At 48.3% G+C, this 144179-nt stretch overlaps 1 protein-coding gene across 1 annotated transcript; it reads left to right on the forward strand.

The window, feature by feature from the left end:
• Positions 1-7902: 7902 nt before the first annotated feature.
• Positions 7903-82731, forward strand: LOC137308308 (probable G-protein coupled receptor 139). Its single transcript, XM_067977109.1, has 4 exons — positions 7903-7940; positions 10421-10483; positions 75086-75291; positions 81836-82731. The coding sequence occupies exons 1-4, from the start codon at positions 7903-7905 to the stop codon at positions 82729-82731; spliced, it is 1203 nt and encodes a 400-aa protein (XP_067833210.1).
• Positions 82732-144179: the final 61448 nt, after the last annotated feature.

The raw sequence follows: 144179 nt of genomic DNA on the forward strand, positions 1-144179 counted from the left end.
TTTGGGGAGTGAGAGCTGTCAATCAAAGGAGGGGAGTGAGAGCTGTCAATCAAAGGAGGGGAGTGAGAGCTGTCAATCAGAGGAGGGGAGTGAGAGCTGTCAATCAAATGAGGGGAGTGAGAGCTGTCAATCAAAGGAGGGGAGTGAGAGCTGTCAATCAAAGGAAGGGAGTGAGAGCTGTCAATCAAAGGAGGGGAGTGAGAGCTGTAAATCAGAGTTGGGGATTGAGAGCTGTCAATCAAAGGAGGGGAGTGAGAGCTGTCAATCAAAGGAGGGGAGTGAGTGCTGTCAATCAAAGGAGGGGAGTGATATCTGTCAATCAGAGGAGGGGAGTGAGTGCTGTCAATCAATGGAGGGGCGTGAGAGCTGTCAATCAAAGGAGGGGAGTGAGAGCTGTCAATCAAAGGAGGGGAGTGAGAGCTGTCAATCAGAGGAGGCGAGTGAGAGCTGTCAATCAAAGGAGGGGAGTGAGAGCTGTCAATCAAAGGAGGGGAGTGAGAGCTGTCAATCAGAGGAGTGGAGTGAGTGCTGTCAATCAATGGAGGGGCGTGAGAGCTGTCAATCAAAGGAGGGGAGTGAGAGCTGTCAATCAGAGGAGGGGAGTGAGAGCTGTCAATCAAAGGAGGGGAGTGAGAGCTGTCAATCAAAGGAGGGGAGTGAGAGCTGTCAATCAAAGGAGGGGAGTGAGAGCTGTCAATCAAAGGAGGGGAGTGAGAGCTGTCAATCAGAGGAGGGGAGTGAGAGCTGTCAATCAAAGGAGGGGAGTCAGAACTGTCAATCAAAGGAGGGGAGAAAGAGCTGTCAATCAGAGGAGGGGAGTGAGAGCTGTCAATCAGAGGAGGGGAGTGAGAGCTGTCAATCAAAGGAGGGGAGTGAGAGCTGTCAATCAAAGGAGGGGAGTGAGAGCTGTCAATCAGAGGAGGGGACTGAGAGCTGTCAATCAAAGGAGGGGAGTGAGAGCTGTCAATCAAAGGAGGGGAGTGAGAGCTGTCAAACAAAGGAGGGGAGTGAGAGCTGACAATCAGAGTTGGGGAGTGAGAGCTGTCAATCAGAGGAGTGGAGTGAGAGCTGTCAATCAAAGGAGGGGAGTGAGAGCTGTCAATCAGAGGAGGGGAGTGAGAGCTGTCAATCATAGGAGGGGAGTGAGATCTGTCAATCAGAGGAGGGGAGTGAGAGCTGTCAATCAGAGGAGGGGAGTGAGAGCTGTCAATCAGAGGAGGGGAGTGAGAGCTGTCAATCAAAGGAGGGGAGTGAGAGCTGTCAATCAGAGGAGGGGAGTGAGAGCTGTCAATCAGAGGAGGGGAGTGAGAGCTGTCAATCAGAGGAGGGGAGTGAGAGCTGTAAATCAGAGAAGGGGAGTGAGAGCTGTCAATCAAAGGAGGGGAGTGAGAGCTGTCAATCAAAGGAGGGGAGTGAGAGCTGTCAATCAAAGGAGGGGAGTGTGAGCTGTCAATCAGAGGAGGGGAGTGAGAGCTGTCAATCAGTGGAGGGGAGTGAGAGCTGTCAATCAGAGGAGGGGAGTGAGAGCTGTCAATCAGAGGAGGGGAGTGAGAGCTGTCAATCAGAGGAGGGGAGTGAGAGCTGTCAATCAAAGGAGGGGAGTGAGAGCTGTCAATCAAAGGAGGGGAGTGAGAGCTGACAATCAAAGGAGGGGAGTGAGAGCTGTCAATCAGAGGAGGGTAGTGAGAGCTGTCAATCAGAGGAGGGGAGTGAGAGCTGTCAATCAGAGGAGGGGAGTGAGAGCTGTCAATCAGAGGAGGGGAGTGAGAGCTGTCAATCAAAGGAGGGGAGTGAGAGCTGTCAATCAGAGGAGGGGTGTGAGAGCTGTCAATCAAAGGAGGGGAGTGAGAGCTGTCAATCAAAGGAGGGGAGTGAGAGCTGTCAATCAAAGGAGGGGAGTGAGAGCTGTCAATCAATGGAGGGGAGTGAGAGCTGTCAATCAGAGGAGGGGAGTGAGAGCTGTCAATCAGAGGAGGGGTGTGACAGCTGTCAATCAAAGGAGGGGAGTGAGAGCTGTCAATCAAAGGAGGGGAGTCAGAGCTGTCAATCAGAGGAGGGGAGTGAGAGCTGTCAATCAGAGGAGTGGAGTGAGAGCTGTCAATCAGAGGAGGGGAGTGACAGCTGTCAATCAAAGGAGGGGAGTGAGAGCTGTCAATCAGAGGAGGGGAGTGAGAGCTGTCAATCAGAGGAGGGGAGTGAGAGCAGTCAATCAGAGGAGGGGGGGTGACAGCTGTCAATCAAAGGAGGGGAGTGAGAGCTGTCAATCAAAGGAGGGGAGTGAGAGCTGTCAATCAAAGGAGGGGAGTGAGAGCTGTCAATCAGAGTTGGGGAGTGAGAGCTGTCAATCAAAGGAGGGGAGTGAGAGCTGTCAATCAAAGGAGGGGAGTGAGAGCTGTCAATCAAAGGAGGGGAGTGAGAGCTGTCAATCAAAGGAGGGGAGTGAGAGCTGTCAATCAAAGGAGGGGAGTGTGAGCTGTCAATCAGAGAAGGGGAATGAGAGCTGTCAATCAAAGGAGGGGAGTGAGAGCTGTCAATCAGAGGAGGGGAGTGAGAGCTGTCAATCAGAGGAGGGGAGTGAGAGCTGACAATCAGAGGAGGGGAGTGAGAGCTGTCAATCAGAGGAGGGGAGTGAGAGCTGTCAATCAGAGGAGGGGAGTGAGAGCTGTCAATTAGAGGAGGGGAGTGAGTGCTGTCAATCAAAGGAAGGGAGTGAGAGCTGTCAATCAGAGGAGGGAAGTGAGAGCTGTCAATCAGAGGAGGGGAGTGAGAGCTGTCAATCAAAGGAGGGGAGTGAGAGCTGTCAATCAGAGGAGGGGAGTGAGAGCTGTCAATCAAAGGAGGGGAGTGAGAGCTGTCAATCAGAGGAGGGGAGTGAGAGCTGTCAATCAGAGGAGGGGAGTGAGAGCTGTCAATCAAAGGAGGGGAGTGAGAGCTGTCAATCAAAGGAGGGGAGTGAGAGCTGTCAATCAAAGGAGGGGAGTGAGAGCTGTCAATCAAAGGAGGGGAGTGAGAGCTGTTAATCAAAGGAGGGGAGTGAGATCTGTCAATCAGAGGAGGGGAGTGAGAGCTGTCAATCAGAGGAGGGGAGTGAGAGCTGTCAATCAAAGGAAGGGAGTGAGAGCTGTCAATCAGAGGAGGGGAGTGAGAGCTGTCAATCAGAGGAGGGGAGTTAGAGCTGTCAATCAAAGGAGGGGAGTGACAGTTGTCAATCAGTGGAGGGGAGTTAGAGCTGTCAATCAGAGGAGGGGAGTGAGAGCTGTCAATCAGAGGAGGGGTGTGAGAGCTGTCAATCAGAGGATGGGAGTGAGAGCTGTCAATCAGAGGAGGGGAGTGAGAGCTTTCAATCAGAGGAGGGGAGTGAGAGCTGTCAATCAAAGGAGGGGAGTGAGAGCTGTCAATCAAATGAGGGGAGTGAGAGCTGTCAATTCAAGGAGGGCAGTGAGAGCTGTCAATCAAAGGTGGGGAGTGAGAGCTGTCAATCAATGTTGGGGAGTGAGAGCTGTCAATCAATGGAGGGGAGTGAGAGCTTTCAATCAAAGGAGGGGAGTGAGAGCTCTCAATCAACGGAGGTGAGTGAGAGCTGTCAATCAAAGGAGGGGAGTGAGAGCTGTCAATCAAAGGTGGGGAGTGAGAGCTGTCAATCAATGTTGGGGAGTGAGAGCTGTCAATCAAAGGAGGGGAGTGAGAGCTGTCAATCAGAGGAGGGGAGTGAGAGCTGTCAATCAATGGAGGGGAGTGAGAGCTGTCAATCAGAGGAGGGGAGTGAGAGCTGTCAATCAAAGGAGGGGAGTGAGAGCTGTCAATCAGAGGAGGGGAGTGAGAGCTGTCAATCAAAGGAGGGGAGTGAGAGCTGTCAATCAGAGGAGAGGAGTGAGAGCTGTCAATCAGAGGAGGGGAGTGAGAGCTGTCAATCAGAGGAGGGGCGTGAGAGTTGTCAATCAAATGAGGGGAGTGAGAGCTGTCAATTAACGGACCTGGGTTCAGCATTCACTGCGTTCATCGTGTTTTGAATTTGTTTTGAAATGTACAATTTGCAAGTATGAAATCAATCTCGAAATGTACAAAACAAAAAGGGGAAAACAGCAAATCCAATAATCTGTATTAAAAACCGAAATGTTCAAACACACATCTGATGATCTGGGCCCTCCTCCCCGTCAGTCTTCTCTACCGGGGGCATAGGTTGAATAGAATGCTTCTCAAACTGGCCGTCATTTGGAGCCCAAAAGTTACATCGAATCTTCGAGCACAGGATGAGGCCATTCAGCCCATTGTGCTTGTACCGGCTCTTTGAAAGAACTGTCCAACTCCCCTGTTCTTTCCCCGTGGCCCTGTTACTGTTTTTAACGCATTCGAAAGGTTCCAAATAAAAGGTTGTTACTGAAGATAAGGACTCATGGGATTGGGGGTAATATATCAGCTTGGATTGAGGATTGGTTAAAGGACAGAAAACAGAGAGTAGCGATAAACGGGTCATTTTCAGGTTGGCAGGCTGTAACTAGTGGGGTGCCGCAAGGATCAGTGCTTGGGCCTCAGCTATTTACAATCTATATTAATGACTTAGATGAAGGGACCGAGTGTAAAATATCCAAGTTTGCTGATGATACAAAGCTCGGTGGGAAAGTAAGCTGTGAGGAGAACACAGAGTCTGCAAAGGGATATGGACAGATTAAGTGAATGGGCAAGAAGGTGGCAGATGGAGTAAAATGTGGGGAAATGTGAGGTTATTCACCTTGGTAGGAAGAATAGGAAAACAGGATATTTTTTAAATGGTGAGAAACTATTGAATGTTGGTGTCCAGAGAGATTTGGGTGTCCTGGTACAAGAAACATAGAAAGTTAACATGCAGGTACAGCAGGAAATTGAGAAAGCAAATGGTATGTTGGCCTTTATTGCAAGGGGGTTGGAGTATAAGAGTATGGAAGACTTACTACAATTGTACAGGGCTTTGGTGAGACCTCACCTGGAGTACTGCGTACAGTTTTGATCTCCTTATCTAAGGAAGGATATACTTGCCTTAGAGGGGGTGTAACAAAGGTTCACTAGATTGATTCCGGGAATGAGAGGGTTGTCCTATGAGGAGAGATTGAGTAAAATGGGCCTATATTCTCTGGAGTTTAGAAGATGAAGAGGTGATCTCATTGAAACATATGAGATTCTGAAAGGGCTTGACAGGGTAGATGCTGAGAGGCTGTTTCTCCTGGTATGAGAGTCTAGAACTAGGGGATGTAGTCTCAGGATAAGGGGGCGGCCATTTCGGACTGAGATGAGGAGGAATTTCTTCACTCAGAGGGTTGTGAATCTTTGGAATTCTCTACCTCAGAGGGCTGTGGATGCTCAGTCATTGAGTATATTCAAGGCTGAGATCGATAGATTTTTGGACTCGAGGGGGAATCAAGGGTTATGGGGATCGGGCAGGAAAGTGGAGTTGAGGTTGAAGATCAGCCATGATCTGATTGAATGGCGGAGCAGGCTCGAGGGGCTGAATGGCCTACTCCTGCTCCTATTTCTTATGGTCTTTTGTTCTTAAATTCAAACAGTGTGAGATTAGGACTGAACCAGGAACATTCACTACTGGTTTGGGGAGAGAAAGCAGCAATGATTTTAAATAGTAAGTTCTTCCCATTCTGTCTCCCTTAACCTGGACACACCCTGTACACACACAGCCCGAAGAAACAGTTTCTCTGGATCTACCCTAGTGAATCCTCCAACCTTTTTTTTGTCAGTCTCTCAAATTAAAGTTTATTTACACCACATCTGGAGACTGCGTTCAGTTCTGGGCACCATACGTCAGGAAGGATATACTGGCCTTGGAGGGGGTGCAGTGCAGATTCACCAGAATGATACCGGGGCTTAAAGGGTTAAATTATGAGGACAGGTTCCATGGACTCGGCTCGTATTCCCTTGAGTATAGAAGATTAAGGGGTGATCTAATCGAGGGGTTTGAGTTGATTAAAGGATTTGATAGGGTCGATGGAGAGAAACTATTTCCTCAGGTGGGAGAGTCCAGAACAAGGGGGTGAAAACTTAAAATTAGAGCTCGGCTGTTCAGGGTTGATGTCGGGAATCACTTCTTCACACAAAGGGGAGTGGAAATCTGGAGCTCTCTCCCCCAGAAAGATGTTGAGGCTGGTGGGGGGTGGGGGGAGGTGGTGGGCAGTCAACTGAAAATTTCTCGATTGAGATTGGTAGATTTTTGCTGGGTAAGGGGATTAAGAGTTACGTAGACAAGGAGGGTAGATGGGGTTAAGATACAGATCAGCCGTGATCTAATAGAATGGCGGAACAGGCTGAATGGCCCACTGCTGTTCGCATGTTCCTTTATTTAACTACAGAACCAAAACGGAATATAATACAAGAATATAAATGGAATTCCTTAGTGTCTCTACCAACAACAACAACAACAACAACAACAACAACAACAACAACTTGCAATATATATAGCGCCTTTAATGTAGTAAAATGTCCCAGGGTGCTTCACAGGGGTGCTATCAAACAAAATTTGACACCGAGCCACCTAATGAAGTATTAGGACAGGTGATCAAAAGCTCGGTCAAAGAGGGAGGTTTTAAGAAGCATCTTAAAGGCAGAGAGAGAAGTAGAGAGGTGGAGAGGTTTCGGGAGGGAATTCCAGAGATTAGGGATGAGATAATTGAAGGCAAAGTGGAACGATAAAAATCGGGAATGCGCAAGGGGCAAGAATTGAAAGAGTGCAGAGATCTCGGAGGGTCGTAGGGCTGGAGGGGGTTACAGAGATAGGGAGGGGCGAGGCCATGGGGGGATTTGTACAGGAGGATGAGAATTGTAGGGCTGGAGGGGGTTACAGAGATAGGGAGGGGTGAGGCCATGGAGGGGTTTGTACAGGAGGATGAGAATTGTAGGGCTGGAGGGGGTTACAGAGATAGGGAGGGGCGAGGCCATGGGGGGATTTGTACAGGAGGATGAGAATTGTAGGGCTGGAGGGGGTTACAGAGATAGGGAGGGGTGAGGCCATGGGGGGATTTGAACACGAGGATGAGAATTTTAATGGAGTATAATACAAGAATATAAATGAATTCCCTTGTTGTTTCTCTAATGGTGACACAGTGCCTGCTATTGCCCTGTGATACTGGGCTCTCTCAGTCCTGATTCTCTCACACACACACAGCTGCTCTGTTTGGTTTATTATTGTGCCCAGTACAATCACCTCTTCTTTTCCAGTGACACCTGGTGCATTTACAAGTGGAGAGTATTCTATCACACTCCTGACTTGTGCCTTGTAGATGGTGGAAAGGCTTTGGGGAGTCAGGAGGTGAGTCACTCGCCGCAGAATACCCAGCCTCTGACCTGCTCTCGTAGCCACAGTATTTATATGGCTGGTCCAGTTAAATTTCTGGTCAATGGTGACCCCCAGGATGTTGATGGTGGGGGATTCGGCGATGGTAATGCCGTTGAATGTCAAGGGGAGGTGGTTAGACTCTCTCTTGTTGGAGATGGTCATTGCCTGGCACTTATCTGACACAAATGTTACTTGCCACTTGTAAGCCCAAGTCGACCTCAAGTCCACTTTCCCACCGGATCCCCATAATCCCTTGATTCTCTTAGAGTCCAAAAATCTATAGATCTCAGCCTCGAATATAATCAATGACTGAGCATCCACTGTCCTCTGGGGTAGAGAATTCCAAAGATTCACCACCCTCTGAGTGAAGAAATTCCTCCTCATCTCAGTCCTCAATGGCCGACCCCTTATCCTGAGATGATTCTCCTGGTTCTAGACTCTCCATCCAGGGGAGAGAGCCTCTCAGCATCGACCCTGTCAAACACTCCCAGAATCTTATATGTTTCAAAGATTTACCCTTACCTGAACCCCTCCCCACCTTTGAATTTAAAGACCTATCTCATGCCCTAGTGATTCGATTCACCAGGATGCTGGTCCCAGGTAAGAATGATAAGAATGGAACCAGGTGAGTGCAGTCCCACCCAGCTGGACGATGGAGGAGAGGTGTTGGAGGGGGATGGTGAGGTCAAACATGTCAAAGGCTGCAGACAGGATGAGGAGGATGAGGAGGGATAGTTTACCATGGTCACAGTCACAGAGAAAGAGAGAAATGGACTGCTCCAAACTCAGATCGGGAGATTACTCGGGTCTGTCATGCAGATTGGAGGATGTGGGATATAGTTTTGAGAAACCTTTATTCAATAGATAAAATGAAAGAACAGTTTTTAAACGTAACGATGAGATTTTCACCTGTGTTTATTTGTGCAATTTCTGATGTCCGTTCAGACCTGGACCTGTGGTTCACTTTGTATTTTGTGGATCAGTGCTGGGTTAACACTAAATGGTGGCCCTGATTAACCACAAGATTGAGGCCTGCACTTGAATCCAAATCATTGCCTTTTCATTTAAACAAAATGTCTCTCTCACTCTGTGTGTACCTCAGTGTCAGCATCTATATATGTACAGAGTAAAAGGGAACGATTCACTCACGTCTGGTACTGTATAGTCTGTGTGTGTCTCAGTGTCAGCTCCTGTACATTGTACAGTACACAGTGGGTAAAAGGGAACGATTCACTCCCGTCTGGTACTGTACAGCCCGTGTGTGTCTCAGTGTCAGCTCCTGTACATGTACAGTACACAGTGTGTAAAAGGGAATGATTCACTCCTGTCTGGGACTGTACGGCCAATGTGTGTGTCTCAGTGTCAGCTCCTGTCCATGTACAGTACACAGTGGGTAAAAGGGAACGATTCACTCCTGTCTGGGACTGTACGGCCAATGTGTGTGTCTCAGTGTCAGCTCCTGTCCATGTACAGTACACAGTGGGTAAAAGGGAACGATTCACTCCTGTCTGGGACTGTACGGCCCGTGTGTGTCTCAGTGTCAGCTCCTGTACATTGTACAGTACACAGTGTGTAAAAGGGAACGATTCACTCCTGTCTGGGACTGTACGGCCAATGTGTGTGTCTCAGTGTCAGCTCCTGTCCATGTACAGTACACAGTGGGTAAAAGGGAACGATTCACTCCTGTCTGGGACTGTACGGCCCGTGTGTGTCTCAGTGTCAGCTCCTGTACATTGTACAGTACACAGTGGGTAAAAGGGAACGATTCACTCCTATCTGGGACTGTACGGCCCCGTGTGTGTCTCAGTGTCAGCTCCTGTGTGCAGCACACAGGTTGAATGAGATTAAGAGAGACAGAGAGAGAATGAGAGACAGAGAAAGAGACAGCGAGATATTGAGACAGAAAAAAGGAGAGAATGAGACAGAGAGAGGGACGGACTAAGTCTGGGAGAGGGAGAGAGACAGAGGGAAAGAGAAACAGTGAAAGAGATAGACACTGAGACATGGGCCCCGATATCACCAGGGAGGTGGGATGGCAGCGGGAGAGCGACTGTGCGCGTGGGTAACCCGTCCAGTAAAATCAGTCCGTTCCCCACCCGATTGCGGGTAAATTGGAGCCACTTACCGTGGCTTCCGGGTTTCCCTTCGTCAACCTGCGCAGCGGGCGGCCTGCGCACCCGCATCACAGGCTGTGAGCTGGAGGAGCCCTATTTAAAGGGGCAGTCCTCCAATGGCTGCTCCTGCAGCAAAAACTCAAATTACACAATGGAGCAGCCCAGTGGGAAAGGCTGCTCCCAGATTTACTGATGCCTCACTCCAGGTCTTACTGGATGGGGTGAGGAGGAGGGAGATCTTCTACCCAGTGGATGGGAGGAAGTGGCCTGTCTCTGTCAACAAGAAGGCCTGGCTCGAGGTGGCAGAGAAGGTCACCAGCAACAGCAACATCTCCCGCACCTGGATCCAGTGCAGGAAGCGTTTCAATGACCTAACCAGGTCAGTCAAAGTGAGTACACTTACTGATTCTCCTACACTCCGTCTTCCACATCACCGCCCTCACCCCACAACTCATTCTGCACTGCCAACACTACTCTATCACATCACTCCTCACACCCACTCAAAGCTCATCCTCAACTTACCTGCACTTCCTCACCCCCCCAGTACTCATCCCACCACTACCACTCAACCCAATCCTCATACAATCTCATGGCTCTGTCTCATACTCACCCTCTGATGCATCTCTTTCATGGTCAGCCTCACCCATAACAATGCATTCAGCGGTTGGCCATGTCACCATCCCTCACTCACGCCTCTCTACTTTCTCCCCTTATAGGAGAAGAGATCCCAGAATGCACGGGAGAGGGCGAAGACCGGAGGGGGCCGCAACATCTGGTCATCCTCACGGACGCGGAGCAGGAGGCTCTGGAGCTGAGCCGAACCCTCGAGTGTCTGTCCGTCAGGGACGCCGAGACTGCCACCCGACGAACGTCTGGTGACAGAACTTTAACATTCAGCACTCACAATAGCAAATGATGTTAACATGCCTCGCCATCTTCAGCACCTCAACATCTGTCATCATGCTTAATATTGCCTTCTGTTCTCTTACAGGGCCTTCAGTGACCGCTGTGATGGCGGAGGGCGATTCCTCAGTGGACCTGCCATCACATCTGAGTGAGCCATTCACCAGCGCAGATACTCACACCTCGGTGGGTCCCCGTCCTCACTTAGTTGGGGTCGCAATGGTGAGTTACCACACACATGTAAACACGAGCAGACACTGGTGGCAGGGGCAGCTGTGGAGAGTCCGTGTCGGTGGGAGCACTCTTCTCCAGGCTCTGCTCAACTGGACACAGATGCTGAACCCTGGAGGCCATCCATGAAAAGGAGAATGATCGAGGGGCAGCAGCACATTTGTGAGGTACTGGAACAGGTGCCACGCGCACTCTCCACAATCGCACAGAGGATGGAGGGAATGAGTGGAATGATGACACACGTACAGGAAGGAATCTCTGAGATAGTGTCACAGGGACGTGAGGGGATCTCTGAGATAGTGTCACAGGGACGTGAGGGAATCTCTGAGAAAGTGTCACAGGGACGTGAGGGAATCTCTGGGAAAGTGTCACAGGGACGTGAGGGAATCTCTGAGAAAGTGTCACAGGGACGTGAGGGAATCTCTGAGATAGTGTCACAGGGACATGAGGGAATCTCTGAGATAGTGTCACAGGGACATGAGGGAATCTCTGAGAAAGTGTCACAGGGACATGAGGGAATCTCTGAGATAGTGTCACAGCGACATGAGGGAATCTCTGAGAAAGTGTCACAGGGACGTGAGGGAATCTCTGGGATAGTGTCACAGGGACGTGAGGGAATCTCTGAGATAGTGTCACAGGGACGTGAGGGAATCTCTGAGAAAGTGTCACAGGGACATGAGGGAATCTCTGAGATAGTGTCACAGGGACGTGAGGGAATCTCTGAGATAGTGTCACAGGGACGTGAGGGAATCTCTGAGAAAGTGTCACAGGGACGTAAGGGAATCTCTGAGATAGTGTCACAGGGACGTGAGGGAATCTCTGAGATAGTGTCACAGGGACGTGAGGGAATCTCTGAGATAGTATCGTGGGTAAGTGTGGGAATGTCTGCGATGGAGGGAACATAAGAACATAAGAACATAAGAAATTGGAGCAGGAGTAGGCCAATCGGCCCCTCGAGCCTGCTCCGCCATTCAATAAGATCATGGCTGATCTGATCCCAACCACAAATCTAAAGAACACAAGAAGTCGGAGCAGGACCCGGCCACATAGCCCCTGGGCCCTCTCCGCCACCCACAGGGCATTGACCGATCCGAACTCAGCTTCATGTCCAATTTCCTGCCCGCTCCCCATAACCCCTAATTCCCTTTACTTCTAGGAAACTGTCTATTTCTGTTTTAAATTTATCTAATGATGTAGCTTCCACAGCTTCCTGGGGCAGCAAATTCCACAGACCTACCACCCTCTGAGTGAAGAAGTTTCTCCTCATCTCAGTTTTGAAAGAGCAGCCCCTTATTCTAAGATTATGCCCCCTAGTTCTAGTTTCACCCATCTTTGGGAACATCCTTACTGCATCCACCCGATCAAGACCCTTCACAATCTTATATGTTTCAATAAGATCGCCTCTCATTCTTCTGCACTCCAATGAGTAGAGTCCCAATCTACTCAACCTCTCCTCATATGTCCGCCCCCTCATCCCCGGGATTAACCGAGTGAACCTTCTTTGTACTGCCTCGAGAGCAAGTATGTCTTTTCTTAAGTATGGAGACCAAAACTGTATGCAGTATTCCAGGTGCGGTCTCACCAATACCTTATATAACTGCAGCAATACCTCCTTGTTTTTATATTCTATCCCCCTAGCAATAAAAGCCAACATTCCGTTGGTTTTCTTGATCACCTGCTGCACCTGCATACCAACTTTTTGATTTTCTTGCACTAGGACCCCCAGATCCCTTTGTACTGCAGTACTTTCCAGTCTCTCGCCATTAAGAAAATAACTTGCTCTCTGATTTTTCCTGCCAAAGTGCATAACCTCACATTTTCCAATATTATATTGCATCTGCCAAATCTCCGCCCACTCACCCAGCCTGTCTATATCCCCTTGCAGGTTTTTTATGTCCTCCTCACTCTCTACTTTCCCTCCCATCTTTGTATCATCTGCAAATTTTGATATGTTGCACTCGGTCCCCTCCTCCAAATCGTTAATATAGATTGTAAAGAGTTGGGGACCCAGCACCGACCCCTGTGGAACACCACTGGTTACTGGTTGCCAGTCCGAAAATGAACCATTTATCCCAACTCTCTGCTTCCTGTTCGATAACCAATCCTCCACCCATGCCAGAATATTACCCCCAATCCCGTGATTTTTTATCTTAAGTAATAATCTTTTATATGGCACCTTGTCGAATGCCTTCTGGAAGTCTAAATACACTACGTCCACTGGTTCCCCTTTATCCACCCTATACGTTATATCCTCGAAGAACTCAAGCAAATTTGTCAGACATGACTTCCCCTTCATAAAGCCATGCTGACTTTGTCCTATTAAATTATGCTTATCTAAATGTTCCGTTACTGTCTCCTTAATAATAGACTCCAAAATTTTACCCACCACAGATGTTAAGCTAACTGGCCTATAATTTCCAGCCTTCTGCCTACTACCCTTTTTAAATAACGGTGTTACATTAGCAGTTTTCCAATCTGCCGGGACCTCTCCTGAGTCCAGGGAATTTTGGAAAACTATCACCAAAGCATCCACAATCCCTACTGCCACTTCCCTCAAGACCCTAGGATGGAAGCCATCAGGTCCAGGGGATTTATCCGCCTTGAGTCCCATTATTTTACTGAGTACCATCTCTTGAGTGATTTTAATCGTATTTAGCTCCTCCCCCCCGAGAGTCCCCTGTTTGTCCAGTGTTGGGATATTCTTAGTGTCCTCTACTGTAAAGACTGAAACAAAATATTTGTTCAGCATTTTTGCCATCTCCATGTTTCCCACCATTAATTTCCCGGTCTCATCCTCTAAGGGACCTATGTTTGCCTTAGCCACCCTTTTTCTTTTTATATAACTATAGAAACTCTTGCTATCTGTTTTTATATTTTTTGCTAATTTCTTTTCATAATCGAACTTCCCTTTCTTAATCAATCCTTTAGTTGAAGCCTCCATGGAGCTTCAAGCATGGCTCACAAATGAGTCCATTCAGGCCCTGACAACGACCCTTCGGACTCGGGGTGAGCAACTTTCTGCCGTCATAACAGTTCCTGCAGATTGGAGGGTGGCAAATGTAACCCCACTATTTGAAAAAGGAGGGAGAAAAAACAGGTAACTAAAGATCGGTTAGCCTAACATCAGTAGTGGGGAAAATGCTGGTGTCTATTATAAAGGATGTGATTACAGGACACTCAGAAAATATCAATTCAATTGGACAAAGTCAACATTGATTTTATGAAAGGGAAATCGTGTTTGACAAACCGACTGGAGTTTTTTGAGGTGTAAATGGGAGAATAGACAAGGGAGAACCATTGGATGTGGTTTATTTGGATTTTGAGAAGGATTTTGATAAAGTCCCACATAAGAAGTTAGTGTGCAAAATTAAAGCACATGGGATTGGGGGGAATATACTGGCATGGGTTGAAAATTGGTTAACAGACAGGAAACAGAGAGTAATTACAGTCGTTATATCGAGGCTGTTGCTTGGTGGTGGGGTTTCTCATGAGCCACGTGTGCAGGGGGAATCCCTTGTCCCTGAGTAGCCAGCCCTTGGGGGTGTTCCGCTCACACACTGTAACATTATTTACTGGGGGATCAGGGGACTGAGTAAATACAGGCACCCCGCTCACACACTGTAACATTATATACTGGGGGATCAGGGGAATGAGTAAATACAGGCACCCCGCTCACACACTGTAACATTATTTACTGGGGGATCAGGGGACTGAGTAAATACAGGCACCGTGCTCACACACTGTAACATTATTTACTGGGGGATCCAGAGACTGAGTAAATACAGGCACCCCGCTCACACACTGTAACATTATTTACTGGGGGATCAGGGGACTGAGTAAATACAGGCACCCCGCTCACACACTGTAACATTATTTACTGGGGGATCCAGAGACTGAGTAAATACAGGCACCCCGCTCACACACTGTAACATTATTTACTGGGGGATCCAGAGACTGAGTACATACAGGCACCCCGCTCACACACTGTAACATTATTTACTGAGGGATCAGGGGACTGCGTAAATACAGGCACCCCGCTCACACACTGTAACATTATTTACTGAGGGATCAGGGGACTGCGTAAATACAGGCACCCCGCTCACACACTGTAACATTATTTACTGGGCGATCAGGGGACTGAGTAAATACAGGCACCCCGCTCACACACTGTAACATTATTTACTGGGGGATCAGGGGACTGAGTAAATACAGGCACCCCGCTCACATACTGTAATATTATTTACTGGGGGATCCAGAGACTGAGTAAATACAGGCACCCCGCTCACACACTGTAACATTATTTACTGGGGGATCAGGGGACTGAGTAAATACAGGCACCCCGCTCACACACTGTAACATTATTTACTGGGGGATCCAGAGACTGAGTAAATACAGGCACCCCGCTCACACACTGTAACATTATTTACTGGGGGATCCAGAGACTGAGGAAATACAGGCACCCCGCTCACACACTGTAACATTATTTACTGGGGGATCAGGGGACTGAGTAAATACAGGCACCTCGTTCACACACTGTAACATTATTTACTGGGGGATCAGGGGACTGAGTAAATACAGGCACCCCGCTCACACACTGTAACATTATTTACTGGGGGATCAGGGGACTGAGAAAATACAGGCACCCCGCTCACACACTGTAACATTATTTCCTGGGGGATCAGGAGACTGTGTAAATACAGGCACCCCGCTCACACACTGTATCATTATTTACTGGGGGATCAGGGGACAGAGTAAATACAGGCACCTCGCTCACACACTGTAACATTATTTACTGGGGGATCAGGGGACTGAGTAAATACAGGCACCCCGCTCACACACTGTAACATTATTTACTGGGGGATCAGGGGACTGAGTAAATACAGGCACCCCGCTCACACACTGTAACATTATTTACTGGGGGATCAGGAGACTGAGTAAATACAGGCACCCCGCTCACACACTGTAACATTATTTACTGGGGGATCAGGGGACAGAGTAAATACAGGCACCCCGCTCACACACTGTAACATTATTTACTGGGGGATCCAGAGACTGAGTAAATACAGGCACCGCGCTCACACACTGTAACATTATTTACTGGGGGATCAGGGGACTGAGTAAATACAGGCACCCCGCTCACACACTGTAACATTATTTACTGGGGGATCAGGGGACTGAGTAAATACAGGTACCTCGCTCACACACTGTAACATTATTTACTGGAGGATCCAGAGACTGAGTAAATACAGGCACCTCGCTCACACACTGTAACATTATTTACTGGGGAATCCAGAGACTGAGTAAATACAGGCACCTCGCTCACACACTGTAACATTATTTAGTGGGGGATCAGGGGACTGAGTAAATACAGGCACCCCGCTCACAAACTGTAACATTATTTACTGGGGGATCCAGAGACTGAGTAAATACAGGCACCCCGCTCACACACTGTAACATTATTTACTGGGGGATCCAGAGACTGAGTAAATACAGGCACCCCGCTCACACACTGTAACATTATTTACTGGGGGATCCAGAGACTGAGTAAATACAGGCACCCCGCTCACACACTGTAACATTATTTACTGAGGGATCAGGGGACTGCGTAAATACAGGCACCCCGCTCACACACTGTAACATTATTTACTGGGGGATACAGAGACTGAGTAAATACAGGCACCCCGCTCACACACTGTAACATTATTTACTGGGGGATCAGGGGACTGAGTAAATACAGGCACCCCGCTCACACACTGTAACATTATTTACTGGGGGATCCAGAGACTGAGTACATACAGGCACCCCACTCACACACTGTAACATTATTTACTGAGGGATCAGGGGACTGCGTAAATACAGGCACCCCGCTCACACACTGTAACATTATTTACTGGGCGATCAGGGGACTGAGTAAATACAGGCACCCCGCTCACACACTGTAACATTATTTACTGGGCGATCAGGGGACTGAGGAAATACAGGCACCCCGCTCACACACTGTAACATGATTTACTGGGGGATCAGGGGACTGAGTAAATACAGGCACCCAACTCACACACTGTAACATTATTTACTGGGGGATCCAGAGACTGAGTAAATACAGGCACCCTCTTCACACACTGTAACATTATTTACTGGGGGATCAGGGGACTGAGTAAATACAGGCACCCCGCTCACACACTGTAACATTATTTACTGGGGGATCCAGAGACTGAGTAAATACAGGCACCCCGCTCACACACTGTAACATTATTTACTGGGGGATCAGGGGACTGGGTAAATACAGGCACCCCGCTCACACACTGTAACATTATTTACTGGGGGATCAGGGGACTGAGTAAATACAGGCACCCCGCTCACACACTGTAACATTATTTACTGGGGGATCCAGAGACTGAGTAAATACAGGCACCCCGCTCACACACTGTAACATTATTTACTGGGGGATCAGGGGACTGGGTAAATACAGGCACCCCGCTCACACACTGTAACATTATTTACTGGGGGATCAGGGGACTGAGTAAATACAGGCACCCCGCTCACACACTGTAACATTATTTACTGGGGGATCCAGAGACTGAGTAAATACAGGCACCCCGCTCACACACTGTAACATTATTTACTGGGGGATCAGGGGAGTGAGCAAATACAGGCACCCCGCTCACACACTGTAACATTATTTACTGGGGGATCCAGAGACTGAGTAAATACAGGCACCTCGTTCACACACTGTAACATTATTTACTGGGGGATCAGGGGACTGAGTAAATACAGGCACCCCGCTCACACACTGTAACATTATTTACTCGGGGATCAGAGGACTGAGTAAATACAGGCACCCCGCTCACACACTGTAACATTATTTACTGGGGGATCCAGAGACTGAGTAAATACAGGCACCCCGCTCACACACTGTAACATTATTTACTGGGGGATCAGGGGACTGAGTAAATACAGGCACCCCGCTCACACACTGTAACATTATTTACTGGGGGATCAGGAGACTGAGTAAATACAGGCACCCCGCTCACACACTGTAACATTATTTACTGGGGGATCAGGGGACTGAGTAAATACAGGCACCCCGCTCACACACTGTAACATTATTTACTGGGGGATCAGGAGACTGAGTAAATACAGGCACCCCGCTCACACACTGTAACATTATTCACTGGGGGATCAGGGGACAGAGTAAATACAGGCACCCCGCTCACACACTGTAACATTATTTACTGGGGGATCAGGGGACTGAGTAAATACAGGCACCCCGCTCACACACTGTAACATTATTTACTGGGGGATCAGGGGACAGAGTAAATACAGGCACCCCGCTCACACACCGTAACATTATTTACTGGGGATCCAGAGACTGAGTAAATACAGGCACCCCGCTCACACACTGTAACATTATTTACTGGGGGATCCAGAGACTGAGTGAATACAGGCACCCCGCTCACACACTGTAACATTAATTCCTGGGGGATCAGGGGACTGAGTAAATACAGGCACCCCGCTCACACACTGTAACATTATTTACTGGGGGATCCAGAGACTGAGTGAATACAGGCACCCCGCTCACACACTGTAACATTAATTCCTGGGGGATCAGGGGACTGAGTAAATACAGGCACCCCGCTCACACACTGTAACATTAATTCCTGGGGGATCAGGGGACTGAGTAAATACAGGCACCCCGCTCACACACTGTAACATTATTTACTGGGGGATCACGGGACTGAGTAAATACAGGCACCCCGCTCACACACTGTAACATTATTTACTGGGGATCCAGAGATTGAGTAAATACAGGCACCCCGCTCACACACTGTAACATTATTTACTGGGGGATCAGGGGACTGAGTAAATACAGGCACCCCGCTCACACACTGTAACATTATTTACTGGGGGATCCAGAGACTGAGTAAATACAGGCACCCCGCTCACACACTGTAACATTATTTACTGGGGGATCAGGGGACTGAGTAAATACAGGCACCCCGCTCACACACTGTAACATTATTTACTGGGGGATCCAGAGACTGAGTAAATACAGGCACCCCGCTCACACACTGTAACATTATTTACTGGGGGATCAGGGGACTGAGTAAATACAGGCACCCCGCTCACACACTGTAACATAATTTACTGGGGGATCAGGGGACTGAGTAAATACAGGCACCTCGCTCACACACTGTAACATTATTTACTGGGTCATCAGGGGACTGAGTAAATACAGGCACCCCGCTCACACACTGTAACATAATTTACTGGGGGATCAGGGGACTGAGTAAATACAGGCACCCCGCTCACACACTGTAACATTATTTACTGGGGGATCAGGGGACTGAGTAAATACAGGCACCCAACTCACACACTGTAACATTATTTACTGGGGGATCCAGAGACTGAGTAAATACAGGCACCTCGCTCACACACTGTAACATTATTTAATGGGGGATCCAGAGAATGAGTAAATACAGGCACCTCGCTCACACACTGTAACATTATTTAATGGGGGATCCAGAGACTGAGTAAATACAGGCACCCCGCTCACACACTGTAACATTATTTACTGGGGGATCAGGGGACTGAGTAAATACAGGCACCCAACTCACACACTGTAACATTATTTAGTGGGGGATCCAGAGACTGAGTAAATACAGGCACCCCGCTCACACACTGTAACATTATTTACTGGGGGATCAGGGGACTGAGTAAATACAGGCACCCCGCTCACACACTGTAACATTATTTCCTGGGGGATCAGGGGACTGAGTAAATACAGGCACCCCGCTCACACACTGTAACATTATTTACTGGGGGATCAGGGGACTGAGTAAATACAGGCACCCCACTCACACACTGTAACATTATTTAATGGGGGATCACGGGACTGAGTAAATACAGGCACCCCGCTCACACACTGTAACATTATTTATTGGGGTATCAGGGGACTGAGTAAATACAGGCACCCCGCTCACACACTGTAACATTATTTACTGGGGGATCAGGGGACTGAGTAAATACAGGCACCCCACTCACACACTGTAACATTATTTACTGGGGGATCAGGGGACAGAGTAAATACAGGCACCCAACTCACACACTGTAACATTATTTACTGGGGGATCCAGAGACGGAGTAAATACAGGCACCTCGCTCACACACTGTAACATTATTTACTGAGGGATCAGGGGACTGAGTAAATACAGGCACCCCGCTCACACACTGTAACATTATTTACTGGGGGATCAGGGGACTGAGTAAATACAGGCACCCCGCTCACACACTGTAACATTATTTACTGGGGGATCCAGAGACTGAGTAAATACAGGCACCCCGCTCACACACTGTAACATTATTTACTGGGGGATCCAGAGACTGAGTAAATACAGGCACCCCGCTCACACACTGTAACATTATTTACTGGGGGATCCAGAGACTGAGTAAATACAGGCACCCCGCTCACACACTGTAACATTATTTACTGGGGGATCAGGGGACTGAGTAAATACATGCACCCCGCTCACACACTGTAACATTATTTACTGGGGGATCAGGGGACTGAGTAAATACAGGCACCTCGCTCACACACTGTAACATTATTTACTGGGGGATCAGGGGACTGAGTAAATACAGGCACCCCGCTCACACACTGTAACAATATTTACTGGGGGATCAGGGGACTGAGCAAATACAGGCACCCCGCTCACACACTGTAACATTATTTACTGGGGGATCAGGGGACTGAGTAAATACAGGCACCTCGCTCACACACTGTGACATTATTTACTGGGGGATCAGGGGACTGAGTAAATACAGGCACCTCGCTCACACACTGTAACATTATATACTGGGGGATCCAGAGACTGAGTAAATACAGGCACCTCGCTCACACACTGCAACATTATTTACTGGGGGATCCAGAGACTGAGTAAATACAGGTACCTCGCTCACACACTGTAACATTATTTACTGGGGGATCAGGGGACTGAGTAAATACAGGCACCCCGCTCACACACTGTAACATTATTTATTGGGGGATCCAGAGACTGAGTAAATACAGGCACCCCGCTCACACACTGTAACATTATTTACTGGGGGATCCAGAGACTGAGTAAATACAGGCACCCCACTCACACACTGTAACATTATTTACTGGGGGATCAGGGGAATGAGTAAATACAGGCACCTCGCTCACACACTGTAACATTATTTACTGGGGGATCAGGGGACTGAGTAAATACAGGCACCCCGCTCACACACTGTAACATTATTTACTGGGGGATCCAGAGACTGAGTAAATACAGGCACCCCGCTCACACACTGTAACATTATTTACTGGGGGATCAGGGGACTGAGTAAATACAGGCACCTCGCTCACACACTGTAACATGATATACTGGGGGATCCAGAGACTGAGTAAATACAGGCACCTCGCTCACACACTGTAACATTATTTACTGGGGGATCCAGAGACTGAGTAAATACAGGCACTCCGCTCACACACTGTAACATTATTTACTGGGGGATCCAGAGACTGAGTAAATACAGGCACCCCGCTCACACACTGTAACATTATTTACTGGGGGATCAGGGGACTGAGTAAATACAGGCACCCCACTCACACACTGTAACATTATTTACTGGGGGATCAGGGGACAGAGTAAATACAGGCACCCAACTCACACACTGTAACATTATTTACTGGGGGATCCAGAGACGGAGTAAACACAGGCACCTCGCTCACACACTGTAACATTATTTACTGAGGGATCAGGGGACTGAGTAAATACAGGCACCCCGCTCACACACTGTAACATTATTTACTGGGGGATCAGGGGACTGAGTAAATACAGGCACCCCGCTCACACACTGTAACATTATTTACTGGGGGATCCAGAGACTGAGTAAATACAGGCACCCCGCTCACACACTGTAACATTATTTACTGGGGGATCCAGAGACTGAGTAAATACAGGCACCCCGCTCACACACTGTAACATTATTTACTGGGGGATCCAGAGACTGAGTAAATACAGGCACCCCGCTCACACACTGTAACATTATTTACTGGGGGATCAGGGGACTGAGTAAATACATGCACCCCGCTCACACACTGTAACATTATTTACTGGGGGATCAGGGGACTGAGTAAATACAGGCACCTCGCTCACACACTGTAACATTATTTACTGGGGGATCAGGGGACTGAGTAAATACAGGCACCCCGCTCACACACTGTAACAATATTTACTGGGGGATCAGGGGACTGAGCAAATACAGGCACCCCGCTCACACACTGTAACATTATTTACTGGGGGATCAGGGGACTGAGTAAATACAGGCACCTCGCTCACACACTGTGACATTATTTACTGGGGGATCAGGGGACTGAGTAAATACAGGCACCTCGCTCACACACTGTAACATTATATACTGGGGGATCCAGAGACTGAGTAAATACAGGCACCTCGCTCACACACTGCAACATTATTTACTGGGGGATCCAGAGACTGAGTAAATACAGGTACCTCGCTCACACACTGTATCATTATTACCTGGGGGATCAGGGGACTGAGTAAATACAGGCACCCCGCTCACACACTGTAACATTATTTATTGGGGGATCCAGAGACTGAGTAAATACAGGCACCCCGCTCACACACTGTAACATTATTTACTGGGGGATCCAGAGACTGAGTAAATACAGGCACCCCGCTCACACACTGTAACATTATTTACTGGGGGATCAGGGGAATGAGTAAATACAGGCACCTCGCTCACACACTGTAACATTATTTACTGGGGGATCAGGGGACTGAGTAAATACAGGCACCCCGCTCACACACTGTAACATTATTTACTGGGGGATCCAGAGACTGAGTAAATACAGGCACCCCGCTCACACACTGTAACATTATTTACTGGGGGATCAGGGGACTGAGTAAATACAGGCACCTCGCTCACACACTGTAACATGATATACTGGGGGATCCAGAGACTGAGTAAATACAGGCACCTCGCTCACACACTGTAACATTATTTACTGGGGGATCCAGAGACTGAGTAAATACAGGCACTCCGCTCACACACTGTAACATTATTTACTGGGGGATCCAGAGACTGAGTAAATACAGGCACCCCGCTCACACACTGTAACATTATTTACTGGGGGATCGAGAGACTGAGTAAATACAGGCACCCCGCTCACACACTGTAACATTATTTACTGGGGGATCGAGAGACTGAGTAAATACAGGCACCCCGCTCACACACTGTAACATTATTTACTGGGGGATCCAGAGACTGAGTAAATACAGGCACCCCGCTCACACACTGCAACATTATTTACTGGGGGATCAGGGGACTGAGTAAATACAGGCACCCCGCTCACACACTGTAACATTATTTACTGGGGGATCCAGAGACTAAGTAAATACAGGCACCCCGCTCACACACTGTAACATTATTTACTGGGGGATCAGGGGACTGAGTAAATACAGGCACCCCGCTCACACACTGTAACATTATTTCCTGGGGGATCAGGAGACTGAGTAAATACCGGCACCTCGCTCACACACTGTAACATTATTTACTGGGGGATCAGGGGACTGAGTAAATACAGGTAACCCGCTCACACACTGTAACATTATTTCCTGGGGTATCAGGGGACTGAGTAAATACAGGCACCCCGCTCACACACTGTAACATTATTTACTGGGGGATCCAGAGACTGAGTAAATACAGGCACCCCGCTCACACACTGTAACATTATATACTGGGGGATCCAGAGACTGAGTAAATACAGGAACCCCGCTCACACACTGTAACATTATTTACTGGGGGATCCAGAGACTGAGTAAATACAGGCACCTCGCTCACACACTGTCACATTATTTACTGAGGGATCAGGGGACTGAGTAAATACAGGCACCCCGCTCACACACTGTAACATTATTTACTGGGAGATCTGGAGACTGAGTAAATACAGGCACCTCGCTCACACACTGTAACATTATTTACTGGGGGATCCAGAGACTGAGTAAATATAGGCACCCCGCTCACAAACTGTAACATTATTTACTGGGGGATCTGGAGACTGAGGAAATACAGGCACCTCGCTCACACACTGTAACGTTATTTGCTGGGAGATCCAGAGACTGAGGAAATACAGGCACCCCGCTCACACACTGTAGCATTATTTACTGGGGGATCGAGAGACTGAGTAAATAAAGGTACCTCGCTCACACACTGTAACATTATTTACTGGGGGATCGAGAGACTGAGGAAATACAGGCACCCCGCTCACAGACTGTAACATTATTTACTGGGGGATCCAGAGACTGAGTAAATACAGGCACCTCGCTCACACACTGTAACATTATTTACTGGGGGATGCAGAGACTGAGTAAATACAGGCACCCCGCTCACACACTGTAACATTACTTACTGGGGGATCAGGGGACTGAGGAAATACAGGCACCCAACTCACGCACTGTAACATTATTTACTGGTGGATCAGGGGACTGAGTAAATACAGGCACCCCGCTCACACACTGTAACATTATTTACTGGGGGATCAGGGGACTGAGTAAATACAGGCACCCAACTCACACACTGTAACATTATTTACTGGGGGATCAGGGGACTGAGTAAATACAGGCACCCAACTCACACACTGTAACATTATTTACTGGGGGATCCAGAGACTGAGTAAATACAGGCACCTCGCTCACACACTGTAACATTATTTACTGGGGGACCAGGGGACTGAGTAAATACAGGCACCCCGCTCACACACTGTAACATTATTTACTGGGGGATCCAGAGACTGAGTAAATACAGGCACCCCGCTCACACACTGTAACATTATTTACTGGGGGATCCAGAGACTGAGTAAATACAGGCACCCCGCTCACACACTGTAACATTATTTACTGGGGGATCAGGGGACTGAGTAAATACAGGCACCCCGCTCACACCCTGTAACATTATTTACTGGGTCATCAGGGGACTGAGTAAATACAGGCACCCCGCTCACATACTGTAACATTATTTACTGGGGGATCAGGGGACTGAGTAAATACAGGCACCCCGCTCACACACTGTAACATTATTTACTGGGGGATCAGGGGACTGAGTAAATACAGGCACCCAACTCACACACTGTAACATTATTTACTGGGGGATCCAGAGACTGAGTAAATACAGGCACCTCGCTCACACACTGTAACATTATTTAATGGGGGATCCAGAGACTGAGTAAATACAGGCACCTCGCTCACACACTGTAACATTATTTAATGGGGGATCCAGAGACTGACTAAATACAGGCACCCCGCTCACACACTGTAACATTATTTACTGGGGGATCAGGGGACTGAGTAAATACAGGCACCCAACTCACACACTGTAACATTATTTAATGGGGGATCCAGAGACTGAGTAAATACAGGCACCTCGCTCACACACTGTAACATTATTTAATGGGGGATCCAGAGACTGAGTAAATACAGGCACCCCACTCACACACTGTAACATTATTTACTGGGGGATCAGGGGACTGAGTAAATACAGGCACCCAACTCACACACTGTAACATTATTTACTTGGAGATCCAGAGACTGAGTAAATACAGGCACCTCGCTCACACACTGTAACATTATTTACTGGGGGATCAGGAGACTGAGTAAATACAGGCACCCAACTCACACACTGTAACATTATTTACTTGGAGATCCAGAGACTGAGTAAATACAGGCACCCCGCTCACACACTGCAACATTATTTACTGGGGGATCAGGGGACTGAGTAAATACAGGCACCCCGCTCACACACTGTCACATTATTTACTGGGGGATCAGGAGACTGCGTGAATACAGGCACCCCGCTCACACACTGTAACATTATTTACTGGGGGATCAGGGGACTGAGTAAATACAGGCACCCCGCTCACACACTGTAACATTATTTACTGGGGGATCAGGGGACTGAGTAAATACAAGCACCCCGCTCACACACCGTAACATTATTTACTGGGGATCCAGAGACTGAGTAAATACAGGCACCCCGCTCACACACTGTAACATTATTTGCTGGGGGATCCAGAGACTGAGTAAATACAGGCACCCCGCTCACACACTGTAACATTAATTCCTGGGGGATCAGGGGACTGAGTAAATACAGGCACCCCGCTCACACACTGTAACATTATTTACTGGGGGATCAGGGGACTGAGTAAATACAGGCACCCCACTCACACACTGTAACATTATTTAATGGGGGATCACGGGACTGAGTAAATACAGGCACCCCGCTCACACACTGTAACATTATTTACTGGGGATCCAGAGACTGAGTAAATACAGGCACCCCGCTCACACACTGTAACATTATTTACTGGGGGATCCAGAGACTGAGTAAATACAGGCACCCCGCTCACACACTGTAACATAATTTACTGGGGGATCAGGGGACTGAGTAAATACAGGCACCCTGCTCACACACTGTAACATTATTTACTGGGTCATCAGGGGACTGAGTAAATACAGGCACCCCGCTCACACACTGTAACATTATTTACTGGGGGATCAGGGGACTGAGTAAATACAGGCACCCCGCTCACACACTGTAACATTATTTACTGGGGGATCAGGGGACTGAGTAAATACAGGCACCCCGCTCACACACTGTAACATTATTTACTGGGGGATCAGGGGACTGAGTAAATACAGGCACCCAACTCACACACTGTAACATTATTTACTGGGGGATCCAGAGACTGAGTAAATACAGGCACCTCGCTCACACACTGTAACATTATTTAATGGGGGATCCAGAGACTGAGTAAATACAGGCACCTCGCTCACACACTGTAACATTATTTAATGGGGGATCCAGAGACTGAGTAAATACAGGCACCCCGCTCACACACTGTAACATTATTTACTGGGGGATCAGGGGACTGAGTAAATACAGGCACCCATCTCACACACTGTAACATTATTTACTTGGAGATCCAGAGACTGAGTAAATACAGGCACCTCGCTCACACACTGTAACATTATTTACTGGGGGATCCAGAGACTGAGTAAATACAGGCACCCCGCTCACACACTGTAACATTATTTACTGGGGGATCCAGAGACTGAGTAAATACAGGCACCCCGCTCACACACTGTAACATTATTTACTGGGGGATCAGGGGACTGAGTAAATACAGGCACCCCACTCAAACACTGTAACATTATTTCCTGGGGGATCGGGGGACTGAGTAAATACAGGCACCCCGCTCACACACTGTAACATTATTTACTGGGGGATCAGGGGACTGAGTAAATACAGGCACCCCACTCACACACTGTAACATTATTTAATGGGGGATCACGGGACTGAGTAAATACAGGCACCCCGCTCACACACTGTAACATTATTTATTGGGGGATCAGGGGAATGAGTAAATACAGGCACCCCGCTCACACACTGTAACATTATTTACTGGGGGATCAGGGGACTGAGTAAATACAGGCACCCCACTCACACACTGTAACATTATTTACTGGGGGATCAGGGGACAGAGTAAATACAGGCACCCAACTCACACACTGCAACATTATTTACTGGGGGATCCAGAGACGGAGTAAATACAGGCACCTCGCTCACACACTGTAACATTATTTACTGGGGGATCTGGGGACTGAGTAAATACAGGCACCCCGCTCACACACTGTAACATTATTTACTGGGGGATCAGGGGCCTGAGTAAATACAGGCACCCCGCTCACACACTGTAACATTATTTACTGGGGGATCCAGAGACTGAGTAAATACAGGCACCCCGCTCACACACTGTAACATTATTTACTGGGGGATCCAGAGACTGAGTAAATACAGGCACCCCGCTCACACACTGTAACATTATTTACTGGGGGATCCAGAGACTGAGTAAATACAGGCACCCCGCTCACACACTGTAACATTATTTACTGGGGGATCAGGGGACTGAGTAAATACATGCACCCCGCTCACACACTGTAACATTATTTACTGGGGGATCAGGGGACTGAGTAAATACAGGCACCTCGCTCACACACTGTAACATTATTTACTGGGGGATCAGGGGACTGACTAAATACAGGCACCCCGCTCACACACTGTAACAATATTTACTGGGGGATCAGGGGACTGAGTAAATACAGGCACCCCGCTCACACACTGTAACATTATTTACTGGGGGATCAGGGGACTGAGTAAATACAGGCACCTCGCTCACACACTGTAACATTATTTACTGGGGGATCAGGGGACTGAGTAAATACAGGCACCCCGCTCACACACTGTAACATTATTTCCTGGGGGATCGGGGGACTGAGTAAATACAGGCACCGCGCTCACACACTGTAACATTATTTACTGGGGGATCACGGGACTGAGTAAATACAGGCACCCCGCTCACACACTGTAACATTATTTAATGGGGGATCACGGGACTGAGTAAATACAGGCACCCCACTCACACACTGTAACATTATTTACTGGGGGATCAGGGGACTGAGTAAATACAGGCACCCAACTCACACACTGTAACATTATTTACTGGGGGATCCAGAGACGGAGTAAATACAGGCACCTCGCTCACACACTGTAACATTATTTACTGAGGGATCAGGGGACTGAGTAAATACAGGCACCCCGCTCACACACTGTAACATTATTTACTGGGGGATCAGGGGACTGAGTAAATACAGGCACCCCGCTCACACACTGTAACATTATTTACTGGGGGATCCAGAGACTGAGTAAATACAGGCACCCCGCTCACACACTGTAACATTATTTACTGGGGGATCCAGAGACTGAGTAAATACAGGCACCCCGCTCACACACTGTAACATTATTTACTGGGGGATTCAGAGACTGAGTAAATACAGGCACCCCGCTCACACACTGTAACATTATTTACTGGGGGATCAGGGGACTGAGTAAATACATGCACCCCGCTCACACACTGTAACATTATTTACTGGGGGATCAGGGGACTGAGTAAATACAGGCACCTCGCTCACACACTGTAACATTATTTACTGGGGGATCAGGGGACTGAGTAAATACAGGCACCCCGCTCACACACTGTAACAATATTTACTGGGGGATCAGGGGACTGAGTAAATACAGGCACCCCGCTCACACACTGTAACATTATTTACTGGGGGATCAGGGGACTGAGTAAATACAGGCACCTCGCTCACACACTGTAACATTATTTACTGGGGGATCAGGGGACTGAGTAAATACAGGCACCTCGCTCACACACTGTAGCATTATATACTGGGGGATCCAGAGACTGAGTAAATACAGGTACCTCGCTCACACACTGTAACATTATTTACTGGGGGATCAGGGGACTGAGTAAATACAGGCACCCCGCTCACACACTGTAACATTATTTACTGGGGGATCCAGAGACTGAGAAAATACAGGCACCTCGCTCACACACTGTCACATTATTTACTGGGGGATCCAGAGACTGAGTAAATACAGGCACCTCGCTCACACACTGTAACATTATTTACTGGGGGATCCAGAGACTGAGTAAATACAGGTACCTCGCTCACACACTGTAACATTATTTACTGGGGGATCAGGGGACTGAGTAAATACAGGCACCCCGCTCACACACTGTAACATTATTTACTGGGGGATCCAGAGACTGAGTAAATACAGGCACCCCGCTCACACACTGTAACATTATTTACTGGGGGATCCAGAGACTGAGTAAATACAGGCACCCCGCTCACACACTGTAACATTATTTACTGGGGGATCAGGGGAATGAGTAAATACAGGCACCTCGCTCACACACTGTAACATTATTTACTGGGGGATCAGGGGACTGAGTAAATACAGGCACCCCGCTCACACACTGTAACATTATTTACTGGGGGATCGAGAGACTGAGTAAATACAGGCACCCCGCTCACACACTGTAACATTATTTACTGGGGGATCAGGGGACTGAGTAAATACAGGCACCTCGCTCACACACTGTAACATGATATACTGGGGGATCCAGAGACTGAGTAAATACAGGCACCTCGCTCACACACTGTAACATTATTTACTGGGGGATCCAGAGACTGAGTAAATACAGGCACTCCGCTCACACACTGTAACATTATTTACTGGGGGATCCAGAGACTGAGTAAATACAGGCACCCCGCTCACACACTGTAACATTATTTACTGGGGGATCGAGAGACTGAGTAAATACAGGCACCCCGCTCACACACTGTAACATTATTTACTGGGGGATCGAGAGACTGAGTAAATACAGGCACCCCGCTCACACACTGTAACATTATTTACTGGGGGATCCAGAGACTGAGTAAATACAGGCACCCCGCTCACACACTGTAACATTATTTACTGGGGGATCAGGGGACTGAGTAAATACAGGCACCCCGCTCACACACTGTAACATTATTTCCTGGGGGATCAGGAGACTGAGTAAATACAGGCACCTCGCTCACACACTGTAACATTATTTACTGGGGGATCAGGGGACTGAGTAAATACAGGTAACCCGCTCACACACTGTAACATTATTTCCTGGGGGATCAGGGGACTGAGTAAATACAGGCACCCCGCTCACACACTGTAACATTATTTACTGGGGGATCCAGAGACTGAGTAAATACAGGCACCCCGCTCACACACTGTAACATTATATACTGGGGGATCCAGAGACTGAGTAAATACAGGAACCCCGCTCACACACTGTAACATTATTTACTGGGGGATCCAGAGACTGAGTAAATACAGGCACCTCGCTCACACACTGTCACATTATTTACTGAGGGATCAGGGGACTGAGTAAATACAGGCACCCCGCTCACACACTGTAACATTATTTACTGGGAGATCTGGAGACTGAGTAAATACAGGCACCTCGCTCACACACTGTAACATTATTTACTGGGGGATCCAGAGACTGAGTAAATACAGGCACCCCGCTCACACACTGTAACATTATTTACTGGGGGATCTGGAGACTGAGTAAATACAGGCACCTCGCTCACACACTGTAACGTTATTTACTGGGAGATCCAGAGACTGAGGAAATACAGGCACCCCGCTCACACACTGTAACATTATTTACTGGGGGATCCAGAGACTGAGTAAATAAAGGTACCTCGCTCACACACTGTAACATTATTTACTGGGGGATCGAGAGACTGAGGAAATACAGGCATCCCGCTCACAGACTGTAACATTATTTACTGGGGGATCCAGAGACTGAGTAAATACAGGCACCTCGCTCACACACTGTAACATTATTTACTGGGGAATCCAGAGACTGAGTAAATACAGGCACCCCGCTCACACACTGTAACATTATTTACTGGGGGATCAGGGGACTGAGGAAATACAGGCACCCAACTCACGCACTGTAACATTATTTACTGGGGGATCAGGGGACTGAGTAAATACAGGCACCCCGCTCACACACTGTAACATTATTTACTGGGGGATCAGGGGACTGAGTAAATACAGGCACCCAACTCACACACTGTAACATTATTTACTGGGGGATCAGGGGACTGAGTAAATACAGGCACCCAACTCACACACTGTAACATTATTTACTGGGGGATCCAGAGACAGAGTAAATACAGGCACCTCGCTCACACACTGTAACATTATTTACTGGGGGACCAGGGGACTGAGTAAATACAGGCACCCCGCTCACACACTGTAACATTATTTACTGGGGATCCAGAGACTGAGTAAATACAGGCACCCCGCTCACACACTGTAACATTATTTACTGGGGGATCCAGAGACTGAGTAAATACAGGCACCCCGCTCACACACTGTAACATTATTTACTGGGGGATCAGGGGACTGAGTAAATACAGGCACCCCGCTCACACACTGTAACATTATTTATTGGGTCATCAGGGGACTGAGTAAATACAGGCACCCCGCTCACACACTGTAACATTATTTGCTGGGGGATCAGGGGACTGAGTAAATACAGGCACCCCGCTCACACACTGTAACATTATTTACTGGGGGATCAGGGGACTGAGTAAATACAGGCACCCAACTCACACACTGTAACATTATTTACTGGGGGATCCAGAGACTGAGTAAATGCAGGCACCTCGCTCACACACTGTAACATTATTTAATGGGGGATCCAGAGACTGAGTAAATACAGGCACCTCGCTCACACACTGTAACTTTATTTAATGGGGGATCCAGAGACTGAGTAAATACAGGCACCCCGCTCACACACTGTAACATTATTTACTGGGGGATCAGGGGACTGAGTAAATACAGGCACCCAACTCACACACTGTAACATTATTTAATGGGGGATCCAGAGACTGAGTAAATACAGGCACCTCGCTCACACACTGTAACATTATTTAATGGGGGATCCAGAGACTGAGTAAATACAGGCACCCCACTCACACACTGTAACATTATTTACTGGGGGATCAGGGGACTGAGTAAATACAGGCACCCAACTCACACACTGTAACATTATTTACTTGGAGATCCAGAGACTGAGTAAATACAGGCACCTCGCTCACACACTGTAACATTATTTACTGGGGGATCAGGGGACTGAGTAAATACAGGCACCCTGCTCACACACTGTAACATTATTTCCTGGGGGATCAGGAGACTGAGTAAATACAGGCACCTCGCTCACACACTGTAACATTATTTACTGGGGGATCAGGGGACTGAATAAATACAGGCACCCCGCTCACACACTGTAACATTATTTACTGGGGGATCAGGGGACTGAGTAAATACAGGCACCCCGCTCACACACTGTAACATTATTTCCTGGGGGATCAGGGGACTGAGTAAATACAGGCACCCCGCTCACACACTGTAACATTATTTAATGGGGGATCACGGGACTGAGTAAATACAGGCACCCCGCTCACACACTGTAACATTATTTAGTGGGGGATCAGGGGACTGAGGAAATACAGGCACCCCACTCACACACTGTAACATTATTTACTGGGGGATCAGGGGACTGTTTAAATACAGGCACCCCGCTCACACACTGTAACATTATTTGCTGGGCGATCAGGGGACTGAGTAAATACAGGCACCTCGCTCACACACTGTAACATTATTTACTGGGGGATCCAGAGACTGAGTAAATACAGGCACCCCGCTCACACACTGTAACATTATATACTGGGGGATCCAGAGACGGAGTAAATACAGGCACCTCGCTCACACACTGTAACATTATTTACTGAGGGATCAGGGGACTGAGTAAATACAGGCACCCCGCTCACACACTGTAACATTATTCACTGGGGGATCAGGGGACTGAGTAAATACAGGCACCCCGCTCACACACTGTAACATTATTTACTGGGGGATCCAGAGACTGAGTAAATACAGGCACCCCGCTCACACACTGTAACATTATTTACTGGGGGATCCAGAGACTGAGTAAATACAGGCACCCCGCTCACACACTGTAACATTATTTACTGGGGGATCAGGGGACTGAGTAAATACATGCACCCCGCTCACACACTGTAACATTATTTACTGGGGGATCAGGGGACTGAGTAAATACAGGCACCTCGCTCACACACTGTAACATTATTTACTGGGGGATCAGGCGACTGAGTAAATACAGGCACCCCGCTCACACACTGTAACAATATTTACTGGGGGATCAGGGGACTGAGTAAATACAGGCACCCCGCTCACACACTGTAACATTATTTACTGGGGGATCAGGGGACTGAGTAAATACAGGCACCTCGCTCACACACTGTAACATTATTTACTGGGGGATCAGGGGACTGAGTAAATACAGGCACCTCGCTCACACACTGTAACATTATTTACTGGGGGATCAGGGGACTGAGTAAATACAGGCACCTCGCTCACACACTGTAACATTATATACTGGGGGATCCAGAGACTGAGTAAATACAGGCACCTCGCTCACACACTGTAACATTATTTACTGGGGGATCCAGAGACTGAGTAAATACAGGTACCTCGCTCACACACTGTAACATTATTTACTGGGGGATCAGGGGACTGAGTAAATACAGGCACCCCGCTCACACACTGTAACATTATTTACTGGGGGATCCAGAGACTGAGTAAATACAGTCACCCCGCTCACACACTGTAACATTATTTACTGGGGGATCCAGAGACTGAGTAAATACAGGCACCCCGCTCACACACTGTAACATTATTTACTGGGGGATCAGGGGAATGAGTAAATACAGGCACCTCGCTCACACACTGTAACATTATTTACTGGGGGATCAGGGGACTGAGTAAATACAGGCACCCCGCTCACACACTGTAACATTATTTACTGGGGGATCCAGAGACTGAGTAAATACAGGCACCCCGCTCACACACTGTAACATTATTTACTGGGGGATCAGGGGACTGAGTAAATACAGGCACCTCGCTCACACACTGTAACATTATATACTGGGGGATGCAGAGACTGAGTAAATACAGGCACCCCGCTCACACACTGTAACATTATTTACTGGGGGATCCAGAGACTGAGTAAATACAGGCACCCCGCTCACACACTGTAACATTATTTACTGGGGGATCGAGAGACTGAGTAAATACAGGCACCCCACTCACACACTGTAACATTATTTACTGGGGGATCCAGAGACTGAGTAAATACAGGCACCCCGCTCACACACTGCAACATATTTACTGGGGGATCGAGAGACTGAGTAAATACAGGCACCCCGCTCACACACTGTAACATTATTTACTGGGGGATCGAGAGACTGAGTAAATACAGGCACCCCGCTCACACACTGTAACATTATTTACTGGGGGATCGAGAGACTGAGTAAATACAGGCACCCCGCTCACACACTGTAACATTATTTACTGGGGGATCCAGAGACTGAGTAAATACAGGCACCCCGCTCAAACACTGCAACATTATTTACTGGGGGATCCAGAGACTGAGTAAATACAGGCACCCTGCTCACACACTGTAACATTATTTACTGGGGGATCGAGAGACTGAGTAAATACAGGCACCCCGCTCACACACTGTAACATTATTTACTGGGGGATCGAGAGACTGAGTAAATACAGGCACCCCGCTCACACACTGTAACATTATTTACTGGGGGATCGAGAGACTGAGTAAATACAGGCACCCCGCTCACACACTGTAACATTATTTACTGGGGGATCGAGAGACTGAGTAAATACAGGCACCCCGCTCACACACTGTAAAATTATTTACTGGGGGATCAGGGGACTGAGTAAATACAGGCACCCCGCTCACACACTGTAAAATTATTTACTGGGGGATCCAGAGACTGAGTAAATACAGGCACCCCGCTCACACACTGTAACATTATTTACTGGGGGATCAGGGGACAGAGTAAATACAGGCACCCCACTCACACACTGTAACATTATTTACTGGGGGATCAGGGGACAGAGTAAATACAGGCACCCCGCTCCCACACTGTAACATTATTTACTGGGGGATCAGGGGACAGAGTAAATACAGGCACCCCGCTCACACACTGTAACATTATTTGCTGGGGGATCAGGGGACTGAGTAAATACAGGCACCCCGCTCACACACTGTAACATTATTTACTGGGGGATCCAGAGACTGAGTAAATACAGGCACCCCGCTCACACACTGTAACATTATTTACTGGGGGATCCAGAGACTGAGTAAATACAGGCACCCCGCTCACACACTGTAACATTATTTACTGCGGGATCAGGGGACTGAGTAAATACAGGCACCCAACTCACACACTGTAACATTATTTACTGGGAGATCCAGAGACTGAGTAAATACAGGCACCTCGCTCACACACTGTAACATTATTTACTGGGGGATCCAGAGACTGAGTAAATACAGGCACCGTGCTCACACACTGTAACATTATTTACTGGGGGATCCAGAGACTGAGTAAATACAGGCACCGTGCTCACACACTGTAACATTATTTACTGGGGGATCCAGAGACTGAGTAAATACAGGCACCGTGCTCACACACTGTATCATTATTTGCTGGGGGATCAGGAGACTGAGTAATTACAGGCACCCCGCTCACACACTGCAACATTATTTACTGGGGGATCAGGGGACTGAGTAAATACAGGCACCCCGCTCACACACTGTAACATTATTTCCTGGGGGATCAGGGGACTGAGTAAATACAGGCACCCCGCTCACACACTGTAACATTATTTACTGGGGGATCGAGAGACTGAGTAAATACAGGCACCCCGCTCACACACTGTAACATTATTTACTGGGGGATCGAGTGACTGAGTAAATACAGGCACCCCGCTCACACACTGTAACATTATTTACTGGGGGATCCAGAGACTGAGTAAATACAGGCACCTCGCTCACACACTGTAACATTATTTACTGGGGGATCAGGGGACTGAGTAAATACAGGCACCCCGCTCACACACTGTAACATTATTTACTGGGGGATCAGGGGACTGAGTAAATACAGGCACCCCGCTCACACACTGTAACATTATTTACTGGGGGATCCAGAGACTGAGTAAATACAGGCACCCCGCTCACACACTGTAACATTATTTACTGGGGGATCAGGGGACTGAGTAAATACAGGCACCCCGCTCACACACTGTAACTTTATTTACTGGGGGATCAGGGGACTGAGTAAATACAGGCACCCCGCTCACACACTGTAACATTATTTACTGGGGGATCCAGAGACTGAGTAAATACAGGCACCCCGCTCACACACTGTAACATTATTTACTGGGGGATCAGGGGACTGAGTAAATACAGGCACCCCGCTCACACACTGTAACATTATTTACTTGGGGATCAGGGGACTGAGTAAATACAGGCACCCCGCTCACACACTGTAACATTATTTACTGGGGGATCAGGGGACTGAGTAAATACAGGCACCCCGCTCCCACACTGTAACATTATTTACTGGGGGATCAGGGGACAGAGTAAATACAGGCACCCCGCTCACACACTGTAACATTATTTACTGGGGGATCCAGAGACTGAGTAAATACAGGCACCCCGCTCACACACTGTAACATTATTTACTGGGGGATCCAGAGACTGAGTAAATACAGGCACCTCGCTCACACACTGTAACATTATTTACTGGGGGATCCAGAGACTGAGTAAATACAGGCACCGTGCTCACACACTGTAACATTATTTACTGGGGGATCAGGAGACTGAGTAAATACAGGCACCCCGCTCACACACTGTAACATTATTTCCTGGGGGATCAGGGGACTGAGTAAATACAGGCACCCCGCTCACACACTGTAACATTATTTACTGGGGGATCAGGGGACTGAGTAAATACAGGCACCCCGCTCACACACTGTAACATTATTTACTGGGGGATCAGGGGACTGAGTAAATACAGGCACCCCGCTCACACACTGTCACATTATTTCCTGGGGGATCAGGGGACTGAGTAAATACAGGCACCCCGCTCACACACTGTAACATTATTTACTGGGGGATCCAGAGACTGAGTAAATACAGGCACCCCGCTCACACACTGTAACATTATATACTGGGGGATCCAGAGACTGAGTAAATACAGGAACCCCGCTCACACACTGTAACATTATTTACTGGGGGATCCAGAGACTGAGTAAATACAGGCACCTCGCTCACACACTGTCACATTATTTACTGGGGGATCCAGAGACTGAGTAAATACAGGCACCCCGCTCACACACTGTCACATTATATACTGGGGGATCCAGAGACTGAGTAAATACAGGCACCCCGCTCACACACTGTAACATTATTTACTGGGAGATCTGGAGACTGAGTAAATACAGGCACCTCGCTCACACACTGTAACATTATTTACTGGGGGATCCAGAGACTGAGTAAATACAGGCACCGTGCTCACACACTGTAACATTATTTACTGGGAGATCCAGAGACTGAGGAAATACAGGCACCCCGCTCACACACTGGAACATTATTTACTGGGGGATCTGGAGACTGAGTAAATACAGGCACCTCGCTCACACACTGTAACATTATTTACTGGGAGATCCAGAGACTGAGGAAATACAGGCACCCCGCTCACACACTGTAACATTATTTACTGGGGGATCCAGAGACTGAGTAAATAAAGGCACCTCGCTCACACACTGTAACATTATTTACTGGGGGATCGAGAGACTGAGTAAATACAGGCACCCCGCTCACAGACTGTAACATTATTTACTGGGGGATCCAGAGACTGAGTAAATACAGGCACCTCGCTCACACACTGTAACATTATTTACTGGGGGATCAGGAGACTGAGTAAATACAGGCACCCCGCTCACACACTGTAACATTATTTACTGGGGGATCAGGGGACAGAGTAAATACAGGCACCCCGCTCACACACTGTAACATTATTTGCTGGGGGATCAGGGGACTGAGTAAATACAGGCACCCCGCTCACACACTGTAACATTATTTACTGGGGGATCCAGAGACTGAGTAAATACAGGCACCCCGCTCACACACTGTAACATTATTTACTGGGGGATCCAGAGACTGAGTAAATACAGGCTCCCCGCTCACACACTGTAACATTATTTACTGCGGGATCAGGGGACTGAGTAAATACAGGCACCCAACTCACACACTGTAACATTATTTACTGGGAGATCCAGAGACTGAGTAAATACAGGCACCTCGCTCACACACTGTAACATTATTTACTGGGGGATCCAGAGACTGAGTAAATCCAGGCACCGTGCTCACACACTGTAACATTATTTACTGGGGGATCCAGAGACTGAGTAAATACAGGCACCGTGCTCACACACTGTAACATTATTTACTTGGGGATCCAGAGACTGAGTAAATGCAGGCACCGTGCTCACACACTGTATCATTATTTACTGGGGGATCAGGAGACTGAGGAAATACAGGCACCCCGCTCACACACTGTAACATTATTTACTGGGGGATCAGGGGACTGAGTAAATACAGGCACCTCGCTCACACACTGTAACATTATTTACTGGGGGATCCAGAGACTGAGTAAATACAGGCACCTCGCTCACACACTGTAACATTATTTACTGGGGGATCAGGGGACTGAGTAATTACAGGCACCCCGCTCACACACTGTAACATTATTTACTGGGGGATCAGGGGACTGAGTAAATACAGGCACCCCGCTCACACACTGTAACATTATTTCCTGGGGGATCAGGGGACTGAGTAAATACAGGCACCCCGCTCACACACTGTAACATTATTTACTGGGGGATCGAGAGACTGAGTAAATACAGGCACCCCGCTCACACACTGTAACATTATTTACTGGGGGATCGAGTGACTGAGTAAATACAGGCACCCCGCTCACACTCTGTAACATTATTTACTGGGGGATCCAGAGACTGAGTAAATACAGGCACCTCGCTCACGCACTGTAACATTATTTACTGGGGGATCAGGGGACTGAGTAAATACAGGCACCCCGCTCACACACTGTAACATTATTTACTGGGGGATCAGGGGACTGAGTAAATACAGGCACCCCGCTCACACACTGTAACATTATTTACTGGGGGATCCAGAGATGAGTAAATACAGGCACCCCGCTCACACACTGTAACATTATTTACTGGGGGATCAGGGGACTGAGTAAATACAGGCACCCCGCTCACACACTGTAACTTTATTTACTGGGGGATCAGGGGACTGAGTAAATACAGGCACCCCGCTCACACACTGTAACATTATTTACTGGGGGATCCAGAGACTGAGTAAATACAGGCACCCCGCTCACACACTGTAACATTATTTACTGGGGGATCAGGGGATTGAGTAAATACAGGCACCCCGCTCACACACTGTAACATTATTTACTTGGGGATCAGGGGACTGAGTAAATACAGGCACCCCGCTCACACACTGTAACATTATTTACTGGGGGATCAGGGGACTGAGTAAATACAGGCACCCCGCTCACACACTGTAACATTATTTACTGGGGGATCCAGAGACTGAGTAAATACAGGCACCCCGCTCACACACTGTAACATTATTTACTGGGGGATCCAGAGACTGAGTAAATACAGGCACCCCGCTCACACACTGTAACATTATTTACTGCGGGATCAGGGGACTGAGTAAATACAGGCACCCAACTCACACACTGTAACATTATTTACTGGGAGATCCAGAGACTGAGTAAATACAGGCACCTCGCTCACACACTGTAACATTATTTACTGGGGGATCCAGAGACTGAGTAAATCCAGGCACCGTGCTCACACACTGTAACATTATTTACTAGGGGATCCAGAGACTGAGTAAATACAGGCACCGTGCTCACACACTGTAACATTATTTACTTGGGGATCCAGAGACTGAGTAAATACAGGCACCGTGCTCACACACTGTATCATTATTTACTGGGGGATCAGGAGACTGAGGAAATACAGGCACCCCGCTCACACACTGTAACATTATTTACTGGGGGATCAGGGGACTGAGTAAATACAGGCACCTCGCTCACACACTGTAACATTATTTACTGGGGGATCCAGAGACTGAGTAAATACAGGCACCTCGCTCACACACTGTAACATTATTTACTGGGGGATCAGGGGACTGAGTAATTACAGGCACCCCGGTCACACACTGTAACATTATTTACTGGGGGATCAGGGGACTGAGTAAATACAGGCACCCCGCTCACACACTGTAACATTATTTCCTGGGGGATCAGGGGACTGAGTAAATACAGGCACCCCGCTCACACACTGTAACATTATTTACTGGGGGATCGAGAGACTGAGTAAATACAGGCACCCCGCTCACACACTGTAACATTATTTACTGGGGGATCGAGTGACTGAGTAAATACAGGCACCCCGCTCACACACTGTAACATTATTTACTGGGGGATCCAGAGACTGAGTAAATACAGGCACCTCGCTCACACACTGTAACATTATTTACTGGGGGATCAGGGGACTGAGTAAATACAGGCACCCCGCTCACACACTGTAACATCATTTACTGGGGGATCAGGGGACTGAGTAAATACAGGCACCCCGCTCACACACTGTAACATTATTTACTGGGGGATCAGGGGACTGAGTAAATACAGGCACCCCGCTCCCACACTGTAACATTATTTACTGGGGGATCAGGGGACAGAGTAAATACAGGCACCCCGCTCACACACTGTAACATTATTTACTGGGGGATCCAGAGACTGAGTAAATACAGGCACCCCGCTCACACACTGTAACATTATTTACTGGGGGATCCAGAGACTGAGTAAATACAGGCACCTCGCTCACACACTGTAACATTATTTACTGGGGGATCCAGAGACTGAGTAAATACAGGCACCGTGCTCACACACTGTAACATTATTTACTGGGGGATCAGGAGACTGAGTAAATACAGGCACCCCGCTCACACACTGTAACATTATTTACTGGGGGATCAGGGGACTGAGTAAATACAGGCACCCCGCTCACACACTGTAACATTATTTACTGGGGGATCAGGGGACTGAGTAAATACAGGCACCCCGCTCACACACTGTAACATTATTTACTGGGGGATCAGGGGACTGAGTAAATACAGGCACCCCGCTCACACACTGTAACATTATTTCCTGGGGGATCAGGGGACTGAGTAAATACAGGCACCCCGCTCACACACTGTAACATTATTTACTGGGGGATCCAGAGACTGAGTAAATACAGGCACCCCGCTCACACACTGTAACATTATATACTGGGGGATCCAGAGACTGAGTAAATACAGGAAGCCCGCTCACACACTGTAACATTATTTACTGGGGGATCCAGAGACTGAGTAAATACAGGCACCTCGCTCACACACTGTCACATTATTTACTGAGGGATCAGGGGACTGAGTAAATACAGGCACCCCGCTCACACACTGTAACATTATTTACTGGGGGATCCAGAGACTGAGTAAATACAGGCACCCCGCTCACACACTGTAACATTATTTACTGGGAGATCTGGAGACTGAGTAAATACAGGCACCTCGCTCACACACTGTAACATTATTTACTGGGGGATCCAGAGACTGAGTGAAAAAAGGCACCTCGCTCACACACTGTAACATTATTTACTGGGGGATCGAGAGACTGAGGAAATACAGGCACCCCGCTCACAGACTGTAACATTATTTACTGGGGGATCCAGAGACTGAGTAAATACAGGCACCTCACTCACACACTGTAACATTATTTACTGGGGGATCTGGAGACTGAGTAAATACAGGCACCTCGCTCACACACTGTAACATTATTTGCTGGGAGATCCAGAGACTGAGGAAATACAGGCACCCCGCTCACACACTGTAACATTATTTACTGGGTGATCCAGAGACTGAGTAAATAAAGGAACCTCGCTCACACACTGTAACATTATTTACTGGGGGATCGAGAGACTGAGTAAATACAGGCACCTCGCTCACACACTGTAACATTATTTACTGGGGGATCAGGGGACTGAGTAAATACAGGCACCCCGCTCATACACTGTAACATTATTTACTGGGGGATCAGGGGACTGAGTAAATACAGGCACCCCACTCACAGACTGTAACATTATTTACTGGGGGATCCAGAGACTGAGTAAATACAGGCACCTCGCTCACACACTGTAACATTATTTACTGGGGGATCAGGGGACTGAGTAAATACAGGCACCCCGCTCATACACTGTAACATTATTTACTGGGGGATCAGGGGACTGAGTAAATACAGGCACCCCGCTCATACACTGTAACATTATTTACTGGGGGATCCAGAGACTGAGTAAATACAGGGACCCTGCTCACACACTGTAACATTATTTACTGGGGGATCCAGAGACTGAGTAAATACAGGCACCCCGCTCACACACTGTAACATTATTTACTGGGGGATCCAGAGACTGAGTAAATACAGGCACCCTGCTCACACACTGTAACATTATTTACTGGGGGATCAGGGGACTGAGTAAATACAGGCACCCCACTCACACACTGTAAAATTATTTAATGGGGGATCAGGGGACTGAGTAAATACAGGCACCCTGCTCACAAACTGTAATATTATTTACTGGGGGATCAGGGGACTGAGGAAATACAGGCACCCCGCTCACACACTGTAACATTATTTACTGGGGGATCCAGAGACTGAGTAAATACAGGCACCCCGCTCACACACTGTAACATTATTTACTGGGGGATCAGGGGACTGAGTAAATACAGGCACCCCGCTCACACACTGTAACATTATTTACTGGGGAATCCAGAGACTGAGTAAATACAGGCACCTCGCTCACACACTGTAACATTATTTACTGGGGGATCAGGGGACTGAGTAAATACAGGCACCCCGCTCACACACTGTAACATTATTTACTGGGGGATCAGGGGACTGAGTAAATACAGGCACCCCGCTCACACACTGTAACATTATTTAATGGGGGATCAGGGGACTGAGTAAATACAGGCACCCCGCTCACACACTGTAACATTATTTACTGGGGTATCCAGAGACTGAGTAAATACAGGCACCCCGCTCACACACTGTAACATTATTTACTGGGGGATCCAGAGACTGAGTAAATACAGGCACCCCGCTCACACACTGTAACATTATTTACTGGGGGATCCAGTGACTGAGTAAATACAGGCACCCAACTCACACACCGTAACATTATTTACTGGGGGATCAGGGGACTGAGTAAATACAGGCACCCCGCTCACACACTGTAACATTATTTACTGGGGGATCAGGGGACTGAGTAAATACAGGCACCCCACTCACACACTGTAACATTATTTACTGGGGGATCAGGGGACTGAGTAAATACAGGCACCCTGCTCACACACTGTAAAATTATTTACTGGGGGATCAGGGGACTGAGTAAATACAGGCACCTCGCTCACACACTGTAACATTATTTACTGGGGGATCCAGAGACTGAGTAAATACAGGCACCCCACTCACACACTGTAACATTATTTACTGTGGGATCCAGAGACTGAGTAAATACAGGCACCCCGCTCACACACTGTAACATTATTTACTGGGGGATCAGGGGACTGAGTAAATACAGGCACCCCGCTCACACACTGTAACATTATTTACTGGGGGATCAGGGGACTGAGTAAATACAGGCACCCCGCTCACACACTGTAACATTATTTACTGGGGGATCAGGGGACTGAGTAAATACAGGCACCCTGCTCACACACTGTAAAATTATTTACTGGGGGATCCAGAGACTGAGTAAATACAGGCACCCCACTCACACACTGTAACATTATTTACTGGGAGATCCAGAGACTGAGTAAATACAGGCACCCCGCTCACACACTGTAACATTATTTACTGGGGGATCAGGGGACTGAGTAAATACAGGCACCCCGCTCACACACTGTAACATTATTTACTGGGCGATCAGGGGACTGAGTAAATACAGGCACCCCACTCACACACTGTAACATTATTTACTGGGGGATCAGGGGACTGAGTAAATACAGGCACCCCGCTCACACACTGTAACATTATTTACTGGGGGATCAGGGGACTGAGTAAATACAGGCACCCCGCTCACACACTGTAACATTATTTACTGGGGGATCAGGGGACTGAGTAAATACAGGCACCCCGCTCACACACTGTAACATTATTTACTGGGGGATCCAGAGACTGAGGAAATACAGGCACCTCGCTCACACACTGTAACATTATTTACTGGGGGATCATGGGACTGAGTAAATACAGGCACCCCGCTCACACACTGTAACATTATTTACTGGGAGATCCAGAGACTGAGTAAATACAGGCACCCCGCTCACACACTGTAACATTATTTACTGGGGGATCAGGGGACTGAGTAAATACAGGCACCCCACTCACACACTGTAACATTATATACTGGGGGATCAGGGGACTGAGTAAATACAGGCTCCCAACTCTCACACTGTAACATTATTTACTGGCGGATCAGGGGACTGAGTAAATACAGGCACCCTGCTCACACACTGTAACATTATTTACTGGGGGATCAGGGGACTCAGTAAATACAGGCACCCCGCTCACACACTGTAATATTATTTACTGGGGATCAGGGGACTGAGTAAATACAGGCACCCCGCTCACACACTGTAACATTATTTACTGGGGGATCCAGAGACTGAGTAAATACAGGCACCCCGCTCACACACTGTAACATTATTTACTGGGGGATCAGGGGACTGAGTAAATACAGGCACCCCGCTCACACACTGTAACATTATTTACTGGTGGATCTGGAGACTGAGTAAATACAGGCACCCCGCTCACACACTGTAACATTAATTACTGGGGGATCCAGAGACTGAGAAAATACAGGCACCCCGCTCACACACTGTAACATTATTTACTGGGGGATCAGGGGACTGAGTAAATACAGGCACCCCGCTCACACACTGTAACATTATTTACTGGGGGATCTGGAGACTGAGTAAATACAGGCACCCCGCTCACACACTGTAACATTATTTACTGGGGGATCAGGGGACAGAGTAAATACAGGCACCTCGCTCACACACTGTAACATTATTTACTGAGGGATCAGGGGACAGAGTAAATACAGGCACCTCGCTCACACACTGTAACATTATTTACTGGGTCATCAGGGGACTGAGTAAATACAGGCACCCCGCTCACACACTGTAACATTATTTACTGAGGGATCAGGGGACAGAGTAAATACAGGCACCTCGCTCACACACTGTAACATTATTTACTGGGTCATCAGGGGACTGAGTAAATACAGGCACCCCGCTCACACACTGTAACATTATTTCCTGAGGGATCAGGGGACAGAGTAAATACAGGCACCCCGCTCACACACTGTAACATTATTTACTGGGGGATCAGGGGACTGAGTAAATACAGGCACCCCGCTCACACACTGTAACATTATTTACTGGGGGATCCAGAGACTGAGTAAATACAGGCACCCCGCTCACACACTGTAACATTATTTACTGGGGGATCCAGAGACTGAGTAAATACAGGCAACCCGCTCACACACTGTAACATTATTTACTGGGGGATCAGGGGACAGAGTAAATACAGGCACCTCGCTCACACACTGTAACATTATTTACTGGGGGATCAGGGGACTGAGTAAATACAGGCACCCCGCTCACACACTGTAACATTATTTACTGGGGGATCAGGGGACTGAGTAAATACAGGCACCCCGCTCACACACTGTAACATTATTTACTGGGGGATCCAGAGACTGAGTAAATACAGGCACCCCGCTCACACACTGTAACATTATTTACTGGGGGATCAGGGGACTGAGTAAATACAGGCACCCCGCTCACACACTGTCACATTATTTACTGGGGGATCTGGAGACTGAGTAAATACAGGCACCCCGCTCACACACTGTAACATTAATTACTGGGGGATCCAGAGACTGAGAAAATACAGGCACCCCGCTCACACACTGTAACATTATTTACTGGGGGATCAGGGGACTGAGTAAATACAGGCACCCCGCTCACACACTGTAACATTATTTACTGGGGGATCTGGAGACTGAGTAAATACAGGCATCCCGCTCACACACTGTAACATTATTTACTGAGGGATCAGGGGACAGAGTAAATACAGGCACCCCGCTCACACACTGTAACATTATTTACTGGGGGATCAGAGGACTGAGTAAATACAGGCACCCCGCTCACACACTGTAACATTATTTACTGGGGGATCCAGAGACTGAGTAAATACAGGCACCCCGCTCACACACTGTAACATTATTTACTGGGGGATCCAGAGACTGAGTAAATACAGGCAACCCGCTCACACACTGTAACATTATTTACTGGGGGATCAGGGGACAGAGTAAATACAGGCACCTCGCTCACACACTGTAACATTATTTACTGGGTCATCAGGGGACTGAGTAAATACAGGCACCCCGCTCACACACTGTAACATTATTTACTGAGGGATCAGGGGACAGAGTAAATACAGGCACCCCGCTCACACACTGTAACATTATTTACTGGGGGATCAGGGGACTGAGTAAATACAGGCACCCCGCTCACACACTGTAACATTATTTACTGGGGGATCCAGAGACTGAGTAAATACAGGCACCCCGTTCACACACTGGAACATTATTTACTGGGGGATCCAGAGACTGAGTAAATACAGGCAACCCGCTCACACACTGTAACATTATTTACTGGGGGATCAGGGGACAGAGTAAATACAGGCACCTCGCTCACACACTGTAACATTATTTACTGGGGGATCAGGGGACTGAGTAAATACAGGCACCCCGCTCACACACTGTAACATTATTTACTGGGGGATCAGGGGACTGAGTAAATACAGGCACCCCGCTCACACACTGTAACATTATTTACTGGGGGATCCAGAGACTGAGTAAATACAGGCACCCCGCTCACACACTGTAACATTATTTACTGGGGGATCAGGGGACTGAGTAAATACAGGCACCCCGCTCACACACTGTCACATTATTTACTGGGGGATCTGGAGACTGAGTAAATACAGGCACCCCGCTCACACACTGTAACATTAATTACTGGGGGATCCAGAGACTGAGAAAATACAGGCACCCCGCTCACACACTGTAACATTATTTACTGGGGGATCAGGGGACTGAGTAAATACAGGCACCCCGCTCACACACTGTAACATTATTTACTGGGGGATCTGGAGACTGAGTAAATACAGGCACCCCGCTCACACACTGTAACATTATTTACTGAGGGATCAGGGGACAGAGTAAATACAGGCACCCCGCTCACACACTGTAACATTATTTACTGGGGGATCAGAGGACTGAGTAAATACAGGCACCCCGCTCACACACTGTAACATTATTTACTGGGGGATCCAGAGACTGAGTAAATACAGGCACCCCGCTCACACACTGTAACATTATTTACTGGGGGATCCAGAGACTGAGTAAATACAGGCAACCCGCTCACACACTGTAACATTATTTACTGGGGGATCAGGGGACAGAGTAAATACAGGCACCTCGCTCACACACTGTAACATTATTTACTGGGGGATCAGGGGACTGAGTAAATACAGGCACCCCGCTCACACACTGTAACATTATTTACTGGGGGATCAGGGGACTGAGTAAATACAGGCACCCCGCTCACACACTGTAACATTATTTACTGGGGGATCCAGAGACTGAGTAAATACAGGCACCCCGCTCACACACTGTAACATTATTTACTGGGGGATCAGGGGACTGAGTAAATACAGGCACCCCGCTCACACACCGTAACATTATATACTGGGGGATCAGGGGACTGAGTAAATACAGGCACCCCGCTCACACACTGTAACATTATTTACTGGGGGATCATGGGACTGAGTAAATACAGGCACCTCGCTCACACACTGTAAAATTATTTACTGGAGGATCCAGAGATTGAGTAAATACAGGCACCTCGCTCACACACTGTAACATTATTTACTGGAGGATCCAGAGACTGAGTAAATACAGGCACCCCGCTCACACACTGTAACATTATTTACTGGAGGATCCAGAGACTGAGTAAATACAGGCACCCTGCTCACACACTGTAACATTATTTACTGGGGGATCCAGAGACTGAGTAAATACAGGCACCCCACTCACACACTGTAACATTATTTACTGGGGGATCCAGAGACTGAGTAAATACAGGCACCCCACTCACACACTGTAACATTATTTACTGGGGGATCCAGAGACTGAGTAAATACAGGCACCCCACTCAAATACTGTAACATTATTTACTGGGGGATCCAGAGACTGAGTAAATACAGGCACCCCACTCACACACTGTAACATTATTTACTGGGGGATCCAGAGACTGAGTAAATACAGGCACCCCGCTCACACACTGTAACATTATTTACTGGGGGATCAGGGGACTGAGTAAATACAGGCACCCCGCTCACACACTGTAACATTAATTACTGGGGGATCCAGAGACTGAGAAAATACAGGCACCCCGCTCACACACTGTAACATTATTTACTGGGGGATCAGGGGACTGAGTAAATACAGGCACCCCGCTCACACACTGTAACATTATTTACTGGGGGATCTGGAGACTGAGTAAATACAGGCACCCCGCTCACACACTGTAACATTATTTACTGAGGGATCAGGGGACAGAGTAAATACAGGCACCTCGCTCACACACTGTAACATTATTTACTGGGTCATCAGGGGACTGAGTAAATACATGCACCCCGCTCACACACTGTAACATTATTTACTGAGGGATCAGGGGACAGAGTAAATACAGGCACCCCGCTCACACACTGTAACATTATTTACTGGGGGATCAGAGGACTGAGTAAATACAGGCACCCCGCTCACACACTGTAACATTATTTACTGGGAGATCCAGAGACTGAGTAAATACAGGCACCCCGCTCACACACTGTAACATTATTTACTGGGGGATCCAGAGACTGAGTAAATACAGGCAACCCGCTCACACACTGTAACATTATTTACTGGGGGATCAGGGGACAGAGTAAATACAGGCACCTCGCTCACACACTGTAACATTATTTACTGGGGGATCAGGGGACTGAGTAAATACAGGCACCCCGCTCACACACTGTAACATTATTTACTGGGGGATCAGGGGACTGAGTAAATACAGGCACCTCGCTCACACACTGCAACATTATTTACTGGGGGATCATGGGACTGAGTAAATACAGGCACCTCGCTCACACACTGTAACATTATTTACTGGAGGATCCAGAGATTGAGTAAATACAGGCACCTCGCTCACACACTGTAACATTATTTACTGGAGGATCCAGAGACTGAGTAAATACAGGCACCCCGCTCACACACTGTAACATTATTTACTGGAGGATCCAGAGTCTGAGTAAATACAGGCACCCTGCTCACACACTGTAACATTATTTACTGGGGGATCCAGAGACTGAGTAAATACAGGCACCCCACTCACACACTGTAACATTATTTACCGGGGGATCAGGGGACTGAGTAAATACAGGCACCCTGCTCACACACTGTAAAATTATTTACTAGGGGATCAGGGGACTGAGTAAATACAGGCACCTCGCTCACACACTGTAACATTATTTACTGGAGGATCCAGAGATTGAGTAAATACAGGCACCTCGCTCACACACTGCAACATTATTTACTGGAGGATCCAGAGACTGAGTAAATACAGGCACCCCGCTCACACACTGTAACATTATTTACTGGGGGATCAGGGGACTGAGTAAATACAGGCACCCCGCTCACACACTGTAACATTATTTACCGGGGGATCAGGGGACTGAGTAAATACAGGCACCCTGCTCACACACTGTAACATTATTTACTGGGGGATCCAGAGACTGAGTAAATACAGGCACCCCACTCACACACTGTAACATTATTTACCGGGGGATCAGGGGACTGAGTAAATACAGGCACCCTGCTCACACACTGTAACATTATTTACTGGGGGATCCAGAGACTGAGTAAATACAGGCACCCCACTCACACACAGTAACATTATTTACTGGGGGATCAGGGGACTGAGTAAATACAGGCACCCTGCTCACACACTGTAAAATTATTTACTGGAGGATCAGGGGACTGAGTAAATACAGGCACCCCACTCACACACTGTAACATTATTCACTGGGGGATCAGGGGACTGAGTAAATACAGGCACCCCGCTCACACACTGTAACATTATTTACTGGGGGATCAGGGGACAGAGTAAATACAGGCACCCTGCTCACACACCGTAACATTATATACTGGGGGATCAGGGGACTGAGTAAATACAGGCACCCCGCTCACACACTGTAACATTATTTACTGGGGGATCAGGGGACAGAGTAAATACAGGCACCCTGCTCACACAACGTAACATTATATACTGGGCGATCAGGAGACTGAGGAAATACAGGCACCCCGCTCACACACTGTAACATTATTTACTGGGGGATCCAGAGACTGAGTAAATACAGGCACCCCGCTCACACACTGTAACATTATTTACTGGGGGATCAGGGGACTGAGTAAATACAGGCACCCCGCTCACACACTGTAACATTAATTACTGGGGGATCCAGAGACTGAGGAAATACAGGCACCCCGCTCACACACTGTAACATTATTTACTGGGAGATCAGGGGACTGAGTAAATACAGGCACCCCGCTCACACACTGTAACATTATTTACTGGGAGATCCAGAGACTGAGTAAATACAGGCACCCCGCTCACACACTGTAACATTATTTACTGGGGGATCAGGGGACTGAGTAAATACAGGCACCCCGCTCACACACTGTAACATTATTTACTGGGGGATCAGGGGACTGAGTAAATACAGGCACCTCGCTCACACACTGTAATATTATTTACTGGGGGATCAGGGGACTGAGTAAATACAGGCACCCCGCTCACACACTGTAACATTATTTACTGGGGGATCCAGAGACTGAGTAAATACAGGCACCCCGCTCACACACTGTAACATTATTTACTGGGGGATCAGGGGACTGAGTAAATACAGGCACCCCGCTCACACACTGTAACATTATTTACTGGGGGATCTGGAGAATGAGTAAATACAGGCACCCCGCTCACACACTGTAACATTAATTACTGGGGGATCCAGAGACTGAGAAAATACAGGCACCCCGCTCACACACTGTAACATTATTTACTGGGGGATCAGGGGACTGAGTAAATACAGGCACCCCGCTCACACACTGTAACATTATTTACTGGGGGATCTGGAGACTGAGTAAATACAGGCACCCCGCTCACACACTGTAACATTATTTACTGAGGGATCAGGGGACAGAGTAAATACAGGCACCTCGCTCACACACTGTAACATTATTTACTGGGTCATCAGGGGACTGAGTAAATACAGGCACCCCGCTCACACACTGTAACATTATTTACTGAGGGATCAGGGGACAGAGTAAATACAGGCACCCCGCTCACACACTGTAACATTATTTACTGGGGGATCCAGAGACTGAGTAAATACAGGCAACCCGCTCACACACTGTAACATTATTTACTGGGTCATCAGGGGACTGAGTAAATACAGGCACCCCGCTCACACACTGTAACATTATTTACTGAGGGATCAGGGGACAGAGTAAATACAGGCACCCCGCTCACACACTGTAACATTATTTACTGGGGGATCCAGAGACTGAGTAAATACAGGCAACCCGCTCACACACTGTAACATTATTTACTGGGGGATCAGGGGACAGAGTAAATACAGGCACCTCGCTCACACACTGTAACATTATTTACTGGGGGATCAGGGGACTGAGTAAATACAGGCACCCCGCTCACACACTGTAACATTATTTACTGGGGGATCAGGGGACTGAGTAAATACAGGCACCCCGCTCACACACTGTAACATTATTTACTGGGGGATCCAGAGACTGAGTAAATACAGGCACCCCGCTCACACACTGTAACATTATTTACTGGGGGATCAGGGGACTGAGTAAATACAGGCACCCCGCTCACACACTGTAACATTATTTACTGGGGGATCTGGAGACTGAGTAAATACAGGCACCCCGCTCACACACTGTAACATTAATTACTGGGGGATCCAGAGACTGAGAAAATACAGGCACCCCGCTCACACACTGTAACATTATTTACTGGGGGATCAGGGGACTGAGTAAATACAGGCACCCCGCTCACACACTGTAACATTATTTACTGGGGGATCTGGAGACTGAGTAAATACAGGCACCCCGCTCACACACTGTAACATTATTTACTGAGGGATCAGGGGACAGGGTAAATACAGGCACCTCGCTCACACACTGTAACATTATTTACTGGGTCATCAGGGGACTGAGTAAATACAGGCACCCCGCTCACACACTGTAACATTATTTACTGAGGGATCAGGGGACAGAGTAAATACAGGCACCCCGCTCACACACTGTAACATTATTTACTGGGGGATCAGAGGACTGAGTAAATACAGGCACCCCGCTCACACACTGTAACATTATTTACTGGGGGATCCAGAGACTGAGTAAATACAGGCACCCCGCTCACACACTGTAACATTATTTACTGGGGGATCCAGAGACTGAGTAAATAGAGGCAACCCGCTCACACACTGTAACATTATTTACTGGGGGATCAGGGGACAGAGTAAATACAGGCACCTCGCTCACACACTGTAACATTATTTACTGGGGGATCCAGAGATTGAGTAAATACAGGCACCTCGCTCACACACTGTAACATTATTTACTGGAGGATCCAGAGACTGAGTAAATACAGGCACCCCGCTCACACACTGTAACATTATTTACTGGAGGATCCAGAGACTGAGTAAATACAGGCACCCTGCTCACACACTAACATTATTTACTGGGGGATCCAGAGACTGAGTAAATACAGGCACCCCACTCACACACTGTAACATTATTTACCGGGGGATCAGGGGACTGAGTAAATACAGGCACCCTGCTCACACACTGTAAAATTATTTACTGGGGGATCAGGGGACTGAGTAAATACAGGCACCTCGCTCACACACTGTAACATTATTTACTGGAGGATCCAGAGATTGAGTAAATACAGGCACCTCGCTCACACACTGCAACATTATTTACTGGAGGATCCAGAGACTGAGTAAATACAGGCACCCCGCTCACACACTGTAACATTATTTACTGGGGGATCAGGGGACTGAGTAAATACAGGCACCCCGCTCACACACTGTAACATTATTTACCGGGGGATCAGGGGACTGAGTAAATACAGGCACCCTGCTCACACACTGTAACATTATTTACTGGGGGATCCAGAGACTGAGTAAATACAGGCACCCCACTCACACACTGTAACATTATTTACCGGGGGATCAGGGGACTGAGTAAATACAGGCACCCTGCTCACACACTGTAACATTATTTACTGGGGGATCCAGAGACTGAGTAAATACAGGCACCCCGCTCACACACTGTAACATTATTTACTGGGGGATCAGGGGACTGAGTAAATACAGGCACCCTGCTCACACACTGTAAAATTATTTACTGGGGGATCAGGGGACTGAGTAAATACAGGCACCCCACTCACACACTGTAACATTATTCACTGGGGGATCAGGGGACTGAGTAAATACAGGCACCCCGCTCACACACTGTAACATTATTTACTGGGGGATCAGGGGACAGAGTAAATACAGGCACCCTGCTCACACACCGTAACATTATATACTGGGGGATCAGGGGACTGAGTAAATACAGGCACCCCGCTCACACACTGTAACATTATTTACTGGGGGATCAGGGGACAGAGTAAATACAGGCACCCCGCTCACACACTGTAACATTATTTACTGGGGGATCAGAGGACTGAGTAAATACAGGCACCCCGCTCACACACTGTAACATTATTTACTGGGGGATCCAGAGACTGAGTAAATACAGGCACCCCGCTCACACACTGTAACATTATTTACTGGGGGATCCAGAGACTGAGTAAATACAGGCAACCCGCTCACACACTGTAACATTATTTACTGGGGGATCAGGGGACAGAGTAAATACAGGCACCTCGCTCACACACTGTAACATTATTTACTGGGGGATCAGGGGACTGAGTAAATACAGGCACCCCGCTCACACACTGTAACTTTATTTACTGGGGGATCAGGGTCTGAGTAAATACAGGCACCTCGCTCACACACTGTAACATTATCTACTGGAGGATCCAGAGATTGAGTAAATACAGGCACCTCGCTCACACACTGTAACATTATTTACTGGAGGATCCAGAGACTGAGTAAATACAGGCACCCCGCTCACACACTGTAACATTATTTACTGGAGGATCCAGAGACTGAGTAAATACAGGCACCCTGCTCACACACTAACATTATTTACTGGGGGATCCAGAGACTGAGTAAATACAGGCACCCCACTCACACACTGTAACATTATTTACCGGGGGATCAGGGGACTGAGTAAATACAGGCACCCTGCTCACACACTGCAAAATTATTTACTGGGGGATCAGGGGACTGAGTAAATACAGGCACCTCGCTCACACACTGTAACATTATTTACTGGAGGATCCAGAGATTGAGTAAATACAGGCACCTCGCTCACACACTGCAACATTATTTACTGGAGGATCCAGAGACTGAGTAAATACAGGCACCCCGCTCACACACTGTAACATTATTTACTGGGGGATCAGGGGACTGAGTAAATACAGGCACCCCGCTCACACACTGTAACATTATTTACCGGGGGATCAGGGGACTGAGTAAATACAGGCACCCTGCTCACACACTGTAACATTATTTACTGGGGGATCCAGAGACTGAGTAAATACAGGCACCCCACTCACACACTGTAACATTATTTACCGGGGGATCAGGGGACTGAGTAAATACAGGCACCCTGCTCACACACTGTAACATTATTTACTGGGGGATCCAGAGACTGAGTAAATACAGGCACCCCGCTCACACACTGTAACATTATTTACTGGGGGATCAGGGGACTGAGTAAATACAGGCACCCTGCTCACACACTGTAAAATTATTTACTGGGGGATCAGGGGACTGAGTAAATACAGGCACCCCACTCACACACTGTAACATTATTCACTGGGGGATCAGGGGACTGAGTAAATACAGGCACCCCGCTCACACACTGTAACATTATTTACTGGGGGATCAGGGGACAGAGTAAATACAGGCACCCTGCTCACACACCGTAACATTATATACTGGGGGATCAGGGGACTGAGTAAATACAGGCACCCCGCTCACACACTGTAACATTATTTACTGGGGGATCAGGGGACAGAGTAAATACAGGCACCCTGCTCACACACCGTAACATTATATACTGGGCGATCAGGAGACTGAGTAAATACAGGCACCCCGCTCACACACTGTAACATTATTTATGGGGGATCCAGAGACTGAGTAAATACAGGCACCCCGCTCACACACTGTAACATTATTTACTGGGGGATCAGGGGACTGAGTAAATACAGGCACCCCGCTCACACACTGTAACATTAATTACTGGGGGATCCAGAGACTGAGGAAATACAGGCACCCCGCTCACACACTGTAACATTATTTACTGGGGGATCAGGGGACTGAGTAAATACAGGCACCCCACTCACACACTGTAACATTATTTACTGGAGGATCAGGGGACTGAGTAAATACAGGCACCCCGCTCACACACTGTAACATTATTTACTGAGGGATCAGGGGACAGAGTAAATACAGGCACCCCGCTCACACACTGTAACATTATTTACTGGGGGATCAGGGGACTGAGTAAATACAGGCACCCCGCTCACACACTGTAACATTATTTACTGGGGGATCCAGAGACTGAGTAAATACAGGCAACCCGCTCACACACTGTAACATTATTTACTGGGGGATCAGGGGACAGAGTAAATACAGGCACCTCGCTCACACACTGTAACATTATTTACTGGGGGATCAGGGGACTGAGTAAATACAGGCACCCCGCTCACACACTGTAACATTATTTACTGGGGGATCAGGGGACTGAGTAAATACAGGCACCCCGCTCACACACTGTAACATTATTTACTGGGGGATCCAGAGACTGAGTAAATACAGGCACCCCGCTCACACACTGTAACATTATTTACTGGGGGATCACGGGACTGAGTAAATACAGGCACCCCACTCACACACTGTAACATTATTTACTGGGGGATCAGGGGACTGAGTAAATACAGGCACCCCGCTCACACACTGTAACATTATTTACTGGGGGATCAGGGGACTGAGTAAATACAGGCACCCCGCTCACACACTGTAACATTATTTACTGGGGGATCAGGGGACTGAGTAAATACAGGCACCCCGCTCACACACTGTAACATTATATACTGGGGGATCCAGAGACTGAGTAAATACAGGCACCCCGCTCACACACTGTAACATTATTTACTGGGGGATCATGGGACTGAGTAAATACAGGCACCCCACTCACACACTGTAACATTATTTACCGGGGGATCAGGGGACTGAGTAAATACAGGCACCCTGCTCACACACTGTAACATTATTTACTGGGGGATCCAGAGACTGAGGAAATACAGGCACCCCACTCACACACTGTAACATTATTTACCGGGGGATCAGGGGACTGAGTAAATACAGGCACCCTGCTCACACACTGTAAAATTATTTACTGGGGGATCAGGGGACTGAGTAAATACAGGCACCTCGCTCACACACTGTAACATTATTTACTGGAGGATCCAGAGATTGAGTAAATACAGGCACCTCGCTCACACACTGTAACATTATTTACTGGAGGATCCAGAGACTGAGTAAATACAGGCACCCCGCTCACACACTGTAACATTATTTACTGGGGGATCAGGGGACTGAGTAAATACAGGCACCCCGCTCACACACTGTAACATTATTTACCAGGGGATCAGGGGACTGAGTAAATACAGGCACCCTGCTCACACACTGTAACATTATTTACTGGGGGATCCAGAGACTGAGTAAATACAGGCACCCCACTCACACACAGTAACATTATTTACTGGGGGATCAGGGGACTGAGTAAATACAGGCACCCTGCTCACACACTGTAAAATTATTTACTGGGAGATCAGGGGACTGAGTAAATACAGGCACCCCGCTCACACACTGTAACATTATTTACTGGGGGATCAGGGGACTGAGTAAATACAGGCACCCCGCTCACACACTGTAACATTATTTACTGGGGGATCAGGGGACTGAGTAAATACATGCACCCCGCTCACACACTGTAACATTATTTACTGGGGGATCAGGGGACTGAGTAAATACAGGCACCCCGCTCACACACTGTAACATTATTTACTGGGGGATCAGGGGACTGAGTAAATACAGGCACCCCGCTCACACACTGTAACATTATTTACTGGGGGATCAGGGGACTGAGTAAATACAGGCACCCCGCTCACACACTGTAACATTATTTCCTGGGGGATCAGGGGACTGAGTAAATACAGGCACCCCGCTCACACACTGTAACATTATTTACTGGGGGATCAGGGGACTGAGTAAATACAGGCACCCCGCTCACACACTGTAACATTATTTACTGGGGGATCAGGGGACTGAGTAAATACAGGCACCCCGCTCACACACTGTAACATTATTTACTGGGAGATCCAGAGACTGAGTAAATACAGGCACCCCGCTCACACACTGTAACATTATTTACTGGGGGATCCAGAGACTGAGTAAATACAGGCACCCCGCTCACACACTGTAACATTATTTACTGGGGGATCAGGGGACTGAGTAAATACAGGCACCCCGCTCACACACTGTAACATTATTTACTGGAGGATCCAGAGACTGAGTAAATACAGGCACCCCGCTCACACACTGTAACATTATTTACTGGGGGATCAGGGGACTGAGTAAATACAGGCACCCCGCTCACACACTGTAACATTATTTACCAGGGGATCAGGGGACTGAGTAAATACAGGCACCCTGCTCACACACTGTAACATTATTTACTGGGGGATCCAGAGACTGAGTAAATACAGGCACCCCACTCACACACAGTAACATTATTTACTGGGGGATCAGGGGACTGAGTAAATACAGGCACCCTGCTCACACACTGCAAAATTATTTACTGGGAGATCAGGGGACTGAGTAAATACAGGCACCCCGCTCACACACTGTAACATTATTTACTGGGGGATCAGGGGACTGAGTAAATACAGGCACCCCGCTCACACACTGTAACATTATTTACTGGGGGATCAGGGGACTGAGTAAATACAGGCACCCCGCTCACACACTGTAACATTATTTACTGGGGGATCAGGGGACTGAGTAAATACAGGCACCCCGCTCACACACTGTAACATTATTTACTGGGGGATCAGGGGACTGAGTAAATACAGGCACCCCGCTCACACACTGTAACATTATTTACTGGGGGATCAGGGGACTGAGTAAATACAGGCACCCCGCTCACACACTGTAACATTATTTACTGGGGGATCAGGGGACTGAGTAAATACAGGCACCCCGCTCACACACTGTAACATTATTTACTGGGGGATCAGGGGACTGAGTAAATACAGGCACCCCACTCACACACTGTAACATTATTTACCGGGGGATCAGGGGACTGAGTAAATACAGGCACCCTGCTCACACACTGTAAAATTATTTACTGGGGGATCAGGGGACTGAGTAAATACAGGCACCTCGCTCACACACTGTAACATTATTTACTGGAGGATCCAGAGATTGAGTAAATACAGGCACCTCGCTCACACACTGTAACATTATTTACTGGAGGATCCAGAGACTGAGTAAATACAGGCACCCCGCTCACACACTGTAACATTATTTACTGGGGGATCAGGGGACTGAGTAAATACAGGCACCCCGCTCACACACTGTAACATTATTTACCAGGGGATCAGGGGACTGAGTAAATACAGGCACCCTGCTCACACACTGTAACATTATTTACTGGGGGATCCAGAGACTGAGTAAATACAGGCACCCCACTCACACACAGTAACATTATTTACTGGGGGATCAGGGGACTGAGTAAATACAGGCACCCTGCTCACACACTGCAAAATTATTTACTGGGAGATCAGGGGACTGAGTAAATACAGGCACCCCGCTCACACACTGTAACATTATTTACTGGGGGATCAGGGGACTGAGTAAATACAGGCACCCCGCTCACACACTGTAACATTATTTACTGGGGGATCAGGGGACTGAGTAAATACAGGCACCCCGCTCACACACTGTAACATTATTTACTGGGGGATCAGGGGACTGAGTAAATACAGGCACCCCGCTCACACACTGTAACATTATTTACTGGGGGATCAGGGGACTGAGTAAATACAGGCACCCCGCTCACACACTGTAACATTATTTACTGGGAGATCCAGAGACTGAGTAAATACAGGCACCCCGCTCACACACTGTAACATTATTTACTGGGGGATCCAGAGACTGAGTAAATACAGGCACCCCGCTCACACACTGTAACATTATTTACTGGGGGATCAGGGGACTGAGTAAATACAGGCACCCCACTCACACACTGTAACATTATTCACTGGGGGATCAGGGGACTGAGTAAATACAGGCACCTCGCTCACACACTGTAACATTATTTACTGGGGGATCAGGGGACAGAGTAAATACAGGCACCCTGCTCACACACCGTAACATTATATACTGGGGGATCAGGGGACTGAGTAAATACAGGCACCCCGCTCACACACTGTAACATTATTTACTGGGGGATCAGGGGACAGAGTAAATACAGGCACCCTGCTCACACACTGTAACATTATTTACTGAGGGATCAGGGGACTGAGTAAATACAGGCACCCCGCTCACACACTGTAACATTATTTACTGGGGGATCAGGAGACTGAGTAAATACAGGCACCCCGCTCACACACTGTAACATTATTTACTGGCGGATTAGGGGACTGAGTAAATACAGGCACCCCGCTCACACACTGTAACATTAATTACTGGGGGATCCAGAGACTGAGGAAATACAGGCACCCCGCTCACACACTGTAACATTATTTACTGGGAGATCAGGGGACTGAGTAAATACAGGCACCCCGCTCACACACTGTAACATTATTTACTGGGGGATCAGGGGACTGAGTAAATACAGGCACCCCACTCACACACTGTAACATTATTTACTGGGGGATCAGGGGACTGAGTAAATACAGGCACCTCGCTCACACACTGTAACATTATTTACTGAGGGATCAGGGGACAGAGTAAATACAGGCACCCAACTCACACACTGTAACATTATTTACTGGGTCATCAGGGGACTGAGTAAATACAGGCACCCCGCTCACACACTGTAACATTATTTACTGAGGGATCAGGGGACAGAGTAAATACAGGCACCCCGCTCACACACTGTAACATTATTTACTGGGGGATCAGGGGACTGAGTAAATACAGGCACCCCGCTCACACACTGTAACATTATTTACTGGGGGATCCAGAGACTGAGTAAATACAGGCACCCCGCTCACACACTGTAACATTATTTACTGGGGGATCCAGAGACTGAGTAAATACAGGCAACCCGCTCACACACTGTAACATTATTTACTGGGGGATCAGGGGACAGAGTAAATACAGGCACCTCGCTCACACACTGTAACATTATTTACTGGGGGATCAGGGGACTGAGTAAATACAGGCACCCCGCTCACACACTGTAACATTATTTACTGGGGGATCAGGGGACTGAGTAAATACAGGCACCCCGCTCACACACTGTAACATTATTTACTGGGGGATCCAGAGACTGAGTAAATACAGGCACCCCGCTCACACACTGTAACATTATTTACTGGGGGATCATGGGACTGAGTAAATACAGGCACCCCACTCACACACTGTAACATTATTTCCCGGGGGATCAGGGGACTGAGTAAATACAGGCACCCCGCTCACACACTGTAACATTATTTACTGGGGGATCAGGGGACTGAGTAAATACAGGCACCCTGCTCACACACTGTAACATTATTTACTGGGGGATCCAGAGACTGAGGAAATACAGGCACCCCACTCACACACTGTAACATTATTTACCGGGGGATCAGGGGACTGAGTAAATACAGGCACCCTGCTCACACACTGTAAAATTATTTACTGGGGGATCAGGGGACTGAGTAAATACAGGCACCTCGCTCACACACTGTAACATTATTTACTGGAGGATCCAGAGATTGAGTAAATACAGGCACCTCGCTCACACACTGTAACATTATTTACTGGAGGATCCAGAGACTGAGTAAATACAGGCACCCCGCTCACACACTGTAACATTATTTACTGGGGGATCAGGGGACTGAGTAAATACAGGCACCCCGCTCACACACTGTAACATTATTTACCAGGGGATCAGGGGACTGAGTAAATACAGGCACCCTGCTCACACACTGTAACATTATTTACTGGGGGATCCAGAGACTGAGTAAATACAGGCACCCCACTCACACACAGTAACATTATTTACTGGGGGATCAGGGGACTGAGTAAATACAGGCACCCTGCTCACACACTGCAAAATTATTTACTGGGAGATCAGGGGACTGAGTAAATACAGGCACCCCGCTCACACACTGTAACATTATTTACTGGGGGATCAGGGGACTGAGTAAATACAGGCACCCCGCTCACACACTGTAACATTATTTACTGGGGGATCAGGGGACTGAGTAAATACAGGCACCCCGCTCACACACTGTAACATTATTTACTGGGGGATCAGGGGACTGAGTAAATACAGGCACCCCGCTCACACACTGTAACATTATTTACTGGGGGATCAGGGGACTGAGTAAATACAGGCACCCCGCTCACACACTGTAACATTATTTACTGGGGGATCAGGGGACTGAGTAAATACAGGCACCCCGCTCACACACTGTAACATTATTTACTGGGGGATCAGGGGACTGAGTAAATACAGGCACCCCGCTCACACACTGTAACATTATTTACTGGGGGATCAGGGGACTGAGTAAATACAGGCACCCCGCTCACACACTGTAACATTATTTACTGGGGGATCAGGGGACTGAGTAAATACAGGCACCCCGCTCACACACTGTAACATTATTTACTGGGGGATCAGGGGACTGAGTAAATACAGGCACCCCACTCACACACTGTAACATTATTTACCGGGGGATCAGGGGACTGAGTAAATACAGGCACCCTGCTCACACACTGTAAAATTATTTACTGGGGGATCAGGGGACTGAGTAAATACAGGCACCTCGCTCACACACTGTAACATTATTTACTGGAGGATCCAGAGATTGAGTAAATACAGGCACCTCGCTCACACACTGTAACATTATTTACTGGAGGATCCAGAGACTGAGTAAATACAGGCACCCCGCTCACACACTGTAACATTATTTACTGGGGGATCAGGGGACTGAGTAAATACAGGCACCCCGCTCACACACTGTAACATTATTTACCAGGGGATCAGGGGACTGAGTAAATACAGGCACCCTGCTCACACACTGTAACATTATTTACTGGGGGATCCAGAGACTGAGTAAATACAGGCACCCCACTCACACACAGTAACATTATTTACTGGGGGATCAGGGGACTGAGTAAATACAGGCACCCTGCTCACACACTGCAAAATTATTTACTGGGAGATCAGGGGACTGAGTAAATACAGGCACCCCGCTCACACACTGTAACATTATTTACTGGGGGATCAGGGGACTGAGTAAATACAGGCACCCCGCTCACACACTGTAACATTATTTACTGGGGGATCAGGGGACTGAGTAAATACAGGCACCCCGCTCACAGACTGTAACATTATTTACTGGGGGATCAGGGGACTGAGTAAATACAGGCACCCCGCTCACACACTGTAACATTATTTACTGGGGGATCAGGGGATTGAGTAAATACAGGCACCCCGCTCACACACTGTAACATTATTTACTGGGAGATCCAGAGACTGAGTAAATACAGGCACCCCGCTCACACACTGTAACATTATTTACTGGGGGATCCAGAGACTGAGTAAATACAGGCACCCCGCTCACACACTGTAACATTATTTACTGGGGGATCAGGGGACTGAGTAAATACAGGCACCCCACTCACACACTGTAACATTATTCACTGGGGGATCAGGGGACTGAGTAAATACAGGCACCTCGCTCACACACTGTAACATTATTTACTGGGGGATCAGGGGACTGAGTAAATACAGGCACCCCGCTCACACACTGTAACATTATTTACTGGGGGATCAGGGGACAGAGTAAATACAGGCACCCTGCTCACACACTGTAACATTATTTACTGAGGGATCAGGGGACTGAGTAAATACAGGCACCCCGCTCACACACTGTAACATTATTTACTGGGGGATCAGGAGACTGAGTAAATACAGGCACCCCGCTCACACACTGTAACATTATTTACTGGCGGATTAGGGGACTGAGTAAATACAGGCACCCCGCTCACACACTGTAACATTAATTACTGGGGGATCCAGAGACTGAGGAAATACAGGCACCCCGCTCACACACTGTAACATTATTTACTGGGAGATCAGGGGACTGAGTAAATACAGGCACCCCGCTCACACACTGTAACATTATTTACTGGGGGATCAGGGGACTGAGTAAATACAGGCACCCCGCTCACACACTGTAACATTATTTACTGGGGGATCAGGGGACTGAGTAAATACAAGCACCCCGCTCACACACTGTAACATTATTTACTGGGGGATCAGGGGACTGAGTAAATACAGGCACCTCGCTCACACACTGTAACATTATTTACTGGGAGATCAGGGGACTGAGTAAATACAGGCACCCCGCTCACACACTGTAACATTATTTACTGGGGGATCTGGAGACTGAGTAAATACAGGCACCCCGCTCACACACTGTAACATTATTTACTGAGGGATCAGGGGACAGAGTAAATACAGGCACCCAACTCACACACTGTAACATTATTTACTGGGTCATCAGGGGACTGAGTAAATACAGGCACCCCGCTCACACACTGTAACATTATTTACTGAGGGATCAGGGGACAGAGTAAATACAGGCACCCAACTCACACACTGTAACATTATTTACTGGGGGATCAGGGGACTGAGTAAATACAGGCACCTCGCTCACACACTGTAACATTATTTACTGGGGGACCAGGGGACTGAGTAAATACAGGCACCCCGCTCACACACTGTCACATTATTTCCTGGGGGATCAGGGGACTGAGTAAATACAGGCACCCCGCTCACACACTGTAACATTATTTACTGGGGGATCCAGAGACTGAGTTAATACAGGCACCCCGCTCACACACTGTAACATTATTTACTGGGGGATCAGGGGACTGAGTAAATACAGGCACCTCGCTCACACACTGTAACATTATTTACTGGGGGACCAGGGGACTGAGTAAATACAGGCACCCCGCTCACACACTGTAACATTATTTACTGGGGGATCCAGAGACTGAGTAAATACAGGCACCCCGCTCACACACTGTAACATTATTTACTGGGGGATCCAGAGACTGAGTAAATACAGGCACCCCGCTCACACACTGTAACATTATTTACTGGGGGATCAGGGGACTGAGTAAATACAGGCACCCCGCTCACACACTGTAACATTATTTACTGGGGGATCCAGAGACTGAGTAAATACAGGCACCCTGCTCACACACTGTAACATTATTTACTGGGGGATCTAGAGACTGAGTAAATACAGGCACCCTGCTCACACACTGTAACATTATTTACTGGGGGATCCAGAGACTGAGTAAATACAGGCACCCTGCTCACACACTGTAACATTATTTACTGGGGGATCAGGGGACTGAGTAAATACAGGCACCCCGCTCACACACTGTAACATTATTTACTGGGGGATCAGGGGACTGAGTAAATACAGGCACCCCGCTCACACACTGTAACATTATTTACTGGGGGATCAGGTGACTGAGTAAATACAGGCACCCCGCTCACACACTGTAACATTATTTACTGGGGGATCAGGAGACTGAGTAAATACAGGCACCTCGCTCACACACTGTAACATTATTTACTGGGGGATCCAGAGACTGAGTAAATACAGGCACCCCGCTCACACACTGTAACATTATTTACTGGGGGATCGAGAGACTGAGTAAATACAGGCACCCCGCTCACACACTGTAACATTATTTACTGGGGGATCCAGAGACTGAGTAAATACAGGCACCCCGCTCACACACTGTAACATTATTTACTGGGGGATCGAGAGACTGATTAAATACAGACACCCTGCTCACACACTGTAACATTATTTACTGGGGGATCAGGGGACTGAGTAAATACAGGCACCCCGCTCACACACTGTAACATTATTTACTGGGGGATCAGGGGACTGAGTAAATACAGGCACCCCACTCACACACTTTAACATTATTTACTGGGGGATCACAGGACTGAATAAATACAGGCACCCCACTCACACACTGTAACATTATTTACTGGGGGATCAGGGGACTGAGTAAATACAGGCACCCCACTCACACACTGTAACATTATTTACTGGGGGATCAGGGGACTGAATAATACAGGCACCCCGCTCACACACTGTAATATTATTTACTGGGGGATCAGGAGACTGAGTAAATACAGGCACCCCGCTCACACACTGTAACATTATTTACTGGGGGATCAGGGGACTGAGTAAATACAGGCACCTCGCTCACACACTGTAACATTATTTACTGGGGGATCCAGAGACTGAGTAAATACAGGCACCCCGCTCACACACTGTAACATTATTTACTGGGGGATCCAGAGACTGAGTAAATACAGGCACCTCGCTCACACACTGTAACATTATTTACTGAGGGATCAGGGGACAGAGTAAATACAGGCACCCAACTCACACACTGTAACATTATTTACTGGGGGATCAGGGGACTGAGTAAATACAGGCACCTCGCTCACACACTGTAACATTATTTACTGGGGGACCAGGGGACTGAGTAAATACAGGCACCCCGCTCACACACTGTCACATTATTTCCTGGGGGATCAGGGGACTGAGTAAATACAGGCACCCCGCTCACACACTGTAACATTATTTACTGGGGGATCCAGAGACTGAGTAAATACAGGCACCCCGCTCACACACTGTAACATTATTTACTGGGGGATCAGGGGACTGAGTAAATACAGGCACCTCGCTCACACACTGTAACATTATTTACTGGGGGACCAGGGGACTGAGTAAATACAGGCACCCCGCTCACACACTGTAACATTATTTACTGGGGGATCCAGAGACTGAGTAAATACAGGCACCCCGCTCACACACTGTAACATTATTTACTGGGGGATCCAGAGACTGAGTAAATACAGGCACCCCGCTCACACACTGTAACATTATTTACTGGGGGATCAGGGGACTGAGTAAATACAGGCACCCCGCTCACACACTGTAACATTATTTACTGGGGGATCCAGAGACTGAGTAAATACAGGCACCCTGCTCACACACTGTAACATTATTTACTGGGGGATCTAGAGACTGAGTAAATACAGGCACCCTGCTCACACACTGTAACATTATTTACTGGGGGATCCAGAGACTGAGTAAATACAGGCACCCTGCTCACACACTGTAACATTATTTACTGGGGGATCAGGGGACTGAGTAAATACAGGCACCCCGCTCACACACTGTAACATTATTTACTGGGGGATCAGGGGACTGAGTAAATACAGGCACCCCGCTCACACACTGTAACATTATTTACTGGGGGATCAGGTGACTGAGTAAATACAGGCACCCCGCTCACACACTGTAACATTATTTACTGGGGGATCAGGAGACTGAGTAAATACAGGCACCTCGCTCACACACTGTAACATTATTTACTGGGGGATCCAGAGACTGAGTAAATACAGGCACCCCGCTCACACACTGTAACATTATTTACTGGGGGATCGAGAGACTGAGTAAATACAGGCACCCCGCTCACACACTGTAACATTATTTACTGGGGGATCCAGAGACTGAGTAAATACAGGCACCCCGCTCACACACTGTAACATTATTTACTGGGGGATCGAGAGACTGATTAAATACAGACACCCTGCTCACACACTGTAACATTATTTACTGGGGGATCAGGGGACTGAGTAAATACAGGCACCCCGCTCACACACTGTAACATTATTTACTGGGGGATCAGGGGACTGAGTAAATACAGGCACCCCGCTCACACACTGTAACATTATTTACTGGGGGATCAGGTGACTGAGTAAATACAGGCACCCCGCTCACACACTGTAACATTATTTACTGGGGGATCAGGAGACTGAGTAAATACAGGCACCTCGCTCACACACTGTAACATTATTTACTGGGGGATCCAGAGACTGAGTAAATACAGGCACCCCGCTCACACACTGTAACATTATTTACTGGGGGATCGAGAGACTGAGTAAATACAGGCACCCCGCTCACACACTGTAACATTATTTACTGGGGGATCCAGAGACTGAGTAAATACAGGCACCCCGCTCACACACTGTAACATTATTTACTGGGGGATCGAGAGACTGATTAAATACAGACACCCTGCTCACACACTGTAACATTATTTACTGGGGGATCAGGGGACTGAGTAAATACAGGCACCCCGCTCACACACTGTAACATTATTTACTGGGGGATCAGGGGACTGAGTAAATACAGGCACCCCACTCACACACTTTAACATTATTTACTGGGGGATCACAGGACTGAATAAATACAGGCACCCCACTCACACACTGTAACATTATTTACTGGGGGATCAGGGGACTGAGTAAATACAGGCACCCCACTCACACACTGTAACATTATTTACTGGGGGATCAGGGGACTGAATAATACAGGCACCCCGCTCACACACTGTAATATTATTTACTGGGGGATCAGGAGACTGAGTAAATACAGGCACCCCGCTCACACACTGTAACATTATTTACTGGGGGATCAGGGGACTGAGTAAATACAGGCACCTCGCTCACACACTGTAACATTATTTACTGGGGGATCCAGAGACTGAGTAAATACAGGCACCCCGCTCACACACTGTAACATTATTTACTGGGGGATCCAGAGACTGAGTAAATACAGGCACCTCGCTCACACACTGTAACATTATTTACTGGGGGATCAGGGGACTGAGTAAATACAGGCACCCCACTCACACACTGTAACATTATTTACTGGAGGATCCAGAGACTGAGTAAATACAGGCACCTCGCTCACACACTGTAACATTATTTACTGAGGGATCCAGAGACTGAGTAAATACAGGCACCCCACTCACACACTGTAACATTATTTACTGGAGGATCCAGAGACTGAGTAAATACAGGCACCTCGCTCACACACTGTAACATTATTTACTGGGGGATCAGGGGACTGAGTAAATACAGGCACCTCGCTCACACACTGTAACATTATTTACTGGGGGATCAGGGGACTGAGTAAATACAGGCACCCCGCTCACACACTGTAACATTATTTACTGGAGGATCAGGGGACTCAGTAAATACAGGCACCCTGCTCACACACTGTAACATTATTTACTGGGGGATCAGGGGACTGAGTAAATACAGGCACCTCGCTCACACACTGTAACATTTTTTACTGGGGGATCATGGGACTGAGTAAATACAGGCACCCCGCTCACACACTGTAACATTATTTACTGGGGGATCAGGGGACAGAGTAAATACAGGCACCCCGCTCACACACTGTAACATTATTTACTGGGGGATCAGGGGACAGAGTAAATACAGGCACCTCGCTCACACACTGTAACATTATTTACTGGGGGATCCAGAGACTGAGTAAATACAGGCACCCCGCTCACACACTGTAACATTATTTACTGGGGGATCAGGGGACTGAGTAAATACAGGCACCCCACTCACACACTGTAACATTATATACTGGGGGATCAGGGGACTGAGTAAATACAGGCACCCCACTCACACACTGTAACATTATTTACTGGGGGATCAGGGGACTGAGTAAATACAGGCACCTCGCTCACACACCGTAACATTATTTACTGGGGGATCAGGGGACTGAGTAAATACAGGCACCCCGCTCACACACTGTAACATTATTTACTGGAGGGTCAGGGGACTCAGTAAATACAGGCACCTCGCTCGCACACTGTAACATTATTTACTGGGAGATCCAGAGACTGAGTAAATACAGGCACCCCGCTCACACACTGTAACATTATTTACTGGGGGATCCAGAGACTGAGTAAATACAGGCACCCCGCTCACACACTGTAACATTATTTACTGGGGGATCAGAGGACTGAGTAAATACAGGCACCTCGCTCACACACTGTAATATTTTTTACTGGGGGATCATGGGACTGAGTAAATACAGGCACCCCACTCACACACTGTAACATTATTTACTGGGGGATCAGGGGACTGAGTAAATACAGGCACCTCGCTCACACACTGTAACATTATTTACTGGGGGATCAGAGGACTGAGTAAATACAGGCACCCCGCTCACACACTGTAACATTATTTACTGGGGGATCAGGGGACTGAGTAAATACAGGCACCTCGCTCACACACTGTAACATTATTTACTGGGGGATCAGGGGACTGAGTAAATACAGGCACCCCGCTCACACACTGTAACATTATTTACTGGGGGATCAGGGGACAGAGTAAATACAGGCACCCCGCTCACACACTGTAACATTATTTACTGGGGGATCAGGGGACAGAGTAAATACAGGCACCCAACTCACACACTGTAACATTATTTACTGGGGGATCAGGGGACAGAGTAAATACAGGCACCTCGCTCACACACTGTAACATTATTTACTGGGTCATCAGGGGACTGAGTAAATACAGGCACCCCGCTCACACACTGTAACATTATTTACTGGGGGATCAGAGGACTGAGTGAAAAGAGGCACCCCGCTCACACACTGTAACATTATTTACTGGGGGATCAGGGGACTGAGTAAATACAGGCACCCCGCTCACACACTGTAACATTATATACTGGGGGATCAGAGGACTGAGTAAATACAGGCACCCCGCTCACACACTGTAACATTATTTACTGGGGGATCAGAGGACTGAGTAAATACAGGCACCCCGCTCACACACTGTAACATTATTTACTGGGGGATCAGAGGACTGAGTAAATACAGGCACCCCGCTCACACACTGTAACATTATTTACTGGGGGATCAGAGGACTGAGTAAATACAGGCACCCCGCTCACACACTGTAACATTATTTACTGGGGGATCAGAGGACTGAGTAAATACAGGCACCCCGCTCATACACTGTAACATTATTTCCTGGGGGATCAGGGGACTGAGTAAATACAGGCACCCCGCTCACACACTGTAACATTATTTACTGGGGGATCCAGAGACTGAGTAAATACAGGCACCCCGCTCACACACTGTAACATTATTTACTGGGGGATCAGGGGACTGAGCAAATACAGGCACCCCGCTCACACACTGTAACATTATTTACTGGGGGATCAGGAGACTGAGTAAATACAGGCACCCCGCTCACACACTGTAACATTATTTACTCGAGCATCCAGAGACTGAGTAAATACAGGCACCCCGCTCACACACTGTAACATTATTTACTGGGGGATCCAGAGACTGAGTAAATACAGGCACCCCGCTCACACACTGTAACATTATTTACTGGGGGATCAGGGGACTGAGTAAATACAGGCACCCCGCTCACACACTGTAACATTATTTACTGGGGGATCCAGAGACTGAGTAAATACAGGCACCCCGCTCACACACTGTAACATTATTTACTGGGGGATCAGGGGACTGAGTAAATACAGGCACCCCACTCACACACTGTAACATTATATACTGGGGGATCAGGGGACTGAGTAAATACAGGCACCCCACTCACACACTGTAACATTATTTACTGGGGGATCAGGGGACTGAGTAAATACAGGCACCTCGCTCACACACTGTAACATTATTTACTGGGGGATCAGGGGACTGAGTAAATACAGGCACCCCGCTCACACACTGTAACATTATTTACTGGGGGATCAGGGGACTGAGTAAATACAGGCACCCCGCTCACACACTGTAACATTATTTACTGGAGGGTCAGGGGACTCAGTAAATACAGGCACCTCGCTCGCACACTGTAACATTATTTACTGGGAGATCCAGAGACTGAGTAAATACAGGCACCCCGCTCACACACTGTAACATTATTTACTGGGGGATCCAGAGACTGAGTAAATACAGGCACCCCGCTCACACACTGTAACATTATTTACTGGGGGATCAGAGGACTGAGTAAATACAGGCACCTCGCTCACACACTGTAATATTTTTTACTGGGGGATCATGGGACTGAGTAAATACAGGCACCCCACTCACACACTGTAACATTATTTACTGGGGGATCAGGGGACTGAGTAAATACAGGCACCTCGCTCACACACTGTAACATTATTTACTGGGGGATCAGGGGACAGAGTAAATACAGGCACCCAACTCACACACTGTAACATTATTTACTGGGGGATCAGGGGACAGAGTAAATACAGGCACCTCGCTCACACACTGTAACATTATTTACTGGGTCATCAGGGGACTGAGTAAATACAGGCACCCCGCTCACACACTGTAACATTATTTACTGGGGGATCAGAGGACTGAGTGAAAAGAGGCACCCCGCTCACACACTGTAACATTATTTACTGGGGGATCAGGGGACTGAGTAAATACAGGCACCCCGCTCACACACTGTAACATTATATACTGGGGGATCAGAGGACTGAGTAAATACAGGCACCCCGCTCACACACTGTAACATTATTTACTGGGGGATCAGAGGACTGAGTAAATACAGGCACCCCGCTCACACACTGTAACATTATTTACTGGGGGATCAGAGGACTGAGTAAATACAGGCACCCCGCTCACACACTGTAACATTATTTACTGGGGGATCAGAGGACTGAGTAAATACAGGCACCCCGCTCACACACTGTAACATTATTTACTGGGGGATCAGAGGACTGAGTAAATACAGGCACCCCGCTCATACACTGTAACATTATTTCCTGGGGGATCAGGGGACTGAGTAAATACAGGCACCCCGCTCACACACTGTAACATTATTTACTGGGGGATCCAGAGACTGAGTAAATACAGGCACCCCGCTCACACACTGTAACATTATTTACTGGGGGATCAGGGGACTGAGCAAATACAGGCACCCCGCTCACACACTGTAACATTATTTACTGGGGGATCAGGAGACTGAGTAAATACAGGCACCCCGCTCACACACTGTAACATTATTTACTCGAGCATCCAGAGACTGAGTAAATACAGGCACCCCGCTCACACACTGTAACATTATTTACTGGGGGATCCAGAGACTGAGTGAATACAGGCACCCTGCTCACACACTGTAGCACACTGCTAATATAGGCAGTCCTTCATACTGTCACATTAATTACTTGGTCCCAGACACTGGGTAAATATAGTCAGTCCTGTTTCACGTGACATTATTTGATGTGGTTCCAAGGACTTTGTATGGGCATCCCTTCATACTGTAAACATCATTTTAAAATATTCTTTCATGTGTTGTGGGAGTCGCTGGCGAGGCCAGCATTTATTGCCCATCCCTAATTGCCCTCGAGAAGGTGGTGGTGAGCCGCCTTCTTGAACCGCTGCAGTCCGTGTGGTGACGGTTCTCCCACAGTGCTGTTAGGAAGGGAGTTCCAGGATTTTGACCCAGCGACAATGAAGGAACGGCGATATATTTCCAAGTCGGGATGGTGTGTGACTTGGAGGGGAACGTGCAGGTGGTGGTGTTGTTCCCATGTGCCTGCTGCTCTTGTCCTTCTAGGTGGTAGAGGTCGCGGGTTTGGGAGGTGCTGTCGAAGAAGCCTTGGCGAGTTGCTGCAGTGCATCCTGTGGATGGTACACACTGCAGCCACAGTGCGCGGTGGTGAAGGGAGTGAATGTTTAGGGTGGTGGATGGAGTGCCAATCAAGCGGGCTGCTTTGTCCTGGATGGTGTCGAGCTTCCTGAGTGTTGTTGGAGCTGCACTCAAGTTGAGAGTATTCCATCACACTCCTGACTTGTGCCTTGTAGATGGTGGAAAGGCTTTGGGGAGTCAGGAGGTGAGTCACTCGCCACAGAATACCCAGCTTCTGACCTGCTCTCATAGCCACAGTATTTATATGGCTGGTCCAGTTAAGTTTCTGGTCAATGGTGACCCCCAGGATGTTGATGGTGGGGGATTCGGCGATGTTAATGCCATTGAATGTCAAGGGGAGGTGGTTAGGTTTTCTCTTGTTGGAGATGGTCATTGCCTGGCATTTGTCTGGTGTGAAAGTTACTTGCTACTTATCAGTCCAAGCCTGGATGTTGTCCAGGTCTTGCTGCATGCGGGCTCGGACTGCTTCATTATTTGAGGGGTTGTGAATGGAACTGAACACTATGCAATCATCAGCGAACATCCCCATTTCTGACCTTATGATGGAGGGAAGGTCATTGAAGAAGCAGCTGAAGATGGTTGGGCCTAGGACACTGCCATGAGGAACTCCTGCAGCAATGTCCTGGGGATGAGATGATTGGCCTCCAACAACCACTGCCATCTTCCTTTGTTCCAGGTATGACTCCAGGCACTGGAGAGTTTTCCCCCTGATTCCCATTGACTTCAATTTTACTCGGGCTCCTTGGTGCCACACTCGGTCAAATGCTGCCTTGATGTCAAGGGCAGTCACTCTCACCTCATCTCTGGAATTCAGCTCTTTTGTCCATGTTTGGACCAAGGCTGTAATGAGGTCTGGAGCTGAGTGGTCCTGGTGGAACCCAAACTGAGCATCGGTGAGCAGGTTATTGGTGACTAAGTGCCGCTTGATAGCACTGTCGACGACACCTTCCATCACTTTGCTGATGATTGAGAGTCGACTGATTGGCTGGATTGGATTTGTCCTGCTTTTGTGGACAGGACACACCTGGGCAATTTTCCACATTGTCGGGTGGATGCCAGTGTTGTAGCTGTACTGGAACAGCTTGGCTAGAGGCGCGGCCAGTTCTGGAGCACAAGCCTTCAGCACTTCAGCTGGGATGTTGTTGGGCCCACAGCCCGGTGTTCCATGGACTGGGTATATATAGGCAGCCCTTTGTACTGTAACATTATTTACGGTCATTCCAGGGACTTGATGAATATCGCTAGCCTTCGACCCCACATTGTACCTTGATCTACTGCGGGACCCAGTGACTGTGCCGATCATTACCGGGGGTCCCCAAACTGACCAGTCAAGTGGTTCAGGTCCCAGTTCTGATTTTGAACCCCGACCTTGGGAAGCAATAATTACAGGGTTGCAATGTCTCCCAGAAATGAACTGACATTGGTAAAAAAGCCGTTCCTATTTCAAACAAGTGCCATGTGAGATTGCCTATTCTTTCCAATAGTTAAATAATATTCTCTGCCTTGGGAAACTTAATTTGCGTCTGTGCAATAGCTGATAAATATATTTTGTAATGATATAAAGCAGTGGGGTGAAGGGGTTATCTAAATCTGTTTGTTCAGTGAGTGTAATTAATGTCAGTCTCCATGGGCCTTGATTGTGTCACTGGAGAGTTTCTCTCTGCTATTAATAAGCGACTTCTTTCAACGTGTTATCCCATAGTGTCAGTGGGAGCATCACCTCCGGCACTAACAGGGATCAGCGACTCTACAGAGAGGGAAACAATGGTCATAAACTTCGAATACTCCATGTGATTGTTGTTCCAATGGATCGGAGTCATCCAATACCAATCGAGATTCTGATAGTATGGGCACTTTGGGATATACAAACAATTTACTATCCCCTACTCGCTGCTGTTGGTGTCCCTGGTAAGTCTCAACATCCAGTTATTAATTCCATCAGCCATGTTTAAATGTATTATTGTTATTTTCATTTATTGTCCCATTTTTGCTGCTGTTGGTCTTCCTGGTAAATCAAACTATGCCTCAATTATTTCCTCTCACTGTTTGCCCCTTCTATCATTTCTGATATTGCTCCTTGCTCCGTTAATATAATTATTGACCAGTTCTTCATTCACTGGTATCAATTCAATGAAAGTCGAATCCTTCCTTTTCACTATTTTCACCAGGCAATCCAGTCTGATTAGGATCAAAATGTTCTCGATTCTCCAGCACAAGCAGCATTCTTCGATGAATTGCAAGGAAATTACAGAGAGGTGCAAGAACTATAGAGTGGTGATAATGGGGAACTTCAACTCTGGGATAGTAATAGTGTAAAGGGCACAGAGGGGGGAGGAATTTCTGAAGTGTGTTCAGGAGAACCTTTTTGATCATTTTGTTTCCGGCCCAACGAGGAAGGAGGTGTTGCTGGATTGAGTTCTGGGGAATGAAGTGGGTGAAGTGGAGTAAGTGTCAGTGAGGGAGCATTTAAGGAACAGTGATCATAGCATGAAAAGATTTAGATTAGTTATGGAAAAGGACAAGCAGCAATCTAAAGTAAAAATACTTAATTGGAGGAGGGCCAATTTCAATGGGATGAGAACAGACCTGGCCTGGGTAAATTGGAATCAAAGATTGGCAGGCAAAACTGTAATTGAACAATGGGCGGACTTTAAAGAGGAAATGATTTCGGGTACAGTCTAGGCACATTCCCATGAGGGGCAAAGGTAGGGCAACTAAAGCCAGAGCTCCCTGGATGACAAAGGAGATAGGGAGTAAGATGAAGCAGTAAAAAGGGAGTGCATGACAGATGTCAGGTTGATAATACAAGTGAGAATCAGGCTGAATTTAGAAAGTACAGAGGAGAAGTGAAAAAAGAAATAAGAGGGGCAAAGAGAGAGTATGAGAATAGACTGGTGGCTCAGAGAAAAGGGAATTCAAAAGTCTTCTATAGGCATATAAACAGTAAATGGGTAGTAAGAGGAAGGGTGAGGCCGATTAGGGACCAAAAAGGAGATCTACTCATGGAGGCAGAGTGGGTGGCTGAGGTATTAAATGAGTACTTTGCATCTGTCTCTACGAAGGAAGATAATGCTACCAAAGACACAGTAAAAGAGGAGGTAGATGAGATAATAGATGGGCTAAAAATTGAAAAAAAAGAGGTACTAGAAAGGCTGGCTGTCCTTAAAGTAGATAAGTCACCCGGTCCGGATGGGATGCATCCTAGGTTGCTGAGGGAAGTAAGGGTGGAAATTGTAGAGATGCTGGCCATAATCTTCCAAACATCCTTAGATATGAATATGGTGCCAGAGGACAGGAGAATTGCAAATATTACACCCTTGTTCAAAAAAGGGTGTAAGGATAAACCCAGAAACTACAGGCCAGTCAGTTTAATCTCGGTGGTGGGGAAACTTTTAGAAACGATAATCCGGGACAGAATTAACAGTCACTTGGACAAATGTGGATTAATAAAGGAAAGCCAGCATGGATTTGTTAAAGGCAAATCGTGTTTAACTAACCTGATAGAGTTTTTTGATGAGGTAAGAGAGGGTGGATGAGGGCAATGCAGTTGATGTTGTGTATATGGACTTTCAAAAGGCGTTTGATAAAGTGCCGCAAGATAGGCTTGTCAATAAAATTGAAGCCCATGGAATAAAAGGGGCAGTGGTCACACGGATACAGAATTGGCTAAGTGACAGAAAACAGAGAGTAGTGGTGAATGGTTGTTTTTCGGACTCGAGGGAGGTGTACAGTGGTGTTCCCCAGGGGTCAGTGCTGGGACCACTGCTTTTTGATATATATTAATGACTTGGACTTGGGTGTACAGGGAACAATTTCAAAATTTGCAGATGAGACAAAACTTGGAAGTGTAGTGAACAGTGAGGAGGATAGTGATAGACTTCAAGAGGATGTAGACAGGCTGGTGGAATGGGCGGACACGTGGCAGATGAAATTTAATGCTGAGAAGTGTGAGGTGGAAGGAATTTTGGTAGGAAGAATGAGGAGAGGCAATATAAACTAAAAGGAGGTACAGGAACAGAGAGATCTGGGGGTATATGGACACAGGTCATTGAAGGTGGCAGGGCAGGTTGAGAAAGTGGTTAAAAAAGCATACGGGATCCTGGGCTTTATAAATAGAGGCATAGAGTACAAAAGCAAGGACGTCATGATGAACCTTTATAAAACACTGGTTCAGCCACAACTGGAGAATTGTGTCCAGTTCTGGGCACTGCACTTTAGGAAGGATGTGACGTCCTTAGGGAAGGTGCAGAAAAGATTTACGAGAATGGTTCCAGGGATGAAGGACTTCAGTTATATGGATAGACTGGAGAAGCTGGGGTTGTTCTCCTTAGAACAGAGAAGGTTAAGAGGAGATTTGATAGAGGTATTCAAAATCATGAAGGGTTTAGATAGTGTAAATAAAGAGAAACTGTTCACATTGGCAGAAGGGTTGAGAGACATGGGACACAGATTTAAGGTGATTGGCAAAAAAAACAAAGGCGACATGAGGAAAAAGTTTTTTACACAGCGAGTAGTTGTAATCTACAACGCACTGTCTGATAGGGCGGTGGAAGCAGATTCAATCGTGGCTTTCAAAAAGGAATTGGATAAATACTTGGAGGGAAAAGAGTTGCAAAGACCATGGGGAAAGAGCGGGGAATGGGACTAACTGGATTGCTCTTACAAAGAGACAGTATGGGTTTGATGGGCCGAATGGCCTCCTTTTATGCTGTAACCATTTTATGATTCTATGATTCTATTCTATGATTCTCTTTATTAAACAGCTTGCAGTTTGCTATCCGCCCTGACCACTTGGATCAGGTCAAAAATATGTGTTTATCAGTTCACTTTTTAAAATTTTCTGTTGGATACAGTTCAATTTATAGGGCTGTAGTAATGCTGTAGATAGATCAAGATTACATGGGGAAGTGTTTGATTATATCCACGAATGATTCAGCTCCATTCAGCTGTCTCCCTCTCCACATCTGCTCTGCAGCTGATGAATCAGACCTCCTCCATGTTGAGCACCACTTGGAGGAAGCACTGAGGGTAGCAAGGACACAGAATGTACTCTGGGTGGGGGACTTCAATGTCCATCACCAAGAGTGGCTCGGTAGCACCACTACTGACCGAGCTGGCCAAGTCCTGAAGGATATAGCTGCCAGACTGGGCCTGCGGCAGGTGGTGAGCGAACCAACACGAGGGAAAAACTTACTTGACCTCGTCCTCACCAATCCACCTGTCACAGATGCATCTGTCCATGACAGTATTGGTAGGAGTGACCACCGTACAGTCCTCGTGGAGACAAAGTCCCGTCTTCGCACTGAGGACGCCATCCAACGTGTTGTGTGGCACTACCACCGTGCTAAATGGGATAGATTCAGAACAGATCTAGCAGCTCAAAACTGGGCATCCATGAGGCGCTGTGGGCCATCAGCAGCAGCAGAATTGTATTCCAGCACAATCTGTAACCTCATGGCCTGGCATATTCCTCACTCTACCATTACCAACAAGCCAGGGGATCAACCCTGGTTCAATGACGAGTGCAGAAGAGCATGCCAGGAGCAGCACCAGGTGTACCTAAAAATGAGGTGCCAACCTGGTGAAGCTACAACTCAGGACTACATGCATGCTAAACAGCGGAAGCAACATGCTATAGACAGAGCTAAGCGATTCCACAACCAACGGATCAGATCAAAGCTCTGCAGTCCTGCCACATCCAGTCATGAATGGTGGTGGACAATTAAACAACTAACGGGAGGAGGAGGCTCTGCAAACATCCCCATGCTCAATGATGGCGGAGTCCAGCACGTGAGTGCAAAAGACAAAGCTGAAGCGTTTGCAACCATCTTCAGCCAGAAGTGCCGAGTGGATGATCCATCTCGGCCTCCTCCCGATATCCCCACCATCACAGAAGCCAGTCTTCAGCCAATTCGATTCACTTCACATGATATCAAGAAACGGCTGAGTGCACTGGATACAGCAAAGGCGATGGGCCCCGACAACATCCCGGCTGTAGTGCTGAAGGCTTGTGCCCCAGAACTAACCGTGCCTCTAGCCAAACTGTTCCAGTACAGCTACAACACTGGCATCTACCCAACAACGTGGAAAATTGCCCAGGTATGTCCTGTCCACAAAAAGCAGGACAAATCCAATCCAGCCAATTACCGCCCCATCAGTCTACTCTCAATCATCAGCAAAGTGATGGAAGGTGTCGTCAACAGTGCTATCAAGCGGCACTTACTCACCAATAACCTGCTCACCGATGCTCAGTTTGGGTTCCGCCAGGACCACTCGGCTCCAGACCTCATTACAGCCTTGGTCCAAACATGGACAAAAGAGCTGAATTCCAGAGGTGAGGTGAGAGTGACTGCCCTTGACATCAAGGCAGCATTTGACCGAGTGTGGCATCATGGAGCTCGTGTAAAATTGAAGTCAATGGGAATCAGGGGGAAATCCCTCAAGTGGCTGGAGTCATAACTAGCACAAAGGAAGATGGTAGCGGTTGTTGGAGGCCAATCATCTCAGCCCCAGGACATTGCTGCAGGAGTTCCTCAGGGCAGTGTCCGAGGCCCAACCATCTTCAGCTGCTTCTTCAATGACCTTCCCTCCATCATAAGGTCAGAAATGGGGATGTTCGCTGATGAATGCACAGTGTTCAGTTCCATTCACAACCCCTCAAATAATGAAGCAGTCCGTGCCCGCATGCAGCAAGACCTGGACAAAATCCAGGCTTGGGCTCATAAGTGGCAAGTTACATTTGCGCCAGATAAGTGCCAGGCAATGACCATCTCCAACAAGAGAGAGTCTAACCACCTCCCCTTGACACTCAACGGTATTACCATTCCCGAATCCCCCACCATCAACATCCTGGGGGTCACCATTGACCAGAAACTTGACTGGACCAGCCACATAAATACTGTGGCTACAAGAGCAGGTCAGACGCTGGGTATTCTGCAGTGAGTGACTCACCCCCTGACTCCCCAAAGCCTTTCCACCATCTAGAAGGCACAAGTCAGGAGTGTGATAGAATACACTCCACTTGCCTGGACGAGTGCAGCTCCAACAACACTCAAGAAGCTCAACATCATCCAGGACAAAGCAGCCCGCTTGATTGGCGCCCCACCCACCACCCTAAACTTTCACTCCCTTCACCACCGGCGCACAGTGGCTGCAGTGTGTACCATCCACAGGATGCACTGCAGCAACTCGCCAAGGCTTCTTCAACAGCACCTCCCAAACCCACGACCTCTACCACCTGGAAGGACAAGGGCAGCAGACACATGGGAACAACACCACCTGCAGGTTCCCCTCCAAGTCACACACCATCCCGACTTGGAAATATATCGCCGTTCCTTCATCGTCGTTGGGTCAAAATCCTGGAACTCCCTTCCTAACAGCAGTGTGGGAGAACCGTCACCACACGGACTGCAGCGGTTCAAGAAGGCAGCTCACCACCACCTTCTCAAGGGCAATTAGGGATGGGCAATAAATGCCGGCCTCGCCAGCGATGCCCACATCCCATGAACAAATGAAAAAATGTGTCTCCCTTTCCGGATGTTGAGGAGAGGATTATAAGTGGAATTTGTGCACCAAGAAATGTTTATTCAATTATATATTGATGGATTGATTTCCAGTTATTGCTGTGAAATGGCAATTTGATCTCATTCCTGCCTGATATAGTTCAGGGATCTCTCAGTGAGCCCCACACTGACTCTCATCTCCTGCTGTGCTTTACTGTGAATGATTCCTACTGTTTTTAAGTGGAGTATTGTAAGTTGGTGGATCCTTTAATGTTTTATTGTCCCTTATTCAAATACAATCCTGTTTAATTCTTACTAACAAATGAAGAGTCCCAGGTTGACACAGTTCCAGTTGTGTACAGATACTGTTTGGAACCCTGTGCTGGTAAATTATATCTCATCCACATATCAGTCAATTTAAAGTGACAGCCCATTCTGTGAAGGGGATTCATTATCCTTCGAAGGACTCACATTTCTGCTCCAGTAAGCTGTAACCACCAGGAGCACTTTGTAGAAAGGACCAGAAGATGATGATCAGCAGTGGGAACCCAGGATTGAATTTCACTCCCTATTGAAGACTGGGTTCGGTGAATTTTAGGGTCTCACCTGCGAACTCAGCTTGGACCAGAAATTCAGCCTGGTCCATCCAGCTCTTCCACTCATTGGAGATAACTGGAGCTTCTGTTTCATTAATGGTACCTTTCTATTGATTGTAAACCCACTATTTAATGCTTTATTTAATCTCATTCATTTATGTATTTCCCAATTCATTCCTGATTATTTATATTGTAAACCTTTCTCCAGCAGAAAGCTCACTCTCTGGTCCAATAATTAAATCCTGTCACAGGATGCAGCAACAAACCTGCAAATATCACCCTGAACTCCAACAAACTGCTGCTTTTGCTCCCAGCCTGATGTATAATCTCCCTGTTTATTTCCCTTCCTTACAGTGAACTTATTGACGATTGTGATCCTCTCTCGGGGAAAGTGCGGTCTCTCCAAATGTGTCACTCGTTACCTGGTGGCCATGGCAGCGGCGGATCTACTGGTCGTTATCATTGATCTGATACTCAGGCAGATTCCCATTGTCTATCAGTTTGAATTTGTGAAGTCCATCCCTGTGTGTAATATCCACGCTGTCCTGCTTTTCGCTGCCACAGACTGTTCTGTCTGGTTCACTGTCACTTTCACCTTCGATCGATTTGTGGCCATTTGTTGCCAGAAGCTGAAAACAAAATATTGCACCGAGAAAACGGCGGCTGTGGTTCTGGGAACAGTGAGTGTGGTGAGCTGTTTGAAGAACATCCCCTGGTACTTTATGTATACTTTTGAATATTGGCTTATTAATGACCCCTGGTTTTGCATTGTAAGAAACGGTGTTCTGAATTCTCCGGTCTGGGGAGCAATCCAATTTCTCCATTATTTCCTCACCCCGGGGGTCCCATTTGTTCTGATTCTGCTGCTCAATGCTTTCACCGTCAGATACATTTTAGTGGCCAGCAGAGCCCGCAGGAGACTCCGGGCTCACAGCAGTGGGGAGAGTCCCAGAGACCCAGAGATGGAGAGCCGAAGGAAGTCCATCATTTTACTGTTTGTTATCTCGGGGAACTTTATCCTGTTATGGGTGGTGTTTATGGTGTTCTCTATATGGAGACCAATGCGATATTTAGGGTTTCAGTCTGTATTTCTACCTTTCTTTGTACGAGAACTGGGATTCATGCTCCAGCTCCTGAGTTGCTGCACAAACACTTGTATTTATGCCGTGACACAGACTAAATTCAGAGAGCAGTTGAAGAATGTGGTGAAATATCCATTTACACTAATTGTTAAATTCATTAAATGGTGAGAAGAGCTGAAGTCTTTCCAGCTTCAGAAATCAATCCCGCCTCATCTTCTGTCCAACCCGTTCTCCCCCAACAATGTGCTGCAGACATTAGACAACGGAGCATGTTGGTCGAGCTCGGAAAGGTCAGCGAAATAATGATCAGCAGGATGGGTTTGTAGATGTATGTTCGGGCTGTATTCTATGTACAATTTCAGCATATAGTGTAAACAGTCTGACTCACTCTTGGTGTACTAGTGAACAAACACACAGTGAGACTCTGTACATCCTGACACATTGCCAGGGACTTTGTGTACACAATGAAACACTCCCGCACACAACAGCAAATATTAACCTACTATCAGAGATAACCTGAAATATAAACACACTCACTGAGGGACACTGTACATCAAGTTACATCACTTACCCAGTATGTGAGTGAAGCCCAACAAGAGAGGAATCACTGCTGGATTTAGTCATCGGAAAAGAGCCAGAGCAGATAAGAAGTAAACACAGGGGAACAATTAGGCAATAGCGATCATAACATAAAGGTTTAAAATAATGATTAAGAAAGACATAAGTAAGACAAAGTCCAAAGTAATAGACTGGAAAAACCAATTTTGTGAGGATGAGAATGGAACTGGGGAAGGAAAACTGGAAAAACATTTTGACAAACAAAGAAATAGAAAAGCAGTGGGAAATATTTAAAACGGTGATCAATAGCATTCAGGAGATATATTCCTCGAAAAAACAAGCCAAAAATGAAACAACATGAATGAAAAAAGAGATAAGGGTAAAACGGACACTAAAGAAAAAGGCTACACAAAGTACACAGACAATAAAGGAAAGGATGACAAAAGGGAATATGAAGAGGTTGGGAAGGATGTAAAAAAAAATAAGCAAAGCAAAGAGGAACTACAAAATTACATTTTCAAGGACTATGAATATAAATAGTAAAGTATTCTACAGACCACATTAGTAACAAAAGAAAAATCAGGATAGGGATAGGGTCACTAAGGGATTCACACGATAAACTCACAGGTAATGACAGCGAAATGGCAGAAATATTAAACAGTTACTTTGCCTCAAATAGATATAAAGATAGAACATTTAAGATAGAAAGGGGGAGATAATTGATAAACTAATCAAACTTACAGAGGATAAAACTCCTGGTCCGGATGGATTCCATCCGTGCAAATTGAAAGAAGTTCGGGAAGAGAGAGCAGAGACACTATTACATATATATAAAAATTCATTAGTGAAGGGAATAGTGACAGAGGACTGATGGACAGATAATGTGATTCCTATATTTAAAAAGGCAGTTAGAACAAGTCCAGGGAACTATAGACCAATTAGATTAACATCGATGGTAGGAAAGATAATGGAATCTTTACTCAAAGATGTAAAAGAAAAACATCCAGAAACTGAAAATATAATAAAGAGTCAGCATGGATTTCAGAAGGGAAAGTCAGACTTGACCAATCTTATTGAATTCTTTGAAGAAGTAACAGAAAGAGTCGACTAAGGATATGCAGTAGATGTCATATATTTGTATTTTCAAAAGGCCTTCGATAAGGTACCACATTGTAGACTCATGACTGAGGTCAGAGCATGTGGAGTCAGGGGACAGGGAGCAGAATGGAGAGCAAGCTGGAGACAAAACAGAAAACAGAGAGTAGGGGTTAAAGGGTAGTTACTCAGACAGGCAAAAGGAGGGAAGTGGTGTTCCCCAGGGATCGGTGCTGGGACCACTGTTGTTCACAATATACGTTAACGATTTGGTCTCGGGAATCAGGAGTACAATTTCAAGATTTGCAGGTGACACTAAATTGGGGGGTGTAATTAATATAAAGAAGAATGAGACAAAATACAGGAAGACATTAATAAACTTGCAGAATGGACATGTAATTGACAAATGAATTTCAATATAAGTAAGTGTGAGGTGGTGCATTTTGGTGGGAAGAATAAGGAGGCCACAGACTGCTTGGAAAGGAAGGGCACGAAACTGGGCCGTGTAGCACCCGGCGATACACGGCCTCTCTGACATCCAAGATGGGGTCTTGGATGTGCAAGACTGATTTAAAGTGATAGACACCATTTTGGGACTTAATCTGAGAGGGAGGCAGCGGGGGACGCAGTCAATGCCAGGCCCACAGCATCATGAACATGGACGCAGTGCAGGAAGAAGTTCAATGCTTTGACATGAGTGGTCAAGGTGAGTGAGGTCAACTGTCAAGTGGTGTCTCCCACCAACTGCACCACACACGACACCCCCATCACCCACATATCAACAATCTCTTTCCATCAGTACTCAACTCTTCCAATCAGATGCTTCCTCTCACCCTTACACATTCCCACTGTTTCAAGCCGCCGACCCACAACTCACAGGCCATACACACTGGCAGCTATTCAACCATGACAGGCATATCACCCAGACACATGTCCCGATTTCTTGCAGGAGAATGTGGCGCATATCAAGAGGCAGCAAGTGGCCGAGGCATTTAGCCCCTCGAGCCTGTTCCACCATTCAGTAAGGTCAGGGTGGACCTGTGACCTAACTCCATATACCCGCCTTAGCCCCATATCCCTTAATACCCTTGGTTCACAGAAATCTATCAATCACAGATTTAACATTCACAAGTGAGCTAGCATCAACTGCCGTCTGCAGAAGAGTGTTCCAAACGTCTCCCACCCTTTGTGTGTGGAAGCATTTCCTAACTTCACTCCTGCACGTCCTGGCTCTAAATGTTAGACTATGTCCCCGCATCCTGGTGAGACCGCACCTGGAATACTGCATACAGTTTTGGTGTCCATACTTAAGAAAAGACATACTTGCTCTTGAGGCAGTGCAAAGAAGGTTCACTCGGTTAATCCCGGGGATGAGGGGGCGGACATATGAGGAGAGGTTGAGTAGATTGGGACTCTACTCATTGGAGTTCAGAAGAATGAGAGGCGATCTTATTGAAACATATAAGATTGTGAAGGGGCTTGATCGGGTAGATGCGGTAAGGATGTTCCCAAGGATGGGTGAAACTAGAACTAGGGGGCATAATCTTAGAATAAGGGGCTGCTCTTTCAAAACTGAGATGAGGAGAAACTTCTTCACTGAGGGTAGTAGGTCTGTGGAATTTGCTGCCCCAGGAAGCTGTGAAAGCTACATCATTAAATAAATTTAAAACAGAAATAGACAGTTTCCTAGAAGTAAAGGGAATTAGGGGTTACGGGGAGCGGGCAGGAAATTGGACATGAATTTAGATTGGAGGTTAGGATCAGATCAGCCATGATCTTATTGAATGGCGGAGCAGGCTCGAGGGGCCGATTGGCCTACTCCTGCTCATATTTCTTATGTTCTTATGTTCTTATGTCCTAGTATTGAAGTCTAGGAGACCTCCAAAAACAGTTAAAAATGTCTCACCAGCCAGATGCAATAATCCAGCCACTAACCTGTAAATCCTGCATGGTCCCTTTAAATAGCGCGGTGGGGGGCCCTCCAGGCACTCTAAGACACGTTCAGATGGTCGGGGTTAAGACTGTGCGTTGAGTTGAGCATTAGGTCCCAAAATGGTGTCTATCACTTTAAATCAGCTGGAAATGTGCGTGTGCATCCAAGACACCATCTTGGATGTCAGCGAGACCGTGTGGCACTGAAACAACGGACGCCACACGGCCCAATTTAGCGCCCAGTAACTGGGAGACCCTGTACTTAGTAACACACTGCCAAGAACTTCCTGTAAAGAATGAAACACTCCCACACACATATTGACCTAGTGCCAGAGATAACTTGAAATTATAAAGACACTAACTGCGAGGCCCTGTACATACAAACCCACTGATTGGGGATGTTTAAACAGTCAAACATTACAACAGACCCCCTAGAAATAGATATGAACATACACTCTGAAAATGTTAAAGCCTCAAAGAGACACTGGATGAATATTGAAAGAATCCAGCAGGTCACAGCAAATATTAGAAAAGAAACAGAGTGAAAACCTTAAATTATTAACCAATTGAGATACCAATAAACTCACAGGATTACCCTGTTAACCAAAACAGTCCTACAGAATCGTCTTGCAAATATTATTGGTTTCACAGAAACACCCTGTAAACATTGGCAGTGTTGGGAACAGTGTAAGGTAAAATATTAATAAATAGTAGTGATTATAGGGTTATCGGTATCAAATTCCAGCCCCAGGCAGAAGATGTGAGACTGAGAATACTGTGACTAGAAAGGGCTGGGAATGGAATGTTAAGTGAGGTCAAGGAGCTGATAATTCAGGGATAAGCAAATACTTGATGATAAGAAATGTCCCAGGAGATGGGACGTGCTGACCCTCAAGCGTGTGACATGTCCAGAGAACAACATACAGATATAGCCGCAATATGCATTGGCAGGAGAAATCAAGTGGTCTGCCTGACTATTGCCGTGCTTATGTCCTAACCATGCGTAAGGCTAGCGTGCTTACCTTTTAATCTTGCGTACTACCGGTGAGTTTACGAACTAGCATTATGTTAATCTTACATACTGATTGGTATGAAGGTAGAACACACCAGGAAACTGTAGCAACTCTGAATATTATTGATGTGACTACTGTGAGCTCAGTTCACAGATCCCCCATGAGTTTGTTACGTGTGAGTTTCAAGGTACCAATATAGAAACATAGAAAGTTACAGGAGGAGGCACAGAAGGAGGCCATTCAGCCTATCTGGTCTGTGCCGGCCGAAAAAGAGCTATCCACCCTAATCCCACTTCCCAGCACTTGGTCCGTAGCCCTGTAGGTTACAGCACTTCAGGTTCACATCCAGGTACTTTTTAAATGAGTTGAGGGTTTCTGCCTCTACCACCCTCTCAGGCAGTGAGTTCCAGACCCCCGCCACCCTCTGGGTGAAAACATTTCTCCTCAGCTCCCCTCTAATCCTTCTACCAATGAGTTTGTATAAATTTGATAAACAAAGACTATTGATCAGATGAGTCTGTAACTCTTGATTGGTGGAGCCAGAATTGGAGTACAATGATAAGCATTGTCTTATAACACAATAAGTAGGTCATACTAGGGGAGGGGGGTCAATCTCTGCATCATCAGGGGTAAAATCCTGACATAATCCTGTCATCAGAACAGGAGGAGGCCATTTAGCCCTCAAGCCTGTTCTGTCATTCAATAATCATGGCTGATCTCTGTTTCAACTCCATTTACCCGCCTTGTCTCTGTAACCCTTAATCCCCTTACCCAACAAAAATCTACCAATCTCAGTTGTGAAATTTTCATTTGACCACCAGCCTCAACATCTTTTTGAGGGAGAGAGCTCCAGATTTCCACTCCCCTTTGTGTGAAGAAGTGATTCCCGACATCACCCCTGAACGGCCTGGCTCTAATTTTAAGTTTTCACCCCCTTGTTCTGGACTCTCCCACCAGAGGAAATAGTTTCTCTCTAGCTACCCTATCAAATCCTTTAATCAACTCAAACCCCTCGATTAGGTCACCCCATAATCTTCAATACTCGAGGGAATACAAGTCTAGTCTATGGAACCTGTCCTCATAATTTAAGCCCTTTAGCCCCAGTATCATTCTGGTGAAACAGTGCTGCACCCACTCCAAGGACAATATATCCTTCCTGAGGTGTTCTGCCCAGAACTGAACGCAGTCTCCAGATGCAGTCTAACCAGAGCAATATATAAGTGTTCCATAACTTTCACACCTTTCTATTCCTGTCCCCTTGAGACAAAGGCTAACATTCCATTAGAGTCTTTAATAATTTGTGCCTGTCTACTAGATTTTAGTATTTTCTGTAGATGATCCCTTAAATCACTCTGCTCCTCGGCAGTTCCTACCAACTCACCATTTGCAACATTTAGAATTCCATCTGCCTCAGTTTTGCCCACTCACTTAATCTATCGATGTCCCTTTTCAACTTCTTGGTAACATCTACGCTGTTTACTGTGCCCCCAACTTAGTGTCGTCAACAATAGAGATATGCCTCTCTCTATTCCTTCATCCAAGTCATTGATAAATATAGTGAAAACCTGAGGCCCCAGTACAGATACCTGGGGGACCCCACTAGTCACCCCTTGCCAATTGGATTACTCCCAGTCTCTTATCTCCTCACCAATACCCTACCCATGTCAATAGCTTCCCTCCAATTCTGTGCCCTTTCATTTTTGCTAACAGTCTCTTGTGTTGAATCTTATCGAATGCCTTCTGGAAGGCCATATAAATAATATCTAGAGACAGTCCCTTATCTACCACATTAATAACCTCCTCAGAAATTCAGTTTGGTTAATTAGACATGTCTAACCCTTTATAAATCCAGGATGACTCTCTCGGACAGTTCACATTTTCCAAGTGCTCAGTCAATATGTCCCGAATAACAGATTCTAGTGAATTCCCCCACAACAGATGGTAGATTAACAGGTCTGTAATCTACTGGTTTCTCTCTCCCACCATTCTTAAATAATGGAGTGACATTGGCAATATTCCAATCCAAGGGGACAATTCCTGAATCAAGAAAGTTTTTGAAGATCATGACTACAATCTACAATTTTCCTCACCTACTTTCCTGGGGTGGAAACCATCAGGTCATGGAGATTCGTTTGTCTTTAGAATTATTATTTTCTCCATTACTTTTTTTTAAACTGATATTAAATCATAGAATCATAGAATAATATAGCACAGAAGGAGTCCATTTGGCCAATCGTGCCTGTGCCAGCTCTCTGAAAGAGCGACCCTGGCCTTTCCCTACAGCCCTGCAAATATCTCCTTTTTAAGTATTTATCCAAATCCCTTTTGAAAGTTATTATTGAATCTGCTTCCACCGCCCTTTCAGGCAGCGCATTCCAGATCAGAACAAGTTGCTGAGTAATTTTTTTCTTTTTGCCAATTATCTTAAATCTGTGTCCTCTGGTTACCGACCCTCCTGCCACTGGAAACAATTTCTCCCTGTCTACGTGATCAAAATCCCTCATCATTTTGATCACCTCCTTTACCTTAAATCATTCCTTAACGTTCTTTGCTTCAAGAATAACAACCCCAGCTTCTCCAATCACTCCACATACCTGAATTCCCTCATCCCTGGCACCATTCTAGTAAATCTCATCTGCACCCTCTCCAAGGCCTTGACATCCTTCTTAAAGTGTGGTGCCCAGAATGGGGGATGATGCTCCAGCTGAGGACTAACTAGTGATTAATAAAATCTAATAAGTTCTACCCCTTGATTTATTTTGAGTTTTACCCTTACCTCTAGTATCCTCCACTGTGTTATTTCAGAAAGTCTGCCATTTCCTTATTCTCAGTCATAATATCACCAGCGTCTGCCTTCAAGGGGCCCACAATACCCTGAGCTGCCGACTTTCTCTTAATATACTTGCAAAGTGTTATCCTTGATATCCCTCCTTGGTTTTTTGCTCGTATTTCTGTTTTGCAACTCTGACTAATTTATTGGTACCACGTTGCTATTCTTTATATCCCCCAGTCTGTGGGATCTCCACTGTTCTTTATATCCCCCAGTCTGTGGGATCTCCACTGTTCTTTATATCCCTCCCAGTCTGTGGGATCTCCACTGTTCTTTATATTACCAAGTCTGTGGGATCTCCACTGTTCTTTATATCCCCCAGTCTGTGGGATCTCCACTGTTCTTTATATTACCAAGTCTGTGGGATCTCCACTTTTCTTTATATCCCCCAGTCTGAGGGATCTCAACTGTTCTTTATATTACCAAGTCTGTGGGATCTCCACTGTTCTTTATACCCCCCAGTCTGTGGGATCTCCAATGTTATTTATATCCCCCGGTCTGTGGGATCTCCACTGTTCATTATTTCCACCGCAGTCTGTGGGATCTACACTGTTCTTTATATCCCCCAGTCTGTGGGATCTCCACTGTTCTTTATATCCCCCAGTCTGTGGGATCTCCACTGTTGTTTATATCCCCCCCAGTCTGTGGGATCTCGACTGTTGTTTATATCCCCCAGTCTGTGGGATCTCCACTGTTCTTTCTATCCCCCAGTCTGTGGGATCTCCACTGGGCTCGAATTTAGCAGGCCTGCGGGTTCCCAGCGGGTGGTCCTCCGGGAGCGTGGAAAACGCGGACGGGTAATTGTGTGCGTCCCCCACGCGATCGCGGGATAATTGGACGCATTATGCCCTGCTTCCGGGTTCTGCGCTCCCCAGCTGCGTGCCGGCCGGCTGCGCATGCGCAGTATCGTCGACGCGATGTAGGAGCTCCAGTTAAAGGGGCAGTCTCCCAAAGCCCCTCCTGCTGCAAGCAAGAGGTCTGGGAGAATGGCTCAACAAAGGGGAAAGGCTGCGCCCCGTTTTTCAGATCTGGCACTGCAGCTGATGCTGGAGGGCGTGAGGAGGAGGAGGGAAACACTCTTCCCAGAAGATGGGCGCAAGTTCCCTGCCGCCGCAACCAGGAAGGCATGGGCAGAGGTGGCGGCGGAGGTGAGCAGCAGGGGCAACACCCCAAGGACTTGGGAGCAGTGCCGCAAGCGCTTCAATGACCTGACTAGGTCTGGCAAGGTGAGTACACCAACGCACCCTCCCACATCCCGTCCCCACCATCACGCCAAGCAGATCACAACCCCCTCCTGCACAGCCACCACTGCGCTCCATCAGCAATCCTCACAGCCACTCATTCACCATCCTCGCCGTGCACGCAAGTACCCACCGTCCCTGACCCCACCCGAACACTACCACACACCCCAATCCCCATGCAATGGGATGGGCACGTGGCCCACGCATCCTCCCATCCATCCGCGCCACGCTCAACCCAACCACACCGATGCTCGATGCGTCTCACGATGCAAGACGCACCCACTCACACATCTGTGTTTTGCCTTCACAGGAGAAGAGAAGCAAGAACAATAGGGAAAGGGCACGCACCGGAGGTGGGCTGCCGCAAGTGGTGGAGCTCACCGACGCCGAGGTGGAGGCGCTCGACCTCGCCCGCACGCGACATTGCCTGTCGGTGGCTGATGGCGAGTGTGTCGCTGCCGAAACAGCCGGTAAGGGAAAGCTGACACTCAACACCCATGATCGCGAGTGACCGTATCATCACCTGCCATCAGGCGCACTGTCAAGTTGGTCCACATGCCTCAAAGTGCCCTCTGTTCTCTTGCAGGTCCGTCTTTGGGTCAAGCGAGCGTGGAGGGCGATTCCTCAGAGGACATGGCGGTCTCTGAGGGTGCATCGTCACATCAGAGCCAACCATCCACCAGCGCAGAGACACGCACCTCGGTGGGTCCCCCTCGCCAACTAGTTGGGGTAGCACTTGGTGAGTCACTGCGCACGAGTGAGCATGAGCAGACCCTGGTGGCAGGGGCAGCCGCGGAGGGTCCGCGACGGAGGGAGCACTCATCTCCAGGCTCTGCTCAGCCGGACCCAGATGCTGAACCCAGGGGGCCACCAGTGAAAAGGAGAGTCGTCGAGGGCCACCAGCTAATTGCTGAGGTACTGGCAGAGGTGCCGCGCGCATTGTCCACAATAGCGCAGGCGATGGAGGAGTCCACCTCCTGCATGAGGGCATTGGTGGCGCAGGCACAGGAGGGTACCGGCGACACAGTGTCGCGGGTAGGTGCGGGACTGTCTGCGGTGGAGGACAGGCTGGCCTCCCTCGAGCGTCACGCACAGCTCCACTTCGAGTCCTTGCAGGCCCTGACAACGTCTGTATGGATTCAGGGTGAGCAACATCCCGCCGCCATCAACAGGCTGACGGATACACTAGGGGTGGCCTTGCAAGGCCTCACACATGCCATCCAAACTGCCGTCCAGCAGGGTGGAAGGGGTGATGTGGGCCGAGGCCAAGAGAGGGATGATGGTGACCGGGGACATGGAAGCCTCTCAAGGCGTCCCCACGTCCCACCCGTTGCCCCCCTCTCAACCAGTACCCGCAATGGTGCCTCCTCTCCAGGTGGCCGAGTCTGCCCCTGCCCCGGTGCAGGAGGAGCAGTCTGTGGAGGTGCCCTCACGGGCACCGAAACCCAGGGGCCGTCCGCCAAAAGCATCTACCCGGTCAAGGCAAGAAGACGAGCAACCTGCCACTACCTCTGCTGGAGCCACAGGGGTAGCACCACGTAGGGGTTCCCGGAAAAGAAATGCAAAGGCCTTATAATCACAAAGGGAATACACCAGGGTGTTTATTATTTTGTACTTTGTTTCTTAAATGATGTCACATTCCAGATATTAAATAGTCTATTCTCACCACTCCTGCCACCTCTCGTCCATTCTTCCGCGGCTTGTGCAATAGGTGCGTTCCGTGGAGGCCATCATGACGGCGAACACCTGCTGCCACCCATTGGGCACACTGCTGTGGGTGCAGGATTACTGGCAGCACTCTTCAGTGGAGGGGGCTGGTATGGCCGCTCGCATGTGCAGGTGAGGAGATGCGAGCGCCTCGCAGTGTCTGACTCTAGGAGAACCGTTGACGTATGAGTGCGTCCCTGGCCCGGCGACCATCCCGGTGAGTCGCGGCTCGGCGCATGGGTCGTCCAACATCCTCTGGCGCGTCCTCCTCCTCCGCCTCCTCCTCCTCCGCATCCTCCTCCTCCTCCTCCTCCTCCTCGCCCTCGCCTTCCTCAATGTGGGTGGCGGGTGTGGATGGGGCCTCCTCCAGCGGCACCCCTCTCTGTTCGGCCATGTTGTGCAGGGCACAGCAGACAACTGATTCGTCCCACTCTGAATGGTGTGTATTGGAGCGCTCCCCCAGAACGATCAAGGCACCTGAAGCGCATCTTGAGAAGCCCTATGGTCTGCGCAATTGTAGACCTGGTAGCAGTGTGGCTGTCATTATATCGACGCTCCGGCTCGGTGATGGGGTTCCTCAGAGGTGTCATGAGCCACGTGTGGAGGGGATACCCCTTGTCGCCGAGGAGCCAGCCGTTGCCGGCGTTGGGTGCCTGCAGGATGGGCGGGACGGCAGACTCCCTGAGGACGAAGGCATCGTGGCAGCTGCCGGGGTATCTGGCGCACACGTGTAGGAATCTCTGGCGGTGGTCACAGATGAGCTGGGCGTTCATGGAGTGATACCCCTTCCTGTTGATGAACAGCCCTGGCTCATGTGGAGGTGCCCGTATTGCGATGTGGGTGCAGTCGATTACACCCTGCACCCGTGGGAAGCCGGCCATGGCATGGAATCCAACCGCCCTCTCCGTCTGGCTGCGCTCGTCCATGGCGAAGTTGATGTAGTGTGAGGCCCTGCGGAACAACCCATCGGTGACCTGCCTTATGCACTTGTGTGCAGAGGACTGACAGACTCCGGTGATGTCCCCGGTGGCACCCTGGAAGGAACCGGATGCGAAGAAGTTGAGGGCAGTGGTGACTTTGACGGCAACAGGTAAGAAGATGCTGCTTGGTCCATCAGGGAGCAGCTCGTCGTTAAGGAGGCTGCAGATGTCGGCGACCATCTGGCGATTGACTCTGAGCCTCCGTATGCACTGCTCCTCGGAGAGGTCCATGAAGCTGAGCCTCGCTCTGTACACCCTGTGCGGAGGGTAGTGCCTCCTGCGACGCATCTCTCTCTGCGGTTGCCCTCCCTCCTGCTGTGCAGGTGGGTGTGCCGCAGCACCGTGTTGGGGAGCCCCACCTCTCCGAGGCGGACGGCGTGGACTGCGAGGCTGCTGGGGCTGATCATCCTGTTCGTCCTCCGAGGATGTCAACGCACCACCCATCTGGCAGGTGTTGGTGTGAGGGGTTGTGCAGGGTAGGTGGGTGGGTCCTCGGACTGGGGCTGCGGTTTCGTGTCGGTCTGTCCTCTGGCTTGGCGGGGGGTGGTGGAGGGCAGGGGTTGCCCTATGTGACGCGGTGGCCTCCTGCGTGGGTGTGGGCTCTCCCCCGTGGAGCGCACCTTGACACCTGCCACAGGCTGCTGGCTGCAACACGCCTGGTTTGAAGGGTCCTGTTTCCCCCAGTGTGGGAAACTGACTGCGTTGAACCTAAAATCCCACACTTCCTCTTTTGACAGCTGCTTCAGCTCATTAACTGACCACAACGAGCAAGGTAAGTACTCTCAAGTGGAACCCCGCTGGCTTTAATTGCCTGCGGGATTCCCACCAGCGGGGCTTTCGCGCGCAGCCCCGCACGTCAGCGCGGTACCCGGAAGTGGCCGGGATTTCGTCCGAATCCGGTCACGTGATCGGAGATCGGGATTTTCGGGGCCCCCCCGCTGGAAACCCGCAGGTAACCCGACCCTAAAATCGAGCCCACTGTTCTTGAAATCCCCCAGTCTGTGGGATCTCCACTGTTCTTAATATCCCCCCAGTCTGTGGGATCTCCTCTGTTCTTTATATCCCACCAGTCTGTGGGATCTCCACTGTTCTTTATATCCCCCTGTCTGTGGGATCTCCACTGTTCTTAATATCCCCCCAGTCTGTGGGATCTCCTCTGTTCTTTATATCCCACCAGTCTGTGGGATCTCCACTGTTCTTTATATCCCACCAGTCTGTGGGATCTCCACTGTTCTTTATATCCCCCAGTCTGTGGGATCTCCTCTGTTCCTTATATCCCCCAGTCTGTGGGATCTCCACTGTTCTTTATATGCCCCCAGTCTGTGGGATCTCCACTGTTCTTTATATCCCCCCCAGTCAGTGGGATCTCCACTGTTCTTTATATCCCCCAGTCTGTGGGATCTCCACTGTTCTTTATATCCCCCCCAGTCTGTGGGATCTCCACTGTTCATTATATCCCCTAGTCTGTGGGATCTCCACTGTTCTTTATATCCCCCCCAGTCTGTGGGATCTCCACTGTTCTTTATATCCCCCAGTCTGTGGGATCTCCACTGTTCTTTATATCCCCCAGTCTGTGGGATCTCCACTGTTCATTATTTCCACCGCAGTCTGTGGGATCTCCACTGTTCATTATATCCCCCTGTCTGTGGGATCTCCACTGTTCTTTATATCCCCCCCAGTCTGTGGGATCTCCACTGTTCTTTATATCCCCCCCAGTCTGTGGGATCTCCACTGTTCATTATATCCCCCAGTCTGTGGGATCTCCACTGTTCTTTATATCCCCCCCAGTCTGTGGGATCTCCACTGTTCTTTATATCCCCCAGTCTGTGGGATCTCCACTGTTCTTTATATCCCCCCCAGTCTGTGGGATCTCCACTGTTCTATATATCCCCCCAGTCTGTGGGATCTCCACTGTTCTTGAAATCCCCCAGTCTGTGGGATCTCCACTGTTCTTTATATCCCCCAGTCTGTGGGATCTCCACTGTTCTTTATATCCCCCTGTCTGTGGGATCTCCACTGTTCTTTATATCCCCCCAGTCTGTGGGAACTCCACTGTTCATTATATCCCCCAGTCTGTCGGATCTCCACTGTTCTTTATTTCCACCGCAGTCTGTGGGATCTCCACTGTTCATTATATCCCCCTGTCTGTGGGATCTCCACTGTTCTTTATATCCCCCCCAGTCTGTGGGATCTCCACTGTTCTTTATATCCCCCCCAGTCTGTGGGATCTCCACTGTTCATTATATCCCCCAGTCTGTGGGATCTCCACTGTTCTTTATATCCCCCCCAGTCTGTGGGATCTCCACTGTTCTTTATATCCCCCAGTCTGTGGGATCTCCAATGTTCTTTATATCCCCCGGTCTGTGGGATCTCCACGGTTCATTATTTCCACCGCAGTCTGTGGGATCTACACTGTTCTTTTTATCCCTCCCAGTCTGTGGGATCTCCACTGTTCTTAAGATCTCCCAGTCTGTGGGATCTCCACTGTTCTTTATATCCCCCAGTCTGTGGGATCTCCACTGTTCATTATTTCCACCGCAGTCTGTGGGATCTACACTGTTCTTTATATCCCTCCCAGTCTGTGGGATCTCCACTGTTCTTAAGATCTCCCAGTCTGTGGGATCTCCACTGTTCTTTATATCCCTCCCAGTCTGTGGGATCTCCACACGTTCTTTATATCCCCCCCAGTCTGTGGGATCTCCACTGTTCTTTATATTCCCCCAGTCTGTGGGATCTCCACTATTCTTTATACCACCCAGTCTGTGGGATCTCCTCTGTTCTTTATATCCCCCAGTCTGTGGGATCTCCACTGTTCTTTATATCGCTCAGTCTGTGGGATCCCCACTGTTCTTTACATCCCCCAGTCTGAGGGATCTCAACGGATCTTTATATTACGCAGTCTGTGGGATCTCTACTGTTCCTTATATGCCCCCAGTCTGTGGGATCTCCACTGTTCTTTATATCCCCCCCGGTCTGTGGGATCTCCACTGTTCTTTATATCCCACACCTGTCTGTGGGATCTCCACGGTCTGTGGGACCTCCACTGTTCTTTATATCCCACAGTCAGTGGGATCTCCACTGTTCTTTATATCCCCCCAGTCTGTGGGACCTCCACTGTTCTTTATATCCCACAGTCTGTGGGATCTCAACTGTTCTTTCTATCCCCCAGTCTGTGGGATCTCCACTGTTCTTGAAATCCCCCAGTCTGTGGGATCTCCACTGTTCTTTATATCCCACAGTCAGTGGGATCTCCACTATTCTTTATATCCCTCCCAGTCTGTGGGATCTCCACTGTTCTTTATATTCCCCCAGTCTGTGGGATCTCCACAGTTCCTTCTATGCCCCCAGTCTGTGGGATCTCCACTGTTCTTTATATCCCCCCGGTCTGTGGGATCTCCACTGTTCTTTATATCCCCCACCTGTCTGTGGGATCTCCACTGTTCTTTATATCCCTACCAGTCTGTGGTATCTCCACTGTTCTTTATATCCCCCAGTCTGTGGGATCTCCACTGTTCTTGAAATCCCCCAGTCTGTGGGATCTCCTCTGTTCTTTATACCCCCCCCCCAGTCTGTGGGATCTCTACTATTCTTTCTCTCCCCCAGTCTGTGGGATCTCCACTGTTCTTGAAATCCCCCAGTCTGTGGGATCTCCACTGTTCTTGAAATCCCCCAGTCTGTGGGATCTCTCCTATTCTTTCTATCCCCCAGTCTGTGGGATCTCCACTGTTCTTGAAATCCCCCAGTCTGTATGATCTCCACTGTTCTTTATATCCCCCCCAGACTGTGGGATCTCCACTGTTCTTTATATCTCCCAGTCTGTGGGATCTCCACTGTTCTTGAAATCCCCCAGTCTGTGGGATCTCCAATGTTCTTGAAATCCCCCAGTCTGTATGATCTCCACTGTTCTTTATATCCCCCCCAGTCTGTGGGATCTCCACTGTTCTTTATATCTCTCCCAGTCTGTGGGATCTCCACTGTTCTTTATATTATCCAGTCTGTGGGATCTCCAATGTTCTTTTTATCCCCCCAGTCTGTGGGATCTCCACTGTTCTTTATATCCCCCCAGTCTGTGGGATCTCCACTGTACTTTATATCTCTCCCAGTCTGTGAGATCTCCACTGTTCTTTACATCCCCCAGTCTGAGGGATCTCGACTGTTGTTTATATCCCCCAGTCTGTGGGATCTCCACTGTTCTTTATATCCCCCCAGTCTGTGGGACCTCCACTGTTCTTCATATCCCACAGTCAGTGGGATCTCCACTGTTCTTTATATCCCCAACAGTCTGTGGGATCTCCACTGTTCTTTCCATCCCCCAGTCTGTGGGATCTCCACTGTTCTTGAAATCCCCCAGTCTGTGGGATCTCCACTGTTTTTTATATCCCACAGTCAGTGGGATCTCCACTGTTCTTTATATCCCCCCCAGTCTGTGGGATCTCCACTGTTCTTTCTATCCACCAGTCTGTGGGATCTCCACTGTTCTTGAAATCCCCCAGTCTGTGGGATCTGCACTGTTCTTTATATCCCCCCAGTCTGTGGGATCTCCACTGTTCTTTATATCCCCCAGTCTGTGGGATCTCCACTGTTCTTTATGTGCCCCCAGTCTGTGGGATCTCCACTGTTCTTTATGTCCCCCCCAGTCTGTGGGATCTCCACTGTTCTTTATATCCCCCAGTCTGTGGGATCTCCACTGTTCTTTATATGCCCCCAGTCTGTGGGATCTCCACTGTTCTTTATATCCCCCAGTCTGAGGGATCTCCACTGTTCTTTATATCCCCCCAGTCTGTGGGATCTCCACTGTTCTTTATATCCCCCAGTCTGTGGGATCTCCACTGTTCTTTATTTGCGCCCAGTCTGTGGGATCTCCACTGTTCTTTATGTCCCCCAGTCTGTGGGATCTCCACTGTTCTTTATATGCCCCCAGTCTGTGGGATCTCCACTGTTCTTTATATCCCCCAGTCTGAGGGATCTCCACTGTTCTTTATATGCCCCCAGTCTGTCGGATCTCCACTGTTCCTTATATGCCCCTAGTCTGTGGGATCTCCACTGTTCTTTATAAGCCCCCAGTCTGTGGGATCTCCACTGTTCTTTCTATCCCCCAGTCTGTGGGATCTCCACTGTTCTTGAAATCCGCCAGTCTGTGGGATCTCCACTGTTCTTTATATCCCACAGTCAGTGGGATCTCCACTGTTCTTTATATCCCCCCCAGTCTGTGGGATCTCCACTGTTCTTTCTATCCACCAGTCTGTGGGATCTCCACTGTTCTTGAAATCCCCCAGTCTGTGGGATCTCCACTGTTCTTTATATCCCCCCAGTCTGTGGGATCTCCACTGTTCTTTATATCTCCCAGTGTGTGGGATCTCCACTGTTCTTTATATCCCTCCCAGTCTGTGGGATCTCCACTGTTCTTTATGTGCCCCCAGTCTGTGGGATCTCCACTGTTCTTTATGTCCCCCAGTCTGTGGGATCTCCACTGTTCTTTATATGACCCCAGTCTGTGGGATCTCCACTGTTCTTTATATCCCCCAGTCTGAGGGATCTCCACTGTTCTTTATATGCCCCCAGTCTGTGGGATCTCCACAGTTCTTTATATCCCCCCCAGTCTGTGGTATCTCCACTGTTCCTTATATCCCCCTAGTCTGTGGGATCTCCACTGTTCTTTATATGCCCCCTGTCTGTGGGATCTCCACTGTTCCTTATATCCCCCTAGTCTGTGGGATCTCCACTGTTCTTTATATGCCCCCTGTCTGTGGGATCTCCACTTTTCTTTATATCCCCCAGTCTGTGGGATCTCCACTGTTCTTTATATCCCCCAGTCTGAGGGATCTCCACTGTTCTTTATATTACCCAGTCTGTGGGATCTCCAATGTTCTTTATATTCCCCCCAGTCTGTGGGATCTCCACTGTTCTTTATTTCCCCCCAGTCTGTGGGATCTCCACTGTTCTTTATATCCCCCCAGTCTGTGGGATCCCCACTGTTCTTTATATCCCCCAGTCTGTGGGATCTCCACTGTTCTATTTACCCCCCCCCCCCAGTCTGTGGGATCTCCACTGTTCTTTATATCCCCCAGTCTGTGGGATCTCCACTGTTCCTTATATCCCCCCAGTCTGTGGGATCTCCACAGTTCTTTAGATCCCTCGATCTGTGGGATCGCCACTCGTCTTTATCTCCCCCCCCAGTCTGTGGGATCTCCACTGATATCTATATCTCTCCCAGTCTGTGGGATCTCCAATGTACTTTAAATCACCCAGTCTGTGGGATCTCCACTGTTCTTTATATCCCCCAGTCTTTGGGATCTCCACTGTTCTTTATATCCCCCAGTCTGTGGGATCTAAACTGTTCTTTATATCCCCCCAGTCTGTGGGATCTCCTCTGTTCTTTATATCCGCCACTCTGTGGGGTCTCAACTGTTCTTTATATCCCCCAGTCTGAGGGATCTCAACTGATCTTTATATCCCCCAGTCTGTGGGATCTCCACTGTTCTTTATATCCCCCAGTCTGTGGGATCTCCACTGTTCTTAATAACCCCTCCAGTCTGTGGGATCTCCACTGTTCTTTATATCCCCACCAGTCTGTGTGATCTCCACTGTTCTTTATATCCCCCCAGTCTGTGGGATCTCGACTGCTCTTTAAATCCCCCAGTCTCTGGGATCTCCACTGTTCTTTATAACCCCCCCCAGTCTCTGGGATCTCCACTGTTCTTTATATCCCCCCCAGTCTGTGTGATCTCCACTGTTCTTTATATCCCCCAGTCTGTGGGATCTCCACTGTTCTTTAAATCCCCCAGTCAGTGGGATCTCCACTGTTCTTTATATCCCCAAGTCTGTGGGATCTGCACTGTTCTTTAAATCCCCCCAGTCTGTGGGATCTCCACTGTTCTTTATATCTCTCCCAGTCTGTGGGATCTCCACCGTTCTTAATAACCCCATTCTGTGGGATCTCCACTGTTCTTTATATCCCCCTAGTCTGTGGGATCTCCACTGTTCTTTATATCCCCCTCCCAGTCTATGTGATCTCCACTGTTCTTTATATCCCCCCCAGAGTGTGTGATCTCCTCTGTTCTTTATATCCCCCAGTCTGTGGGATCTCCACTGTTCTTTATATCCCCCAGTCTGTGGGATCTCCACTGTTCTTTATATCCCCCCAGTCTGTGGGATCTCCACTGTTCTTTATATCCCCCAGTCTGTGGGATCTCCACTGTTCTTTATATCCCCCCCAGTCTGTGGGATCTCCACTGTTCTTTATAACCCCCCCAGTCTGTGGGATCTCCACTGTTCTTTATATCCGCCCAGTCTGTGGGATCTCCACTGTTCTTTATAACCCCCCCAGTCTGTGGGATCTCCACTGTTCTTTATATCCCCCAGTCTGTGGGATCTCCACTGTTCTTTATATCCCCCCAGTCTGTGGGATCTCCACTGTTCTTTATATCCCCCAGTCTGTGGGATCTCCACTGTTCTTTATAACCCCCCCAGTCTGTGGGATCTCCACTGTTCTTTATATCCCCCCAGTCTGTGGGATCTCCACTGTTCTTTATATCTCCCAGTCTGTGGGATCTCCACTGTTCTTTATAACCCCCCCAGTCTGTGGGATCTCCACTGTTCTTTATATCGTCCCAGTCTGTGGGATCTCCACTGTTCTTTATATCCCCCAGTCTGTGGGATCTCCACTGTTCTTTATATCCCCCAGTCTGTGGGATCTCCACTGTTCTTTATATCGTCCCAGTCTGTGGGATCTCCACTGTTCTTTATATCTCCCAGTCTGTGGGATCTCCACTGTTCTTTATAACTCCCCCAGTCTGTGGGATCTCCACTGTTCTTTATATCCCCCCAATTTGTGGGATCTCCACTGTTCATTATTCCCCCCAGTCTGTGGGATCTCCACTGTTCTTTATATCCCCCCAGTCTGTGGGATCTCCACCGTTCTTTATATCCCCCCAGTCTGTGGGATCTCCACTGTTCTTTATATCCCACACGTCAGTGGGATCTCCACTGTTCTTAATAACCCCCCCAGTCTGTGGGATCTCCACTGTTCTTTATATCCCCCCCAGTCTGTGGGATCTCCACTGTTCTTTGTATCCCCCAGTCTGTGGGATCTCCACTGTTCTTCATATCCCCCACAGTCTGTGGGATCTCCACTGTTCTTTATATCCCCCCAGTCTGTGGGATCTCCACTGTTCTTTATATCCCCCAGTCTGTGGGATCTCCACTGTTCTTTATATCCCACCAGTCAGTGGGATCTCCACTGTTCTTTATATCCCCCAGTCTGTGGGATCTCCACTGTTCTTTATATCCACCTCCCAGTCAGTGGGATCTCCACTGTTCTTTATATCCCCCAGTCTGTGGGATCTCCATTGTTCTTTATATTCCCCCCAGTCTGTGTGATCTTCACTGTTCTTTTTTTCCCTCAGTCTGAGGGATCTCCACTGTTCTTTATGTCACCCAGTCTGTGGGATCTCCACTGTTCTTTATACCCCCCAGTCTGTGGGATCTCCACTGTTCTTTGTATCCCCCAGTCTGTGGGATCTCCACTTGTCTTTATATCCCCCTAGTCTGTGGGATATCCACTGTTCTTTATATCCCCCCAGTCTGTGGGATCTCCACAGTTCTTTATATCCCCCCAGTCTGTGGGATCTCCACTGTTCTTTGTATCCCCCAGTCTGTGGGATCTCCACTGTTCTTTATATCCCCCCAAGTCTGTGGGATCTCCACTTTTCTTTATATCCCCCCAAAGTTTGTGGGATCTCAACTGTTCTTTATATCCCCCCCAGTCTCTGGGATCTCCACTGTTTTTTTATACCGCCCCAAAATCTGTGGGATCTCTACTGTTCTTTATATCCCCCCCAGACTGTGGGATCTCCACTGTTCTTCATAACCCCAGTCTGTGGGATCTCCACTGTTCTTTATATCCCCCCAAGTCTGTGGGATCTCCACGGTTCTTTATATCCCCCAGTCTGTGGGATCTCCACTGTTCTTTATATCCCCCCCAGTCTGTGGGATCTCCACTGTTCTTTATATCCCCCCCAGTCTGTGGGATCTCCACTGTTCTTTATATCCCCCCAGTCAGTGGGATCTCCACTGCTCTTTATATCCCTCCAGTCTGTGTGATCTCCACTGTTCTTTATATCCCCCCAGTCAGTGGGATCTCCACTGTTCTTTATATCCCTCCAGTCTGTGGGATCTCCACTGTTCTTTATATCCCCCAGTCTGTGGGATCTCCACTGTTCTTCATATCCCTCCAGTCTGTGGGATCTCCACTGTTCTTTATATCCCTCCAGTCTGTGGGATCTCCACTGTTCTTTATATCCCCCAGTCTGTGGGATCTCCACTCTTCTTTATAACCCCCCCAGTCTGTGGGATCTCCACTGTTCTTTATATCCCCCCAGTCAGTGGGATCTCCACTGTTCTTTATATCCCTCCAGTCTGTGGGATCTCCACTGTTCTTTATATCCCTCCAGTCTGTGGGATCTCCACTGTTCGTTATATCCCCCAGTCTGTGGGATCTCCACTGTTCGTTATATCCCCCAGTCAGTGGGATCTCCACTGTTCGTTATATCCCCCCCCCTGTCTGTGGGATCTCCACTGTTTTTTAACCCCCCCCCCCCAAGTCTGTGGGATCTCCACTGTTATTTATATCCCCCAGTCTGTGGGATCTCCACTGTTCTTTATATCCCCCCAAGTCTGTGGGATCTCCACTGCTCTTTATATCCCCTGCCCGAGTCTATGGGATCTACACAGTTCTTTATATGCCCCCCAGTCTGTGGGATCTCCACTGTTATTTATATCCCCCCCAGTCTGTGGGATCTCCACTGTTCTTTATATCCCCCAGTCTGTGGGATCTCCACTGTTCTTTATATCCCCCAGTCTGTGGGATCTCCACTGTTCTTTATATCCCCCCAGTCTGTGGGATCTCCACTGTTCTTTATAACCCCCCCAGTCTGTGGGATCTCCACTGTTCTTTATATCCCCCAGTCTGTGGGATCTCCACTGTTCTTTTTATCCCCCCAGTCTGTGGGATCTCCACTGTTCTTTATATCCCCCAGTCTGTGGGATCTCCACTGTTCTTTATAACCCCCCCAGTCTGTGGGATCTCCACTGTTCTTTATATCCCACCAGTCTGTGGGATCTCCACTGTTCTTTATATACCCCAGTCTGTGGGATCTCCACTGTTCTTTATAACCCCCCCAGTCTGTGGGATCTCCACTGTTCTTTATATCATCCCAGTCTGTGGGATCTCCACTGTTCTTTATATCCCCCAGTCTGTGGGATCTCCACTGTTCTTCATATCCCCCAGTCTGTGGGATCTCCACTGTTCTTTATATCGTCCCAGTCTGTGGGATCTCCACTGTTCTTTATATCTCCCAGTCTGTGGGATCTCCACTGTTCTTTATAACCCCCCCAGTCTGTGGGATCTCCACTGTTCTTTATATCCCCCCAGTTTGTGGGATCTCCACTGTTCATTATTCCCTCCAGTCTGTGGGATCTCCACTGTTCTTTATATCCCCCCAGTCTGTGGGATCTCCACCGTTCTTTATATCCCCCCAGTCTGTGGGATCTCCACTGTTCTTTATATCCCACACGTCAGTGGGATCTCCACAGTTCTTAATAACCCCCCCAGTCTGTGGGATCTCCACTGTTCTTTATATCCCCCCCAGTCTGTGGGATCTCCACTGTTCTTTGTATTCCCCAGTCTGTGGGATCTCCACTGTTCTTCATATCCCCCCCAGTCTGTGGGATCTCCACTGTTCTTTATATCCCCCCAGTCTGTGGGATCTCCACTGTTCTTTATATCCCCCAGTCTGTGGGATCTCCACTGTTCTTTATATCCCACCAGTCAGTGGGATCTCCACTGTTCTTTATATCCCCCAGTCTGTGGGATCTCCACTGTTCTTTATATCCACCTCCCAGTCAGTGGGATCTCCACTGTTCTTTATATCCCCCAGTCTGTGGGATCTCCATTGTTCTTTATATTCCCCCCAGTCTGTGTGATCTTCACTGTTCTTTTTTTCCCTCAGTCTGAGGGATCTCCACTGTTCTTTATACCCCCCAGTCTGTGGGATCTCCACTGTTCTTTGTATCCCCCAGTCTGTGGGATCTCCACTGTTCTTTATATCCCCCTAGTCTGTGGGATCTCCACTGTTCTTTATATCCCCCAATCTGTGGGATCTCCACAGTTCTTTACATCCCCCCAGTCTGTGGGATCTCCACTGTTCTTTGTATCCCCCAGTCTGTGGGATCTCCACTGTTCTTTATATCCACCTCCCGGTCTGTGGGATTTCCAATGTTCTTTATATCCCCCACAGTCTTTGAGATCTCCACTGTTCTTTGTATCCCCCCACAGAGTGTGGGATCTCCACTGTTCATTATATCTCCCCCAGTCTATGGGATCTCCACTGTTCTTTATATCCCCCCCAGTCTGTGGGATCTCCACTTTTCTTTATATCCCCCCCAGTTTGTGGGATCTCAACTGTTCTTTATATCCCCCCCAGTCTGTGGGATCTCAACTGTTTTTTTATACCGCCCCAAAATCTGTGGGATCTCTACTGTTCTTTATATCCCCCCCAGTCTGTGGGATCTCCACTGTTCTTCATAACCCCAGTCTGTGGGATCTCCACTGTTCTTTATATCCCCCCAAGTCTGTGGGATCTCCACGGTTCTTTATATCCCCCAGTCTGTGGGATCTCCACTGTTCTTTTTATCCCCCCCAGTCTGTGGGATCTCTACTGTTCTTTATATCCCCCCAGTCTGTGGGATCTCCACTGTTCTTTATATCCCCCCCAGTCTGTGGGATCTCCACTGTTCTTTATATCCCCCCAGTCAGTGGGATCTCCACTGCTCTTTATATCCCTCCAGTCTGTGTGATCTCCACTGTTCTTTATATCCCCCCAGTCAGTGGGATCTCCACTGTTCTTTATATCCCTCCAGTCTGTGGGATCTCCACTGTTCTTTATATCCCCCAGTCTGTGGGATCTCCACTGTTCTTTATATCCCTCCAGTCTGTCGGATCTCCACTGTTCTTTATATCCCTCCAGTCTGTGGGATCTCCACTGTTCTTTATATCCCCCAGTCTGTGGGATCTCCACTGTTCTTTATATCCCCCCCAGTCTGTGGGATCTCCACTGTTCTTTATATCCCCCGAGTCAGTGGGATCTCCACTGTTCTTTATATCCCTCCAGTCTGTGGGATCTCCACTGTTCTTTATATCCCCCAGTCTGTGGGATCTCCACTGTTCTTTATATCCCTCCAGTCTGTGGGATCTCCACTGTTCGTTATATCCCCCAGTCTGTGGGATCTCCACTGTTCGTTATATCCCCCAGTCTGTGGGTTCTCCACTGTTCGTTATATCCCCCCCCTGTCTGTGGGATCTCCACCGTTTTTTTTACCCCCCCCCCCCAAGTCTGTGGGATCTCCACTGTTCTTTATATCCCCCAGTCTGTGGGATCTCCACTGTTCTTTATATCCCCCCAAGTCTGTGGGATCTCCACTGCTCTTTATATCCTCTGCCCGAGTCTATGGGATCTACACAGTTCTTTATATGCCCCCCAGTCTGTGGGATCTCCACTGTTATTTATATCCCCCCCAGTCTGTGGGATCTCCACTGTTCTTTATATCCCCCAGTCTGTGGGATCTCCACTGTTCTTTATATTCCCCCCAGTCTGTGGGATCTCCACTGTTCTTTAAATCCCCCCAGTCTGTGGGATCTCTACTGTTCTTTATATCCCCCCAGTCTGTGGGATCTCCACTGTTCTTAAAACCCCCCCAGTCTGTGGGATCTCCACTGTTCTTAATATTCCCCCAGTCTGTGGGATCTCCAATGTTCATTTTCTCCCCCAGTCTGTGGGATCTCCACTGTTCTTTATATCCCCCAGTCTGTGGGATCTCCACTGTTCTTTATATTCCCCCCAGTCTGTGGGATCTTCACTGTTCTTAAGATCCACCTCCCAGTCTGTGGGATCTTCACTGTTCTTTTTTTCCCTCAGTCTGAGGGATCTCCACTGTTCTTTATGTCTCCCAGTCTGTGGGATCTCCACTGTTCTTTATACCCCCCAGTCTGTGGGATCTCCACTGTTCTTTATATCCCCCAGTCTGTGGAATCTCCACTGTTCTTTATATCCACCTCCCAGTCTGTGGGATCTCCAATGTTCTTTCTATCCCCCCCAGTCTTTGAGATCTCCACTGTTCTTTGTATCCCCCCACAGAGTGTGGGATCTCCACTGTTCATTATATCCCCCCCAGTCTATGGGATCTCCACTTTTCTTTATATCACCCCCAGTCTGTGGGATCTCCACTGTTCTTTATATCCCCCCCAGTCTGTGGGATCTCCACTGTTCTTTACATCCCTCCAGCATGTGGGATCTCCACTGTTCTTTATATCCCCCCAGTCTGTGGGATCTCCACTGTTCTTTATATCCCCCCCAGTCTGTGGGATCTCCACTGTTCTTTATATCCCCCAGTCTGTGGGATCTCCACTGTTCTTTATATCCCTCCAGCCTGTCGGATCTCCACTGTTCTTTATATCCCCCCAGTCTGTGGGATCTCCACTGTTCTTTATATCCCTCCAGCCTGTGGGATCTCCACTGTTCTTTATATCCCCCCAGTCTGTGGGATCTCCACTGTTCATTATATCCCCCAGTCTGTGGGATCTCCATTGTTCTTTATATCCACCTCCCAGTCTGTGGGATCTCCACTGTTCTTCATACCCCCCCCCAGTCTGTGGGATCTCCACTGTTCTTCATATCCCCACAGTCTGTGGGATCTCCACAGTTCTTTATATCCCCCAGTCTGTGGGATCTCCACATTTCTTTCTATCCCCCAGTCTGTGGGATCTCCACTGTTCTTTATATCTCTCCCAGTCAGTGGGATCTCCACTGTTCTTTACATCCCTCCAGCATGTGGGATCTCCACTGTTCTTTATATTCCCCCCAGTCTGTGGAATCTCCACTGTTCTTTATATCCACCTCCCAGTCTGTGGGATCTCCAATGTTCTTTATATCCCCCCCAGTCTTTGAGATCTCCACTGTTCTTTGTATCCCCCCACAGAGTGTGGGATCTCCACTGTTCATTATATCCCCCCCAGTCTATGGGATCTCCACTGTTCTTTATATCCCCCCCAGTCTGTGGGATCTCCACTGTTCTTTATATCCCCCCCAGTCTGTGGGATCTCCACTGTTCTTTACATCCCTCCAGCATGTGGGATCTCCACTGTTCTTTATATCCCCCCAGTCTGTGGGATCTCCACTGTTCTTTATATCCCCCCCAGTCTGTGGGATCTCCACTGTTCTTTATATCCACCCAGTCTGTGGGATCTCCACTGTTCTTTATATCCCTCCAGCCTGTCGGATCTCCACTGTTCTTTATATCCCCCCAGTCTGTGGGATCTCCACTGTTCATTATATCCCCCAGTCTGTGGGATCTCCATTGTTCTTTCTATCCACCTCCCAGTCTGTGGGATCTACACTGTTCTTCATACCCCCCCCAGTCTGTGGGATCTCCACTGTTCTTTATATCCCCCAATCTGTGGGATCTCCACATTTCTTTCTATCCCCCAGTCTGTGGGATCTCCACTGTTCTTTATATCTCTCCCAGTCAGTGTGATCTCCACTTTTCTTTATATTCCCCCCAGTCTGTGGGATCTCCACTGTTCTTTAAATCCCCCCAGTCTGTGGGATCTCCACTGTTCTTTATATCCCCCAGTCTGTGGGATCTCCACTGTTCTTTAAATCCCCCCAGTCTGTGGGATCTCCACTGTTCTTTATATCACCCCAGTCTGTGGGATCTCCTCTGTTCTTTATATCCCCCCAGTTTGTGGGATCTCCACTGTTCTTTATAACCCCCGAGTTTGTGGGATCTCCACTGTTCTTTATGTCCCCCAGTCTGTGGGATCTCCACTGTTCTTAATATCCCCCCAGTCTGTAGGATCTCCACTGTTCTTTATATCCCCCCAGTCTGTGGGATCTCCACTGTTCTTAATAACCCCCCCCCCAGTCTGTGGGATCTCCACTGTTCTTAATATCCCCCCAGACTGTGGGATCTCCACTGTTCTTTATATCCCCCCAGTCTGTGGGATCTCCACCATTCTTGATATCCCTCAGTCTGAGGGATCTCCACTGTTCTTTATGTCACCCAGTCTGTGGGATCTCCACTGTTCTTTATATCCACCTCCCAGTCTGTGGGATCTCCAATGTTCTTTATATCCCCGCCCCAGAGTGTGGGATCTCCACTGTTCATTATATCCCCCCCAGTCTATGGGATCTCCACTGTTCTTAATATCCCCCCCAGTCTGTGGGATCTCCACTGTTCTTTATATCCCCCCAGTCTGTTGGATCTCCACTGCTCTTTATATCCCTCCAGCCTGTGGGATCTCCACTGTTCTTTGTATCCCCCCATTCTGTGGGATTTCCACTGTTCATTATATCCCCCAGTCTGTCGGATATCCACTGTTTTTTATGTCCCCCCCAGTCTGTGGGATCTCCACTGTTCTTTATATACCCCCCAGTCTGTGGGATCTCCACTGTTCTTTATATAACCCCCAGTCTGTGGGATCTCCACTGTTCTTCATATCCCCCAGTCAGTGGGATCTCTACTGTTCTTTATATCCCCCAGTCTGTGGGATATCCACTGTTCTTTATATCCCCCCAGTCTGTGGGATCTCCACTGTTCTTTATATCCCCCCAGTCTGTGGGATCTCCACTGTTCTTTAAATCCCCCCCAGTCTGTGGGATCTGCACTGTTCTTTATATCCCCCCAGTCTGTGGGATCTCCACTGTTCTTTAAATCCCCCCAGTCTGTGGGATCTCCACTGTTCTTTATATCCCCCCAGTCTGTGGGATCTCCACTGTTCTTTAAATCCCCCCAGTCTGTGGGATCTCCACTGTTCTTAATATCCCCCCCAGTCTGTGGGATCTCCAATGTTCTTTTTCTCCCCCAGTCTGTGGGATCTCCACTGTTCTTAATAACCCACCACAGTCTGTGGGATCTCCACTGTTCTTTATATCCCACCAGTCTATGGGATCTCCACTGTTCTTCATATCCCCCCCAGTCTGTGGGATCTCCACTGTTCTTTATATCCCCCAGTCTGTGGGATCTCCACTGTTCTTTATATCCCCCCAGTCTGTGGGATCTCCACTGTTCTTTATAACCCCCCAGTCCGTGGGATCTCCACTGTTCTTTATATCCCCCAGTCTGTGGGATCTCCACTGTTCTTCATATCCCCCCCAGTCTGTGGGATCTCCACTGTTCTTTATATCCCCCAGTCTGTGGGATCTCCACTGTTCTTTATATCCCCCCAAGTCTGTGGGATCTCCACTGTTTTTTTATTCCCCCCCCCCAATTCTGTGGGATCTCCACTGCTCTTTATATCCCCTCCCCCAGTCTGTGGGATCTTCACTGTTCTTTATATCCCCCCCAGTCTGTGGGTTCTCCACTGTTCTTTCTATCCCCCCAGTCTGTGGGATCTCCACTGTTCTTTATATCCCCCCAAGTCTGTGGGATCTCCACTGCTCTTTATATCCCCTCCCCCAGTCTATGGGATCTCCACTGTTCTTTAAATCCCCCAGTCTGTGGGATCTCCACTGTTCTATATATCCCCCCAGTCTGTGGGATCTCCACTGTTCTTTATATCCCCCCAAGTCTGTGGGATCTCCACTGTTGTTTTATTCCCCCCCCCCAAGTCTGTGGGATCTCCACTGTTCTTTAAATCCCCCAGTCTGTGGGATCTCCACTGTTCATTATATCCCCCCAAGTCTGTGGGATCTCCACTGATGTTTTATACCCCCCCCCAAGTCTATGGGATCTCCACTGTTCTTTAAATCCCCCCAGTCTGTGGGATCTCCACTGTTCTTTATATCCCCCCAGTCTGTGGGATCTCCACTGTTCTTAATAACCCCCCCAGTCTGTGGGATCTCCACTGTTCGTTATATCTCTCCCAGTCTGTGTGATCTCCACTGTTCTTTATATCCCCCAGTCTGTGGGATCTCCACTGTTCTTAATAACCCCCCTAGTCTGTGGGATCTCCATTGTTCTTTATATCCCCCCCAGTCTGTGCGATCTCCACTGTTCTTTATATCCCCCAGTCTGTGGGATCTCCACTGTTCTTTATATACCCCCCTGTCTGTGGGATCTCCACTGTTCTTTATATCCCCCTCCCAGTCTGTGGGATCTCCACTGTTCTTTATATCCCCCTGTCTGTGGGATCTCCACTGTTCTTTATATCCCCCCCAGTCTGTGGGATCTCCACTGTTCTTTATAACCCCCCAGTCTGTGGGATCTCCACTGTTCTTTATATCCTCCCAGTCTGTTGGATCTCCACTGTTCTTTATATCCCCAAGTCTGTGGGATCTCCTCTGTTCTTTATATCCCCCAGTCTGTGGGATCTCCACTGTTCTTTATATCCCCCCCCTGTCTGTGGGATCTCCACTGTTCTTTATATCCCCCCAGTCTGTGGGATCTCCACTGTTCTTTATACCCCCCTGTCTGTGGGATCTCCAATGTTCTTTATATCCCCCAGTCTGTGGGATCTCGACTGCTCATTATATCCCCCCAGTCTGTGGGATCTCCACTGTTCTTTATATCCCCCAGTCTGTGGGATCTCCTCTGTTCTTTATACCCCCAGTCTGTGGGATCTACACTGTTCTTTATATCCACCCCAGTCTGTGGGATCTCCACTGTTCTTTATATCCCCCCCAGTCTGTGGGATCTCCACTGTTCATTATATCCCCCAGTCTGTGGGATCTCCACTGTTCTTTATATCCCTCCAGCCTGTGGGATCTCCACTGTTCATTATATCCCCCAGTCTGTGGGATCTCCACTGTTCTTAATATCCACCTCCCAGTCTGTGGGGTCTCCACTGTTCTTCATATCCCCCCAGTCTGTGGGATCTCCACTGTTCATTATATCCCTCCAGCCTGTGGGATCTCCACTGTTCTTTACATCCCCCCAGTCTGTGGGATCTCCACTGTTCATTATATCCCCCAGTCTGTGGGATCTCCACAGTTCTTTATATCCCCCAGTCTGTGGGATCTCCACATTTCTTTCTATCCCCCAGTCTGTGGGATCTCCACTGTTCTTTATATCTCTCCCAGTCAGTGGGATCTCCACTTTTCTTTATATTCCCCCCAGTCTGTGGGATCTCCACTGTTCTTTATATCCCCCAGTCTGTGGGACCTCCACTGTTCTTTATATCACCACAGTCTGTGGGATCTCCACTGTTCTTTAAATCCCCCCAGTCTGTGGGATCTCCACTGTTCTTTATATCACCCCAGTCTGTGGGATCTCCACTGTTCTTTATAACCCCCGAGTTTGTGGGATCTCCACTGTTCTTTATGTCCCCCAGTCTGTGGGATCTCCACTGTTCTTAATATCCCCCCAGTCTCTAGGATCTCCACTGTTCTTATATCCCCCCAGTCTGTGGGATCTCCACCGTTCTTTATATCCCCCAGTCTGTGGGATCTCCACTGTTCTTAATAACCCCCCCCAGTCTGTGGGATCTCCACTGTTCTGAATATCCCCCCAGACTGTGGGATCTCCACTGTTCTTGATATCCCCCAGTCTGTGGGATCTCCACTGTTCTTCATATCCCCCCCATTCTGTGGGATCTCCACTGTTCTTCATATCCCCCCCAGTCTGTGGGATCTCCACCATTCTTGATATCCCCCAGTCTGTGGGATCTCCACTGTTCTTCATATCCCCCCCATTCTGTGGGATCTCCACTGTTCTTTATATCCCCCCAGTCTGTGGGATCTCCACTGTTCTTTAAATCCCCCAGTCTGTGGGATCTCCACTGTTCATTATATCCCCCCAGTCAGTGGGATCTCCACTGCTCTTTATATCCCTCCAGTCTGTGTGATCTCCACTGTTCTTTATATCCCCCCAGTCAGTGGGATCTCCACTGTTCTTTATATCCCCCAGTCTGTGGGATCTCCACTGTTCTTCATATCCCTCCAGTCTGTGGGATCTCCACAGTTCTTTATATTCCTCCAGTCTGTGGGATCTCCACTGTTCTTTATATCCCCCAGTCTGTGGGATCTCCACTGTTCTTTATATCCCCCCCAGTCTGTGGGATCTCCACTGTTCTTTATATCCCCCCAGTCAGTGGGATCTCCACTGTTCTTTATATCCCTCCAGTCTGTGGGATCTCCACTGTTCTTTATATCCCCCAGTCTGTGGGATCTCCACTGTTCTTTATATCCCTCCAGTCTGTGGGATCTCCACTCTTCGTTATATCCCCCAGTCTGTGGGATCTCCACTGTTCTTTATATCCCCCAGTCTGTGGGATCTCCACTGTTCTTTATATCCCCCAGTCTGTGGGATCTCCACTGTTCTTTATATCCCCCCAAGTCTGTGGGATCTCCACTGCTCTTTATATCTCCTGCCCGAGTCTATGGGATCTACACAGTTCTTTATATGCCCCCCAGTCTGTGGGATCTCCACTGTTATTTATATCCCCCCCAGTCTGTGGGATCTCCACTGTTCTTTATATCCCCCAGTCTGTGGGATCTCCACTGTTCTTTATATCCCCCAGTCTGTGGGATCTCCACTGTTCTTTATATCCCCCCAGTCTGTGGGATCTCCACTGTTCTTTATCACCCCCCCAGTCTGTGGGATCTCCACTGTTCTTTATATCCCCCCAGTCTGTGGGATCTCCACTGTTCTTTATATCTCCCAGTCTGTGGGATCTCCACTGTTCTTTATAACCCCCCCAGTCTGTGGGATCTCCACTGTTCTTTATATCATCCCAGTCTGTGGGATCTCCACTGTTCTTTATATCCCCCAGTCTGTGGGATCTCCACTGTTCTTTATATCCCCCAGTCTGTGGGATCTCCACTGTTCTTTATATCGTCCCAGTCTGTGGGATCTCCACTGTTCTTTATATCTCCCAGTCTGTGGGATCTCCACTGTTCTTTATATCCCCCCAGTTTGTGGGATCTCCACTGTTCATTATTCCCTCCAGTCTGTGGGATCTCCACTGTTCTTTATATCCCCCCAGTCTGTGGGATCTCCACCGTTCTTTATATCCCCCCAGTCTGTGGGATCTCCACTGTTCTATATATCCCACACGTCAGTGGGTTCTCCACAGTTCTTAATAACCCCCCCAGTCTGTGGGATCTCCACTGTTCTTAATATCCCCCCAGTCTGTGGGATCTCCACTGTTCTTTATATCCCCCCAGTCTGTGGGATCTCCACCGTTCTTGATATCCCCCAGTCTGTGGGATCTCCACTGTTCTTCATATCCCCCCCATTCTGTGGGATCTCCACTGTTCTTTATATCCCCCCAGTCTGTGGGATCACCACTGCTCTTTTGATCCCCCTGTCTTTGAGATCTCCACTGTTCTTTGTATCCCCCCCCCCCCAGTCTGTGGGATCTCCACTGTTCTTTATATCCCCCCAGTCTGTGGGATCTCCACCGTTCTTTATATCCCCCCAGTCTGTGGGATCTCCACTGTTCTATATATCCCACACGTCAGTGGGTTCTCCACAGTTCTTAATAACCCCCCCAGTCTGTGGGATCTCCAATGTTCTTAATATCCCCCCCAGTCTGTGGGATCTCCACTGTTCTTTATATCCCCCAGACTGTGGGATCTCCACTGTTCTTTATAACCCCCCCTCGAGTATGTGGGATCTCCACTGTTCTTTATATCCACCTCCCAGTCTGTGGGATCTCCACTGTTCTTTATAACCCCGCCTCGAGTATGTGGGATCTCCACTGTTCTTTATATACCCCCCAGTCTGTGTGATCTCCACTGTTCTTTATATCCCCCAGTCTGTGGGATCTCCACTGTTCTTTATATCCCCCCAGTCTGTGGGATCTCCACCGTTCTTGATATCCCCCAGTCTGTGGGATCTCCACTGTTCTTCATATCCCCCAGTCTGTGGGATCTCCACTCTTCTTTATATCCCCCCAGTCTGTGGGATCTCCACTGTTCTTTATATCCCCCCAGTCTGTGGGATCACCACTGCTCTTTTGATCCCCCTGTCTTTGAGATCTCCACTGTTCTTTGTATCCCCCCCCCCCCAGAGTGTGGGATCTCCACTGTTCATTATATCCCCCCCAGTCTATGGGATCTCCACTGTTCTTTATATCCCCCCCAGTCTATGGGATCTCCAATGTTCTTAATATCCCCCCCAGTCTGTGGGATCTCCACTGTTCTTTATATCCCCCAGACTGTGGGATCTCCACTGTTCTTTATAACCCCCCCTCGAGTATGTGGGATCTCCACTGTTCTTTATATCCACCTCCCAGTCTGTGGGATCTCCACTGTTCTTTATATCCCTCAGTCTGTGGGATCTCCACTGTTCTTTATATGCCCCCCAGTCTGTGGGATCTCCACTGTTCTTTATATCTCCCAGTCTGTGGGATCTCCACTGTTCTTTATAACCCCCCCTCGAGTATGTGGGATCTCCACTGTTCTTTATATACCCCCCAGTCTGTGTGATCTCCACTGTTCTTTATATCCCCCAGTCTGTGGGATATCCACTGTTCTTTATATCCCCCCCAGTCTGTGGGATCTGCACTGTTCTTTATATCCCCCCAGTCTGTGGGATCTCCACTGTTCTTTAAATCCCCCCAGTCTGTGGGATCTCCACTGTTCTTTATATCCCCCCAGTCTGTGGGATCTCCACTGTTCTTAAAATCCCCCCAGTCTGTGGGATCTCCACTGTTATTAATATTCCCCCAGTCTGTGGGATCTCCAATGTTCATTTTCTCCCCCAGTCTGTGGGATCTCCACTGTTCTTTATATCCCCCAGTCTGTGGGATCTCCACTGTTCTTTATATTCCCCCCAGTCTGTGGGATCTTCACTGTTCTTTATATCCACCTCCCAGTCTGTGGGATCTTCACTGTTCTTTTTTTCCCTCAGTCTGAGGGATCTCCACTGTTCTTTATGTCACCCAGTCTGTGGGATCTCCACTGTTCTTTATACCCCCCAGTCTGTGGGATCTCCACTGTTCTTTATATCCCCCAGTCTGTGGAATCTCCACTGTTCTTTATATCCACCTCCCAGTCTGTGGGATCTCCACTGTTCTTCATATCACCCCCAGTCTGTGGGATCTCCACTGTTCTTTATATCCCCGCAGTCTGTGGGATCTCCACTGTTCTTTATATCCCCCAGTCTGTGGGATCTCCACTGTTCTTTATATCCCACCAGTCAGTGGGATCTCCACTGTTCTTTATATCCCCCCCAGTCTTTGAGATCTCCACTGTTGTTTGTGTCCCCCCACAGAGTGTGGGATCTCCACTGTTCATTATATCCCCCCCAGTCTATGGGATCTCTACTGTTCTTTATATCCCCCCTAGTCTGTGGGATCTCCACTGTTCTTTATATCCCCCCCAGTCTGTGGGATCTCCACTGTTCTTTACATCCCTCCAGCATGTGGGATCTCCACTGTTCTTTATATCCCCCCAGTCTGTGGGATCTCCACTGTTCTTTATATCCCCCCCAGTCTGTGGGATCTCCACTGTTCTTTATATCCCCCCAGTCTGTGGGATCTCCACTGTTCTTTATATCCCTCCAGCCTGTCGGATCTCCACTGTTCTTTATATCCCCCCAGTCTGTGGGATCTCCACTGTTCTTTAAATCCCCCCAGTCTGTGGGATCTCCACTGTTCTTTATATCCCTCCAGCCTGTGGGATCTCCACTGTTCTTTATATCCCCCCAGTCTGTGGGATCTCCACTGTTCATTATATCCCCCAGTCTGTGGGATCTCCATTGTTCTTTATATCCACCTCCCAGTCTGTGGGATCTCCACTGTTCTTCATACCCCCCCCAGTCTGTGGGATCTCCACTGTTCTTCATATCCCCACAGTCTGTGGGATCTCCACAGTTCTTTTTCTCCCCCAGTCTGTGGGATCTCCACATTTCTTTCTATCCCCCAGTCTGTGGGATCTCCACTGTTCTTTATATCTCTCCCAGTCAGTGGGATCTCCACTGTTCTTTACATCCCTCCAGCATGTGGGATCTCCACTGTTCTTTATATTCCCCTCAGTCTGTGGAATCTCCACTGTTCTTTATATCCACCTCCCAGTCTGTGGGATCTCCAATGTTCATTATATCCCCCCCAGTCTTTGAGATCTCCACTGTTCTTTGTATCCCCCCACAGAGTGTGGGATCTCCACTGTTCATTATATCCCCCCCAGTCTATGGGATCTCCACTGTTCTTTATATCCCCCCTAGTCTGTGGGATCTCCACTGTTCTTTATATCCCTCCCAGTCTGTGGGATCTCCACTGTTCTTTACATCCCTCCAGCATGTGGGATCTCCACTGTTCTTTATATCCCCCCAGTCTGTGGGATCTCCACTGTTCTTTATATCCCCCCCAGTCTGTGGGATCTCCACTGTTCTTTATATCCACCCAGTCTGTGGGATCTCCACTGTTCTTTATATCCCTCCAGCCTGTCGGATCTCCACTGTTCTTTATATCCCCCCAGTCTGTGGGATCTCCACTGTTCTTTATATCCCTCCAGCCTGTGGGATCTCCACTGTTCTTTATATCCCCCCAGTCTGTGGGATCTCCATTGTTCTTTATATCCACCTCCCAGTCTGTGGGATCTACACTGTTCTTCATACCCCCCCCAGTCTGTGGGATCTCCACTGTTCTTTATATCCCCCAGTCTGTGGGATCTCCACATTTCTTTCTATCCCCCAGTCTGTGGGATCTCCACTGTTCTTTATATCTCTCCCAGTCAGTGTGATCTCCACTTTTCTTTATATTCCCCCCAGTCTGTGGGATCTCCACTGTTCTTTATATCCCCCAGTCTGTGGGATCTCCACTGTTCTTTAAATCCCCCCAGTCTGTGGGATCTCCACTGTTCTTTATATCACCCCAGTCTGTGGGATCTCCACTGTTATTTATATCCCCCCAGTTTGTGGGATCTCCACTGTTCTTTATAACCCCCGAGTTTGTGGGATCTCCACTGTTCTTTATGTCCCCCAGTCTGTGGGATCTCCACTGTTCTTTATATCCCCCCAGTCTGTAGGATCTCCACTGTTCTTTATATCCCCCCAGTCTGTGGGATCTCCACCGTTCTTTATATCCCCCAGTCTGTGGGATCTCCACTGTTCTTAATAACCCCCCCCCAGTCTGTGGGATCTCCACTGTTCTTAATATCCCCCCAGACTGTGGGATCTCCACTGTTCTTTATATCCCCCCAGTCTGTGGGATCTCCACCATTCTTGATATCCCTCAGTCTGAGGGATCTCCACTGTTCTTTATGTCACCCAGTCTGTGGGATCTCCACTGTTCTTTATATCCACCTCCCAGTCTGTGGGATCTCCAATGTTCTTTATATCCCCCCTCGTCTTTGAGATCTCCACTGTTCTTTGTATTCCCGCCCCAGAGTGTGGGATCTCCACTGTTCATTATATCCCCCCCAGTCTATGGGATCTCCACTGTTCTTAATATCCCCCCCAGTCTGTGGGATCTCCACTGTTCTTTATATCCCCCCAGTCTGTTGGATCTCCACTGCTCTTTATATCCCTCCAGCCTGTGGGATCTCCACTGTTCTTTGTATCCCCCCATTCTGTGGGATCTCCACTGTTCATTATATCCCCCAGTCTGTCGGATATCCACTGTTCTTTATGTCCCCCCCAGTCTGTGTGATCTCCACTGTTCTTTATATACCCCCCAGTCTGTGGGATCTCCACTGTTCTTTATATAACCCCCAGTCTGTGGGATCTCCACTGTTCTTCATATCCCCCAGTCTGTGGGATCTCCACTGTTCTTTATATCCCCCAGTCTGTGGGATATCCACTGTTCTTTATATCACCCCAGTCTGTGGGATCTCCACTGTTCTTTAAATCCCCCCCAGTCTGTGGGATCTGCACTGTTCTTTATATCCCCCCAGTCTGTGGGATCTCCACTGTTCTTTAAATCCCCCCAGTCTGTGGGATCTCCACTGTTCTTTATATCCCCCCAGTCTGTGGGATCTCCACTGTTCTTTAAATCCCCCCAGTCTGTGGGATCTCCACTGTTCTTAATATCCCCCCCAGTCTGTGGGATCTCCAATGTTCTTTTTCTCCCCCAGCCTGTGGGATCTCCACTGTTCTTAATAACCCACCACAGTCTGTGGGATCTCCACTGTTCTTTATATCCCACCAGTCTGTGGGATCTCCACTGTTCTTCATATCCCCCCCAGTCTGTGGGATCTCCACTGTTCTTTATATCCCCCAGTCTGTGGGATCTCCACTGTTCTTTATATCCCCCCAGTCTGTGGGATCTCCACTGTTCTTTATAACCCCCCAGTCCGTGGGATCTCCACTGTTCTTTATATCCCCCCAAGTCTGTGGGATCTCCACTGTTTTTTTATTCCCCCCCCCCCAATTCTGTGGGATCTCCACTGCTCTTTATATCCCCTCCCCCAGTCTGTGGGATCTTCACTGTTCTTTCTATCCCCCCAGTCTGTGGGATCTCCACTGCTCTTTAAATCCCCCAGTCTGTGGGATCTCCACTGTTCTTTATATCCCCCCCAGTCTGTGGGATCTCCACTGTTCTTTATATCCCCCCAAGTCTGTGGGATCTCCACTGTTGTTTTATTCCCCCCCCCAAGTCTGTGGGATCTCCACTGTTCTTTAAATCCCCCCAGTCTGTGGGATCTCCACTGTTCTTTATATCCCCCCAGTCTGTGGGATCTCCACTGTTCTTAATAACCCCCCCAGTCTGTGTGATCTCCACTGTTCTTTATATCCCCCAGTCTGTGGGATCTCCACTGTTCTTAATAACCCCCCTCGTCTGTGGGATCTCCATTGTTCTTTATATCCCCCCCAGTCTGTGGGATCTCCACTGTTCTTTATATCCCCCAGTCTGTGGGATCTCCACTGTTCTTTATATACCCCCCTGTCTGTGGGATCTCCACTGTTCTTTATATCCCCCTCCCAGTCTGTGGGATCTCCACTGTTCTTTATATCCCCCTGTCTGTGGGATCTCCACTGTTCTTTATATCCCCCCCAGTCTGTGGGATCTCCACTGTTCTTTATATCCCCCCAGTCTGTGGGATCTCCACTGTTCTTTATATCCTCCCAGTCTGTTGGATCTCCACTGTTCTTTATATCCCCAAGTCTGTGGGATCTCCTCTGTTCTTTATATCCCCCAGTCTGTGGGATCTCCACTGTTCTTTATATCCCCCCCCTGTCTGTGGGATCTCCACTGTTCTTTATATCCCCCCAGTCTGTGGGATCTCCACTGTTCTTTATACCCCCCTGTCTGTGGGATCTCCAATGTTCTTTATATCCCCCAGTCTGTGGGATCTCGACTGCTCATTATATCCCCCCAGCCTGTGGGATCTCCACTGTTCTTTATATCCCCCAGTCTGTGGGATCTCCTCTGTTCTTTATATCCCCAAGTCTGTGGGATCTACACTGTTCTTTATATCCACCCCAGTCTGTGGGATCTCCACTGTTCTTTATATCCCCCCCAGTCTGTGGGATCTCCACTGTTCTTTATATCCCCCCAGTCTGTGGGATCTCCACTGTTCTTTAAATCCCCCCAGTCTGTGGGATCTCCACTGTTCTTTATATCCCCCCCAGTCTGTGGGATCTCCACTGTTCTTCATATCCCCCCAGTCTGTGGGATCTCCACTGTTCTTTATATCCCCCCAGTCTGTGGGATCTCCACTGTTCTTTATATCCCCCCAGTCTGTGGGATCTCCACTGTTCTTTATATCCCCCAGTCTGTGGGATCTCCTCTGTTCTTTATATCCCCCAGTCTGTGGGATCTCCACTGTTCTTTATATCCCCCCCTGTCTGTGGGATCTCCACTGTTCTTTATATCCCCCAGTCTGTGGGATCTCCACTGTTCTTTGCATCTCCCCCAGTTTGTGGGATCTCCACTGTTCTTATATCCCCCATTCTGTGGGATCTCCACTGTTCATTATATCCCCCCAGTCTGTGGGATCTCCACTGTTCTTTATATCCCCCAGTCTGTGGGATCTCCTCTGTTCTTTTTATCCCCCAGTCTGTGGGATCTACACTGTTCTTTATATCCCCCCCAGTCTGTGGGATCTCCACTGTTCTTCATATCCCCCAGTCTGTGGGATCTCCACTGTTCTTTATATCCACCGCAGTCTGTGGGATCTCCACTGTTCTTTGTATCCCCCAGTCTGTGGGATCTCCACTGTTCTTTATATCCCCCGGTCTGTGGGATCTCCACTGTTCTTTATATCCCCCAGTCTGTGGGATCTCCACTGTTCTTTATATCCCCCAGTCTGTGGGATCTCCACTGTTCTTTATATCCCCCAGTCTGTGGGATCTCCACTGTTCTTTATATCCCCCCCAGTCTGTGGGATCTCCACTGTTCTTTATATCCCCCCCAGTCTGTGGGATCTCCACTGTTCATTACATCCACACAGTCTGTGGGATCTCCACTGTTCTTCATATCCCCCAGTCTGTGGGATCTCCACTGTTCTTTATATCCCCCCAGTCTGTGGGATCTCGACTGTTCTTTAAATCCCCCCAGTCTGTGGGATCTCCACTGTTCTTTATATCCCCCCCAGTCTGTGGGATCTCCACTGTTCTTTATTTCCCTCCAGCCTGTGGGATCTCCACTGTTCTTGATATCCCCCCAGTCTGTGGGATCTCCACTGTTCATTATATCCCCCAGTCTGTGGGATCTCCACTGTTCTTTATACCCCTCCAGCCTGTGGGATCTCCACTGTTCATTATATCCCTCCAGCCTGTGGGATCTCCACTGTTCTTTATATCCCCCCAGTCTGTGGGATCTCCACTGTTCATTATATCCCCCAGTCTGTGGGATCTCCACAGTTCTTTATATCCCCCAGTCTGTGGGATCTCCACATTTCTTTCTATCCCCCAGTCTGTGGGATCTCCACTGTTCTTTATATCTCTCCCAGTCAGTGGGATCTCCACTTTTCTTTATATTCCCCCCAGTCTGTGGGATCTTCACTGTTCTTTATATCCCCCAGTCTGTGGGACCTCCACTTTTCTTTATATCACCCCAGTCTGTGGGATCTCCACTGTTCTTTATATCCCCCCAGTCTGTGGGATCTCCACTGTTCTTTATATCACCCCAGTCTGTGGGATCTCCACTGTTCTTTATATCCCCCCCAGTCTGTGGGATCTCCACTGTTCTTTATATCCCCCGAGTTTGTGGGATCTCCACTGTTCTTTACGTCCCCCAGTCTGTGGGATCTCCACTGTTCTTAATATCCCCCCAGTCTCTAGGATCTCCACTGTTCTTATATCCCCCCAGTCTGTGGGATCTCCACCGTTCTTTATATCCCCCAGTCTGTGGGATCTCCACTGTTCTTAATAACCCCCCCCAGTCTGTGGGATCTCCACTGTTCTTAATATCCCCCCAGACTGTGGGATCTCCACTGTTCTTTATATCCCCCAGTCTGTGGGATCTCCACTGTTCTTCATATCCCCCCCATTCTGTGGGATCTCCACTGTTCTTCATATCCCCCCCATTCTGTGGGATCTCCACTGTTCTTTATATCCCCCCAGTCTGTGGGATTTCCACTGTTCTTTATATCACCCAGTCTGTGGGATCTCCACTGTTCTTTATATCCCCCCAGTCTGTGGGATCTCCACTGTTCTTTATATCTCTCCCAGTCTGTGGGATCTCCACTTTTCTTTATATCCCCCCCAGTCTGTGGGATCTCCACTGTTCTTTTTTTCCCTCAGTCTGAGGGATCTCCACTGTTCTTTATGTCACCCAGTCTGTGGGATCTCCACTGTTCTTTATATCCACCTCCCAGTCTGTGGGATCTCCAATGTTCTTTATATCCCCCCTAGTCTTTGAGATCTCCACTGTTCTTTGTATCCCCGCCCCAGAGTGTGGGATCTCCACTGTTCATTATATCCCCCCCAGTCTATGGGATCTCCACTGTTCTTAATATCCCCCCCAGTCTGTGGGATCTCCACTGTTCTTTATATCCCCCCAGTCTGTTGGATCTCCACTGCTCTTTATATCCCTCCAGCCTGTGGGATCTCCACTGTTCTTTGTATCCCCCATTCTGTGGGATCTCCACTGTTCATTATATCCCCCAGTCTGTCGGATATCCACTGTTATTTATGTCCCCCCCAGTCTGTGGGATCTCCACTGTTCTTTCTATCCCACCAGTCTGTGGGATCTCCACTGTTCTTTATATCCCCCCCAGTCTGTGGGATCTCCACTGTTCTTTATATCCCCCAGTCTGTGGGATCTCCACTGTTCTTTATATCCCCCCAGTCTGTGGGATCTCCACTGTTCTTTATAACCCCCCAGTCCGTGGGATCTCCACTGTTCTTTATATCACCCCAAGTCTGTGGGATCTCCACTGTTCTTAATAACCCCCCCAGTCTGTGGGATCTCCACTGTTCTTTATATCCCCCCCAGTCTGTGGGATCTCCACTGTTCTTTATATCCCCCAGTCTGTGGGATCTCCACTGTTCTTTATATACCCCCCTGTCTGTGGGATCTCCACTGTTCTTTATATCCCCCCCAGTCTGTGGGATCTCCACTGTTCTTTATATCCCCCCAGTCTGTGGGATCTCCACTGTTCTTTATATCCCCCCAGTATGTGGGATCTCCACTGTTCTTTATATCCCCCCAGTCTGTTGGATCTCCACTGTTCTTTATATCCCCAAGTCTGTGGGATCTCCTCTGTTCTTTATATCCCCCAGTCTGTGGGATCTCCACTGTTCTTTATATCCCCCCCCTGTCTGTGGGATCTCCACTGTTCTTTATATCCCCCCAGTCTGTGGGATCTCCACTGTTCTTTATACCCCCCTGTCTGTGGGATCTCCACTTTTCTTTATATCCCCCAGTCTGTGGGATCTCGACTGTTCATTATATCCCCCCAGTCTGTGGGATCTCCACTGTTCTTTATATCCCCCAGTCTGTGGGATATCCTCTGTTCTTTATAACCCCCAGTCTGTGGGATCTCCACTGTTCTTTATATCCCCCCAGTCTGTGGGATCTCCACTGTTCTTTATATCCCCCAGTCTGTGGGATCTCCACTGTTCTTTATATCCACCCCAGTCTGTGGGATCTCCACTGTTCTTTATATCCCCCCCAGTCTGTGGGATCTCCACTGTTCTTTATATCCCCCCAGTCTGTGGGATCTCCACTGTTCTTTAAATCACCCCAGTCTGTGGGATCTCCACTGTTCTTTATATCCCCCCCAGTCTGTGGGATCTCCACTGTTCTTCATACCCCCCAGTCTGTGGGATCTCCACTGTTCTTTATATCCCCCCAGTCTGTGGGACCTCCACTGTTCTTTATATCCCCCCAGTCTGTGGGATCTCCACTGTTCTTTATATCCCCCAGTCTGTGGGATCTCCTCTGTTCTTTATATCCCCCAGTCTGTGGGATCTCCACTGTTCTTTATATCCCCCCCTGTCTGTGGGATCTCCACTGTTCTTTATATCCCCCCAATCTGTGGGATCTCCACTGTTCTTTGTACCCCCCTGTCTGTGGGATCTCCACTTTTCTTTATATCCCCCAGTCTGTGGGATCTCCACTGTTCTTTATATCCCCCAGTCTGTGGGATCTCCACTGTTCTTTGCATCTCCCCCAGTTTGTGGGATCTCCACTGTTCTTTATATCCCCCATTCTGTGGGATCTCCACTGTTCATTATATCCCCCCAGTCTGTGGGATCTCCACTGTTCTTTATATCCCCCAGTCTGTGGGATCTCCTCTGTTCTTTATATCCCCCAGTCTGTGGGATCTACACTGTTCTTTATATCCCCCCCAGTCTGTGGGATCTCCACTGTTCTTCATATCCCCCAGTCTGTGGGATCTCCACTGTTCTTTATATCCCCCAGTCTGTGGGATCTCCACTGTTCTTTATATCCCCCAGTCTGTGGGATCTCCACTGTTCTTTATATCCCCCCCAGTCTGTGGGATCTCCACTGTTCTTTATATCCACCGCAGTCTGTGGGATCTCCACTGTTCTTTATATCCCCCAGTCTGTGGGATCTCCACTGTTCTTTATATCCCCCGGTCTGTGGGATCTCCACTGTTATTATATCCCCCAGTCTGTGGGATCTCCACTGTTCTTTATATCCACCGCAGTCTGTGGGATCTCCACTTTTCTTTATATCCCCCAGTCTGTTGGATCTCCATTGTTCTTTATATCCCCCAGTCTGTGGGATCTCCACTGTTCTTTATATCCCCCCAGTCTGTGGGATCTCCACTGTTCTTTAAATCCCCCCAGTCTGTGGGATCTGCACTGTTCTTTATATCCCCCCCAGTCTGTGGGATCTCCACTGTTCTTTAAATCCCCCCAGTCTGTGGGATCTCCACTGTTCTTTATATCCCCCCAGTCTGTGGGATCTCCACTGTTCTTTAAATCCCCCCAGTCTGTGGGATCTCCACTGTTCTTAATATCCCCCCCAGTCTGTGGGATATCCAATGTTCCTTTTCTCCCCCAGTCTGTGGGATCTCCACTGTTCTTAATAACCCACCACAGTCTGTGGGATCTCCACTGTTCTTTATATCCCACCAGTCTGTGGGATCTCCACTGTTCTTTAAATCCCCCCCAGTCTGTGGGATCTCCACTGTTCTTTATATCCCCCAGTCTGTGGGATCTCCACTGTTCTTTATATCCCCCCAGTCTGTGGGATCTCCACTGTTCTTTAAATCCCCCCCAGTCTGTGGGATCTCCACTGTTCTTTATATCCCCCAGTCTGTGGGATCTCCACTGTTCTTTATATCCCCCAGTCTGTGGGATCTCCACTGTTCTTTATAACCCCCCAGTCCGTGGGACCTCCACTTTTCTTTATATCCCCCCAAGTCTGTGGGATCTCCACTGTTCTTAATAACCCCCCCCCAGTCTGTGGGATCTCCACTGTTCTTTATATCCCCCCCAGTCTGTGGGATCTCCACTGTTCTTTATATCCCCCAGTCTGTGGGATCTCCACTGTTCTTTATATCCCCCCCTGTCTGTGGGATCTCCACTGTTCTTTATATCCCCCCCAGTCTGTGGGATCTCCACTGTTCTTTATATCCCCCCAGTCTGTGGGATCTCCACTGTACTTTATATCCCCCCAGTATGTGGGATCTCCACTGTTCTTTATATCCCCCAGTCTGTGGGATCTCCACTGTTCTTTATATCCCCCAGTCTGTGGGATCTGCACTGTTCTTTATATCCCCCCCAGTCTGTGGGATCTCCACTGTTCTTTATATCCCCCCCAGTCTGTGGGATCTCCACTGTTCTTTATATCCACCCAGTCTGTGGGATCTCCACTGTTCTTCATATCCCCCAGTCTGTTGGATCTCCACTGTTCTTTATATCCCCCCAGTCTGTGGGATCTCGACTGTTCTTTAAATCCCCCCAGTCTGTGGGATCTCCACTGTTCTTTATATCCACCCCAGTCTGTGGGATCTCCACTGTTCTTTATATCCCCCCAGTCTGTGGGATCTCCACTGTTCTTTATATCCCCCCAGTCTGTGGGATCTCCACTGTTCTTTATATCTCTCCCAGTCTGTGGGATCTCCACTGTTCTTTAAATCCCCCAGTCTGTGGGATCTCCACTGTTCTTTATATCTCTCCCAGTCTGTGGGATCTCCACTGTTCTTTAAATCCCCCAGTCTGTGGGATCTCCACTGTTCTTTATATCCCCCTGTCTGTGATATCTCCACTGTTCATAATATCCACCGCAGTCTGTGGGATCTCCACTGTTCTTTATATCCCCCAGTCTGTGGGATCTCCACTGTTCTTTATATCCCCCGGTCTGTGGGATCTCCACTGTTCTTTATATCCCCCCAGTCTGTGGGATCTCCACTGTTCTTTATAACCCCCCAGTCCGTGGGACCTCCACTTTTCTTTATATCCCCCCAAGTCTGTGGGATCTCCACTGTTCTTAATAACCCCCCCCCAGTCTGTGGGATCTCCACTGTTCTTTATATCCCCCCCAGTCTGTGGGATCTCCACTGTTCTTTATATCCCCCAGTCTGTGGGATCTCCACTGTTCTTTATATCCCCCCCTGTCTGTGGGATCTCCACTGTTCTTTATATCCCCCCCAGTCTGTGGGATCTCCACTGTTCTTTATATCCCCCCAGTCTGTGGGATCTCCACTGTACTTTATATCCCCCCAGTATGTGGGATCTCCACTGTTCTTTATATCCCCCAGTCTGTGGGATCTCCACTGTTCTTTATATCCCCCAGTCTGTGGGATCTGCACTGTTCTTTATATCCCCCCCAGTCTGTGGGATCTCCACTGTTCTTTATATCCCCCCCAGTCTGTGGGATCTCCACTGTTCTTTATATCCACCCAGTCTGTGGGATCTCCACTGTTCTTCATATCCCCCAGTCTGTTGGATCTCCACTGTTCTTTATATCCCCCCAGTCTGTGGGATCTCGACTGTTCTTTAAATCCCCCCAGTCTGTGGGATCTCCACTGTTCTTTATATCCACCCCAGTCTGTGGGATCTCCACTGTTCTTTATATCCCCCCAGTCTGTGGGATCTCCACTGTTCTTTATATCCCCCCAGTCTGTGGGATCTCCACTGTTCTTTATATCTCTCCCAGTCTGTGGGATCTCCACTGTTCTTTAAATCCCCCAGTCTGTGGGATCTCCACTGTTCTTTATATCTCTCCCAGTCTGTGGGATCTCCACTGTTCTTTAAATCCCCCAGTCTGTGGGATCTCCACTGTTCTTTATATCCCCCTGTCTGTGATATCTCCACTGTTCATAATATCCACCGCAGTCTGTGGGATCTCCACTGTTCTTTATATCCCCCAGTCTGTGGGATCTCCACTGTTCTTTATATCCCCCGGTCTGTGGGATCTCCACTGTTCTTTATATCCCCCCAGTCTGTGGGATCTCCACTGTTCTTTATATCCACCGCAGTCTGTGGGATCTCCACTGTTCTTTATATCCCCCAGTCTGTGGGATCTCCACTGTTCTTTATATCCCCCAGTCTGTGGGATCTCCACTGTTCTTTATATCCCCCCCAGTCTGTGGGATCTCCACTGTTCTTTATATCCCCCCCAGTCTGTGGGATCTCCACTGTTCTTTATATCCACTCAGTCTGTGGGATCTCCACTGTTCTTCATATCCCCCAGTCTGTGGGATCTCCACTGTTCTTTATATTCCCCCAGTCTGTGGGATCTCGACTGTTCTTTAAATCCCCCCAGTCTGTGGGATATCCACTGTTCTTTATATCCCCCCAGTCTGTGGGATCTCCACTGTTCTTAAAATCCCCCCCAGTCTGTGGGATCTCCACTGTTCTTCATATCCCCCAGTCTGTGGGATCTCAACTGTTCTTTATATCCCCCAGTCTGTGGGATCTCCACTGTTCTTTATATCCCCCAGTCTGTGGGATCTCCACTGTTCTTTATATCCCCCCAGTCTGTGGGATCTCCACTGTTCTTTATATCTCTCCCAGTCTGTGGGATCTCCACTGTTCTTTAAATCCCCCAGTCTGTGGGATCTCCACTGTTCTTTATATCTCTCCCAGTCTGTGGGATCTCCACTGTTCTTTAAATCCCCCAGTCTGTGGGATCTCCACTGTTCTTTATATCCCCCTGTCTGTGGGATCTCCACTGTTCATAATATCCCCCCAGTCTGTGGGATCTCCACTGTTCTTTATATCGTCCCAGTCTGTGGGATCTCCACTGTTCTTTTTCTCCCCCAGTCTTTTGGATCTCCACTGTTCTTTATATCCCCCAGTCTGTGGGATCTCCACTATTCTTTATATCCCCCCAGTTTGTGGGATCTCCACTGTTCTTTATATCCCCCAGTCTTTGGGATCTCCACTGTTCTTTATATCCACCCCAGTCTGTGGGATCTCCACTGTTCTTTATATCCCCCAGTCTGTGGGATCTCCACTGTTCTTTATATCCCCCGAGTCTGTGGGATCTCCACTGTTCTTTATATCCCCCAGTCTGTGGGATCTCCACTGTTCATTATATCCCCCCAGTCTGTGGGATCTCCACTGTTCTTTATATCCCCCAGTCTGTGGGATCTCCTCTGTTCTTTATATCCCCCAGTCTGTGGGATCTCCACTGTTCTTTATATCCCCCAGTGTGTGGGATCTCCTCTGTTCTTTATATCCCCCAGTGTGTGGGATCTCCACTGTTCTTTATATCCCCCCCTGTCTGTGGGATCTCCACTGTTCTTTATATCACCCCAGTCTGTGGGATCTCCACTGTTCTTTATACCCCCCTGTCTGTGGGATCTCCACTTTTCTTTATATCCCCCAGTCTGTGGGATCTCCACTGTTCTTTGCATCTCCCCCAGTTTGTGGGATCTCCACTGTTCTTTATATCCCCCATTCTGTGGGATCTCCACTGTTCATTATATCCCCCCAGTCTGTGGGATCTCCACTGTTCTTTATATCCCCCAGTCTGTGGGATCTCCTCTGTTCTTTATATCCCCCAGTGTGTGGGATCTCCACTGTTCTTTATATCCCCCCCTGTCTGTGGGATCTCCACTGTTCTTTATATCACCCCAGTCTGTGGGATCTCCACTGTTCTTTATACCCCCCTGTCTGTGGGATCTCCACTTTTCTTTATATCCCCCAGTCTGTGGGATCTCCACTGTTCTTTGCATCTCCCCCAGTTTGTGGGATCTGCACTGTTCTTTATATCCCCCATTCTGTGGGATCTCCACTGTTCATTATATCCCCCCAGTCTGTGGGATCTCCACTGTTCTTTATATCCCCCAGTCTGTGGGATCTCCTCTGTTCTTTATATCCACCCCAGTCTCTGGGATCTCCACTGTTCTTTATATCCCCCCAGTCTGTGGGATCTCCACTGTTCTTTAAATCCCCCCAGTCTGTGGGATCTCCACTGTTCTTTATATCCCCCCAGTCTGTGGGATCTCCACTGTTCTTTATATCCCCCCAGTCTGTGGGATCTCCACTGTTCTTTCTCTCCCCCCAGTCTGTGGGATCTCCACTGTTCTTTATATCTCTCCCAGTCTGTGGGATCTCTACTGTTCTTTAAATCCCCCAGTCTGTGGGATCTCCACTGTTCTTTGCATCTCACCCAGTCTGTGGGATCTCCACTGTTCTTTAAATCCCCCCAGTCTGTGGGATCTCCACTGTTCTTTATATCTCGCCCAGTCTGTGGGATCTCCACTGTTCTTTATATACCCCCAGTCTGTGGGATCTCCACTGTTCTTTATATCGTCCCATTCTGTGGGATCTCCACTGTTCTTTATATCCAGTAGTCTGTGGGATCTCCACTGTTCTTTATATCCCCCCAGTCTGTGGGATCTCCACTGTTCTTTATATCCACCCCAGTCTGTGGGATCTCCACTGTTCTTTATATCCACCCCAATCTGTGGGATCTCCACTGTTCTTTGTATCCCCCCAGTCTGTGGGATCTCCACTGTTCTTTATATCCCCCACAGTCTGTGGGATCTCCACTGTTCTTTATATCCCCCCAGTCTGTGGGATCTCCACTGTTCTTTATATCCCCCAGTCTGTGGGATCTCCACTGTTCATTATATCCCCCCAGTCTGTGGGATCCCCACTGTTCTTTATATCCCCCAGTCTGTGGGATCTACACTGTTCTTTATATCCACCCCAGTCTGTGGGATCTCCCCTGTTCTTTATATCCCCCCAGTCTGTGGGATCTCCACTGTTCTTTAAATCCCCCCAGTCTGTGGGATCTCCACTGTTCTTTATATCCCCCCCAGTCTGTGGGATCTCCACTGTTCTTTATATCCCCCCAGTCTGTGGGATCTCCACTGTTCTTTATATCCCCCCAGTCTGTGGGATCTCCACTTTTCTTTATATCCCCCCAGTCTGTGGGATCTCTACTGTTCTTTATATCCCCCAGTCTGTGGGATCTCCTCTGTTCTTTATATCACCCAGTCTGTGGGATCTCCACTGTTCTTTATATCCCCCCCTGTCTGTGGGAGCTCCACTGTTCTTTATATCCCCCCAGTCTGTGGGATCTCCACTGTTCTTTATATCCCCCAGTCTGTGGGATCTCCACTGTTCTTTATATCCCCCCAGTCTGTGGGATCTCCACTGTTCTTTATACCCCCCTGTCTGTGGGATCTCCACTGTTCTTTATATCCACCGCAGTCTGTGGGATCTCCACTGTTCTTTATATCCCCCAGTCTGTGGGATCTCCACTGTTCTTTATATCCCCCGGTCTGTGGGATCTCCACTGTTCTTTATATCCCGCCCAGTCTGTGGGATCTCCACTGTTCTTTATATCCACCCAGTCTGTGGGATCTCCACTGTTCTTTATATCTTCCCCAGTCTCTGGGATCTCCACTGTTCTTTATATCCCCCCCAGTCTGTGGGATCTCCTCTGTTCTTTATATCCCCCAGTCTGTGGGATCTCCACTGTTCTTTATATCCACCCCAGTCTGTGGGATCTCCACTGTTCTTTATATCCCCCAGTCTGTGGGATCTCCACTGTTCTTTATATCCCCCCAGTCTGTGGGATCTCCACTGTTCTTTATATCCCCCAGTCTGTGGGATCTCCACTGTTCATTATATCCCCCCAGTCTGTGGGATCTCCACTGTTCTTTATATCCCCCAGTCTGTGGGATCTCCACTGTTCTTTATATCCCCCCCAGTCTGTGGGATCTCCACTGTTCCTTATATCCCCCCCAGTCAGTGGGATCTCCACTGTTCTTTATATCCCCCAGTCTGTGGGATCTCCACTGTTCTTTATATCCCCCCCAGTCTGTGGGATCTCCACTGTTCATTATATCCCCCCCAGTCTGTGGGATCTCCACTGTTCTTTATATCCATCCCAGTCTGTGGGATGTCCACTGTTCTTTATATCCGTCCCAGTCTGTGGGATCTCCACTGTTCTTTATATCTCTCCCAGTCTGTGTGATCTCCACTGTTCTTTATATCCCCCAGTCTGTGGGATCTCCACTGTTCTTTATATCTCTCCCAGTCTGTGAGATCTCCACTGTTCTTTATATCTCTCCCAGTCTGTGTGATCTCCACTGTTCTTTATATCCCCCCCAGTCTGTGGGATCTCCACTGTTCATAATATCCCCCCCAGTCTGTGGGATCTCCACTGTTCTTTATATCATCCCAGTCTGTGGGATCTCCACTGTTCTTTATATCCCCCAGTCTGTGGGATCTCCACTGTTCTTTATATCCACCCCAGTCTGTGGGATCTCCACTGTTCATTATACCCCCCAGTCTGTGGGATCTCCACTGTTCTTGAAATCCCCCAGTCTGTGGGATCTCCACTGTTCTTTATATCCCCCAGTCTGTGGGATCTCCACTGTTCTTTATATCCCCCAGTCTGTGGGATCTCCACTGTTCTTTATATCCCCCCAGTCTGTAGGATCACCTCTGTTCTTTATACCCCCCACCCAGTCTGTGGGATCTCCACTGTTCTTTATATCCACCCAGTCTGTGTGATCTCCACTGTTCTTTATATCCCCCCCAGTCTGTGGGATCTCCACTGTTCTTTATATCCTCCCCAGTCTGTGGGATCTCCACTGTTCTTTAAATCGTCCCAGTCTGTGGGATCTCCACTGTTCTTTATATCCACCTCAGTCTGTGGGATCGCCACTGTTCTTTATATGCCCCCAGTCTGTGGGATCTCCACTGTTCTTTATATCCCCCCCAGTCTGTGGGATCTCCACTGTTCTTTATATCGTCCCAGTCTGTGGGATCTCCACTGTTCTTAATAACCCCCCCAGTCTGTGGGATCTCCACTGTTCTTCATATCCCCCCCAGTCTGTGGGATCTCCTCTGTTCTTTATATCCCCCAGTCTGTGGGATCTCCACTGTTCTTCATATCCCCCCCAGTCTGTGCGATCTCCACTGTTCTTTATATCTCTCCTAGTCAGTGGGATCTCCACTGTTCATTATATCCCCCCAGTCTGTGGGATCTCCACTTTTCTTTATATCCACCCCAGTCTGTGGGATCTCCACTTTTCTTTACATCCACCCCAGTCTGTGGGATCTCCACTTTTCTTTATATTCCCCCCAGTCTGTGGGATCTCCACTGTTCTTTATATCCCCCCAGTCTGTGGGATCTCCACTGATCTTTATATCCACCCCAGTCTGTGGGATCTCCACTGTTCTTCATATCCCCCCCAGTCTGTGGGATCTCCACTGTTCTTTATATCCCCCCAGTCTGTGGGATCTCCACTGTTCTTTATATTGCCCCCAGTCTGTGGGATCTCCACTGTTCTTTATATCTCTCCCAGTCTGTGGGATCTCCACTGTTCTTGAAATCCCCCAGTCTGTGGGATCTCCACTGTTCTTTTTTCTCCCAGTCTGTGGGATCTCCACTGTTCTTTATATACCCCAGTCTGTGGGATCTCCACTGTTCCTTATATCCCCCAGTCTGTGGGATCTCCACTGTTCTTTATATCCCCCCGGTCTGTGGGATCTCCACTGTTCTTTATATCCCCCAGTCTGTGGGATCTCCACTGTTCTTTTTTCGCCCAGTCTGTGGGATCTCCACTGTTCTTTATACCCCCCAGTCTGTGGGATCTCCACTGTTCTTTATATCCCCCAGTCTGTGGGATCTCCACTGTTCTTTACATCCCCCCCAGTCTGTGGGATCTCCACTGTTCTTTGTATCCGCCCCAGTCTGTGTGATCTCCACTGTTCTTTATATCCCCCAGTCTGTGGGATCTCCACTGTTCTTTATATCCCCCCAGTCTGTGGGATCTCCACTGTTCTTTATATCCCCCAGTCTGTGTGATCTCCACTGTTCTTTATATCCCCCCCAGTCTGTGGGATCTCCACTGTTCTTTATATCCCCCAGTCTGTGGGATCTCCACTGTTCTTTATATCCCCCAGTCTGTGGGATCTCCACTGTTCTTTGTATCCGCCCCAGTCTGTGTGATCTCCACTGTTCTTTATATCCCCCAGTCTGTGGGATCTCCACTGTTCTTTATATCCCCCCCCAGTCTGTGGGATCTCCACTGTTCTTTATATCCACCTCAGTCTGTGGGATCTCCACTGTTCTTTATATCCACCCCAGTCTGTGGGATCTACACTGTTCTTTATATCCCCCAGTCTGTGGGATCTCCACTGTTCTTTATATCTCTCCCAGTCTGTGGGATCTCCACTGTTCTTTATATCGCCCCCAGTCTGTGTGATCTCCACTGTTCTTTATAATTCTCCCAGTCTGTGGGATCTCCACTGTTCTTGAAATCCCCCAGTCTGTGGGATCTCCACTGTTCTTTATATCCCCCAATCTGTGGGATCTCCACTGTTCTTTATATCCCCCCAGTCTGTGGGATCTCCACTGTTCTTTATATCCCCCAGTCTGTGGGATCTCCACTGTTCTTTATATCCCCCCAGTCTGTGGGATCTCCACTGTTCTTTATATCCCCCAGTCTGTGGGATCTCCACTGTTCTTTACATCCCCCCCAGTCTGTGGGATCTCCACTGTTCTTTATATCCCCCAGTCTGTGGGATCTCCTCTGTTCATTCTATCCCCCAGTCTGTGGGATCTCCACTGATCATTATATCCCCCAGTCTGTGGGATCTCCTCTGTTCTTTATATCCCCCAGTCTGTGGGATCTCCTCTGTTCATTATATCCCCCAGTCTGTGGGATCTCCACTGTTCTTTATATCCCCCCCAGTCTGAGGGATCTCCACTGTTCTTTGTATCCGCCCCAGTCTGTGGGATCTCCACTGTTCTTTATATCCCCCAGTCTGTGGGATCTCCACTGTTCTTTATATCCCCCCGAGTCTGTGGGATCTCCACTGTTCTTTATATCCCCCAGTCTGTGGGATCTCCACTGTTCTTTATATCCCCCCCAGTCTGTGGGATCTCCACTGTTCTTTATCTCCCCCCGAGTCTGTGGGATCTCCACTGTTCTTTATATCCCCCAGTCTGTGGGATCTCCACTGTTCTTTATAACCCACCCAGTCTGTGGGATCTCCACTGTTCTTTATATCCCCCTGTCTGTGGGATCTCCTCTGTTCTTTATATCCCCCAGTCTGTGGGATCTCCACTGTTCTTTATATCCCCCAGTCTGTGGGATCTCCACTGTTCTTTATATCCCCCCCAGTCTGTGGGATCTCCACTGTTCTTTATATCCTCCCCAGTCTGTGGGATCTCCACTGTTCTTTAAATCGTCCCAGTCTGTGGGATCTCCACTGTTCTTTATATCCCCCCAGTCTGTGGGATCTCCACTGTTCTTAATAACCCCCCCAGTCTGTGGGATCTCAACTGTTCTTTATATCCACCCCAGTCTGTGGGATCTCCACTGTTCTTCATATCCCCCCCAGTCTGTGGGTTCTTCACTGTTCTTTATATCTCTCCCAGTCAGTGGGATCTCCACTTTTCTTTATATTCCCCCCAGTCTGTGGGATATCCACTGTTCTTTTTTTTCCCTCAGTCTGAGGGATCTCCACTGTTCATTATACCCCCCAGTCTGTGGGATCTCCACTGTTCTTTATATCCCCCCAGTCTGTGGGATCTCCACTGTTCTTTATATTGCCCCCAGTCTGTGGGATCTCCACTGTTCTTTATATCTCTCCCAGTCTGTGGGATCTCCACTGTTCTTTTTTCTCCCAGTCTGTGGGATCTCCACTGTTCTTTATATCCCCCCAGTCTGTGGGATCTCCACTGTTCTTTATATCCCCCCCCAGTCTGTGGGATCTCCACTGTTCTTTATATCCCCCCAGTCTGTGGGATCTCCACTGTTCTTTATATCCCCCAGTCTGTGGGATCTCCACTGTCCTTATTCCCCCCCCAGTCTGTGGGATCTCCACTGTTCTTTATATCCCCCAGTCTGTGGGATCTCCATTGTTCTTTATATCCCCCCCAGTCTGTGGGATCTCCACTGTTCTTTATATCCCCCAGGCTGTGGGATCTCCACTGTTCCTTATATCCCCCAGTCTGTGGGATCTCCACTGTTCTTTATATCCCCCCAGTCTGTGGGATCTCCACTGTTCTTTGTATCCCCCAGTCTGTGGGATCTCCACTGTTCTTTTTTCCCCCAGTCTGTGGGATCTCCACTGTTCTTTATATCCCCCAGTCTGTGGGATCTCCTCTGTTCTTTATATCCCCCAGTCTGTGGGATCTCCTCTGTTCTTTATATCCCCCAGTGTGTGGGATCTCCACTGTTCTTTATATCCCCCAGTCTGTGGGATCTGCACTGTTCTTTATATCCCCCCGAGTCTGTGGGATCTCCACTGTTCATTATACCCCCCACCCAGTCTGTGGGATCTCCACTGTTCTTTATATCTCCCAGTCTGTGGGATCTCCACTGTTCTTTATATCCCCCAGTCTGTGGGATCTCCTCTGTTCTTTATATCCCCCAGTCTGTGGGATCTCCACTGTTCTTTATATCCCCCCCAGTCTGTGGGATCTCCACTGTTCTTTATATCCCCCAGTCTGTGGGATCTCCACTGTTCTTTATATCCCCCAGTCTGTGGGATCTCCACTGTTCTTTATATCCCCCAGTCTGTGGGATCTCCTCTGTTCTTTATATCCCCCCCAGTCTGTGGGATCTCCACTGTTCTTTATATCCCCCGGTCTGTGGGATCTCCACTGTTCCTTATATCCCACCCAGTCTGTGGGATCTCCACTGTTCTTTATATCCATCCCAGTCTGTGGGATCTCCACTGTTCTTTATATCCGTCCCAGTCTGTGGGATCTCCACTGTTCTTTATATCTCTCCCAGTCTGTGTGATCTCCACTGTTCTTTATATCCCCCAGTCTGTGGGATCTCCACTGTTCTTTATATCTCTCCCAGTCTGTGTGATCTCCACTGTTCTTTATATCTCTCCCAGTCTGTGTGATCTCCACTGTTCTTTATATCCCCCCCAGTCTGTGGGATCTCCACTGTTCATAATATCCCCCCCAGTCTGTGGGATCTCCACTGTTCTTTATATCATCCCAGTCTGTGGGATCTCCACTGTTCTTTATATCCCCCAGTCTGTGGGATCTCCACTGTTCTTTATATCCACCCCAGTCTGTGGGATCTCCACTGTTCATTATACCCCCCAGTCTGTGGGATCTCCACTGTTCTTGAAATCCCCCAGTCTGTGGGATCTCCACTGTTCTTTATATCCCCCAGTCTGTGGGATCTCCACTGTTCTTTATATCCCCCAGTCTGTGGGATCTCCACTGTTCTTTATATCCCCCCAGTCTGTAGGATCACCTCTGTTCTTTATACCCCCCACCCAGTCTGTGGGATCTCCACTGTTCTTTATATCCACCCAGTCTGTGTGATCTCCACTGTTCTTTATATCCCCCCCAGTCTGTGGGATCTCCACTGTTCTTTATATCCACCTCAGTCTGTGGGATCGCCACTGTTCTTTATATGCCCCCAGTCTGTGGGATCTCCACTGTTCTTTATATCCCCCCCAGTCTGTGGGATCTCCACTGTTCTTTATATCGTCCCAGTCTGTGGGATCTCCACTGTTCTTTATATCCCCCAGTCTGTGGGATCTCCACTGTTCTTGATATCCCCCAGTCTGTGGGATCTCCACTGTTCTTAATAACTCCCCCAGTCTGTGGGATCTCCACTGTTCTTCATATCCCCCCCAGTCTGTGGGATCTCCTCTGTTCTTTATATCCCCCAGTCTGTGGGATCTCCACTGTTCTTCATATCCCCCCCAGTCTGTGGGATCTCCACTGTTCTTTATATATCTCCTAGTCAGTGGGATCTCCACTGTTCATTATATCCCCCCCGTCTGTGGGATCTCCACTTTTCTTTATATCCACCCCAGTCTGTGGGATCTCCACTTTTCTTTATATCCACCCCAGTCTGTGGGATCTCCACTTTTCTTTATATTCCCCCCAGTCTGTGGGATCTCCACTGTTCTTTATATCCCCCCAGTCTGTGGGATCTCCACTGTTCTTTATATCCACCCCAGTCTGTGGGATCTCCACTGTTCTTCATATCCCCCCCAGTCTGTGGGATCTCCACTGTTCTTTATATCTCACCCAGTCAGTGGGATCTCCACTGATCTTTTTTTCCCTCAGTCTGTGGGATCTCCACCGTTCTTTATATCCCCCCAGTCTGTGGGATAGCCACTGTTCTTTATATTGCCCCCAGTCTGTGGGATCTCCACTGTTCTTTATATCTCTCCCAGTCTGTGGGATCTCCACTGTTCTTGAAATCCCCCAGTCTGTGGGATCTCCACTGTTCTTTTTTCTCCCAGTCTGTGGGATCTCCACTGTTCTTTATATACCCCAGTCTGTGGGATCTCCACTGTTCTTTATGTCCCCCAGTCTGTGGGATCTCCACTGTTCCTTATATCCCCCAGTCTGTGGGATCTCCACTGTTCTTTATATCCCCCCGGTCTGTGGGATCTCCACTGTTCTTTATATCCCCCAGTCTGTGGGATCTCCACTGTTCTTTTTTCCCCCAGTCTGTGGGATCTCCACTGTTCTTTATATCCCCCAGTCTGTGGGATCTCCACTGTTCTTTATATCCCCCAGTCTGTGGGATCTCCTCTGTTCTTTATATCCCCCAGTCTGTGGGATCTCCACTGTTCTTTATATCCCCCCCAGTCTGAGGGATCTCCACTGTTCTTTGTATCCGCCCCAGTCTGTGGGATCTCCACTGTTCTTTATATCCCCCCCAGTCTGTGGGATCTCCACTGTTCTTTTTTCTCCCAGTCTGTGGGATCTCCACTGTTCTTTATATACCCCAGTCTGTGGGATCTCCACTGTTCTTTATGTCCCCCAGTCTGTGGGATCTCCACTGTTCATTATATCCCCCAGTCTGTGGGATCTCCTCTGTTCTTTATATCCCCCAGTCTGTGGGATCTCCTCTGTTCTTTACATCCCCCCCAGTCTGTGGGATCTCCACTGTTCTTTATAACTCTCCCAGTCTGTGGGATCTCCACTGTTCTTTATATCCCCCAGTCTGTGGGATCTCCACTGTTCTTTATATCCCCCAGTCTGTGGGATCTCCTCTGTTCTTTATATCCCCCAGTCTGTGGGATCTCCACTGTTCTTTATATCCCCCCCAGTCTGAGGGATCTCCACTGTTCTTTGTATCCGCCCCAGTCTGTGGGATCTCCACTGTTCTTTATATCCCCCAGTCTGTGGGATCTCCACTGTTCTTTATATCCCCCCGAGTCTGTGGGATCTCCACTGTTCTTTATATCCCCCAGTCTGTGGGATCTCCACTGTTCTTTATATCCCCCCCAGTCTGTGGGATCTCCACTGTTCTTTATATCCCCCCGAGTCTGTGGGATCTCCACTGTTCTTTATATCCCCCAGTCTGTGGGATCTCCACTGTTCTTTATAACCCACCCAGTCTGTGGGATCTCCACTGTTCTTTATATCCCCCAGTCTGTGGGATCTCCTCTGTTCTTCATATCCCCCCAGTCTGTGGGATCTCCACTGTTCTTTATATCCCCCCAGTCTGTGGGATCTCCACTGTTCTTTATATCCCCCAGTCTGTGGGATCTCCACTGTTCTTTATATCCCCCCCAGTCTGTGGGATCTCCACTGTTCTTTATATCCCCCCCAGTCTGTGGGATCTCCACTGTTCTTTAAATCGTCCCAGTCTGTGGGATCTCCACTGTTCTTTATATCCCCCCAGTCTGTGGGATCTCCACTGTTCTTAATAACCCCCCCAGTCTGTGGGATCTCAACTGTTCTTTATATCCACCCCAGTCTGTGGGATCTCCACTGTTCTTCATATCCCCCCCAGTCTGTGGGTTCTTCACTGTTCTTTATATCTCTCCCAGTCAGTGGGATCTCCACTTTTCTTTATATTCCCCCCAGTCTGTGGGATATCCACTGTTCTTTTTTTTCCCTCAGTCTGAGGGATCTCCACTGTTCATTATACCCCCCAGTCTGTGGGATCTCCACTGTTCTTTATATCCCCCCAGTCTGTGGGATCTCCACTGTTCTTTATATCCCCCCCAGTCTGTGGGATCTCCACTGTTCTTTATATCTCTCCCAGTCTGTGGGATCTCCACTGTTCTTTTTTCTCCCAGTCTGTGGGATCTCCACTGTTCTTTATATCCCCCCAGTCTGTGGGATCTCCACTGTTCTTTATATCCCCCCCAGTCTGTGGGATCTCCACTGTTCTTTATATCCCCCCAGTCTGTGGGATCTCCACTGTTCTTTATATCCCCCAGTCTGTGGGATCTCCACTGTTCTTTCCCCCCCCCCCAGTCTGTGGGATCTCCACTGTTCTTTATATCCCCCAGTCTGTGGGATCTCCATTGTTCTTTATATCCCCCAGTCTGTGGGATCTCCACTGTTCTTTATATCCCCCAGTCTGTGGGATCTCCACTGTTCCTTATATCCCCCAGTCTGTGGGATCTCCACTGTTCTTTATATCCCCCCAGTCTGTGGGATCTCCACTGTTCTTTATATCCCCCAGTCTGTGGGATCTCCACTGTTCTTTTTTCCCCCAGTCTGTGGGATCTCCACTGTTCTTTATATCCCCCAGTCTGTTGGATCTCCTCTGTTCTTTATATCCCCCAGTCTGTGGGATCTCCTCTGTTCTTTATATCCCCCAGTGTGTGGGATCTCCACTGTTCTTTATATCCCCCAGTCTGTGGGATCTGCACTGTTCTTTATATCCCCCCGAGTCTGTGGGATCTCCACTGTTCATTATACCCCCCACCCAGTCTGTGGGATCTCCACTGTTCTTTATATCTCCCAGTCTGTGGGATCTCCACTGTTCTTTATATCCGCCAGTCTGTGGGATCTCCTCTGTTCTTTATAACCCCCAGTCTGTGGGATCTCCACTGTTCTTTATATCCCCCCCAGTCTGTGGGATCTCCACTGTTCTTTATATCCCCCAGTCTGTGGGAACTCCACTGTTCTTTATATCCCCCAGTCTGTGGGATCTCCACTGTTCTTTATATCCCCCAGTCTGTGGGATCTCCTCTGTTCTTTATATCCCCCCCAGTCTGTGGGATCTCCACTGTTCTTTATATCCCCCGGTCTGTGGGATCTCCACTGTTCTTAATATCCCCCAGTCTGTGGGATCTCCACTGTTCTTTATATCCCCCCCAGTCTGTGGGATCTCCACTGTTCTTTATATCCCCCAGTCTGTTGGATCTCCACTGCTCTTTATATGCCCCCAGTCTGTGGGATCTCCACTGTTCTTTATATCCCCCAGTCTGTGGGATCTCGACTGTTCTTTATATCCCCCAGTCTGTGGGATCTCCACTGTTCTTTATATCCCCCAGTCTGTGGGATCTCCACTGTTCTTTATATCCCCCAGTCTGTGGGATCTCCACTGTTCTTCATATCCCTCAGTCTGTGGGATCTCCACTGTTCTTTATACCCCCCCAGTCTGTGGGATCTCCACTGTTCTTTATATCCCCCAGTCTGTGGGATCTACACTGTTCTTTATATCCCCCAGTCTGTGGGATCTCCACTGTTCTTTGCATCTCCCCCAGTTTGTGGGATCTCCACTGTTCATTATATCCCCCAGTCTGTGGGATCTCCACTGTTCTTTATATCCCCCAGTCTGTGGGATCTCCACTGTTCTTCATATCCCTCAGTCTGTGGGATCTCCACTGTTCTTTATACCCCCCCAGTCTGTGGGATCTCCACTGTTCTTTATATCCCCCAGTCTGTGGGATCTCCACTGTTCTTTATATCCCCCAGTCTGTGGGATCTCCACTGTTCTTTATATCCCCCCCAGTCTGTGGGATCTCCACTGTTCTTTATATCTCCCAGTCTGTGCGATCTCCACTGTTCTTTATATCCCCCATTCTGTGGGATCTCCACTGTTCTTAATAACCCCCCCAGTCTGTGGGATCTCCACTGTTCTTTATATCCCCCAGTCTGTGGGATCTCCACTGTTCTTAATAACCCCCCCAGTCTGTGGGATCTCCACTGTTCTTTATATCCACCCCAGTCTGTGGGATCTCCACTGTTCTTCAGATCCCCCCCAGTCTGTGGGATCTCCACTGTTCTTTATATCTCTCCCAGTCAGTGGGATCTCCACTTTTCTTTATATTCCCCACAGTCTGTGGGATCTCCACTGTTCTTTATATCGCCCCCAGTCTGTGGGATCTCCACTGTTCTTTGTATCTCTCCCAGTCTGTGGGATCTCCACTGATCTTGAAATCCCCCAGTCTGTGGGATCTCCACTGTTCTTTATATCCCCCAGTCTGTGGGATCTCCACTGTTCTTTGCATCCCCCCCAGTCTGTGGGATCTCCACTGTTCTTTATATCCCCCAGTCTGTGGGATCTCCACTGTTCTTTATATACCCCCAGTCTGTGGGATCTCCACTGTTCTTTATATCCCCCAGTCTGTGGGATCTCCTCTGTTCTTTATATCCCCCAGTCTGTGGGATCTCCACTGTTCTTTATATCCCCCCCAGTCTGAGGGATCTCCACTGTTCTTTGTATCCGCCCCAGTCTGTGGGATCTCCACTTTTCTTTATATCCCCCAGTCTGTGGGATCTCCACTGTTCTTTATATCATCACAGTCTGTGGGATCTCCACTGTTCTTTATATCCCCCAGTCTGTGGGATCTCCACTGTTCTTTATATCCACCCCAGTCTGTGGGATCTCCACTGTTCATTATACCCCCCAGTCTGTGGAATCTCCACTGTTCTTGAAATCCCCCAGTCTGTGGGATCTCCACTGTTCTTTATATCCCCCAGTCTGTGGGATCTCCACTGTTCTTTATATCCCCCAGTATGTGGGATCTCCACTGTTCTTTATATCCCCCCAGTCTGTAGGATCACCTCTGTTCTTTATACACCCCACCCAGTCTGTGGGATCTCCACAGTTCTTTATATCCACCCAGTCTGTGTGATCTCCACTGTTCTTTATATCCCCCCCAGTCTGTGGGATCTCCACTGTTCTTTATATCCACCTCAGTCTGTTGGATCTCCACTGTTCTTTATATGCCCCCAGTCTGTGGGATCTCCACTGTTCTTTATATCCCCCCCAGTCTGTGGGATCTCCACTGTTCTTTATATCGTCCCAGTCTGTGGGATCTCCACTGTTCTTTATATCCCCCAGTCTGTGGGATCTCCACTGTTCTTTATATCCCCCAGTCTGTGGGATCTCCACTGTTCTTAATAACCCCCCCAGTCTGTGGGATCTCCACTGTTCTTCATATCCCCCCCAGTCTGTGGGATCTCCTCTGTTCTTTATATCCCCCAGTCTGTGGGATCTCCACTGTTCTTCATATCCCCCCCAGTCTGTTGGATCTCCACTGTTCTTTATATCTCTCCTAGTCAGTGGGATCTCCACTGTTCATTATATCCCCCCAGTCTGTGGGATCTCCACTTTTCGTTATATCCACCCCAGTCTGTGGGATCTCCACTTTTCTTTATATCCACCCCAGTCTGTGGGATCTCCACTTTTCTTTATATTCCCCCCAGTCTGTGGGATCTCCACTGTTCTTTATATCCCCCCAGTCTGTGGGATCTCCACTGTTCTTTATATCCACCCCAGTCTGTGGGATCTCCACTGTTCTTCATATCCCCCCCAGTCTGTGGGATCTCCACTGTTCTTTATATATCACCCAGTCAGTGGGATCTCCACTGATCTTTTTTTCCCTCAGTCTGAGGGATCTCCACTGTTCTTTATATCCCCCAGTCTGTGGGATCTCCACCGTTATTTATATCCCCCCAGTCTGTGGGATCTCCACTGTTCTTTATATTGCCCCCAGTCTGTGGGATCTCCACTGTTCTTTATATCTCTCCCAGTCTGTGGGATCTCCACTGTTCTTGAAATCCCCCAGTCTGTGGGATCTCCACTGTTCTTTTTTCTCCCAGTCTGTGGGATCTCCACTGTTCCTTATATCCCCCAGTCTGTCGGATCTCCACTGTTCTTTATATCCCCCCGGTCTGTGGGATCTCCACTGTTCTTTATATCCCCCAGTCTGTGGGATCTCCACTGTTCTTTTTTCCCCCAGTCTGTGGGATCTCCACTGTTCTTTATATCCCCCAGTCTGTGGGATCTCCACTGTTCTTTATATCCCCCAGTCTGTGGGATCTCCACTGTTCTTTACATCCCCCCCAGTCTGTGGGATCTCCACTGTTCTTTGTATCCGCCCCAGTCTGTGTGATCTCCACTGTTCTTTATATCCCCCAGTCTGTGGGATCTCCACTGTTCTTTATATCCCCCCAGTCTGTGGGATCTCCACTGTTCTTTATATCCCCCAGTCTGTGTGATCTCCAGTGTTCTTTATATCCCCCCCAGTCTGTGGGATCTCCACTGTTCTTTATATCCCCCAGTCTGTGGGATCTCCACTGTTCTTTATATCCCCCAGTCTGTGGGATCTCCACTGTTCTTTGTATCCGCCCCAGTCTGTGTGATCTCCACTGTTCTTTATATCCCCCAGTCTGTGGGATCTCCACTGTTCTTTATATCCCCCCCCAGTCTGTGGGATCTCCACTGTTCTTTATATCCACCTCAGTCTGTGGGATCTCCACTGTTCTAAATATCCACCCCAGTCTGTGGGA

The sequence above is a fragment of the Heptranchias perlo genome, unplaced genomic scaffold (genome assembly GCF_035084215.1).
Source record: "Heptranchias perlo isolate sHepPer1 unplaced genomic scaffold, sHepPer1.hap1 HAP1_SCAFFOLD_128, whole genome shotgun sequence".
Taxonomy (NCBI): domain Eukaryota; kingdom Metazoa; phylum Chordata; class Chondrichthyes; order Hexanchiformes; family Hexanchidae; genus Heptranchias; species Heptranchias perlo.

Bases quoted from the DNA above. Each gene is read 5' to 3' on its own strand.
- LOC137308308 (XM_067977109.1), top strand. From the start codon at position 7,903: ATGCTGGTCCCAGGTAAGAATGATAAGAATGGAACCAG. The intron at 7,941-10,420 runs GTGAGTGCAGTC...GTTCTCTTACAG, and splicing joins AATGATAAGAATGGAACCAG to GGCCTTCAGTGACCGCTGTG. The intron at 10,484-75,085 runs GTGAGCCATTCA...GTTATCCCATAG, and splicing joins GGACCTGCCATCACATCTGA to TGTCAGTGGGAGCATCACCT.